Raw genomic sequence first — 143,689 nt, forward strand, 5'->3', positions numbered from 1 at the left:
TTCTTGCTCTCCCTCTCACTCAGCAAGCTGCTTGCTTTCCAAGGATAGCTTTGCCCTGAAGGTCAGAGCTGCTGCTAGCAGCTGTTTTATTTTTTATTAGTATTTGAGGAGTTCCCTCCCTACCTCCTAGGTCTGCCTGCAATCCCTGCAATGACATATCTATAAAATATCTGCACCTCCAGTCTAATGACACAAACTAGATTTCAAGGCTATTGAACTAACAGGGTATCTTAGCAACAAATATTTATTTTAATAACAGTATTCCCAGCCATGTTAAACAAGCATCTACTTCAATAGTCAGAATGCCCTAGAACATTTTATTTTGTACCACAACCCACCTTCTGTTGGCTCACCTTCACTTTAAAGAATTACTGAAGTCAATGCCATTGTCCCAGAGAGGTTGTCCTCGGTGACTTCCTAACATTTTAGAACAATACCCAAAAGAAGCAGGTTACTTCTGCTGATCACCCACACAAATTTGATATGGGGGCTTTCCTCTCACTATCTGCTAGAAATTTCTTGTTTCTGGTTCTGATCTCCTCAGAGGAGTTGTTGAACTGATTTTTTGCATTGTTCATTTACTGCATATCTGAAGACTGCAGCACTCCAACTACTCCCCCAGCAAGGACCACCAGTCTGCTCCCTGCTCTTGTCACAGTGGATCCTGGACTGTCATCCTTTCCTTGAAGCTGTCAGGAAGCAACAAGTGACATCCCAGCCAACTTTCCTGCTACCGCTCATTCATGCTGCTCACCCAACTCGCCATGAAGCTTTACCATCCATTTCTTCTGGCCCTTATTAGGATTACAGGAAGGATTTTTCTTTAAAAGAAATTTCCAATTTCCTCTTGAAAATTAGCTGTAGTGGAAACATTCACACATCAGAAATAATGGCTAACATAACCACCTGGCTTTACTGTTTTATTGTCATTGTACGTTTTGCAATTACCTTTTCCTCTCCCCTGCTAGCTAAGCCAGGAGACTGACTGCAACATCAAACCATAATTTGTATGGTCATCATTATAAATTTATGAAAGCAAGTAATAGTTTGTCTTATGGAATAAAATAACACAGCATGAAATTAGAGTAGCTTATCTTCATATTCCTTGGACAGCACATTGTTGCTCCCTGATGGGTTGAAAGCTCTTTCTTTTGATAAACTCACTAGTATCTGTCTTTGTACACTCCTAGTGAGATATTTTAGTGACAGAAACATCCAGAAACATTTTTATCAGCATCACCCTATAGAGCATAAACCCAGCCCTTCCTGCCCCCAGCACTCACTGGATTCCAGTTTCGTTGCAGGAAGGGAATACTGTGGTCATCAGAAAACACATCCTCTCCTAGTGCACAGTCACCTGGGGATGGCTGAGCAATACGTTCTCCAGTTCTCTCTATTTTCCCCCACATTGCCTCCTGGTAATTTGTGTGTCAGCAGCAATGAATCAAGTGGCATCTGAGCAGTTCTATTCCAGGGATTTAGCATGATCCAGCCTGGGCCAGTGGACACTTCCCTGGCTCTGGGAATGGTCCAGCACATGCTCAGCACTTGCTCAGCTCCTAGACACAGCTGCAGGCTCCTCACTGAATCGCTCCACTTCCAGACTGACTTTAGTCTATGTATTTTCTCTCTTACACCTGCCACCCTCCTCCTCCAGTTACAAATGAATGTTTGTGTACAGCTCAAGGAGAAACACCTTTCACAGCTTCATAAAAGTAAATTATGTCAGCCTGCTGCTGTGTTAGAAAGTTCTGCTGAGGACAAAAGCTGTTCTAAAGCTGCCATCATGCAGTATTTAGAAATCCCACCTGTGCTAGAGGGTGGACCTACTATCCTGCAAACTGTGCATGGACAGGGGAACTGGTAATGACACCCATCTCCCTGAAACAGCCATATGACTTTTAAAAAATGTTATGGCAAGAATCACTGTTTACACCTGGATAGCTGAGCACTACTTATATTGAAAGAGGAATATTGCTCACCTCTCTCATTATTGTTTGGTAAGGCTCGAAGTCCAGACCAAACAGGTGGTGTGACCTGTGCTGCTCCCCAGACAACTGAAAGGAGTGTTTTGGGCTGGATGCCAGACACTCGTGGTCTGAAAACAACTCTTCCTCTGATTCTCTTAGCATAACTTCATTAGTGACAAGGACTGAGAGTGAAAGTGACAGCCTCATCATTTGATTTGATTGCTTATTGTGTTAATTTGGTACATAAACACTTTGAAGCTATTAATCTATTGATTCATTTTTACTTGAGAACATAATTTGATTACTGTATTTTTGCATTTTATTAGCTTTGTAAATAAACTAAATAGTATGCTTGCTTTCAATTTATGTTTGTTCTATTACTCAGTTTGATAAATTATGCAAAAAAGGCCACTGAATTGGTTAGGTCAGACCACTCCAAAGACAAGCCTGCCTAACATGGCAAAGGAAAGTCTGTCCATGTAGCTCTTCTTCCACTTCCACTTTCCTCAAAGTCTGTCCATGTAGCTCCACTTCAACTTTATCCATATGGAGCATATACAGCTTTACTCTGTCCAGCAGCCCTTACCCACTCCCCTATTCATAAAGCACAGCTGGCTCCTCCAAATGCATCACAGTTCTATTTTCTGATGTTTGAGCCACATTTTTTGCAGCTGCATTAACCAACCTTTGTCAATGTTCCTCTAAGCCAGTACCAGCCCAAAAACACTCTCCAGTTTTTCTAGGTGGAGTTCTTCTCCCCATTTACCCACAGTAGCTGCTCATATATATGCACATACAGCCCTATAAATTAGGGCAACCTGAATTCATAAAGTCAGGCAAGCTTTTGGTGTTTTGGGCTGTTTTTAGCACTGCTGCTCAGCTGAAGTGGGGAAAACAGATGCAAGCTAGGCATTTGACTTGCTGCTCTCCAAACACAAAGCACCTTTCACCATTGACAAGGTGTTCACTTCATTCTCAGATTCTAGGAGAATCTGACACCTGTTGTAAGGCAATACCTCTTGTGATAAATTTGCTTTTTACAGCTCTCAAAAGAGGAGGTGCCATGAAAGCTATAGTGTTGAGTGCTGCTTCATAAACTGGCCTAAATTTAGGTTTTGTTATTTACAGCTAGAGCAGCAATGCATTTCAAAGCAGTGCTTGGATCATAGCTAGGAAATTGAAGATGAGAGATCTGACCTTTAAAAATGTGACCTCTTTGTCTAATAAAAGTATAGCCACCTATTCTTCCTCCCTGCTGTGAAGGCTGACCTTCACCCTCTGGGCTTTGCAAAATCATCACCCTCAGTGTGGTCTGGGAGAAGGAAATAAACTTCCCTCTAGAGACTATCAGTGTTTCTTGATCATGAACACTGACGGTGAGTCATCAGTTAGATTATCAGTTAAGTATAAAGCTGGAAATTAGCTGGGAAAATGATGGAGAAATATCCCATCAAATATTTGTGCCTAAACAGACAGAGATCCTACTCAGCCAGGCTTAAATCCACTTGTGTTTATGCAAATATTTGAATGGCCAGTGTTTGTTCACAGGGAAGTGTGGAGAGGGGCCATTCATCAGTGCTTGTACACAGACAAATGCACGCTGCAGGAATTGGTACCAACATGGTTTAACCCTCACTATGGGAAGGGAGTGTTTGGGGGAGTGTGAGGAAGCACAGAGAGATCAGGGAACACTTTTAGTCCAGACCCATGTGATGGATGCCTGGTGATGGTGAGGAAGAGGAGGAATCCTTGAGAAGTGTTGAAGTCCTCGACCAGAATCAAGGTTCTTGTGGTGCTGAGCAGGAGCACAGGATGAGTAGGGAGGATGTGGAGCTGGGCAGAAGGGTGCAGCTAAGTAAAACTCTTTATGTGCACTGCCCCACTCTAGTTTTGACCTTAAAGAACACTGAGATGGACTTGCTTGGTTGGGAGACGGAGATGCTGATAACTATTTAGTACATGGCTCAAAACCTGACTGGTGTCTGGATGAAATGGACAGCTACCAGCCCTGCTGTCCAGAGATAAGCATGGAAAGAGAATTGGGTATCTTGGCACGATTTCTGCTGGAGCTGAATTCAAACTGCAAACTAATACATCCCTTGCAACTCTTCAATCCTTATTACCCTCTTTGCTATCTTGAATCAAAGTCCTTTGTCTTCTGGAGTTCACTGCTCATTTTAACTGAGACATTTTTCCTGAAGAGCAACTCTCCAATTTAGGGACAGACAATAAATTATTAAAAAGATAGGTATAAATCATCACTCGTGACTTGGAATAGCTCTGCAATTATTCAAGTCTATAAGGCTTAGCTAATGTTTCTAATGTAATATTCTGCCATGAGATTTAATTTGCCTCATACGAGTCATTTAGTAACCTGAGCATAGATGTAGAACTGACAAATATCTATTAAACCACTATGTCCAGATACAATGGGGTGGATTTGTCCATCACTAGGTATTATGGCAACACTGAGCAGATGATTTTGGACAGATAGCCTCAGCTGCAAGCACTATTTAATTACATGTTTGTTATTCTCTTAGTGTTATCTGTCTTCCATTGAGCCATGTGCATCAAAAGCTCTCTCACATGAAATTTCAGGGCACAAACAACTAATTTACATTAAGTGGTTTTCTTAGTCATCTGCCTGTTATGTTCCCATATGGGTATAATGCCACACCATGGACTGTGCCTTTTTCTGTGGATTGGAAGTGGCTCACTTCCATCATCACTCTGGGAGGTCATGACTGAGATATAAGATACCACTGAGGTCACAAAAAACACAGAAAGTATAGCAAAAATTAACACACCTCCAGTTATTTTAATAGAATTGTCCATGACGTTCCCAACACACCTCCATGTGCTGTTGTTTGCATGTGCTAGAAATGATATTGCACTTTTCATAAGCTAATAGCAGAACTGTGGTTGGTGGTTATTTTAGGCAGCATTGTGTCTGATGCTAGCCCTCAGTTTTCTAATCAGCAGTTGTCATGGTGGACCTGAACATGATATTCTTCTTGGTCACAAGGTACTTGACTATGAAACTGTTTAAAACTGGCTTCAGTCCAAAGTAAAGGAGTCATAAAAATGGTCTTTCAAGCAAAATCAATGGGAAAGCACGTATTGGTTAAAGAGAAAAAAGTAAACAGAATTGAAAAGCAAAATCTAAGAGAGGAGGGTATTCAGTCAAGACCTGACACTCTCTGTGCCTGATCTGTGCTTTTCTTCACCACCTTTCTCTAAATACAAAAAAGTGATGCACTTCTTGCTGTACTACCTGCATGCTACCCAGGGAGATAAAATTCTTCAATAAAAATGAAATGTGAGGCTATACGTTTTCAGAGCTAAGTCTCATTTTTAAAATTCAAACTCCACACATCTTCAGGCAAAATAGTATGCAGCATTTAATCTAGAGTCTTCTTATTTCCGTGTTTTGAATTAATATACCATGAACAATTCTACTGGAAGAAAAGACTGAATACCAGTGTTGCAGAATACACTCCTGGGTGTGTACAGGTTTCTGAAGAGACTATCAGCATTTCCTTTGCTTGTTTTATTGTGTCTAACTGGAGGAAACTCCCAAAAATCAGGTAAGCCTGGCACCATACAGCCCTAAACTTCCCTTGTCATCTACCTTCCAGACTTAATTTCTCTCTACCCTCATTTTACTGCACTTTGGAACAAAACAGGGCTTTAATAAGCGTTGATTACAAAATGCCCTGATCCCATCCTGCTTAGATTGCATGAATGGCCTATTGCTAGTCTGTTCCAAACTTGACCCTCATTCTGCATCCAAATTCAGTGATACAGCCATTCATCAGCTTGATTTTGGCAGTGTTATACATGCCCTCTGAAACATTATTTTTGGCAGGCTCTCAAAGCACAAGTGACTTTCAGCATACAAATCTCATTTGCTGCATCGTCTCCTTCATGATCCTTGATCAGCAGGAGCCCAGGACCTCGGCTGACTAGCACAAAGCCAAAAATAGTGTGTTTGTCAGTGCAGGTCTGAATAACCATTAATATGTGACCTCAGTGACAACAGCTGGTGCGTGCATCTGTGCTGCTGGTTGTTGGTATGTGCTCTGTGGCTGCTCTTCTCCACCTGTGTCCATGTGAGCTGGTCAGCAGGAGGAAGGTGCCCTAAAAGCACTTGCATCTGGTCCCTCAATTAAGCAAATGTTCAGTAAGTTGATTTGTCCAACCATGGATTGTCTGGAGATGGCAACTACAAAGATCAGGTCCCTAAATTGGGGACCTTTTTTGATGGACTGGAGTTGAATGTTAGTTACCCCTGTGCTACCAAGAGGAAAAAGGCAGCACAGAACAAGCCTGGGGATCTCCCTGCCACTCAGATCTTTTTCTTGGAGGACCAGATCTCAGGCTTTTTCTAAGATTGCTGGACCTCACCTCTTTAAATTCTTAAAGCCTCCAGCAAAAAGCACAAGGTGCCCTGTGATCTCTGTGTGCAAGGTGTGAGCATCCCTGTACAGCTCTTTGGGAAAGCAGTAGGAAGTATTTGATTGCTGCAGTGCCTTATATAACCCAGCAATACCCACACACAGACACCTGATCCCCTTGTAATTGAAGAAATGTGGGGATCTGCTCAAGTCCACGGAGGCACAAGTGACACCACTGCACCCCAAACACACCTCTTCAAACACTCCTGCAGGGAGAAATCTGGAGGAGCTGCCTGGACAGTGGCATTGTCCTTTAATCCTTCAGAGGGAAACCTCAGGACGAGAAGTGATTCAGCAGATGATGCAGTGCAGGAGCGATTTCCTTGGCAGAGACCCCATTGCAGGTCTAAAGCTGCTGCTCTACAGCACCTCTTTCACTGAAAATGAGCAAAACCAAAACCTTTGCTTCTCACAGAAGGCAGACACCAAACACAAAGCCACCTAGCACTGCTTGCTCTTAGATAATACCCCAGCCTAGCAAGTGGGAGTCAGATTTCATAGCAGTAGCCCACAGCTTTGCTCTTTCAGCCAGGCTCACTGGAGTCCTTGTGCTCCTCAGTGCTCGGAGAGATGAAGCCAGCCCTTTGCCAGAGCAGGTCTTTGTGCCCTTTTAATGACAGAAAAAACAAGCACTCACACTGCAAGTGTGATTCTTCACTGAGTCGTGCACATTTCATGCCAGTAAGTCACTGTAGTAAAATCTATGTTCTAAGCCAGTAAAATCTATTTTGTGAAGATGAGGGATCGCGCTCAGTAAAACATACCCACAAATTAAACAAGTAGAAGACAGCAAACAGCTCTGTCCTATCAAGGTAATTTATATCCTGTTAACCACAAGAAAAAAACAAAAAAACAAAAAAACAAAACCAGCCCAACATGCACAAGAGACATCTGGAAATGAAAATTAACTAAAACCAGACTAACGACATAAACAAGAGAGAAATACAGCCTCCAGATCTGTGTAGCTGAGCCTGATGTATATCAAAAACTAGATTGCTTGGGGTTTTTGTTTTTACAAGAACACAACAAATCAGGGAGGAAATTTTCCATTTAAAGCCATAACTTCTCAATTCATATATTTGTGAGGGCATAAAAGACAGAAACATGGAGGAAAAAAAATCATCTGCCAAGAGCTCTACATGCATATTGGTCCCAGAACTAATTGAATAACAATAACCATTATTTGAGAATCATTTTTGTTGCCAAAATTCACAAATAATATTATTTACAATCTGGTGTATGACCACCTGCAGATTTAACTGAATTTTAAAAATACATACTAGCACATACACACATAAATTTGGAAAAAGTAATTTTAATGCCAATTTTAATTTTAAAAATGACAGTTAAGCAAGCACAATGATTCTCTGTGGCAATATTGTCTTACACTAAGAGCATTTGCTCCTTGTTGTGCAAAAATGTCTGGGTTTGGTGCATTTCCTCTAAACGTGTGAGAAGGCTGTACATGCTCCTAGCTGAAGAAAATCTGGGCATGGTTTTCACCTCATCACTGACCTTGACTATTCTCTTGCTTATCTAGCTATGAAATCTTCATCCAAACTGCAGTGGGATCTGCCATCTGCTTGAATCCCCTGCAGATCTGGGCAGAGCAGTTTTATGATCTGTTTCCATGCCTATGATAGAATTTTTATAAAGACAGCAAATGCTACTGCTTAAAAAATTGGATGGATGGTAGCTTATTTTTTTATTTTCAGTATTGGAAAAAATATCATTATGGAGCTTTCATTTGATTATATTACCCCCAAGATCCCACCAAAATAAACATTTGCTAAAATAATGCTAAGCTCAGCAAAGCAGAAAAGTTCAGGTTTTGAATTATATACCATTAGATCTTAAACAGTGCTTCCTGCCAAGTCCAGAGTCCACATCATTTTCAAGCATACAAGTAATTTTCAAATACCAGGCTAGTTTTGCAGTGCTGACAGACTAAAATGATCTCCTGCTTTACTTAGAAGTTGACCCAGTTTGACAGAAAATCTTCAGGAGAAAGCAAATGTAGAACTTTGTGTGTAATTTGATACTACTTTACCGACTACAGCAAAGTTCTGAAGGTCAGTAATGATATCCAGGCACTAAATACCAAATCCTGCATGAAAACACATCCCAAAAGGTGTGCCTGGTTCTTTAATTCCTGCATGGAAATGGTGAAGTCTCTCCTTATGGTACCCCCTCCATAGTGCACCTACCCCGTGCCTTTACTGTCCTGCTCCTGCACAGAAATAATACCATGTCAGTAATTCATAAGGATTATAGAGGCCCTTGCTGTGCTTGTGAAGTCACCAGGACCCAGTAAAAGGCAGTCTACAATCCAGTTTGGTTTTGTGTGACTTGTGCAGTCCTTGTAGCTCCTTTATTTACATACATCATGGAACTGCCACGTCACAACTTCCCTAAGGTGGTCTGTGGAATAAAAGATCCTGTGCAGGATCCTGTGCAGGATGGGCTGGGGCTTGGAAAGCACTGTAAAATGCAAGGTGGAAGGAAAACACCAAAATGGAAAAAGAGAAGAAGTCAGAGAGGCTTTAGGTTCTCTGGCACCAAAGTGATGAGCAAGAAACTTGCTGAGTTCTTCTTCCCCACAGAGGACATTCCAAGTGTCACTGGAATGCCTACAGTGACCCCCAGGGACTGAGGGCACCCTTTGTATCCCTCATCCATGACAGCAAGAAGATATGGGATGTTCTGGTAGTGACCTGTACCTCTTGGGTCAGAAGCTCCAGGAAGAGCTGGACAACACAGAGGATTCTTGAGAGATTATTCCCACAATGTGTTGTTGTGGTGAAGTTTATGCAGCCCCGTTTTTATGTTCTCTTTTGCTATATGAAATTGAGTATTGAATACAAGTGCCATCATTAAAAATATTTCAAATGAGTCAATAAACTATTTATCTCAGTTCCTAACACAGGTATATTTCTGGGGGTTGTCCAGAAAAAGAAGAAATTTTAACAAATTCATATAATGTAGGACAAATGTGGACATCACACATTTCGAAGGCAATAAATCAATAAAAATTTTGTCAGCCTCCACTACACATCCTTAAAAAGGAAAGCTCTAGTTCATTTTCTGTTAATTAAAAAATCTGTGTATCTCCAACCTGAGCCTGGATGCAGCAGTCCCAGTAATGCAGGCACCCTTTGTGCCTTTTTGTCAGTGATAGCACTGGAGCCTGCCAGCCCTGCTCTGTGCTGGGGACAATGGCACATGGACACGACCTCACTCCTTGCCCAGGCTGCTCATCCTGCCCTGGGCTTCGCCTGCAGCTAGGGCAGCAGGGGAGACTGTAAGGCACAGAGGGGTGATGGGGTCCAAAAAACAGTAGAAGGGGAAGATGCCTATAGTATAGAGTAGCCACGTTTGAGGTGGAGTATCAGAAAATGAAGTGGGGGAGGCACCCCCTTGGAGCTGCAGGGAGAGGAGAGGAGAGGAGAGGAGAGGAGAGGAGAGGAGAGGAGAGGAGAGGAGAGGAGAGGAGAGGAGAGGAGAGGAGAGGAGAGGAGAGGAGAGGAGAGGAGAGGAGAGGAGAGGAGAGGAGAGGAGAGGAGAGGAGAGGAGAGGAGAGGAGAGGAGAGGAGAGGAGAGGAGAGGAGAGGAGAGGAGAGGAGAGGAGAGGAGAGGAGAGGAGAGGAGAGGAGAGGAGAGGAGAGGAGAGGAGAGGAGAGGAGAGGAGAGGAGAGGAGAGGAGAGGAGAGGAGAGGAGAGGAGAGGAGAGGAGAGGAGAGGAGAGGAGAGGAGAGGAGAGGAGAGGAGAGGAGGTACCACCGAGTTATCCATCAGTGCCCATAAGGAGGGGGGGAGCATGAAGCAAGATGTCCTGGAGCTTTCCTTGTGCACTTCCCTTGCCCTTCTGCTCTCGGCTCCCTTTGCCTTGGGCTCATCCTTTTGCTCTGGCTGCTCGAGCATATGTGCTTTGTTTCCAGTGCCAGGGAGGCTTTGTGAGCAAGCTGCATGTGCTCTTGCATTCCTTGACCTGAGTCCATCTTGGGTGGTTAATTAGTGGTTTATCTGAAGTTTTTTCTGTCTTCACTTAGAGCCAGGATTAAAAAACACAGAGATGAATTTTCCCGTGTTCAGGCTTGGTTGTTTATTAAATTTTATCTAAAGTACAGAAAGTTCAGCAACACTCCTAGCTACCAGCTAGAAGCAGCAAAACGGAGGAAGAATCCAGATAGCTCCAAGGTCTCTTAAAGCTAAGCAGTCCAATAGAGAATTAACACCTATATTATTTATACTTTTGACCCAATAACCAAACACCTGTGACCTGCAGTGCAGCACTAACTGTCCAACCAGAAACCACTACCTGAAATCATGAAGAAGAAGGAAGAACACTGAAAAGAGATACCACCCAAAATCCTCCATCTTGTCCCATACCTATTACTATACTATAAAAACCTCAAATTTAAAACCCTTCACCATGTGAAATCACACACTTCTATTTAACTACTCACCTGTGGCTCTAACTCCATCACTTAAATTTGGAAGCCTTCCCCAAGGCCTCAGGTCAAAAGCAGTGTTCTCCAGGGAGTCAGTGCCAGAAAGCACAGAAAGCTTAAAAATCCCAGGTTTCTGGAATCCAACACTGCTCCTCTGCTTTGAGAAACAGAGCTTCTCACCCAATGGCTTTGGAACCTGCTGGATGGTTGTGGAGGAAACAAGGCTGCTCACTGAGGGACAAGCAGTGGGTGTCTCCAGGGAACAGATTGCTCCTCCAGAAGGAAGGGATGTGGGCACAATGCAAGAAAATTCTCCACAAGGGAAGAAGAACTGCTCTCGTCCACCTCTCAGCTCATCTAAGAAACAAGCAGGGTCTGAGTGAGCAGTTCATGTCTGCTCCATTCCCCAGCATCACAGGGAAGGAGGCTGCTCCACAATGAGCACCTGGGCCTCTAAGCTGGAGCCAGAGCTTTTGTGTGCTCATGTAAGAGACACCTGTATGCAACAGGTACGTCCTTGAAAAACAAGGACTTTGCCTACCCTGACACTGATGTGCGCACAAGATGTGCTCTAAGTATCAGTCTTGTTTCTTTGGTTTTTAAGATTTGTTGTCATACACTTCACCTGTAATTAATTGTTTTTAAAAATGTTATTGCTTGATATGGCACAATTTTATTTGCTTAAACATGGTAATATTTTTTGTCATTTTTTTCTCTTTTCATCACTAGCATATTGTTATAAGATACATGGCAACCTTAAAAATCAATCATCTTGTCTTTTGAAGACAAGAAGAGGAGCCATTGTTTAGAGGAGGAGAAGGAAAACTAGACACCATATAGAGAGAAAGCACATTGGATCAAAGTCCATGCAGTGTACCTCAAATTCCTTTCATTATGTACATGGTCTAATTTAACCTTGAGCATGGCTATTGACTCAAGAGCTCTTGGTGTTCCCATAGCCTCTGTGGTGCTCTTCACACTGTCCCTTGGAATATCACATTCCACACTTTAACCTCCCTCAGCAGCATCCATGTTGTCCATGATCCATCAGCTGTCTCACACCTGAGCTTTCCCCATCCTGCTGTCCATAAGCTGAGGACATTCAGAATTCCCTTTCTGCTCAAACAGCTGCACAAGACTTAGGTTATGGTTTCCCTTCCTCTGGAATTAGACCTGAGAGGCATACAAGGAAATGCAAGCCTCAAGGTAAAATGAAGTTTTCTCAAACCTGTTTCCGAACTGTAACTGGAGTGGTCTCTGCTGAAAGGATGTGAACACTCCTGCTGCAGGGCTCTTACAGCTGACACAAAAAATCCAGAGTCTGCAGCTGGGGCAACATGAGCAGGAGCACCCCAGGCAAGAGGTCAGGGTCCTCCCCCATGTACCAGCTGTGACTGCTGTCAGATGAGGGCCAGGGCCTGGCAGGTCCTTGCAGGTGGCCAGGCTGACCAGTGTCTTACCCAGCCCAGAAAATACCACACAATATGACAATATGCAGGCAGACACTCCCATGTCAGCCAGGAGCCTGCATCTGTCACATTGGGGATTGCTGAAGAACAGAAAAGCTGGGATTTGCTCTCCTGCCCCTGTTTTTACACAAACACTCACAGACCAGTGATGACAATGGGTAACTTCTGCCAGTGCTGGAGAAGAGGCTGAGATCCCCAGTTCTGCCTGCATTTGCTTCAGGGCACACAAAAGAGAAATCTAGTGGAAACAAATCATGGCACAGTCAAGAAAGGAAAAGGAGGAAAATGCAAACAGTACTGAACACTTTGGTGTTCACAGTTTAAGGTGCAGCCCAACCACATTTCTTGACAGAAGCTAAATAACACAAAACCATAGAGGAGGGGGAACCTCATAAATGTTTCTTGGTCCCTCACACTGATCTTTCCAGAAGAAGAAATTATCTAATTCCTCCAAGATTATTGTAAAATATCTACTGACCTTAAGAAGTCCAGGTATTCCAGGGACACACTGGACAGAATCTGGTGTTGTTATTCATAACTACAAAGAAAACAAAAAACCAGAGAAAATACAGTGTGACAAACCAATTTGAGTGACTTGGCAATTGTGCAGGGTTAATTTTCACTTTATTGCTAAAGATGAAGATAACAAAATCATATGGCTCCATTCTTCTTGCTGTGTGTCAAAACTCATCATTTGGAGATGTAATAATGCCTCTCCTGAAATAATATAGACCTGCTCTTTGTGTATTTATATGCCCTTTGTGTATTTTTCTGCTTTCTGACCTCTTATATTTTCCAAGTCCTCCACCCTCCCACTGTAAATGCCAGTGGTCTTAATTTATCCTGTTGTGGTAGTTATGCTAAGTCACAAATGTATTTCTGTTCCATTCCCTTCAAGAGGATGAAGCTTTACGAAGCTTTGGAGTAATCAGAAAAGTCATCACAGGCCATGAGAAGTACCTGCCTACAAGACAGCTATAAACTTCCCTTTGAAATCAAGGCATTTTCTGAGAAATATGAGGAGTCATGAAAAGCTTGATCATGTCAAAGTTACTGATAAGAGCCAGATATCACATGCCTGCTCTAAAGGGAAATGGGATAAAGGACATCTCTTTTTGGCCTAACATAAGAGCATAAACTGAGCATAATTCATCAAGCATGAGGTACTGCCTATGAAGCATCCTCAAGACCTTCTTAAAAGGTTTAAGAAAGCTTCCTAGCATTACTACTTATTCCTCTGCAAACATGTACTGCTGCCTACCAGGGTAAGCACTATGATCTCAATACTGCAGAGCCACCCCATGAGTCCTTGACGTTGAATCAGTGATGAATATTAATTTCATCCTAATTCATACCTGTTGCCAAACCACTGAAGCTGATGTCTGTATTTATTCCCTTTTGCCTGTGCTGCTGGAGACTGGGCCTTTATTTCCAAGTTGTGGTTGACTTTGTCAACATCACATTCATCTCCTTACAGGATCTCTTCTGGCAAATCATTCTCTGGCACTGTTTTTTTAACTCCATGTCTCTTTTTTGGGGACCTAGAAAGCCTGAGGCATCTTTAGAAGATACATTTTGGGACCTGGGCCTGGCAGCTTGGTCCTCACTGATGCATCTGCCAAAAGCATGAAGCCACCAGCCATGTGACAAACTGGCTGCTGTGCAAGAGCTCTGCTTTTTTAGAGCTGAATTATGATGCAGAGGTGTTGGTGGGACCTGCACGGAGTGGCCTGAACTCACCTGTGACCCTTGAGTGCAGCAAAATTATCAGACATTTATTATTCCTCCTGCTTCCTGCATTTTGGCACAAAGCTTGCAGTTACCCTGCAGTGCAGCGATGCAGGCTGTGGGCTCTGCCAGCTGAGGCCACATGGCGACAGGAGGAATGGGAAAAGAACAAAAAACCCCTCAAACCTCTGCTCTGCAGGGAGGATGAAATGAATGTGGATCATAAGCCTGAATGTCTAATAAAGGGTAGCAGAGGTTGCTGCCTTTACATTCAACAGCACCACAGCAAATCCAGGAAAGGCTGGAATGGGCATGAAGAGAACAAAACACACATTTCTCATCTGCTATAATTGCAGAAGGGTGTGAGACCTTTACATTTTCCCACCACTTTCCCCAGAAAGTTGCAATTTAACTGTCAAATAGCTTTGGGTAAGGATGGAAGTCCTCATTTTCACTTTCTATGCTACAGTGCTCTGCCATGGGATGAAGGAGCTCCTTCTAGACTGATGCTTTGCAAACAGACTTATTATGACAGAGGATATTCCCTGTGCATTATGAAAAAAATTGGAGCATACAGATTGAAGAAGAATCCCCTGCAAAATGCCAGTGTTTTAAAGAAATATTTTTCACATTACATATTTAGGCAAAAATGTCCTGTTTTGAATAACTACAAGAATGTTCTCTCTGTGGGGAGATGTGAAGAGCAATTATGTTCCCAACTTTGCAAACATGGATTACAGAACTGAAAATGTGTTTTGCTTTAGAAAGGTTTGCTTTGATTTTGTTCAAGTAATACTTGAGAAAGTGCCCTCCCAAATCTGCAAAACTATGATAAAAATAATTTTAAAAGGTAGATGTGTTTGCAAGCTACACATAAAGGCTAGCAATTGTTCAGTAATTCCATTTAAGCCTAAAATGTTTGATGGCTTGGTGCTCTTATCATATTTTAATGGTATTTGCAGTAATCAGGCAGATTTTCATTCAGCTCTGTTCAGACATTCTCATTTTTAATCCAAAATTTGCATCTACATCCAGTAAAGTATATGTTCCTTGGCTGTATGCCAAAAAAGCAACTCAGAGTTCCTCCAAAGACAGCCTCATGAAGAGACTGTAGGTTCAGGTGGAGATACCATGGACCCTCTGTTTCTCAGTTCTCAGGACATCATCCCCGCCAGGGTCTGACATTTGTGAACAAAGGAGCTGTATTTCCTGATGTGGACTTTTCTCCTTGCACCTCTGTTTTCTTTCTGGTGCAAAATCCTATGAGGTTTACCAGCACTGTCAAGGGAGTAGACACTCGTGCAGTTTAGATCCCCAACACATCCTTCTGAGAGGACTCAGGGGATGTATCTCAAATTAGGCACTGTGGGACAGAGTGACCTAAAATCACATGCTATTGGCAGAAAATGTGAGTCTTTGTCAAAACCAGCATCTAACAAAACATCCATCCTGATTGATATTATAGTTCGGTTCAAGCTTTCTTAAAAACACCTGAAGGGGAGGGGAAGTATAACCACAGCTACTGAAATAAATGGCTGCTGTTCTCTGGGCTGTGACAGCATTATTTATCTTTTCTACAGCCCATGTGTGAGGGGAAGGAAGAGAATTCTCCAGCTCGAAGCTATTTTCTGTCAAAAATCTTAGTGTAATTTTTGTACAGTGAATATTTATAACTGTTGTTAGTGTCAATACAATTTTTTGCAGTTAGTGCACTTATTTACATTTTAATGGCCAAGCCAATAAAGATTTATGAACCTGTCATCTGAATTTTCCACAGAAGTGGTGATTTCTTTTAAAAAAACCCCAATATTTCCTGCAGAATACTCCCTCTCCAAGAATCTTTTAGATGTCTTCATTGTTTTGAGAAACAGTAGGCTCTAAAAGTCGTAAGTTAAACCCAGCAAAATCCTGCAGCAGTCTTCATGGCAAAACTTCTGCATATTACAAAAGCACATGCTCGGGAACCATTTTTTTCTCACTCTGTTTTTCAAACACTGTCTCTTGAATGGCAAAGGCTGTTTCATCACTTTGATATGTCTCAACTGCACAAACTACATTACTTTTGTAGCTTAAGGAGATTCACTCTTTAGTGTTGACCTTGTTTTGATTTTAATGCAGTTAAAGTCACAGTTCAGATCCCTGTTTTGTGGGGCATGCAGTCCTCCAGCATCCACTGCCCCGCACACAAAACCTCCTCCAAAACGCGAATTACGGAAAAAAACCCTGAAAGGATCCCCTCTGTGCCTGGCCACGGCCTTGGCACAGCAGCTTAGGCTGCCAAGGCACATGTATGCCCCCACTCTGGACACGCTTCTCCTGGAGGTAGCCAGCCCACAAACCTTCTTTTATTCCCACCCAGAGGAGGCTGGTGAGACCCACGTCTCTGCTTTGCTGCCGGGCTCTGCAGGATCATCTCCCTTTCCATCCCCAGACTGGCAGGGTGATTTCCCTGCTGTCCATCCCTTGCTGGATTTCCCACCGGGCTGGTGGCTGCGGTGACAATGAGGAGAAGCAGGCTCCCTCGGGAGCTGCGTGCTCTCTCCAGGTGTGTTGTCACTCCAGGCAGAGCTCAGCCAGGTCTGTTCCAGCTGAAGCTGAGGGTCTCAAAGACTTAGAAGTATGAGGTTTCTGATCAATTTAGCTGGGGTTCAATGTCCAGAATAGTTTTAGCAGCGATTTCAGATTCGAGGCTGACATGAAGCCAAGGCTAGGGGCCAGGCTCCAGCAGCACCCCAGCTTCATGACCTGCTCTTGCCAGGCACCGTTCACAGGTCACGGCTCTCAGTCTCCACAGTCACCTGCGCTAGAGCTGTAAAAGAGGCACGGCACAGGCGGAGAGCTGCAGGAGCCCCGGTCCCTCAAATGGATTCGGTGCAGAGCTGCGGCTCTTAGGTACAGCCCGGCTCAGCCGCGCTGCGCGGCTGTAACCAGAGCACCGTCAAACCGGCGCTACTCGCCCCTGCTGCGGTCTGCAGACCTCTGAAGCTTGCGCAGGAACACACATTTTAATCGTGTCACTGAAAGGTATTTTCTCCCGTATGGGCAATTCCCTCTGCAGGTCCGACCATGCAGTGCCTCCATCCCCAAGCCCCCGAGCAGCCCAAGCAACGCCTCCGAGCACCTTCCGAGAAAAGGGGGCGGCCGGGGGGCGTCTTTCACCTCATCTTTCGGAACCTCAACCCCCTTTCCCCACGAGACATTGCAGTAAATGCCATCCCTGCGGCCGCCCCCCGGCAGATGATGTCGGAGCCCTGTGCCCTGCGCTCCCCGGCCCGGGGCGGGGGTCCCCGGGCAGCGGCGGCAGCAGCAGGAGGCGCGGTGAGCGCGGCCGCGGCCGCCGGGCGCTGAGCTCACCTCCCTCCGCCCCCCGCTCCCTTCTCCCTCCCCCTTCCCTCCCTCCTCCTCCGCCTCCTCCCGCGCCCAGCCTGCAGCCGGGATCTCAGTATTATGGCATCGAGGAGAATGGAGACCAAACCCGTGATAACGTGTCTGAAAACCCTCCTCATCATCTACTCCTTCGTGTTCTGGGTGAGTGCGGCGCGGCGCGGCGCGGGCACACGGGGACCGATGGGCACGTCCCGGCACTCCCCGGGCCCCACCTGCCCTGCCCGGGGCGGGGGGCACCGGGGGCTCCGCAGCGCGGCTCCGCCGGGCTGGCACCGCTGGGCGAGCGGGTACGGGGGCATGTCCGTCGGAATATGGGTCTGCACGCACGGACGCATATGTAGATGAGCGCACACACACACACACACACACACACACACACACACACACACACACATATATTTATAAATGATAGGTTTTGCCTTCTCTCCCGGCGAGCACATCCCCCTGAGCCCCCGCGGGGGAAAGTTGCGGGGGTCTCCCCGAGAGCCTGCATAGCCTGTGCCCTCCCCGCCGCCCCCCGGCCATCCGGACCGTGTCCCCGCTCCCGCCGCATCCGCGGGGTGCGGGGGATGCCGCCCGAGCCCCGCCACCTGCGGGGGCTGCCCCGGCCCCGCGCTGCCCGCGTTTCGTAACCGGGCTCCGGCTCCCGCAAACCATATTCCTGACCCAGATGCATTAATTGAGTTGCCGCGATTGCTTGACAGGCAGCCCGGCCGCGTTTCTCAGGCGAGCCCGTGGGCTGGAGGTTTTCGCAGCGCCCCGGCCTGTTACTCAGCAGATCCCCGGCAGGAGCCGCGTATCGCGGCGGCGATCGGCAGGTTAAAGAGCTTTTAATGGCACACGGTGACAACACGCGGTAATGGCCCCGCTGTGTGCAGTCAGAGAGCCGCTCCGCGCTTCGCGGACGAGCGCACTGAGTCAGGCGCGTTTGTCCACTCGTAGCCAGGGGAGCTGGTTGTGCTCCGGCCGTTTGGTAGCTTTGTGCTGGGGAAAGTGGCTCTGAAAAACACAGTGACTCAAATCTTCATCTCTCTGCTTAAAAAGGCATTCTGAACAAAGAATTGCTTATTCATGGCAATAGCGTTTGACAGCCTTACAGAGAACATAGGACTTCAACTGTTTCAACTTTAACTTCATAGGCTTTCATTTTATTTATTTTTTTTAAGCATAACCAAAACACAGTTTGCTTATCCGTACTTAAGGCAGTACCTCGGTGTTATTGGCCCCCTCGTACCCCCCCCGATTTTCAACATATCCCTCGCCCCGTTCTTTTTAAATAATTTTGGTGGCACTGATAGGAAGCCAGAATCATCTGTTGGGTTTTTCATTGGCAAGTAGATCCTTCACATTAGTCTCAAGGCGATGGGTTGGCTAAGTTTATATACTTACCACACTTTCAACATTCATCCTTTCCAGTCCTCTGTTCTTAGCGGATCTGTAAGAAACCCCTCTTCGTCCTGTGATGAGTGAGCAACTGCAGGAGCTCAGGCAAATTCATGGCATCTTTTAAAATTGTGTCTTTTTTTTTTTTTTAAGTGATCGTTGTATCTGCTGTAGCCCGAATAAACAGAGGGCTTAGATCAGCATGCCCGTTGAGCTAGCACATTTCACCAACGCTAATCTCATTTAAAAAGAGAGAATTGTACACTGAGCCAAGCAGCTGGCTGAGGGCATTTGTGCCGTAGGCTGTCACGATGCCAGGCCAGGTTGACAGCTGGGACCTCGTAGGGTAAATAACACAGCTGAGCTCTGGTTTGGACTCCAGCAACACAGCTGTGCTGGTGGGACTCTCTGCTGCAAATTATTTTCCTCTGAACTGTGGGTCAGGCTCCTGTGTGTCCTGATCTTCTCCAAGGGCATGGCCCAGTCTTCCAGTTACTTAACATTCGATGGCCACCGGAGTCTCTGTTTGTCCTCTTCCTTGAGCCTGGAAAAGGAGGGGGTCAATGGATGGAGACAGAATCCTGCAGCCATGATCAAAGGAGAGTGAATAATCACTCCTGCTCTTGCATCTGGCTTCTCAAGGCACCAGACTAGGGACACCTAGGCAGGTCTCAGTGGGAGAAGACTGCAAAGGATTTGCTAAAGGTCCAGAGCATTTGACAGCAGATTCTAAGTCTTTTTCAGTTCTTCTGTGCTAAAAGGAAGAACAAAAACTAATTCACATTTTTGTCCCCTTTCTGGGTTCTGAATCAATTTGGGACAAATTGGAGCCGGATGCAGCTATTTCCATGAGGAGAGCAAAAACATGGTGTGCTCTGGCTGTATGTTCATTTTCTTTTTTTCAGGCAAGTTTGAGAGCTGAGGGATGCATGGACTTTTCTCACCCCCCCCCCCCCCCCCCATATTTTCATTATTTTCTGGGGTGATTTTTGTAATCTTAGAAGATGCTGGCTCCAGAGTCAGTGTAATTCAACTTGAGACCTTGTGAATTCTCAGAGCTGAAAATATGGGAAGGATTCTATTGGAGGAACTATTTTAGAAATTTATTTCTTGGACCGATCAAAATACCAGAAGGAAATCATGCCAGCGCCACAAATGGCTGGTTTGTAAATTTTTATTCTGACGGCTTTCCCACATTTTTTGGAGAGGTTGCAAGCTGATTTCTGAAGGAGAAAGCTGTGCGTTGCTTAGCTGCAGTTTGTATGGGTTCTTTTCTAGCTGTGGCAATGGAGTTGCAATACAACACAGGGCAGAAACTCGTCCTGTGGCAGGGTGGTGTGTGGTGGCAGCTCTTTTCCTGTTGGGTCAGGTGGTTCCAGATGTGAGGGAGTGGGGACAAGATGCTTCTTTGCATCCAGTGAGCTGTTCTGAACCATCATGAAGGACTTCTGTGTGTTTCGCATTGTTTATAAAATAAGAAAATCTGTGTATTCAGCATGTTCCCCCAACAAGTGATTTTTTTCAGGGTTAAATATGAATTGCATTTGTATCTGTGTGACAGGTGTATATAGGTGAAGGCTTTTAGCACAAGCATTAAATGAGGCTGCACTGGTTTCGTGGGAGCATATTGACCGTAATGGGGAGACACAGTTCATTCAAATTTCATACTGCATAGCTTATTCCTTTCCAAATAGATTTTGTTTAATGTAACTTGTTATTTTGATAGCTTCTTCTCCTCCCCCTCACCATACTTGCCAACTTCTTTCTGTAAATGTATCAACATGGTAAAAAAAAATTCCATAAACAGAGATAACAAGCTTTTTGTGTGCTCACATGTTTTGTTATTCATAGAACACATTAAATGCCTAAGGTTACAGCTTTTGGTCCTTAAGGGATGTAGTAATAAAAATTCAACAGCCATTTTTTCCCTAATCAGAATTCTGTACCGAATGCATCTGGCTTGGAACTAGTAGATTAAAAAAGGTGATAAAAGCTCTGCTTGGCTGTTAGCTATTTTTATTTTTTTCTTTTGGGTATCATAAATTGCTTGCATAGAAATCTGAGATACAGCCTATCTTGTTTTTAAGAGAAGATGAATTTTGGATTAGAATTCTAAGTGAATTTTTTATAGGAGAGAGAAACCTTGAAGCACCCCTCAGTATCTTGTATTTCTCTAGTACTTAAGTAACCTTTACTCTTAAAACATGTGTATAATTAATATTTCACTATAGCCTTCTAAATTTATTTTGTTTCCAAATTAACTGCCTGCCTCAATGTGTTTTGGGAGGGAGCTTTAAGGGTGCATGCACTTGTCCTTAAAGTTTTATGGCTGAGGAAAATGGGTTTTGTCTTCCATGGAAAGCTTGCTGGTGCCCCAAATAGGCGCCGTAGCAAAGTGATTACTTTCTGATCCTGGGCCCTGTGAGACACTCAGCACTCAAATGAGTGCTTTGTGAGTGCTTCCTGCTGGAATTGGGTTTCTTTGCTGTCAGTTAATGTAATGAAAGCATGTAAGTAGAGGTTCCAGTTAGATAATGTTCCAAGGTGGGTCACTGATATGAAGAGCATCTTCCAAAATTTTTGGGGACTACGTTAGGTTCTTAGAACTCAGCATGTCTTTGGCTATGTGACAAAATCAGAACTGAGGTAGCTACTCATAGTTAGTGGTAGTTAGGTTTTCTGAGTTTCTGTTGCTTTGAGAATGGACCTGTGCATCCTGGTGTGACCCCTTGGAAGTCAGCAGGTGCAGGAGAATGGTGGGGCAGGTGTTCCAGGGCTGTGATTTTAAAGAAAGGTTGAAATTGCGTGTTTCATATGGTTCCTCTTCTTTTAGCTGGTTCCTCTGGGAATGTGGTGTCACTCGTGTGGTCAGGGGGTCTGGAGATGGCCCCATGGAGGGTGGTGGGCTCAGTGCCCCTCTGGCGTGGGAGGGAGGTGTGGAAAGTCTTGGCGAGTGCTTTGAAGTGTTCCCCCCCATTTCCATCTTCTCAGAAGTCCCCAAAAGGAGGTCACCTGTGGGTGCTGGGAGTGGCTCTGCTGTTGGGACAGGCAGTTCCTCCTGTGGCAGGGGGATGGAGGGAGAACTCCCCCACTATTCCGGGGCTCACAAAGCTGTTTTCCAGGAAATGACCGAGACAAAGAGCAAGTGTGGCAGCCTGTTCTGGAGCACAGATTTATGGCTCAACTCCTGACCCATCTTCAAATGCAGCCATCTGAGCTGCATTATAATGTGGGATTAAATTTGTGTGTCCCTTTGAGTTACGAGTGGCATTAGTCATCTCCCCTGTAAGTGTCCAGCTGGGTTGCTGAAATAACTGGTTTTCTTCCCAGATATTCTTTCCAGTGCTTTTGCATTGGTTCCTGCATGTTTCTGGTCTTTTTAATACCTCTTACCATGTCTGTGTTTCTTTTAATTCTTTTAAAATATATGTTAGCAGATGGTTTTAAAGGAAATATTTTGGGAAATTTTTAGCTTTCCCATGTGGCTTGGATTGCTCAGTCTCTTGGTGGTTCCATTTGATTGCAAAGGCAACATTGCTATACTTTTAGAAAGAAGTGTTATTACTCATATGTAGTTACCTGAAATAAAAAAAAAGAAAAAAAGAAACAAAAACCAAGCTCCCAGAAATGCACATTAACCCCCCATCATGACAGATTTGAAGTGCTCCATTGTTCAGGCACAAACGTCATGCAGTTGCTTCCTTAAGTCAGTTGTTCCCTGTTCTGTTCTCATAATGATATACATGAAAAATTAAAGATTACGGTGTTTTATGGTAAGCATAGCCCAAGGTGAATTCTGTTGGCTAAATAAATACCTGGATTAAAAAAAAAAAAAAAAAAAAAAGAACAAACAAAAAAAAGGCTAGATGGTGTTTGAAACCGTAACTCCAGAGTCAGCTTTCTAAGTTCCTTTTGGAATGTGTACCCAGCTTGGCTTAGTTTAATGGGGTTTTGATTGGGATTTTCACAATCTGGAAATTGTGTGGTTTTGGTGCAAATTAGCATTTTACACCTCATTCAATGGAATAATTGACTTTGCAGTTGGCTAAATGCATATTAGCAAGTGCAAACCCTTGACCTTGGACTTTGTGTTAGGGCAGTTCTGGAGCACAGACATTTGGTGACATTTTCACATGAACGGGTCAGTTTGGCCTGGTGACGGGGGATAGGGGGTGACTTGGAAGTTGTTTCAGTTCTATTTGGGAAGGCACAGGGTGAATTCCTAAGCAAGCAGTGGCACGAGCCCTTGTTTGTCACAGGGAAAGGGACGAGGCTGTGGAGTAGAGCCACTGTACGTGGAGTAAACATTTGGCTGTTGAGCATTCCCTCGTGCTCTGAGCAACCTGTTGTGTGGCCTAAACAGGGGAAATACAAAACCTAGAGAAAGGTGCTAGGGAGGCCTTGTTAGCACTTCTCCATGAAAACAGCAGTGGAGTCCTTGGATGCTGGTTCATTCCAGCCTTGCTTGTCAAGGAAATGGAGGCAATTATCATAGGTAAACCAAGGGAATTTTAAATGGATCCAATAATCTGATTTTATCTCTGATTCTGTGACTATTTATCAATTCCCTGTGCTGTCAGGGAGGGAAATTAGGTTACCTGGTACCGTTAGTTGTCTCCATCTCTGGATTTTTATCATCATTTCTTCTGTTGTTGCAACTGTCCTACAAATTTACGTGCCAGTGAGTTAATAGATGAATATCTAGAAAGGCTCTTTGTGCATGTGAGCTAGCAGGAACATCTCCTTCAATCTTTCACATGCTGTTTAAGCGCTGTGACGCTTGTTACAGAGATGCTGGCTTTGCTGTAGTGCTGGGTCTCTTCTGCAGCCACCAAATTTGCACTTTGCAGCCCTGTTGATCTCAGTGCCTTGCAAACCTTGGCAACTGAATCTTAAGAATAAAATGCAAGACTCCAGAAGCGACTGTGGGGAGCAGATGACAGATATTGTGTGGCCATTTTTATTTGCATAATGTTACTTCTTTAGGCTCATCTCTGTTAATTAGCATTTAATAATCTCTCAGAGAAGAGATCCTTCACGTGGCTTCTTTCCATCTTAGCTCTCTCTCACGGTGGTGGGCAGATGGTTGAAATGTTCTGTCTGTTACAGTTCTGGGTTAGGAGAGGGAAGCATTTGAATTTTCCTTGCACTGAAGGGACTCTGAAGCGTGGCACACTTGTGTCTTGCTGGATTATTGTTACTTCATAGCTGAGCTGGTTCTTTGAGCTCTGGGAGAAGGACACAGGATTTTCAGGAGCTGTAATAAAAGAGTGGAAGTTAGTGTTGTTAATACGAATTTTGCTGTAATTTCCACATAGTGTTTTGCAACATGTTTTCCAGATTTGCTTTTTTCATCTGTGTTTCTGGGGGTAGCATTAAAATATTTAAAAGAAGCAAGCAGCCCCCCTTCCCTCTCTGTTTCTTGCTTTTCCCATCTCCCTGAATTGCTGTGCTGAGTTCAGTTGGTGGCTGGTCACTGTGTGATGCTGGCAGTGACCCTCTCCCAAAGGCCAGGCAGGATTCACCACATTCACCAACAGTCTGGGCTGAGCAGAAGGTTGAAATTCTGTCTTGCCATCCTTTATTATTGGGAGATATTTGCTGAGAGCTTTGAGAAGAAAAGGTTGGGTTTGGTTTGGGCTGATTGTGGATTTGGACGGATCAAAATGAAATGTTACTTTTTTGTTTTATATTCACAAAGGGTCTTTTTAAAGTTTAATTGCTAGGAGAATGTGATGGGGTGAATAATAACGTGATGGACTTAATCTACAGAAGCCTCTGGATCTTGAGAGCAGACCTAAGGAAAAGATTGGTATGCTTAAAAGATGATGCAGAGAAGTAGGAGAGGAGAAGAGAGGGTGAAACCCTCTATGGCTATGAAACATCATAGGAAGAGGAGCACTTACATTTCCCTAAAACTGGAAAGAGGAGGAAGCCCTTGGTATCTGACCCACATAACCACTCAGTGCCTTAATGCCTCTGAACAGAAATGATCAGCTCAGACCTGCTGCTGCCACAGGACTGAAGATACCAGTGAAGCTGACAAATTCCTCAGGATCTTGTTCCTGACTGTGTTATGGACACTGCTTCAGAGAATGCAGGGCACAGGAACAGCAAATTGCATGAAAGCCACCAGCAACTCAGCACACAAGAAACTCTTACTGTAAGGACCTGAGTACATCTGCAACTGAAGATTCAGCTGGGCCATGCCGACTTAGTCATTTGATGAGTTTTAAAAACATCATTTGGATGGAGTTTCTTATGGGTTAGCCTCTATCTTGTAGTAACTTTGAAGTGTTTGGAGAAGTCCTTTTAGCATTTTTTTGGCAAAAGAATAGGAAAATTTGATCATTTTATATGTTTCTGGAAGTAAATAGGAGCTATATCAAAACCTGATATTTTTGATGGAGGTAGTCTTCTCATTGACAAAAGCTTAGTGATTTGGGAAATTCTAAAAAAAAAAAAAAAGTTTTCAAAAAAAAGAGACTTTTCTGAATATGCCAGGTAGCACTGAAATTCCTTTTTTTTTTTTTTTTTTTTTTTTAATCTGGACTTGAAACTGAGGCCAGTTTATGGCATCGTTTGGTTGTGTCATGGCATGTGTTGAATCAGTCCAGCTGGGCATTACCAAGGCTTCAAAGTTGTGTCTGGAGCTTGGAGCCCAGCCACAGGTGAGAGTCTGTGGCAGAGATGGGGACCTGGGGCCCATGCAGCCTGCAGGGATGCACACCTACACTGGGATTTTTTGTCCATGCTTGAAGATAATACAAAGGTGCAGGGCAGTGTGGAGCTTGCTCGGACTGTCCAGATATTCTGCTGTGACCTCTACCAAAGAAAAGGTGGAGGACATTGTAAACAGATTATGGAAACATGTCCAAGTCAATTCCGAAAGCTATTTGAGATGGAGGATTGCTGCAGATTCCTGCAGTGGAGGATGGGGTTTATTGTCTTCCCTAATAGTCTCCTGCCCAAAGCATTTTTCTTACAACTTGCTGTGGCCACCACTGAATCAAAAGACAGTACACCAGAAATGTGTCATGCAAGTTGTGCCTTTCATTCTTGGGAGAACAGGTTAGGATAGAAGAGAAGACACTTTCCAAGTATGCATTAACAGAAGAACAGATAGGAATTCAATCCTCCTGTTTTACTTCAATAGTACTTAACATCTAACTGGCTCTAATTAGGCTTGGAATGGGAACATAATTAAATGCATGTCTGTTTCCCTTTGAAAACAAAGAAAGGAAACAAATACAGATAGGTTACCCTCAGTACCTTGATGCTCTTTGTAATGGCTGCATCTTATGCCTGAGTTCATTTTCTCTGGTGCAGCTGCCCTATGCTGGATGTAGCATTTATTGCACTGTGGCGTGCACTGATTGCAGACAGAGCATGATTCAATTTACCTGCAAAATAATGTCTTAGAGGAAGCCAGCAGCTGATATTATTGCATGTTATTGAGATTATTTTTTTTTCAAATTTCCTCTGTTTTCAGGTCATTGATGCTATGCTAGAGCTCCTTTTTTTGTATAGCTGAATCTTTGAGACAATTAAAGCTGATCCACTGTGCAGTTGCTTGTAAATGTTGAGGTCATCTTGAGTGTTACCTGGAATTGAGTTCTTCTTTCCAGTATACTTCAGGAAAACTGCTAAGTTAAATTGTGTGGGTTAAATAATCTAGAGGCTTAAATTGATCTCTCTTGTCCCAGAATAACCTGTTGGCCATCTGTGCAGCACCTGCAGTCTTCAGGGTTTTGGTTTTACTCTATTCAAGTATGATCTAAAACCTCCTGAATAAGAAGAAAGAACCAGGACCTCAAGATGTTGGAGATCTGACTTTCAGGAATGTTTCCCTCTTATTTCCTGGAACATACAAGCCATTCCTCAGTGGATTTCTTGCTTCCTGTTCTCACAAAACAGGAGCTGATGCAGAGGGATTGAATCAGGATTTTCCCAACAGAAGGTCACACCATTTAAAAAGAAAAAAAAATGTAGTTCATGAAGACAGCCTTACAGGTTTATTTCTGTCATGGCAGGTAGGACTGGGACACCTAAAATCCTTTCTAGGAGGCAGCAGGACCTTGCTGCATTTTCTGAATATGTGCAGGATGTCTGTGCAGCTTTCACAGCACTCATGCAAAACTTTCACTGGCAGGATGGGGCAGCTGCTGCTTTTGCCCATGGTCTTGTAGATAAATAGTACCTTATAGAAAAAAAGCACTCTTTTTTTAAACCTTTCCCTATTGGTCTCCACCCTCCAAGCAATGCTTTTACTGGGCATCCTCCCAGGATGGGAAAGGGCAGCTCAGTGCCCTCTGTGCCCTGCTCAGCACTGACTTCTCCCACCCTCAGCTGTGTTTATTGGCATTCTCACCAGAGAGATGGGCAAGAAGGGGCCATTGGTCCTTGTCCCATCCGAGGTGGTCCCTGCCACAGCCAGGGGACAGCCAGCAGGCTCCTGGCCAGCAGGAGAGCACTGCCAGGCAGGTGTGGGGTGGGGTCTCCCTCTGTGCTCACCAGCCAGTGAAATTGCAAACTGCAGGAGATGTGCTGGACCAGCCAGTGTGGTAATAAACAGCATTTCATCCAGCACTTGTGTAATTTTCAACCAAAACCAGCAACAAAAATAAAACCTCCCACTCCCAGGACTTTAGTGTTTTGTAAGCAGCAGCTAGTTGCTTTGTGACAAAATGGTTGTACTCAAAATAGGTATGTCTGTGGTAGAGAGAATTTTCATCTCATGGAATTGATCAGAATGATATGGAAAAGTTGCTTCAGCTTCTGTGAGCTGGCATGATATGCATGTAATACTTTAATACAAAACAAACCTGGTTCCTGTTGTACAGAAACCTGAGCATGCTGCACCATAGCTATTTTTTAACAGAAGTATCAGATTTAATGTGTTCCGTTCCCTCCTGCTCACTGACCTCAGGTTGCTGGGGGACCAGACAGGATTAATCCTGTGCCATGAAGAATATCCAGTATTAAAGCAAGGAGCTTGGTTGTTTCCTAGAGCAATGCAATCCCCAAATTATGAAGAATAGAACTGAACCACAACCACTTAGTTGATTTCTTCTCTTAATTTAATTTCCAGTGTCATACCAGGTGTTAGACCAAAATTAATTCCTATTTTTTCCAGCATTATTGAATATGAAAAATATTTAAGATTTCAGACCTCTAAATCTGAAGGATATAGAGAAGAATTTAGTGCTAAGTCTTAGCTCTTAGGCAATCAATCAAGTTATTAATTATATAAGAGCCACCTCATCAGTGAGGAGCAGAAAATTACCCAGTTTTTCTTCTAGTACCATTTAGCCAGCTTATCAGTAGTGTCCCAAGCCCAAGTCTATATGGCACTAAAATTCCCATTTTTGAAAACACACTTACTCTACATTGTATGTTGTGCAATACTGGTAAGCAAAAGAATATGAAATAAAAAGACATTTCAAGAAGAATCACATCAGCTCTGGTTGCTGGGCACATGTGGGTGGACTCAGCTTGGTCCATATGAAAGGTGTAAAATGTCTTACAACATCATCTTGCTCTGCCTAAATTCAGTGGGAAGCAAACATGACCAAACTGTCTTATGCAGACAGACAATGGTTTTTGAAACTCACCCGTGCTTAATATTCATGTTCAGTGAAACAGACAGTTACTCTGGCTCGTTGTATTCCACAGAATTCCCATGGACATGTGGTTGGGAGGGCTTATTATTCATTCATATCTCAACAGGATAAACTTTCTTCCCCTTCCTCTGTCAAGTTAAATTCTGCCTCTGGTCTCTAGATTTGCTTTGGTTACCCGTGGTTTTGCAGCACACTGTCATTTTACAAGAAGATATGTGATCCTCTGGTGTGGTGGTCCCACTGAAGCTTAGATGGACCTTAAGAGAGGTAAAATTCTGTTTAAAATTTTGCAGCTTCTAGGAAAACAAAGCCTAAACTAAAAGAATACAAGAGCAAAAGACTTATCTCTGTGTTGATGTCATGATGCAGTGCAAGACCCCATGAATCAGCTGGTGGATGAGTAAATGCTGACTTATTATGGCTGGCATCAGAGGGCATGGCAGAGTGCATGTTGTTTGGATTAAATTAAAAAAAAAAACAGGCCCTGGCTGCACCCTGTATGTTGATAAGATGGGATTTTTTTACAATACTGATAGCTGTATGTTATATTTTCTCTTTTCTTAAGAAGCATTGTGTAATTACTTATGGCAACACTGAACCTTTGGATTTATTTACCAGTGGTAGTCCTTAAACATAATAGTTAGCATGTCCATTTGATAAGACAGAGCCACTGATGCAAGTCAGGCAATATGTCTAAGATGTGGCACAGCTGTGAGTTAGTTATTTTAAGTCCCTAACTGTAATAATTATTATGTTGTAGCATTCATTTTGACATCTTACTTCAGTTGCATGAGTAGCAAGCTGAAATAAAAATTTGGGTTACCTGAGGTTGCTTGTAGAGCATGGAATGCATCTGAGAAATGTGATGTATACTACTTGTGAGGACAGATTATGATGGAGCAGCTGGCTGTATCTGAGCTGTGAAATTGATACACCATGGTGCTTCTTTATTCTGGAGCTGCATAGACAATTCTCTGAAAAAACCTTCCAGGCTGCCCAATATCTTGGGAGAGGGAGCAGAGCTGCTGGTGCATGAGAGCAAGCCCCAAGGGGAGTGGGCTTCCACAGCTGGGGATGAGCCACACAACTTTCCTGACTTCCCTTTTTGTGGGGCAAGAAAAATCCTGTCATGCAGGATATAAGGGGGATTTTTTTCCTCAGGTAAAGAACTGCACATTTCTGTAGATGGATATCCACCTTTATTTTGGAAGATGATTTGACTGGGGCACAAGCATGTTGACACACTTCCCCATGGAGAGGAGTCTTGGTGTCCTTGCTTAGGAATGTCCTCATCCTCTTTGTGCTGAGTGCCAGCGATCTGTTATCTCCATGGTATGTTCCAAGTGTGGCAAGCAGGATCAGGTTTAAGTGGTGACCTCCAGAAGAAGGTGGTTGGCTTACTTTTACCCTGTTGCAGACAGGAAGAGGCAGAGAAAGATTTTGCTAATGTTGGAGTTCTGGGATTGTCAAGTACTTCTAGGAACCAGACTGACTTCTTAGCTCAAGAAGGGTTTCTCTCTGGTTTGTTCATGCAGTGGATATTATGACAGCTGCAAAGAGTTATTAGCAGGGTTTTTTTTTCTTTCCCTTTTTTTTTTTTTTTTTTTTTTGTTTTTTTGGATGAGTTGTAATTGGGCAGCTAGAAAGAACAATCTGTGTGGGGATGCAGCTCTCAGGACTCTGCTTTAGCACAGGAAGAGAGCATGAGCACCTACTGGGGCAGAGGCTGTGCTGGGAGGGACAGTGGGGGCTGCCCAAGCTGTCATTTAAGGCTAGAACATGTTATAAGGAAAAGGATATCAGGTAACTTACTGCTTGGAGGAAACTTTTACTTCGGGGATTTCTTCAAGTAGAAGGGAGTTTGTTCATGCTGAGAGCCTATTTTGTAGCTTGTGCTTTCTCCCACACTTCAGTGAGACCCTTCTGGAAGAAATGAATGCTGGCTGCTCTTGGTTTTGTGTCAGAGTTAAATTAAGGCTTTTCACTAGCCTGGATTAAGGTGTATTTTGGTGTTTGGTGGGTGTAGGCGGTGACAGCTCATGGAAAGATGTGATCATTCATCCTAGCGTGTATCTTGAATCTGAGTGGGTGAATGACAGGCTGGTTTTCTTCTGATGGCCCTGTGCAGTTCTATCTAAAATTCCTTGTAATGGCTATTGCCCAGCTGGTCAGGCTGACAGCAGAGCAGAGCAGAATTGCTTAGAGCAGTCACTGTTTTGTTCTTATCCTCTCCTATGGCTTGGTGAACAAGAGGGCAAAGGGCTCAGCAGGGACTCAGCAGAAGGTAATTAATTTCTGTGGCATTCCTGGACCATGCTGCTTTTAGGCAGAGAGAATTTTCAGGTTAGCCACAGCATGATTTCTGTTTCCCACTTCTCCTTCCCCCTGAGTGGGTATCATGTAGGGATAGAGATTGCTCTATGGCTTAGTTCATGCTTTGTTTTCTTTTATCACCTTATGTGGTGCAGTTTAAATTGCACTTTTCAAATGGTAAATTGCTTAGGAAAGACTTCTTAATGCCATTTTTCCTGGCAGTTTATTTCATACTTTTCATGCAAGTCGTACCAATCAAGTGTCTAGTGGAGCTGCCTGCTAAGCAGTAACAGATGGCCCATGCTAGTGAGGACAGGAAGGATCACAGGGGTAGGAGCCAGTGCTGTCTACATATGTGTTTTGGATTGCATCATGAATGCTTCCCAGGAGGAAGCACAGCTGGCACTGGAATTGTGGAGATCCGATTTTTGGTATTCTCTGTTCCAAGTCTTGGCATATGTGAAAATCAAGTTCATGTTGGGCTAAATCAATAATATTGAAATTATACCTCTTCTTGGATAAAATCACTCTGCTTGCTAGGGTGGTGTTTTTTGTTTTTGTTTTCTCTCTTATCCTGTAATCAAAAGTACTGTGTGAGAAAATACACAGAAGAGAGCAGCCAGGTCCATGATGTAATCTTGCTTCCATGTGTACTCTACCACAAGATGGCCTGAAAATGGAGTAACTAGTGCAAAACTGAAGGAAGAAAACCAGAATTAACCTTAGATGGTTTGCCAGTATTTCCCCCTCTAGCTTGCTCTAGCCCTAAAATACTTGGGTACCATGATACACAAAAGGCCAAAGAGGAGAGGGAGATGTGTCAGATAGTGGCTGCCTTGCAGAGCTCATCTTCTGGGAAAGTTTCTTCCTCCTGCTGGGCTGGCAGCATCCCCTATGCTTTGACCTGGTTTTCATCTGTAGCAGTGGGCACATCTCCAAGGGGGCAGGGAAGAAGCATGAATCAGGAAAGCTGTGATCTTAAACACAGTCTGTGGAGGCCAAACGTTGATTCTGCTAAGGTGGCCAGGGCTTAGCCACAGCCACCTTGGCTTTGTGTACTGTATTATTGTGGATGTTTGTCCAGGTGCCAGCAGGAAAAGGCCAAGAGATCACAGATGTGATTAAGATTTGGCATATCAGGCCTTTCAGAGGACTCTAAGGGTCTATATTGGTACCTGTCTTCTTGACACTAAAGCACAACATGAATAAATATGTGAGAAACTTATTACTGAAAAATTCATTATCAGACAGTCATGGGAAATTAATTACTTCGTGGGGTTTTTTGTGTATGTGTTTTTTGTAGTTTTTTGGGGGTTTTTTTGTTTGTTTGGTTTGGTTTTTTTTTCTTTTTGTTGTTGTTTCTGTCCTAGAAGCTTTCAGTTGAGAAGGTAACATTTCATTTGGTTCTCACATTTAAATAATTTTCTTTCCCCTGCATGGACAGAGGCTAAGCAGTCCTTGCTTTGTATAAGGCAGCTAGAGCTTGTGTCAGTCCTGGGATGATGCAGTCATAGAATCACAGAATGGTTTGGACTGGAAGGAACCTGAAAGATCCTCTGGTTCCAATCCCCCACCAAGGGCAGGGATGCCACCTGCTAGACCAGGTTGCTCAAAACTCCACCCAGCCTGGCCTTGAACTCTTCCAGGACTGAGGCAACCACAGTTTCTCTGGGCAAACTCTTCCAGTGCCTCACCACCCTCTGACTTCTATTCTCACCAGCAGGATAATAATCTGTAGTAGGCAAAACACATTACAGCTACCCAGAGAATGATGTGGAAGATCTTAGGAAGATAACCTAAGGCAATTTTGTCAAGATATGCTCTTATCCTTGGGCAGCTGGGCAAGGGGAAGATCCTTCTTGTCAGCCTGGCCTGGAAGGGTTTGTTTCACAAATCTCTTTGTCTCTCGCCTTATGAATTTTGCACTTTTCTTGTGCTGCATCACTGTGTTGACCGTGGTTCCTGCTGTCTTGATGTGTGTCTTTTGAACATAAGCAGAAAATGTTGGCCATGCATCAGGAAAAGAATCCATGAGAAATGCCTCTAAAATGCCCTGGGAGAGAAGAGTAAGCCAAGTAAGGTGGTAAAAATTCCTCCTCTCCCTCTGGTCCATGTACACAAACTTTCTTGGGTCTAGGGTAAAGCCAGATTCTGCATTCACTTAAAAGCTTTTTCACCAACAACCTTGTGTGTGGAGACAGGACTAGAAACACCTTGCTGGTCATTCAAGGGAAGGAAAGAGAGTTTATCCTCAGTTTCTCCAGGAGACATGGAATACCTGACTGTGCAGTACAGTCAAATGCATTAACTCTTGATGGAGGTGGCAGCTGGGTATTCTCTGGTTCTCCTGTTCCCTGTTAGCTCAGGAGTGGAGTCCCATGGCATTCCTTTTGGAGAGCAGCAAAGGAGGGAGCACCTGCTTTTGTACATAAGCTGCTGAAGGGATCAAAGTATTTAATGATAACTCTCCCTTGCACTTCCCTTCATTAAGCTCTGTTCTTGAGAAATAACCCATTAATTTGTTAGTGGCTTGATGAAAAAGGAGAGGGTGGAAAGCCACTAACAAATGGATTTGGTCCAGGTCAGGTCTTTCTATAGCAGGAGGAATCTGCTCTTTCCCCCCTTGTTGCAGGGGTGAGATCAGGAGCTGGATGGTGAGGAAGTTGCTTCCCCTTTTATTCCATAGACTGGTTTGGCTGCTACTCATACACAGGCTGCTATGCATAAAATTTCTTCTTGATGGACATGACAAGTTACCTAAGAAATTATGTAAGGGCTGTAGAACTTACAGAGATTCCAGAGTTAACCGCCACCTTTCTCCCAACACTTCACACCAGAGTTTAAATGGGGAACCTTTCTCTTACTTTTCAAAGATCTGTGTGTATGTCACAAGTCAACAGGCAAAAGGATCTTTATCATAATACTCTGACCTCATAAATCAGTCTTGCAGACAGATGATAGAAATTGGCAGGTTCCATTTGTATGGGATTGGCAGGCACTGCTAGAGGAAAAGGCACTTCATTACCTTAGGAAGGAGAATGTCACTATCCATTGCTGGCCTTGTCTCTGGCTCACTGTTACAATGAACCATGAATTTTTTACCTGACTTTGAAACTGGCAAGAAAACCACAGAATGGCTGTAAAATGCAAATATTTATACTTGGATCCTGTTCTAGGAAGATGTGGATTTTCACATTAATATTTCAAATTGGTCAGAGAAGGTGAGGAGGCCTGTAGAGACAACAGAAGATTTTGCTGTGCTTTCTGTTACAGCAAACAATATGTGAAAGATGATTCTTATAGAAAAGGTGGAGGAATTTAGGTAACTTAACCTGAAGATGTTGGTATTTGAATGAAGAAAAACTATAGCATTGTTTGTTTTGAGATCCTCTTTATGAAGGGACATAGTTGCTCACAGGTATCACACTACTGAAGTTTCATATGTCTTTGCTCCTGACAGACCCGCCAGTGTTACTAGGAGTAGAAGACAAATAGTGAACAGTTTGTCTTGAAACACTTAATGATAAAATGTATTTGTGCATATATCTAACCTGAAAGGTAGCAACAGGAACAATATTTAACATCCTGGACGTAATCCCAAAGTCCAGAGTTCACCCTGCTTCTGATGCTTCTAGCAGAAACAGTTATCCCATTTTTATTACTTCTCTTTGGCTAACCAGCAGGTTCCTCTGATTTTATGACCTGCTCCACAGGGAATGCCTCATCCTAAACACCGTGTGCTCTTGCGCTTCCCCTTTTCCTTTTTTAAAAAAAATGATGAACTCTCTTTTTGTTATTCTTCTCCTCCACCTCCCAGTTTAAAGGTTTACCACATGTTTTTGGGTTGGTTTAGAAAAACTTGCCTTCCCCTTTGAGGGCTCCCTCTATTTGAATCTCTGCCTAGCTTGTCAGAAGTCCAGATGCTGGGACTTTTAGGCTGTGGTACAGTCTGGGGATCCAAGCTCTCACTTGCAGGCTGTTTTCCCTGTGCTTTTGTCCTTGTTCAGCGTTTTGGGAGGGATCTGCCTCTTGGGAATTGCTAAAACAAGAGAGGGGCAGCTGCACTGCAGTGGAAGGGGATCCAGCTTCGGGGCATGGAGGGTTTATACCAGTGCTGAGTAGCACAACCACACTAAATCCATCCTGTGCCAGCTGTATATGGGATTTGTAATGGTCTCCCAGTGAGGCTGCAGTTATTTACTGTGTGTGCTCAGTGTGGCTGGCTGCCCTGCCCTCATCAGCACCTGTGCCCTGAGCAGCATTGCACAACCTGCACACCCTGAACACCCTCCTGCTCTGCCCTTCAGGTGTGTTGGTGATGTTTTTCCTTCATTCAGCATTGTGCAGGGAAAAGAAGAAGAAGAAGAAGAAGAAAAAAGGACAAAAAGGCTGCATTGCATTTTAAAAAGGGAGAAGAAGTGAAAAAATGGAAAATAAAAGTGTGAAGTGAGGTGCAAAAGCATACACCTTGGTGTAGTGTGTGCTGATGCAGGGGGGAATGGCATCAGATGAGGCACCAGTACTTACAGAGATGTCAGGAGTGCAAACTGGGCTGCACTCCTCTGTATGCTGGTGCCTCTCCTGTCATCTCAGTCACAGCTAACCCTCCAGACAGCACGGTCTCCCTGTGCATAGATGAACTCTCACTCACTGTGTGATTACTGGCAGCACCACCCAGGTATTCCCCAGAGGTGGTGGTGTGGGCAGGCTGGCTGTGGTGTAGCTCACACGGTGGTGTTTGTGGCATCCAAACGTCTCTCCCCGTGCCCAGACAAGGCAAAGCTCATTTTGAAAACAAACAGGTTGAGGCCAGGGCTGCCTCGTGTGCTCCTGTGTTATCCTCCAGCAGCAGGCAGGGAATGCTGCTGGTCTCAGGTGCCAGGTGACTCTGCTGGAGCAGCAGCCCTTTGCTTATCCCCAGTGCAGGGTGGGAGCAAGGCTACATCAGGGATCCCTGCCCCTCAACCCCTCTAATGCCATTTTCAGGGTTTCTCTTAAAGCCATAATAGCATGTGATGCCTTTGGGGTAGGAATTCCTCCTGTATTGTCTTTGGGCTTTTCTTCCTTCAGGCAGCTTCACCTGCCAGGAGTGGGTGTGGGTGTTGGTGCTGATGGCTGCCTGTTTCTAGCTGTGTGAAATGTGCACACAAACAAGTGACTAAATTTGGTTGTGCAGGTAAAGATGCCAAAGCAGAAAGGATGAGCTAACAGAAAGAGAGAAGGGGGATGTTTGGAGAAGGAAGGCAGAAGTTAATGGAGTAGGGCAAAGGGAAACAGGTAATTGAGGCAACCAACCAGCCAGTCAGTTGTTGGCCAGTCAAATAAGTGAAGGTGAAAGAGGAGATAAAGCTGCAGGGCATTCTGTTTTATGGCTCTGTTCACTTGCTTTCTGGGCCATTTCACTTCTGTATCATTGGGTTTGGTGCTTCACTGTGGGGCCTATTCATGCCCCTCTCTGCTCCCCCTTTGGCTCCCCCATGAGGAGCTGCTGCCCCATTGACCCCACTCTTTGGTGGAGGGAGGCAGAGGGGGAAATGGTGTGGGGGCAGGATAGTTTGTGAGATTCGTGCATCTCAGGGGTTGTCTTGGGATAGAAGAACCCCGGGAAATGGGTAGGGGAAGACATCCCTGTTCTTCTTTTCAGCTTGCCCTCATGGCATAAAACCCATTTATCTGCGGGTTAGTCTCTGCAGCAGAACCAGAGGGGCTGGAGGGAAGGGAGGCAGCATGGCACTGAGGGGCAGGGAGGCAAGTTTCCAGTTGTGTGGATGCAAAACTCCTATCAATCCCTTTCCCAAACAGCTTCCTAATGTTGTTCCACTTGGTGGCATCAAGATTCACAGTGTTTTCACCAACAAATCAATGGTGCCAATGGCATTGGCCATGAACATTGTGACTACAAGGCACCTGTGCCTTGAATCCAGCCCCATACCTTTGGATATGCCTGTATGGCTGTATTTTAAAATTTCTTGTGCAGGAAAAAGGAGCTCATATCAAGGATACTTAGGAAACATCTCTGGCTGGAGGAACTTTTGTCACCTTCAGGGGGACTCATCACAAAGCCAGCTACAGCCACATCTTTGTTCATCAGTCACATTGTTGTTAATGAGTGTGAACACTGAACCCCCCAGCAAGCCAAGCACTTCACTGGCTGCACCCCATGTGTCTGTTCCATGTGCTGAAGGTGTTTGTACAGTGGGACAGGGGCCTTCAGTGCAATCCTAAAGCAAAGGGGTTCCACATCTCCAGTCAGCTGTGCAGGAGAGCAAGCTTCAAGGGTCTTACTTTCCATTCCTATCAAAATTCCATTTCCTCCCACTTCATTTTCTTCTACTGAATTAAAAAGCCAGTATCACTAATAATCCTATTTTAAAATCAGAGTTTTGGAAATGAATGAGTTGCCTGGGTGGGACAGAGCATCTCTTTTGTTTACAGGTGCAAATCATTAGATCTTTGTCAGATCATGTCCATTGTGGAGTAGCTTAAAGAGACTTTTCTGGTGACATTAAGGGACAGAGTATGTTGAGACACCCAACAATAGTGAAGTTGAGCTTATGGTGAGCAAGACTGAGTTGAGAGAAGAGGACTGCTTCAGAGCATTTGCACTAATGAACTTTCTTTGTGCTCTGCTTGTTTGTCTGCTTTGTTCTCTTAAATGATGGTACATTACTGGATAATTTCCTCTGCTGGTGAGCTACCCCCATCAAGTTGGAAGTTGTCTATTTTTAAAATGCCAGCTGCCTCTTGGATAAAAAAGCCAGTGCTGATGTACCATTGCTTGCAATGCATTATTCAAAGTCCTTTTTAGACTCTCTCAAATAAAAAGCTTCATTAATATTTCAGCGGTCGCTGTGATTCTTTCCAAGGGGGCTCCATTCCTTTCTCTCACTTGACACCCCTGTATTTCTCTGTGTAGTGAAGATGATTGGATTTCAAGTTACCTTTGGTAGAGCAAACTCATAATTTTCTGCGAGAAGCAGATCTTAAAAAAAAATTTGACCTTGAGATTGGTGCTAAGCAGATACCTGGCATAGCCAGAATCTTGTCAGAGCCCTCAGGAATGGAAGTGGTTTGGGAGTGGAGGGACTGTTTTGTGCACCAAACACCAACTGCTGTGCATGTTCATTCTGATCATTCTAGCTGGCTCTGCTAGCTTAGAGGGGAGGTAGGGAGGGGGATTGGAAAAGGAGAATCACAACAGGTTGGATTTCTAGGCAGAGATTTACTTAATGAGGTTTTCTTACTTAAATATTAACTGCATTTGCACTGATTTCAAAACCACACTAAAGGTTATTTCCTTTTTTATCACAGTTAGGTTCAGAACCTGAGATAAAGCTGGGCTTTTGAGCAAGGACTGAATGATTTCCTCATTGGAGGTACTGGTGGAAAATCTGTAGCAGGCAGGTCTGGAAAAAGTGGGTTTAGCTCTAAAGAAGAAAGGCTGAGACAGAAAGTATACCAACCATTCCAAACTCACAGCAATATGAGCAGTTTTCTTAATTTATAGGGTTCTTACTTCTTTCATTGTGATGCCACAAATAAAGATTCCTTTGGCTTGATTGTGCATGACAGGTTTTGATGCTGGGAGATGGAGATCTAGTGATAGAGAGCTGCGTAATAATTTTAAGAGGTAGTTTCTCAATACATCAAGCAATTAAGTGTCTGAAGGGAAGACAAGCATTCAGAGCTGCTGCTCACCCGTGAAACAAGAGCAGGAGAGAGAGAATGGTTGCTAGAAACCAGCACTGCATCTCTTGAGTGCATTGGTGCTGCGGGCTGGGGTCTCCCCTGCGAGTGGAGGCACTGGAAGAAGGGATAATGAAGAGGTTAATCTAAGTAGGGTGGGGACCATCAGTTATCAAAGAAATAAAGCAACCACAAGCATAGAGGGGATTCACACTGTGGATACCTGCACACTGTGTTGGCTGCCTGCAGCATGCCTGGTTTGCATGTCAGGCAGCTCTTGCACTCTCAGAGCTCTTGTCAGGACACTGTGCAAGGGAAATCCTGTGGCTTTGCTTGCAAAATACTGAAAATGCTGCAAGATGCAGTTCCTGAGCATCCAGAAACTTAAATTCTGCTTTGTTGTTGAAGAAATAAGGCTGTGACCAGGCTGGTTAAGAATAGCTTGATGTATCTGTCCTGAGTCGGCAGTAAAGTGATATTCTGGACAAGAAATAAGTCCTTGGTTTGGGGGGTTTTGTGTTTGGGTTTTTTTTTTTTTTGTGGGTGCTGCTGTGCTTTGAAATATGGTCTGTGTTTAGCTACCTTATTCAGCATGAAATTAAATTTCCTTTAGCTTCATGAGGTGAACAACAGTATCTAAAATTAGACAGGATTCTGCTTTCCCAAAAAGCGCAGAAGGGTTGCTTGTTCCCTTAGGATGCAAATAACAGCTGCTGTTCTCAGAAAATAAAGATTGCCCCGCCCCCCGAAGACACACTTCACTGGAATCATTCATGACTTTTCAGGTGTAATTTGTTTAAGATTTTTAAAAGGATCTTGGAAAGCATCTTGGCTTACAAGTTGTTCAGAAGGTACAGGAGGTATGTATTGCAGGGTGCCCAGCAGCACTGGTATATTTTGAAATATTGTGTCTTGCTGCGAAAGGGCTGTGAACGGGGGGTATTCAGCAAAATAATCTGAAGGTCATGTGTTTGATCCTCACACTGGGCACCACTGTATTTTGTTTTTGTTTTTTTTTTTTGCCAGGGTCGGGATTAAATGTTTGAGATGGGATTTCTTGTTTGGTCTCAGATGTTTATTAATTCTTATTTATGTTACAGTGAGTTTTACAGCACTTCAAGCTGACAAGTTAAAAATAGAGATGTATCTTTTTCTCTACAAGGCCTTTTAAGGGCAAACTGTCCAATTAAAAAAAAAGATGCTTAAATTATTTTTACTTTAAATTTAATAACTAATCACCTGTGGCTCGCAGTGCGGATTTTTTTATTCAATTAAACAAGATTGCTTAGACTTATGAAGAAAAAAGTGAAGAAACTTTTGCCCTAAAATATTCATTTTGCTTTACATATATACTACTATATTCTAAAACCTTAAATTTTAAGTTTTCCACTGTGTGATATTACACGCTTCTATTTAAACTACGCACCTGTGATTCCAGTTTTAATATCTAATTTTGGAAGCCTTATCCACAGCCTCATGTCAAATGCAGTATTTTCTTGGGCGTCAGTGCCTGTCACCCAGAAAGTCTAAAATTTTCAGTTTCCAGGGTTCCAACAGTCCAGCAGCCCGTGGAGGTCAGACAGACCCCGTGGGTGTGTGCTGCATCCCAGGGCATCCCAGCACAGGGCTATGGGTGGATGTTGGGCAGTGGATATTGGGCATCAGGGTGGTGTTTGTAGTGTGGGACTGCAGGGTCTGCCCTGGCACCAGCACAGCAGGTACTGCAGAGATGCTGTGGTACAGCACAGGACAGGATGGTCCCTGACCCAGCACAGAGATGCTGTGGTGCTGTTCAGGACAGGATTTGTGCCGTGTCCCTGTCCCAGCACAGAGATGCTGTGGTGCTGTTCAGGACAGGATTTGTGCCGTGTCCCTGACCCAGCACAGAGATGCTGTGGTGCTGTTCAGGACAGGATTTGTGCCGTGTCCCTGACCCAGCACAGAGATGCTGTGGTGCTGTTCAGGACAGGATTTGTGCCGTGTCCCTGACCCAGCACAGAGATGCTGTGGTGCTGTTCAGGATAGGATTTGTGCCGTGTCCCTGTCCCAGCACAGAGATGCTGTGGTGCTGTTCAGGACAGGATTTGTGCCGTGTCCCTGACCCAGCACAGAGATGCTGTGGTGCGGTTCAGGACAGGATTTGTGCCGTGTCCCTGTCCCAGCACAGAGATGCTGTGGTGCTGTGCAGGACAGGATTTGTGCCGTGTCCCTGACCCAGCACAGAGATGCGGTGGTGCGGTTCAGGACAGGATTTGTGCCGTGTCCCTGTCCCAGCACAGAGATGCTGTGGTGCTGTGCAGGACAGGATTTGTGCCGTGTCCCTGTCCCAGCACAGAGATGCTGTGGTGCTGTTCAGGACAGGATTTGTGCCGTGTCCCTGTCCCAGCACAGAGATGCGGTGGTGCGGTTCAGGACAGGATTTGTGCCGTGTCCCTGTCCCAGCGCCCGGGGCAGATTATTCGCTCATGCGCTCGCAGGCTGACCTTAATCTTCCTAATACGGGATCGCCCTCCCAGAGAGGGACAATAAACAGCCCCGGTTTTCCTGCTGATGGTGATGTGGTGTGCAAGCCCCTAGCTCCGGGGAGGAAGAGCTCAAAGGCGCTAAGACGCGGAGGATGGAAAGAGTTCCCTGGGGAAAACGGAGGAGAGACATGACTGCTTCCTAATTTCCCTCCTGTGTGTCCATCAGGGCTTTTGGAATTAGGCACTGGCTGCTGGGAAGTTACTCCTTCTAAGGTTGCTTTTCTTGGCCAAAATGCCTTTTCCCCATTACAATAAGACTCCCCGAGGTACTTCGGCTGGCTGTTGTTCTCTCTTTTAAATCACTGGAGATCTCTGCTTCTTGTTCCCAGTCCCAGGAACGAGGGAGAGCATCTCTTTCCTTTGTGCTCTGGCTCTGCTACCCCTGCCTTTCCTTCAGCAAACTGTTAATTACAATTAAATGCCTGTTACCAGTCCCTGTGCAAGTAATAGGTGACTTGCTTCAGCAAGGGTTGCAGAAGGGTCCCAGCCCAAGGGACCTGTCTGGATGGTGTTTGGAGCTGGTGCTCCCATCTGGTTATTAAACATTGATACTCACTATTTGACCCAAATGGTGGCTGCTGGAGAAACTTGGGCCAGTGTGTTCTCGGACTGGATGATGGGAGAGCAGATGCTCAAAGAGAAGAATTGGTGTTTGGGTCTGCCTGACCTTGCAAATGACTTATCTTGGGAAACAGGAGCCAAATCTCTTGCAAAAGCCCTTACGTTTGATAATGGTAAATCTTTTTTCCAGCATGGGAAGCAAGAGCTCTGTGCACGAGTGAGGAAAGGACAATGACCAGAAGAGCAGAACAGGAGTCCAGATTGTCTGGGCAGATTTTTGATCCAGTGTCTTAGGGGATCAGGTTAGCACATAAAAATGTCTATATGTAGCTTTAGCCACTTCTTTGTGTGCTTTCTGGAAATGTGCTACAACAGTCAGTATCAGCTCTGATTAACTCCACACACCACCCAAACTTGGAAGTTTGAGATTTTCATCTTCATCTCAACCAAGGGACAAGGACTTTAAGACTCTTATGGTGACATACATGGTTCTGTCTTTTTCCTGTCCATTTTCCTTTCCTTCTTCCAAGCCAGTTCAGCAAAAGTTCTTCAGGAATTTTATTGCTGAGTCCTCTCCCGATAGGAAGAAGACTTTCTGCAAGCCTCCTGACTCCTGTTTGCTCAGAGACAGACCAGGAGATTTAGTCAGAAAAGCTGGTGTGGTTGGAGGGCAGCCAAGCAAACAGACATTCACACAAATCGGTGCTGCTGATGGAGTGAGGCTCTGCTAGAAGTGACTCAGAGGAATTGGCTAATATGTCCTGCAGCTACAAAGAAGTGCTCAGAGCAGAATGTTGTTGTCAGCAGAACGGCTGATGATGCAGTAGGTAAACTTGTTTTTAATGGAAACTGGGAAGTAAGGCTTGGAAAAATGTCAGGGGCAGCCTTGTAGGTAGAAATTGAATGCTGTATTCTTGGATGTTTGAAAGACTGTAATGATTATTTGAGAGAGTAGAAAGTTAATTTGCTAATTAAATGTTCTGTCGTCTTGCTCCTCAGTGCCAGCTTGTCTGAGTCACCACTTATCAGTCCAGCCTTCCTTCCTACAAGTGTCAGAAGCTTCAGTTTTTACCACAGCTTGATCTTCATGTACTGGAAACTGCACTCCGCTTGTTTAAACCTGTGCAAATATAAACGTTGCCTGTAGCGTACCCGGTGTGGTTAAAATTACCTCTTTTGTGGGAGACATGTCAAAATTGGCTTGAATTTTCTTCTGGGAACAACTGATGGTGGCACTGCAGAAACACTGTTGGGTTGTAGCAATGGACAAGCAGAAAAGGAGAGTGTTGGCAAGGCTTGGTGGGTCTTTGGGAACACCAGAGAGCCCAACTGCAGTGTGAAGCTGAGAAATGGCACATCACAAGTGCCTGTAGTGCAGTGTCTACATTTCCTTCGGGTTTTTGCATCCTTGCCCTGGAGCTGGGGGCTTTGCCAGGCATCAGTGCAGCCCCACACAGCTGTGGCCTCTTCACAGCCAAGTTTTCAGTGGAGATCCCAGCAGGGAAAGCTTATGGGAGGCTCAAAAATGTAACTCGCAGCAATGAGAAAATCCATGAAGCATCTGTCACGCTGCCTCTTGCCTGGACAAATGTCTGGTTTTAAATCTCTTTGGGAGGATGTCTGTTTGGAGCTTAGCTCTCCCAGCTCTGGGGTGCTTTCTGGAGGGATCTCTAGCTCCAAGCTGCTCCTGGCTCGTGCAGCAGACCAGAAAGGAGGCTTTTTTCTTCTGAAGCTGCATGAGCCAAGAGGTTTTGGAGAAGGATGCTGAGGAGAGCCTTCCCTTCCACTGGCCATCACAGTGGGAGCTGGGCACTTTGCTGCCCTCCAAAGATGCCATCACCACTGTCAGAATGCTCTTGATTTGCTGCTCTCAGCTGCTCATGGCCTCTTGCAAAAGCACAATCCTGTTTGTTTGCCTCTCTGGCATTGGGTGAGGTGTTAGTTAAATGTGTGCACTGCTGATTTACAGCCCCTGCAAGAGCATCAGCAAAAGAGGGCACATAATTTTGCTAAGTTCATGCATAGCTATGTCAGTCAAAGACTCACAGGCTGAAAGTTTCTTCCAGAGAAGAAAGTGAGCCTCCTGTCCTGCAGTCTTTTCAGTAATGCCTCCAAGGGCACATTTCACTGGGACAAAATGGCTCTTTGTGATAAGTACAGTGACAGTGCTATTACTATGCAGTAAATTAGCCTTGGGTCTGAAATGAAGCTGTTTGGACTTTTTAACATTATTAATAGGAGAGATTCAAAGGCTTTTCCCCTATTCTCTTTTTCTGCTATTTTCCCCCTTATTTTCCCATCTTTGCTTTTACATCTGAAATGATTTAAAATTGCCACAGATAGACCTTCTGGGCAGAATTATCCAGATTTGGCCAGCGTAATGACTCCTTGTTCTTGTGCCCATTAGTCTAATGGGAGTGAGGAGTGAAACTTTTTGCCAGGCTTTGCAAATGTACCTCTGTGCCTATTTATTTTGTGTCCTGTGGAGTCCTTACCTTCCATGGGTGTCTTCTGCTTATACAGGGGCAGCTCTCTGGCCCAGCTGAAGTCTTGTGTGTTCAGACCTGGACTGGGGAAGCCACTCTGCCTTGCAGAGTCGCTAAACCAAGTGTTCAGCTCTGAAGGAGCTGTGGTGCAATTTCTTGTCTGCCCACAGTGCCCGGAGTGAGCCAGCTGGGATGCTGTGCAGGGGAAGGCTGGTTTTCTGTGGATGAATCAGAGCCTGGGTTTTATGGTAATTTCTTTGCTCCCACCCTCCTCTGGATGCGTGACTGCTGCTGATTGCCAGTATGCACAGGCCATTCTCTAGAGCTTTATTACCTTCAGTTTATGGAAATGCTTGTTGGAATGTGGATCTTGATGGGATTTGCTTAAGCACTAGTACCCAAAGCACTAAAATACTAAATTATCCTTAAAATAATGTTTGAGTCATTAAAATAGAATCAGAAAATAACTTCTCTAGAAGACCTGTAGGATAAACAGATGAAAAATCCAATAGTACAGCTAAGGAGAAGGAAAAAATTAGTTGTTCTGGTTTTCCTTCTTTTGTATGAAATTGCTTCATTTTGCAAGAGATTAATTGCTTCCTAGCAATTCCTGTTGACCTAGAGAGCCTCAGACAGTGACTGTTCAACTGCTGATGTCTCTGTGTTTTGCTGGTTTTCAGGAGAACCCCTGAATGCAGCAGGTGATTGTCTCAAGGCATTGGAGCTCATCTGTGGAGAGGACACAGCAGTGGCCCTGCATGAACTCGTGCCCTCAATATTGAGTGTTTTTTGGAAAATGTAGCTCCTTGATTGTGGGGAGAGGAGAACTGACTGCCTGGGGAAGCTGCAGAAATGTCTAGCTGCAAAGTACAATTTACTGTCAGTGCACTTCTCTGCAAAACCATAGTCCCTGGCATAATTTGTCCTTCAATAACTAGTGCCATTAACTTTAATGGCTTGCATAATCAAGCTCTCACATTATCCTACCCCACACTGTATTTTGGTTTGCTTCTCATTCTCCTGCAAGCCCATGAAGAATGGTGTGTGCTGGATGACAAGTTATAAGTGCCCAGGCTCCACTTCTCCTGGCCATTTGGACACCTAAGAAGCAAGGATGGCAGGCTTATTAATTTACCCTAGACAACCTCTGGAAGCATGTTTTACCCTAGAAGTAATGTCAGGGTTCATATTTCCGTTCTTAGTCACTGTCTGCATCAGTAAGAAACAAGGGTTGAGACCAGTAAAGGATTTGTGTGATGTGCACCCAGCACTGGGGCATAATGGGAGCATTGGCCTTAGTCCAGGAGAAATGTGACCCAGTAAACTTCTTAAAAGACTTAAAAGACTGTTCACTCTATTATGCTGGAGCATACAGGCTGTGTACTGGATGAATGGCATTTTCATAACTGCTGCCAAAGGAAACATTTTCTGTGCTGTGTATAGTAATTTTCTCTACTCTGGAGTCTGGGCTGGCAGCAAAAGAGGGCTGCTCCTCACCTCCTTACAGGGATGGGTGGTAATGGTGTTCCTTGGACTGAACCAGCCAGTGATTTAATTCCATCAAGCCTAAGCACAGCTTCATTGGTCTGTGTCTTTGCAGAGGAATCCACTGCTTTTCTGTACTCATATAGATGAGGAGCGAAATAATAGAGGAGAAAAAAGTTCTATTTTAGAAAAACAGTACAGACCATGCATGGATATCTGGATGGGAACATCAGTGTGGTTTCTTGGCTGGAGGTGCAGTGAGATGCCCAGGCACCTCAGAACTGTGAGCTGTTCTTGTAGGAGGGATGGAGCATACAGCTCCTGCAGGCTCCTTCCCAAAAAAATCCCTAATAAAATCAGAAATAGCACAGTGTCTACAGGTGGGGTTTTTTTATGCCTCTAGCTTTTTATTCTAGCCTTTGCCCTTCCCTGTGGTTTATTGCTTTCCCAAAATAGGTTTCCTGGGAAAAAAAATTTTCCACTAGATTCACTCTGAGCCCAGAGTGACAAGCTGTTTATTTATTTAATTGGTTATATGTTCCAACCAATAAATTAATCTTTTCTGTGTTTGATTTTTGAGCAAGCAAAGCTAAAAGAAGGAGGAGTGCATACCAGAGAGGTAGGGTTCTCTTTTTCATGTTTTGTCAGCTCTTTCTTTAAATAAAAAGCTTAATTAAGCCTGCGTTTCTCATTACTGTTGGTGTAAATGTGGCACCTAGAGAACGTGAACTGGGCTTTAGAACAGTTTGCTGTTCCTGTGCAGCCCATCATTTTCTTTATGAGAACAATACCTGCCTATAATAATTTTGTTATCCCATTCTATTTATCTTTTACCTCTTCATACACGGCTCTTGGAGGTTTTCCTGGCATTCTGTCAGTCTGAGCTTCCCAGTACTCAGACTGTGTATTTCTCACAAGCTTCTGAAACTGCATTAGATTTGGTTTTTTTTCTTACTTTTTACTTACTACATTTGTTTTTTATGCATCATAAGCTACAGTGTTCACAGTTGTGTGTACAACCCATCTGCACACAAAACAAGAATGAAATATGCAGCGTTCATTAGTCAGATGTGGTGAATGGTTTGAAATGTTTAATTAAAGAAAAAACACAAAAGGCCCAGTGAATCAGATGTTCACAGAGCAATAGAGGTGGAGGAAAAAAAACTTTATGAATAATTGCTATTTAAATGTAGGCTCCCTCATTTGCCCACAGTTAGTTCCCACCCATGTTTTTTGCGAGGAAAATCAGGCAGTAAAAATATATGACATCAACTTTTTATTTCTTATGGAAATTCTGCTATAGTAATTATTTTTCCTTGATGTTAGATCTTTTGTCCTTGATCTATTTTAAAGCTAAGCATTGGTGGATTCTACAATGTACCTTTGTTTAAGAACGTAATGCCCATATATTTCCTAGCAATGGCATAGTCATTTTATCTTAGAACTGAAGCTTTGGAAAAGGCTCTTCCCACTTAGGAGGAGTTTATTCCCACTAAGTTCTTATGAACTAGCTTGCAAAACCAAACTGGTGACATCCTTGCTAATCAGCCCTTGCAAGATTTAAAGAAAAAAAAACAAAAACCAGAACACAAAGAGAGCAAGAGCTTTGTGTCTCTTGTCATTGCTGTTCAGTTTGGGTGTATTTTTATACCATTCCTGACGATTCATGCTTCTTTTGAGCTTCTCATCAGTGATGAAGCTGAACAGAATAGAGGTTATTTCAGCTAATTACAGGGTGACGTTATAGCTTGAAATGGAGGATGAGGAATGAACAAGCACTCTGAGTGCTCTGCCCGTATTCCATTCTGTGCAGGCATGTTAATAGCCCTATCTGTTAGTATATTTTTAAGGCTGTGTTCAGTCTCAATAGGGTGATGTTTGTCTGTGGGCCTCCCTCTCAGTCTGTTTGTGCCCAGTGTATTTGTGACAATGCCTGCACTGTCTCTGTGCCCTGAGCCAAATGGGTGGCTTGAGAAGGGAACTGAGATGTTGGACTGGGCTGTCAGCGATGCTCTTCATTTGTATTCTGCTCAGGGGGCCAAGCCACCGAGGAGACGTGCCAGAGTGCTTTCCTTAGGAGAGCCCCTGCTCTCTTCAATTTTCCTTTGCACTTTACCCCAGTGAACCTTTTTCTTTCAAGGTGTAACTGTTTCTGCAGCACTGAGCTTGGCTTTAGATGATGAAACAGATAGGATGTGCACTACCTACAAACCAGTGAGTTGTTTGGGGCTGGTTTATTTTTGGCTGTGAAATGTTGCATTAGGAAACAGAGAGCTGCATTGAGAGCATCTGGTGCCTGCCCTCTTCCAGCCTGAGAGGGGGGTTTGGTGTGGGCAGAGAAATGTGAAGTGCATTGTGGTTATTCAGAGCTGCCTCTGAAGCAATAGCCAGCTCAGCTCTTTAGGGAGTGGCACATGCTCCTAGAAACCCGTGAACCTCCCAAAGTGCTGTTGTTTTAAACCAAGAATGCTGGGTTTACCCTAAATCAGAAAGGCTGCTTGTTTGAGACCTGACATGCTAATGCAGTGTGCTTCTCCTAAAATGGTGCAGTGATGCATCCTTAGTGCTGAGGGGATGTGCAGATGAGTGCAGCGTCCTCACCTGCTCTGCTGGTGAGACAGCGGCAGCCTTGGGGAGAAAGAAGGATGTGTTAATGATATGAGGTAATTTTGTTACTGAGTTCATGAGTACCTTCCTGTTCGAGATCTTCTGAGTTTGCTCTGTGGTTTTCTGGGAAGAGAAAGGTGCTGGTTTTACATCCTGTCATTTTACATCCTTCCTTGCTTTATCTGCAGTTTCCAAGTCTGCTGTGCCATGGTCCTGTTTTTGGGACTGCTGATACAGCACGTCCCCATGGCAGCAGAAACCAGCACCCTTGAGTGATTCCTTGTGCTCCACACTGACAGAGCCAGAATACTCCAGCTCCTCTCCTGGCAGCCAGTGATTAATGTAAAGTTCAACAGCACCAACTTTCATCTGCCATGTGAGCTGTCCCCACCAGCGAGAGAAAGCTCTGACTGTTCTGCTGTGGGCTGCACTCTGTGTTGCTGTCCACATGCTGGTGTGACTTTTCTCTCCTCCATCCTTCCTGCAGTTCCCTTTTGCCCTCTGCCCTTGGAGACTCCTGTGTAAAGGTGAGATCAAACAGTCGCCCTGAAAGGAAAAGGCAGAACAGAGAAAAGGCAGTTTTGGTGAGGATTGCAGGTCATATGTCAGCTCAAATCAGTCCCTGATGGAGACAGCAAAGAAAATGTAACATTGCAAGAGCAAATGTGGTTTTGCTGAGGAAAGGTTCGTGGCTGGTTTTCATTGCTTCAGGGTCATCTGCATGGCTGCCTACAAAACCCCCTCTGCTTTTAAACTCGTGGTGCCATACTCTTTCAAGTGAGGAGAATTAAGATCAGGAAGAGGTTGCTGGACACTGGCCAGGGCAAGTGCCTGACCATTTGTGTGAGCCAAGTCAGAGCAGGACAAAGCAGCTCCTACCTTGGCATCCCAGGGAGCACCATGACATGAATGAAGTACATTTTCTTGTACTGTACTATTATTTTCCTCTGAGCCTCTCATTGTCTGCCTGCTTGTCCTGGAAGACGAAGATCTGATACTAGATTTAAACAATCACAGGTCGAATCACGGCCAGTTGCGAACTCCTGGGTATATTCCTAAAGAAAACTGTTTTCTCCTTCTCACTCCTCTGGGTTTTTTGCTTTCTTCTCGAGTTTCACCAGCTTTTGGTTTGGTGGACACTGCAGGAGACTTGCTGTGTTGCTGCCAGTATTAGGAAAAGAGGAAATTATTCTGCTTGAAGAACACTTTGGATGAAGGCCTGGTAACCAAAAGAAAGTTCAAAGAAATTCAGCAAATACTGCATCCTGAAGCCATGCTAAACCAACACACGTGATGGCAGAACAAGCTCTTATTTTCCTGGCATATGAAGAATAAAAGTGACTCCTAATTTCTAAACAATGAAAAAAGTAAGAGAAAACCTGTTGTTGTATTCTAGTGGTAATGTGGATCCTGTATATAGAGCTTTTACCTCATTTCCTTCATCACTGATGGATGCAGGGAAGCAAACTGAAAGGAAACCACATCACAGCAAGTGAAGCAAGGCAGAAATAGCTGGGCTTGTTTGGTTCTAATGTATTTGGAACTATCAGAAAGAGAGGTCCAGCATCCTGTGAACAGAGTGGGGTGATCTGCTGAAGTCCCAAAGCACTGTTGTTCCCATGCATTGCACATTTGTTCTTGTTGAAACAATCACTGTGTCAGTGGAATTTTCTTACATAATCAGGAGGAATGTGATCACCTTCAACCCTGGGAGCAAATGAGCTTCTGCAGCAGCAATTCCCATTCATGTATGCACTGCATACCAAGGGGAAAAGGAATACAATGGATTTTATGTGTCTAAGCAGAACACAGTCTTCAACTGGAAATGCCACTTCTTGTGAAGCAATTTTATGTGCTGGTGACTGGACATTTTTCATTTGAAATTAAATTCCTCTTGGCCCTGCTGCATATTGGGGTTTGGATTGATGAGTAATTTCTCACAAATCTGTGCATCATCTTGTTTTGCATCTTCCCTTTCTGCTGCTCCCAACACTACAAGTTGATGGCAAGAAGAGAGCATGACTCAAACTGTTATTTGCTAAGCCTTCTGGTTTTCTCTTATATAGGAATTTTGCTATTTGAAAGTTAATCTTTCAACCATAACTAGACCTGTGCAAAATTGATAAACAGTTGAAAGAATCACCCTGTTCCAGCAGCAGGCCAACAAATAAAGTCTGTGGTACTGCCTGAGCAAAGCCTGTGAATTAACTACATTTTAATCAAGTGAAGTGGGTAGCTTGGGTTTGCTCTGAGACAAGTGTTTGAGTAAAGGATCAGCTTTCTGTTTCCCAATATTTTCAGCAAGCTTAGGAAGACATTCTGGAATTAAACAGGCAGCCTTCCCCAAAGTGCTGTCCTGACTGCAAGCTTTCTAGATCTTTAAGCATGATCTCACTGCCTCTTTCTCATACTTTGACTTCTGACTAGACTGAGCCTCTGATGCAGATGTCAGCATGTTCCCAATTATTATGGCAATGTCCTTGAGTGGAGCCATCTCCAGTCAGAAAAATCTGTAGAGTTGAATATAGGAAAGTGCTATTTCAATTCAAGTTTGGCTTTCTTCCAGCTGACCTAGCATTTGTTCCCAAAGTCAATTCCAGGACAATTTTTTTTCCTTTTTTTCTCCTTTCTCTGTTCCTTCCCCCCAAAGCCATTTCAGGGAAGAGAAGTCACATAAGTTGTATTAACATCTGAAAGACGCAGCTGAATATGAATTCATGGTTATTTTTCAGTTGATTTTCTGTGCCATTTTTATCGGAAATCCTTTTCACAGGTTCATCTATAAGAGGAGGGGTGATATCTGAATGCAATTTATTTGGAATTTTCATATTTAGAAGTTTGCCCTTCCTCCCCCTTAGAGATAGCTGAGTTGTCTGACTGGCTGTAATGTATCTGTTGGATTACTGCACTGAAAAACAGAAAAATGTTTCTGTTCTTGCCTGATAATGCTCTTTTGCTATGAAGATTTTTTGCCAGAATCAACCCATCTGGTATTGCCGTGTGAAGTTTCCAGAATAATAATGGATGCTGACTTCCAAATATTTAGAGTTCTCTAATTAGAAGAAATTCTCTCTGTGCTCTGCAGTAGGGGAATTGTGTATGCCTTCCTCACCCTCCCAGCCCCAAGGGGGCTGGAATGAATGCTGGGGTGTAAGAAAGCAACTCCTGTACCCTGCAAAAGGCTCATGAGCTGTGGGACTCAATCAAAGCACTGCCCTGGCTTTGTAATGGTTTCCAGAGAGGCCATGCCCCACCAGGAGAAAGCCCAGTGCAAATAGGCAGACCCCAAACCTGAAATGTAATCTGAAGGGTTCTGCTTTTCTTACTTGCAAGAAGCTGAGCCTGATGTTCCAGTGAGGATATTGAGGATATTACATGGGCTGTTCCTGTCTGGAAGCTTCCCAAGTTGTATCTTGGGAAAAAAAAAAAAAAAAAAGCTCGGGATCCAGAGCTAATAGTGCATCTTTCAAAGAAGTGTTTCTGTAAAAATATGCTGACATCCCATATGGAATAACATCAGTGAGAATCCTAAAGCATGTTGGGATGCTCTGCTCCCTTGTGTAGTAAAGGTTATAGCTAAAATATTTTTAAAAGAGAAATGTAAAATCCGTCTGAGACCTCATGTGCCAGTGCTGTGCAGCATCTTCTCTGGCTGCACTGATCAGGAAGTTTCTGCAAGTGTCAGTGATCAGGAAGTTTCTGCAAGTGTCAGTATGGGTTTCTGACTGAGGGGCTGGGTACACAGGTGCCTGTTTCAGTGCACACAGACAAATCATCGTGTATTACCTGTACAAGAAATCTCACAGTTCCAGCCAAGCCCTGAGGGTGCCCGCCCAGCCAGCACAGAGCACACCCCGACACAGCCTTTATCCTAAAGCAGGTGTTGACCATGGGTATTTGTCTCTGTTGACTCTGCCAGGGGCTGGGAGTGATACGTGCTGAAATTTCTCTTCTTCTGCTAATCCTGTGTCAGCTGAATCATGCTCTTAGTAAAAGGCACTTCCCTGCCATCACATTGACCAGACAGCACAAACCATTGTGATTTAATGGTTGGTGTTAATGAGGTACTCAGTGCATGTAAACTTCACTGAGGTTTGTGCTAGCTCTTGTGGTTATGGTGTTACTGTACCTCTTAGTGCTTACAGTGGAACAGCTTGAGATTCATGGAAAGCTGGGAAAAAAATGGGGTGGAGGGAGAATGCCACAAGATGGCCAAGGTCCTCTTCCTGCTCCTGGGTATGATGAGCAGTGCTTCAGTGTTGCACCACTGCTGTTCATTTGCCCTGTGTTTGGAGAACTCTGAATAAACTATTCCTGTGCTTTTTTATCATTATATGCAGTTTTTATGATGTTTGATCTGAGTCATTCTTGCTCCAATTTCGGCCCATTACTCCTTATCTGCTATGGTTATGGAGAACAGGTCGTTCTGTTGACTTCTGTGGCATGTTTCTATGTACATAGCAGTCCTTTATCATCCTGCTCATAGAATTCTCACTAGGTAAAAACAATGCCATTTTCTGTAACACTCCTGGCAAGTCATATTTTCTAGGTGTCTTTCCTGGCTTTTGTACTGTCTTCCTTTGGTCCCCTTTTATTTACTTAAAGTACTCAGTGTGGGGGATAATACTTCATCCAAGGACTTGGAAAGCTGAACAGAGCAGAAGAATGACTTAAATAGTAGGTGATGTGGGCTCCTGTATTTATTAATCCCAACTTGTTCAGCTTTCATAACAGCATGACTTCACCAAGGCATGTTCTCCTTTGAGTCTGCTACACTCCAGATCTTCCTCTGTAGAGCTGTTGTATGAACAGTTTGAACAGTTTTCCCCAACCTCTCTTTGTTGGTTGCTCCTGAGTGTCTGTATTAACTGTACTTCTGGCCATGTTGAATTTCAAAACATGTCTTCAAATGATGAAATAATCACATATAATCTTGTCCTCTGGTGTAATTGCGTTCCCTTCAGACTTGTGTGCTGCAAATTTTAATAAGAATGTCCTCTACTTCCTCCTCTCCTTCACTAATGTTAGTGGGGAATAGAACCAAGAGCAAGGGAAAAAAAAAAAAGGAGGAAACTTACTTGACCACTCTTTTTGCTTTTAAGGTGTCCCATTAATGACTCCCATGTGGGTCTTCCCTTTGTTGCTGGTTTCATCAAGACTGTGCTTCTTTGTTTGCTTACTGGAACATCTGTGAATGCAGCATCCAAGGAAGTGTGGCTCTGCATGAAGTAAAAACTATACAAATACTTTTGTAAAGAGCTATCTGGAGCTTTCCTGCAGAAGTGAAATCTCATGGGCTACTCATATACTCTCTTCCTCTTCAGTTTGGTTATAGTCAAGTTGCAACAGCGTGTCATTGTCCAAAACAATGGGGGTGTAAGTGCAGGTTCCTCACATGATAGTCTTCATATGAGATAAAAATAATGCATAGAAGTGTAAGTCAGTCATAAGCATAAGGATTTTGGAAGCTGGGAAGTAGCAGACATTGGATTGGCCATACCTCTGGTTTTAAATGTTCAAAAACAAGCAACTAGGTGCTGGCATTCAGGAAAATTGGCATTGAAAGCTCCCATGTTAAAGGCCTCATTGAAAACGAAATTACTTCACAGACTGAAGGCAAATGTAGGTTCAAGTGCTATGTAGGTCCCCAAATCCTTTGCCAGTGTGTGGGTTTTGCAGTAGGTTCTTTTCATAGTACTTTTGCACTTCTCCATGTGTGACAGCTGGGGAGAATGGAGATGGGGAGTGTGGCACCGACAAGTGCTCAAGCTGAAATAATCCTGAGAAGAGAATCTTCGTGCCACTTTCTCTTTGGGTTTCTGATAAGCACAGCAGATGTCTGCAGAGATGGGAGATGCAGGCTCCTGCTGTGAAAGACTGTAATAATGAGAAGCATTTGATGAGCTGACTGTGTTTCATTCGTACTGATGAGTTGATACTTTAAGTATACAAATTATTACAGCAACTTTGATCAGATTTAGTTTAGGTGCAACTACAGTTGATTTCAAGAGAGGCAGCTTGCGTGGATAGAAAAGTAACTAAGATGTGCTATCTTGCTGGCTTTATTTTTCATTCCTCCGTCATCCCTGCTTCCCCATCTACTTAGCACTGATTTTATGTTAAGTATCTCTTTAGAATTGTCTTGTTCTGCAGTCTTTAATGTTTAAGGTTGTGTGGCATCTTTTTGGTTGCCTGGTTATTACTAGTACAGGGAAATCAGTCTTCTTGTTAAATATGAGTCTTACAGAGATACTCTGGCAGAGTCAAATTGCAAATCCATGTGTGCCTTGTTGCATGGCTCTGTATGGAAAGGAACCTGGGAGACCTATACAGGGTGAGAAATGCTGAGGCTGGGGCTGATGCTGCCCTTCAGAGCAGTCACTGGGGCTGGTGGACTGGAACACTTCCAGGAAAAGGGTACTGTTACCAAAGTATCTTCACACATCGCTGCTAATACTGGGAAGGAAAGTGCCTGAGGGAAGGACAAAACTCTGTAAACAACTCTGAGATGGAAATACATGCAGCAGCCCTTCTGGTTGCTTTGACCAAGGGCAGGCCAGCAGGAAGTCTGTATCAAGCTGTTGCTTTCTCCAGGTCAAGGAAAACATTTGAGGAATAACCTCCCTGTTTTATTTTGCTTCTAATTCTTGGGAAACAGTGGGTGTTGGAGAATAAATGTGCAGCAGTTGTTTGGTGGGCAGTGCCCCGGGGAGGTGGGTGCAGCCTGGTAGCTGGGCTGCTCTCTGGTCACCTGCCTTCCTGGGGAAACTGCTGCAGGCAGCTCATGCCCTGCCAGCTCTGGCTCTACCTCTGAAAGATTCCCCACATCTGGAGTGACTTGGAATATATATCCCTTTGCCCATGGCATAAGGTCTTGCCTTGAGCTTTCTTATATCAAGAAGGGCCAGGGAGCACCCTGTCAGCACAGCAGAGCTGTGAGGACATGGGGCTTGAGGAGCTGCCATGGGCCAGCACTCCTGGAGCTGGTAATGATGCCATGGGCCAGCACTCCCGGAGCTGGTAATGCCATGGGCCAGCACTCCCGGAGCTGGTGGTGGCTCCTGTGCCGCTGCAGCGTGGTTGGCAATTACACAGTGGCAGTGAGGTGGGGGCGGGTGGGAGCAGGTCATCTTTGGAGAGCTGCTGGTGAATGTGTGGCGGAGCTGCTGCCTTCACACCGCCCCAGCAGCCCTCCCTGCCCAGAGCCCAGTGCTATAATTAGCTGGGGGCAATCAGCAGCCGCTCGCTGCTGTCACAGGGATTCAGACTGACTGCAGCAGCAAATGCGCACAGCTACGGCGCCGGTGCTTTCATGACTGGATTTTCCCCTTGCCGAGGCCAGCTGACTTTTCAACCTGGATTTAGGACTGATTTGCGGCTTTATTTTTGTAATTCTGGAGTGGCTTGGTCTTTGCTTTTCCCAAGTAAATTCTAGGAGATACGCTGAAGCATTAATAGGCCTTACCGACATTTCTGTGCAGCCCCTTGAATTTACAGGAAGCTTTCATCAATTAAAAGACCTCACTGATTGGAATATATGCAGATCTGTTTCTGGTGGCAGCCTCAGTACATTCCTTTAACCCATGTCCTTACCATGTTAGCTCACTCTGCTTGAACCACTTGGGAAGGAACCCTTCTGGGGTTTGAAGTTCTGTTTTCTGAAGGCATTTCTTTGTGTTGGAAGATCCTGAGTCTTTTTTAGCTAAGATTGCTCTCAGCACTGCTTGACTGACAAAATAATGTATCATCCTGACCTTCCAACTTGCATAATCTGCCTGAGAAGGAGGATGGAGAAGAGATTGTCACAGTGCACACCACCAAAGGTTTCTGTGGGAGCCAAAGCTAGGAAAGGAGGATACTGCATTCTGTTCACTCTATTTTTATTTACAGCATGATAAGGAAGTACATCAAGATTGTACTGGCTTTTAATAGATTTTGGGAGTGCAGTTAACTACGATTATTCTCAGTTAAGGTACCTGCCTCCTCTGGCACACTATCCATGGCCATTATTTTGTTCTGTAGTAATAGGAAATGTGCTTCCCTTCTCTGAAAATGATCTCTGTACTTAAGGTTTGGGGTGTTCTGCTGGTATGTCAATCTACAACATAAGCACTTTTCTGGCAGTTTTTAAGAGCTTGACTGTGGGAAGGGAGAATGAGCTCTCACGTCTTGGTGGGGGGGTAGGATCCAGAAGTCTGCATTACGTCAGACTGAGCAAGACTGATTTTGACCTGATTCTATCAAACTCAAATGCTGGCAGTAGGAGCTGGCAACATGAACTCCTTTCAGTGCCTGCAGTTTCAGGGTACAATCAGCCTGCCCTGCATTTGGCTGGAGAGCTGGACAAACAGTGTCTGGAAGTAAACTGGGCACTAGCAAACTTGTGGGCTTCTTTTTTAGGGGTGGGTTTTTTCCTCAATCCATCAAATAAGTTCAAGTTTGCTTATTGAAGGATTTGTAGTGTGCCCTGACAACCCTCCTTCACAGCTGTGATCAGCCCTTGGAGCACAGCTCTCCAGGCTTCACTTTTAATTCAAATTACTGGTTTGCGTGGAGTCTCCTCTAATGCCTTCATGCAGCCTCCTGCTCTCCTATGCAGGGAGAAAGCCATTTATGTGAAAAAGCCCACAGCAAACTCAGCAGGTCTGTGCCTGGATCTCTGTGGTGAGGCTCTGAACCACTAATCTCTCCTGTGGCTACTGATGTACATTTGGAAGAGTGAAATGACATCAGAAGGCTTTCAGATGACTGTGCAGTCTTATCTTTGAAAGTCAAAAGTTTTTTCTTCAAATCCATACACATGTTAGAATCCTGGGCACCTTGTTTGTACCCATCTCTTCCCTTTGTCTGCCCTCTTCCATGAGTTACTCACTGATTTATAAATAAATAAGGATGCAAGTACAATTTGGGAGATTTTTTAAATGTTATTTTTAGAATAAATTTCTTTGGTACAAAAGATGACTCTAAAAAGCATTTGGCATCAGACAACAAGACTGCAATCCTAAGGACCTGCTTCACACCCAAGCTGCTATAACCTGAAGGAATTTTTAGGAGGTAGTACTGCTTGCAGTGTGTGATAGTAGAAGTGTCTGGTCCTGATGTACTGTGGAGCTTTAGTGGCTGTATTTATAGCATGCAACAGCCAGATCCACCACAGCATGCAGAACTGCTCTTCAGTGTCGTGGGATATCCTCAGTGTTCTGGCTTAACTGAAGGATGGGGACATCTCACTGAGACATTTGGAGCTCAAGCCCTCTGAAGCACTTTGCATTAGGCTGTGCCATGTGCTGTGTGTACTGAGTGGTTCATGCCGAGGCTGGCACAAACCAATTTGTTGACGCTCTGTTTTCCTTCTACTCCATACTGTGTCATGCTCCAGAGAGGAAGGGAAAACATTGGGTCTGCTGCTCTCATCACCTGGGGGAGGGATTATGACGGGAAGCAGAGCATCCACTGCAGCTGGAGCTGTTGCCCGTGTATCTGCTGCTCACATAACCGATAATCTCCTGCGTTCAGCGCGAAGCATCCGGAACAAAGTGCTGCCCACGCCGCTCCCCTGCTGACATCCATCGCTCCCCTTCCCATCTGCTCGCAGGTTTCCAGGGCATCAGCTGTGTTCCCAGCTGCTGGTCCTCTTTGCCTACCACCCAGGTCCTGGGACGAGCTTCCTGAGGAGTTGCCCACTAATCCAAGCCCTAAGGGATGGAAGATTACCCCTTCAAAACACAGCTCCTTCGGTTTTTTGTACTTGGATGTCGATGTATATGCATACTTATTGAATGCAGTGTATAAAATCGTACATGCAGAACTCCTACAAAAAATAATTATGCTATATGCTAATAGCCATATGCTACTGGCTGCTTTGCCAGGCTTCCCTCTCTTCACCTGATCACTTTCAGCCCTGTTTCAGCCTTAAGTGTTTTAAAGCCCTACACGTGTTTTTCAGTCACTCAATCTGCCTTAGAAACATTTTTCTCCTCTGGACCTCCAAGTTTCTCTGCCTGACGCAAGTCAGAGGTGTAATTTAAACAGCTATATCTTTGGGCATGTTCTTGGATTGCTCCTCAACAAGATGTGCACTGCAAGAGAAGTAGGAATTTTCCCCTTCCCTTGGGACTTGTAGCACTTCCATCTTACTTTGGAAAGGACCCCAGACACCAATTTTTAAAATTCTTACTCTCTTTACAGGAAAGTGTAAGTGTTCTACATCATGTAACAGACTTCAGCATGCTCCAAGCCTTGTATCCATCATATTGAAGGCATACAAAAAATAGCTGTGGTAAGATTTTGAAAAGCTGTCTGATGCATTTCTGGAAAGGTGACATATGGATGATAAAGGGTAGCTCCCTTTTAACATTTCTGTCTTGCCATCCAGGCCCAGTTGTGGCTTCACCACCTGTGAATAATCCAAACTCATGCTGCAGTCACCTTGTATGCCCTTCCTCCCCATCACAAATCCAATTCCTGCTCTCAGACTCTGCTACAGAGTGATTTGAAGGGAACTCTTCAATTTTGGCAGGAACAGTGTGGCTGCTGTAGAGCCTCTAATGCATCCTTCTGCATTTTATTCATCACTGAAACAGGATTTGGAGAGGGTGGGGATTCTGAATAAAGTGTGTAAAATTTTGCTGCCAACAGCATGATAATTAAAGGGAGAAGACAGCAGCACATGTAAAAATATCGGTACATGTGCACAAAGCAGTGCTGGGTATTTCTCAGCCGTGTGCCTTTAAGACCTACATAGTGCTGTTACATTACCTTAGGGTTTTTCTTTTGAATTTTCAGCTTCAGAAAATCAAGCTTGATTTTCCTTTTTTCTTTCCATCCCCTGACAATGCTCTCAAAACCTGGGGGTGTTTATTTGAAAGAAGACTCCCTGCATGTAAGATATTATGGTGTGATAAGACACATTGCAGTAAATAGGGGTGGAATCATGTGGACATCCCTGTCAGAACTGCCATGGACGGGTGATGTTACCTCCCCTTTACAATGCCAGCTCTGTGATTTAGGACAGCCACCACTAATTTTTCTCTATTGCTCCCTGACATCTCGTGGCAGCACCAGGTAATGCAGTTAATTGCTTAAAATTTTGCCAAGAGAATAGCTCCAGCATGAGATTTTGAAGCTTCAGTAGCTTTGCTGGAAAAGAAACTAAACTAGATGTTGGTATTGTGGTTTGGAGTGATTTTTCACCCCCCTGGGGAAGAACACTTCTCAAAGGATGGATTTTGAACAGGCCAGACCTTCCAGTAAATTGTGGTGGTTTATATATATGTATATATTGTTAGACATTAAATTAAAAGCTTTCACTGACATGGTGTATTCTGTTTTAAAATGTTGACAGTGAAATTTCACTAAGAACTGCTTTGATGCTTGGAGAGGAAGAGGTTGATATTAGCAAATGCTGCAGAAGAGCTGAATGTTGTTGGCTGGCTCTTTGTTATTTTCTTGTTCCAACACTTAATTCCCCAAAAGAGTTAGAGTTTGCTGGTTAGCTTTGAGAAAATGGCCAAGTCAGGAAACAAAATTATGCTACATTCTGAGCTAGAAAGAAATATACTTTTGCTAGAAATAACTGAGTCTTTTCTATTTCTTTCCTTTCTTACCTTTCTTAAGTGCTGAATAAAGACAAAAATGAGGATAAAACAAGCAGAATGGGCAGTAAATGCAAATGTTTGTGTGGCAGGTGTAACAAAACTTAAGAGTGAGACTCAGTTATCCTTCTGGGTCCCTTCCAGCTCAGATTATTCTGTGATTTCTGTGATTTCAATATATGAGCTCACTGCAGTTCCAGTTTAGGGGCTTGGGGTTTGTGTGTGGCTGCTAAGAAGGTGTTGGTGACCCTCCCCCTGGTACTCAACTTTGTGTCACTTAGACATAACAAGGCTTGTCTGTGAAGACCAACAGCAGGAATGGATGGATAAAGCATTGCTAATAGGAAGGCTGCCTTGCTCTGTAATGGTTTGTTTTCTGTTCACAAGTTTCCCTGGTAATACCTGGTTTTGCCTCCTCTCCGGATAGAAGCAGTGAGACCTTGGTGGGAATGTAAAATGACAGTGATTAATTTTGTGTGGCACACTGCAGATTGGACTACTGTTCCAATTTTAGGTAGAGTGCTTGAAGATCCATGTTTTTTTTCCTCTCCAATCTCCAGTCCCAAGAAACCAGCCAGCTAATACTGGCAAGTGCAATCCCCACAGCTTCTTACCTGTGCAGTGAGTAGTGCTGTGTTCCAGAAGGGGCTTTTCCACCTCTCCTGGTTTTGCACTCTGTTCCATCATGGCAGTTCTTTTGTATGGATGGCATGGAGTTGTCAGCAGCTTGTCCCATCTTTCTCTGGCAATTTAATGAGGTAACAGCTACAAGTATTTTTATTTTTATTCTCTTCTTCGTTTTTTGAGGCTTATTCTTTGCTTGTTCCAAGGCTTGTCCATTCTGGATTTTGCCTAAGAGATTTCCCACCTTTACCTCTCAGGCACAGTTGCCATTTATTTATCTCCATGACTCTGTGGCCACACATCCCAGCTTTCAGTGTTTGAAGGGAGGGCATAACAGGAGCAGCAGCTGCTGGCTGCCCCCAAAGAAAACCTGAGGCAAGTGCCAAGGTTTAGGTCCATTGGCATTGCAGGGCTGAATTCTGCACAGAAGAGACTTCAGGAAACACTGGCTCTGTTCAGCATGTGGGACAGTTCTGTGGCAGTCTGAATTTCACTGGAGACCCAGTGTCTCTGAAATATGTCCCATTGAAATGTCCTGTTCTATGTCCCACTGAAACACCTGTGAAGTCCCAGCCTTCCAGTGTCACAGAGGATGTTTTGGAGAACAGAAATGCTCCAGCACAGTAGGAGATAGGGTGCCTCTGAACCAAGCATCTTGTGTTGAAGGGCAGCCCTTGGGAGTGCTCTTGGCTGTGACCAAAAGGAGTGAGAGCTCCAGAGAGAGGCATCAGGGCAAAAAAAAATAGAGAGTGACATGAGGATACCTTGAGCTTATTATACCCATCCTTTGCTTTGTAAAGTTTTAGCAGAAATCATGACGTAGGAAGGTGTCCAAATTAGTGTTTTGTTCCCCCTTTGTCCTGTCATCGGTCAGACCATGAGTTTAGTCCATTATTTTGGAATTATTTTCCACAGAGACTTCGGTGATAATATCAGAACCTTGTTCTAGCTAGACTGTTACAGAGTCATTTCATCCTTGTTCATAGTGTCAGTGTGCCATCCCATGTAAAAAACAAGCCCCATAAAACCTGCACTTTATAAGGATCTGATGTTTGTAGTCTGAATTATACTCAAGTCCGTTATACCTTATTGGGTAAAATATTTCCCATAGGTGTTTTCCCACTGGGAATGACAGCTAGACTTGATTAAGTGCTTAAATGCTCAGATGCTTTGGATGAGGAATCAAGGGGAGGCTCTTGGTTGGTGGCAGAGGCAGCATTAAGGGACAGTATCAGCCTGTGAACTGCTACAGCATCTCCCAAGCAATAAAGCTGCACTCTGCAATCTTTTGTTTTCAGAATGACTGAATCTTAACCTACATAGCAATAGTTTCCTGCTCACCAGCGGATGGGTGATCACATAAAAGTCTGCTCAATCCTTTTGTGGGGAAGGAGTGAGTGCAGAGATCCTGGGTGTGCAGTGAGCCCAGGGGACACAACCTCCTGCCTTGGAGAATTGTGTCCCCTTCTTATCAAATACTCTTCTCTGTGTGGCAAGGAGTAGTTTCTCCTCTCCTTCCTGACAGCTGGCTTTTGTGTGAAAGTGAAATAAACTCGCTTTGCTGAAGGTTTCATGCAGTGCAATGGCTCCAAATCCTGCAGTGCAGCCCATGCCTCAGCAGAGGAGTTGTTTCATGGCACTTCAGTATTGTTTAGCACCCCTGGGGTAGTTACACCAGGCACTTCTGCACAAAAGTACTAATTTTGTGTATTTTAGCTGCATTTGCTGCAATTTAGCAATTGGTTCTAAATAGCAGCAGGACAGCTCTGTGCTTGCTGTCAGACAGGGGGTATGACTTGGGAGCCAGCAGCTCAGCTTGTTTGTGAAAACATCCCAGCACTGCTGCCTTTCAGCATTGCTCTGGGATAAATGAGCTCAGGACCTTGCCACCATCGAGCCAGGAGGAGTCTGCTGCTTCCTCCTGTATGGAAAATGCCTCTGCATTGGATAGATGATTTTGATTTAAAACCTTCATTTCACATTTGAGAGGTTTTTTTCCTGCCTGGTTATAATTGTTAAAGTAGGTCAAGGTTGAGATCCAGATCATCATAAATCACTCCCTTTTAAAGGCAAATGTTTTGCTTTGTGGCCTGAGGGACTGAAATCAAGTCTGACAAGGCGCACAGACCTGCATTTTATTCCTGGCTTTTCCGTGCTGCCTCTGTCATTTTTTCCTCCATCTGGTGAGCGGTGCTTACCTTGCTCTGCTGTTGTGGGGATTAATTAATCCCTCTATTTGCACAGTGCTTTGAACATGCCCCAACGAAGCGCTGTTATTTTAATTGCCTCGCGCCGCTGTGCAGCCTCCTGTGACAGCAGAGGCTGGGGGACAATGGATGGGCAGAGAGAGACCCCTGGGCCACCCCACGTGCTGATTTCTGAGCTCTGCCTGCCACCTCCCAGCCAGCCCAGATGGAGGGGACACCAAGAGTGACAGACCTCTGGGCTGGGCAGAGCCTTGTGCAGATTCCTGGACTGTTTTCTGTGCCCTGTGGCTGGACCAGCCGCTGAGGAGTCTTCAGCAGGACTGGCTTGCGGGTTACAGGTTGCTGTGCATCTAGCGCCGACTGCTAGGAATTTGGACGTAAGTTTAAGAGCCAAGTGGCTATCTTAAACTATCTCTTGGTGTTTGGAACCCATGAGGGGATTTGACCTCTGCTTGGAAGATGTCAAACCACTTGGGGATGACATTGTAAGCATGACGTGCAGAGTGTCTAAGGATGAAATGGTTACTACCATTGTAAATGTACATTATCAATTGTATGTGTAATCTACTAGGTATTTAAGGCCATAAACTAGATTGCTGTTTTTAGAGGGCCACGGGCTTTGTGTATTTTTTTGGCAGAGGGCTCTTTGATACACTTGTGATCTCACCTCCTAGAATTTTGTTTTACTGGTTCACAGTAAAACAGGGGCAGGTTAAAGGTGTAACCAAGGGTATTACCCTGCTGTAGTTACAGCAAGAAGCATTTGCATACCAGAGATTGATTTTTCCTCGCATCTCCTTGTAGAAAAGAGGTGCACTAGTAAAGCATGTAGGGCTTCACAGATGGGCTGTAAAAGAACAATAGGAACATTATAGCTGTGTTTGCTGTGTCATTTCCTTCCATCTTTTCATTTGCTGTCTTACTCCATCACTCTTCTTTTTTCTTTTGCTTTTTTTTTTCCTGTCTTGTCAGTCCCTATTTACTTTGTTCCTTGCTGGCAGAGTTATTTCAAGTGGAAGTGGATGGTTCACATCACATGCTGATGCTCATGCAGTAGTGCCCTCACCAGCCCAGGCAGCCTGGCTCTTTGAGTGCTGCAGAAAATGCAGTCCACCGCAAGGGATGGGAACCCAGAATTTGCTTTGCTGCCATCATGACAGTGCATCCTTTTCCAGTGATGTATTCAAGACACTTGGATGCCAGTGGGAGGAAATGGAGAATAAAAGAAAACACAGGGAAGGGCCTCCAGAAAATCATTTGAGTTACTAATCATGTGGCAGGAAACAAATTTGGGATGACAATGCTGCACAGACAGGTTTGTCTCTGATCAGCCTGTGGTGACCTGCTGGAGCAGTGGTGTGGGCTTTTCCTTGCAAGGAAGAGGAGTTTGGAAAGGATGTTTTTCTTAAATTTCCTAAGCAGAAGAGATGTTCATAAGTGCAGCTTTCAGAAAATTCAGTTCAGGCATGAAAGAGAAGCTTGTGGAGAAAGCTTGTATTATTCCACTCCACTGAAGAAGAAAAACAAAACTTGATCATAGTTACAAAAATCCATCCAGGAAAACCACATTGTGTCACCATGTTCCTGTGACAAAATGCAAACGCCATTCTGGCCATGAACATGCTTACTGCATTATCTGAAAAGATGCATTTTGATCCAGTAGCAGCTGGGTCTCACCCACCTTTATTTTGTCAAGTTATGCTGCATTACACATTCCTGCTAATTGGAGATTTTGGTGGCTGTGGGAACTATGGTGTGAGACCTGGGTGTTTGCTGGGAAATCAGAGCTTGGAGCTGACAGATTCAGCCAGCCCATGCCTCACTTTGGAGTGATACCAGTGTGTTGTGAGGCATGGATTGTTGTCATTTCCATCTTTCTCCATGTGCTTTGCCACAAATTAAAGGATTTAATGACGGTATTTAATATAAAGCAGCACCTGTAAGAGGAATACTTCATCATCAGCACAGATGATTGTCTATGTATGTGTCACTGCAGCTGCCTTCATTTAAAGCCCTGTTCCCTCTGCTTTCTTCCTGCCATGGGTTATATTCCACAGAATAACCCAAAGCCTTCTTGAGGGCAGTCTCTTAGTCATCACTTTCCTGTTGGTCATCCCTGGAGCTGCTTTATACCTTCTTGCCAGTGTCCCTCATGCTAGCTTCTCTGATGTAAGCTCCTCCTCCAAAAAGAAAAAAAAAATAACCCAGTTGCCTTGGGTAATGTTCATTCTACTAATGTACATTGTTACGATAAGAGGAATGACTGTCACTTGAGATAGCTGGAAAAGGAAATGAGGAATTTATTCATCAGAGTGCAAATTGTATTGCTTTCTCTTCCAGGGAGCCAGCAGGTACCAGTGGTTGGTGTGAGGTGGAGAATGGCTTGGTACTGGTTCCGTGACTGTGGTCCTCACCATACGCGTGCTGTGCCGTCATCATTCATTGTTTGCTTCTGTCTCCTTCTTTCCCCAAAAAGTGAAAGTCTTTTATTCCCTGGCTGATGGAAGAGCAGCCTTTACACTTCTCTTCCTATGGACTGTGTCCTCGCTGTTAAAACCTCCTGTGAGATTTTCTGCTGCCCTTCCTGCTCAGCCCAACAGAAGCCCAGGGCTCCTTTCCATCATCCCCCTCTGGGCTGGCAACCATGTCCTCAACACACCTGACCTGGTGCTCTGGGTGGTGGGAGGCTGAGCCTGCATTTGGGCTCTGCCACCTCCATCTGGGGGAAGCCAGCATCCCTTATGCAGCTGGGGCCCCTGGGGTGGGGAGGCAAGGTGTGTACACCTTGGCTTTCAGCAGAAATGCCCAGGCACTCCCACACAGCTTTGGCTGCTGGGTTAGTTCTCACTGCCCTGGGTTTGGTTTGGTTTGGTTTGGTTTGGTTTGGTTTGGTTTGGTTAGTAATCCCTGTATCCCTTGCATTACCCTTCCTCTTCCACCTGATGCTTTTCCTTGGCTTTCTCAGCCTCAGCTGCCCGTGGATGGGAGGTGTCGCTGAAGCCTCGCCACGTTCTGCAGTTCCACCTGGCACTCAAGCAAGGCTGCACCATCAGTTTCTTACCTTCAGCCACCTAGTACAGCTCCATACCTGCTGGGTCTATCATGTGCTCACTTGACCCACCAAAGCCTGATTTTAGTCTCCACTTTCCAGGATGAGAGGCGTTGGTCAGATCTGTTTGGACCACGGACCATGCATGACCTGAGGAAGGCAATTCCTTCCAGCAGGGACAGCCCCGCAGGGTCTGGCTTGGTGTCCCAGGTTGTTCTGGTCCTCACCTGGGTCTCATCTCCCTGCTGCCCTGGGCAGCCCTGGGCTGTGAAATGAGAAGCACTCTTGTTTTTTAGACTGAGGTGCAGAATCAAGGCAGGACCTTAAGCCCTTACTAAACTGATGTGGGGTTTTGTAGGAGAAAGACATTTGAACAAAGCACACCAGGCTTAGTTGTGAGTTTTTATGGGGTGAAAGGAGTGGCTTCATGTTTAGTTTTGATCAAAATATTTTTAGAAGCACGTCAATTACACAGAGCATTCCTAAGAATTCATTTTCCTGTCAGTCATTATAAATGTTGCATTTTTGTTGTCTTTCACCTCTAAATTGAAATAAAGGAAATAAATTTTATTGGAGTGCATTTACCGTGCTCTCTCTCTACCTCTTACATGCTTAAAGTTGGTTCAAAACCGAGTATTAATAATTGCATTGTATTCATTTATTTTAAACTTGACTCTAAGCCTGAAAGCAACCAAGCAGAAAAAGTATTTAATAACCAGCAAACTTAGAGGAGCAGAACACATAGCCCAGTGCTGTTAACATCCTTCAGCAAAAGAGATTAAGTACTGCTGTCGTCATTTAAGCTTTGGAGGGGGGGGGTGGGAGGGAGTGGGGGAAGGGAGAAAGGAGATGTCTGATCCACTTAATGCAAAGTATAAATTGATGTCATTTTAATTTTCTTCTTATAAGATTTACCACTTTACATGTAAATACCAGGCAGCACTGTGGCTATACTGGATTTCTGATTCATATGGAGAATGTGTTCATCTGCTGGAACTTAACTGATCACACTGAGTTAAGGGGAGGATAATAAAAAGCTATGGAGTGAATAATGGAAGGATTTAAAAATGAGGCATGGGGGGCAGAAGATAGGATACAGAGTAATTTTGGAGGTGAAACTACAGTTGAGATTAACAATATATTTCTGGACATCTGGCTGATCTAAAGTCTGATGATTGTCTTGTAATTGTTAAACCTGCTGCCTTTATGTGTGGGATTAGGCCTGTTTAAATATGCATGCAAAAGGCAGAATAGTTATTGATTCTGTGCAGCAGAATTTGTGTGGATCTTAGTTTAGAGTCAAATGGAGTTTATTTCTACTTTATTTCTACTCGGTTCTTGTTTAGCTTTTTTCTCAAATGCTATGTCAAGATGAGAATCTGGGAGAAGCTTAGTGATAGGGAAAGAGTTTAAAATAAAAGTTACCATTTTTAGAGGGATTGATATAAAAAAGAAAGAACGAGCATCTTATTAGTTACTAAAAGTGTATCTTCTGAACAGTTGTTTGAAAGTTAGCATCTAGTAATCCTGCATCTGTATTTAATCCCTTTCACTGCTACAGATCTTTAATTAAAGACTCTTCTATCTTTATGCCAATTAGTTTGAGATCCTAACCTTTGTGCTTAACAGAAATGGTTGCAGCTCTGCTGACATCCTCAGTGCTGTTTGTAAAGAAAGAAAACTCCAGGAAAAACACATCAATATCAGCCCCCATGGAAACACCCGAGCATTTCATTAGTGGCTGTAAACTGGAGTGACAATAAGCTGGAGGGAAGGCTTTATTAGGCCTGAGGTGGTAAATGGAAAATTGGCAGCAGAAAATCAAAGTTTGATCATGAACAGCCCCTCACAACTGCAAACAGCATCTCAGTGTTCATGCGTTTGCATTTCCATCATGCCCTGTTCACAACTGTGTCAGGCTGCATAATAAATAAATAACCCAACCTGCACAAGCAAGGCAAAAACAGTATGATGGCTCAGAGCCAGCAAAAGCTGCTCTGCAGCCATCTGCTCAGCATCAGCCCAGCACCAGCCTGCATGCTGTGAGCAGGGAGTACAGATCATTCCCCAAGGCCTGATGGTCAAAATGTCACTGATTTTATGTTCTTTGCAGAGTATATTTAATGTGATCTTTTCCTTACAGCAACCGTCTCTGCTGGTGTTCTAGTTACATGTCTATATTAGAAATCCACTGTAAATATGTTGTGTCTGTATTGACAGGCTGAGGGTGGTGAGCTGAAATACTGAATGCTTTGATTTGCTGTTCTAAGATGGTTTAAATGGAAGAAGTGAACACAAGCCAAGGGATTTAAGAGAAGGGATAGATTAATGCTGGCATGAGAGTGGTCAGAAAAGGTGATGTTTATGTAGACTCACATTTCCATTTAGGTACCTAAAAGTGCTGGTAGGTCCTGAGGTTTTCAGGAGGTCAGGCTGCTCTGTGCAATGAGACAGCCTTTTGAAATTGGGTGCCTGTGTTCTACTGCATTATCTCTTCTGAGTATCTTGGTGTTTTGAAATGTCCATATTTACAAGCTAGGCCTTTTAATATCTGGCAGTCTGGTTTAAGTAGGTATAGAAGCTGCAGCCTCTGTATTTTATCCTCTGCCCTGTGATATCCATTCTTGGTTGCAGTCTTTATGCTTTAATAGTGTTGACAACCAAAGTCAACACTGGGTTTTTGGATAAGAGATGGAGGAAGGAAATAGAGGGCATGGGAGCTCACTACTCTGGTTTAAGGTTTAGTTACCTAAAATCTGTTAAAATAATGTCCTGTAGTCTACAAAGTGTTTTCATAGATGGAGAATTCTAAGCCTTTATTTCAGTGTTTCTGCTGTCATTTCAGCCAATATTTTGTGGGTGCGGTTGCTCTTTGTCTTTTGGGGAGCTAAACACTCTTAGGTGTTAAAAAAGTAAAAGTGACACCTGAGAGCTCTGTTCAAGCAATGCTGGGTGGATTTAGAGACAGCCATGTGCTTGATGCTTCAGAGATGGAGATTGAAGGTGTAGCGAAAATTGTCAAGTGTAGCAGGAATTGTCAAGTTGGAACCTAAAAGCTGCGCATGAGACTGAGATCCATCTTTATTCTTTTTCTCCAAGCCAACTCTAATTTAAACTGGCTGTGTAACCAATTTTGCATGTGATCCACAGAGTCACGTAGACCATGCGTGCTTGCAAAAAGAAGAGTTAAGAGCGTGACTGAAACCTGCCAATAAAACTGCCCTTAGACCTTGCACTTGCACTGTCGTGAGCATGACTGGTGCTGCTGCTGAAGGAGGACAAGGAGCCCCCTGAGCAGCCTAGAAAACTGTGGTTTCTGCAGCAGTCATGGTGTCTTCCATACTCATCGTGTAACAATCTGAACGTGGACAGCTCGAATCATGCTCTGCTCCAGAGAAAATGTCATCAGGGCTTTGTTCTGTAGTGCCCATTTTTCCATGTGCTGCAAGTACATAGTTTGCACAAGCATTTTTCACACCTGCTTTGCCCTAGTAGCTAATACCTTTTGAGCAGCTGGTGCAGGTCTTTAATCTGTAATTCCTGAGCACTGAGACCAGACTATGCCAGGGGTCTGTATATACATGCTTAGGGCATTACACAGTTATTCTTCTGTTTTGGTGTGAAAAGCCTCCATTTCCTCAAGTGTCCTCTGTGTGACAGTGCTGGTCATTTTCATCCTCAATAAACTTTCCTTAGGATGTCCCTCATTTTTTGTGACACTCATAAAAGCAAGTCAGTTCCAATGTTTGCTGAATTTCTCTAATAACTCCTACTGGCAGGGGTGATTGCAGCTTCCCCTGTGTTGCCAGCTCCTTTGTCATCAGGCTGTTTCAGTACAGCTTTTTTGTGTTTTCCACATGGTGCTCTGTCAGCAGGTTTCCTGCAGGGAACTCAGATGGTTCCAGCAGTATTTCTGTTGTATAAAAAGTGAGTCAGCTTTTCAGAAAGAGTTATTTGGGTTAATTTGCAATAACCAAGCTTCAGTGAGCCTTGCTTTCTGCATGATTTTATCCCATTTCCTGCTTACCTCCATGCCTTCATTTACTAAAGCAAATAAGACATGCTAGAAAAAAAAATATTTTGTGGTCAAAATAGGACATCTGTTTAAATTAATAAAACACTGGTTTTTTGCTTCATTTACCTGCAGAAATACAGGCAATGCCACTAAAGATCTTCACTGACCAATTGGATATGAAAATTAATGCTGGTTTAAGTTTTGAAAGGAATATTTTCATAATTATGAATGTTTTCATAACTGTTGCATTTTGATGGGACATTGAGAGTTTAAGAAGTAACAGTGAAGATAATACCTTGCTGATGGTTTGCTTCCAGGTGCCACCCATTCCAAGAAGTGGAGGCAATGGCTCATACCCAGGGGTATGACCATGCCTGATGGTAGATATTGCAAGAATACTATTTTTATTTTCAATAGGTAGGACCTAGTTTCCCATTTATATTTACACTTTGTCAGCTTGTACAATGAAACAATATTTACATTTGCTTAACTTTTTTCCTAATATTTCTAATACAATTGTTTTACTTTCTTCTTGTATTTGCATTCTTAAACAGTGCAGTTGCTGTAATGATGCATCAGAGGTGTATTTACTTGTGCTGACATTAAAATACCATTTGAATGAGAAAATATTTTCCTCAACAGAAGTGTAAATGTGTTTTAGAAGCCCTTACATTTCTGTATTGATCAGCAAATTTGATTAAAGTAAATTCAGCTTATTTTGTCATATTGGCATAAAGCATTTGGCTTTGTTTGAGCAATTCTGTTGGGGAAGAGGGCAAAGTATGTAGAAAGAGTATTTTTTCATTCTAGTTTAAGCATTGCTTTGCTTTGAGTTATCTCTTGGGGTGCACTTGCCTAAGCTCTGTTTTTTAAGGCAGCTTGCTCTCACAGAGGCATCATTTATCCTGTGTGGAGTATTCCTGGGATGTGATCTTATCTGGACACCCATTTCTGCATTTGTGCCTTCGTATCCAGCTGTAGTTTTTTTGCCTCTATGAATGACATGCATCTAAATCTTTAAGTCCAGGTTGCTCTGCTAAACAAAGTGTTCAGCCCCAAGCCAGAGAGACCATCCAGACCTCCCAGTCATCCCTCTCCTGTCTCTGGCACCACCACACTGCTCTTGGAAGAGATGCATCAAGTCCCTTTTCCCATGTCTAGGACATGGTTGTGGTTGGTAGGATGTTTCTTCTATAATTTCTCTAGAAAGATGCTAAGTGGGAACATGGAAGATGGACAATAAAAACTCGTTGGCCTGAGAGACAGAGGTTTTTGCATGATTTATTTAAATGGTGTAATGGTAGAAGGGGTAGAAGGGGTTCTAAGCAATTTGCGTTTTGCAAAGAACTTTGTAAGTCAGATTGTTTGTCTTCCTTGCTATATTACAGAGTGGTACTTTTTCTTTCATTGACAAGGCATTCATCTGGTGTTTCATTCATGGTGTTTGGGTGACTTACAGGTCAGTGAGTTTCAGCTCTTCTGTGCTTAATTCACAGTGTATCTGGAATATCTTTTGAAAATACACCCCTACTGGCACAAACCAGAAGAAGGTTAATTTTTTCTTTAATTTTAGATATTCACGTTTCTTGATGTGGTATATTTTGGGATCCTTTCTATTGATCTTGATTCTGGGTTTCTACAGCAAAATGCACTGCAAAATGCAGCAAGACTTTGCAGTGTAGAAACTTGGAAATGAAGTACCAAGATCAATGTAAGTGAAGTGCCAGTGGAAATGCCCATGTAGGAAACTGCCATAAAAACAGCAGAATAAGGGTAAAAGGAACAGCATGTTTTGGTGTAGAGGATCCTCTGTGTGGAATTCAGTCGAGGCACCAAACAGCAAGAAAATAAAGAATGATATTAGACTGTCAGAGAAGTTCCTGTTACTTGCTGGGTTGTGTGTTAGCAGTGTGCTTGGCAACATGAGGTGGAAAAGGTGTGTCTGGTCTTTTCCCATACTGTTTGGTGCCAAGGTTTTTAATCTTTAATTATTCTTGTTATATATGGATGAGTGTAGCAGTTTTATTTTTGCTTCCTTCCTTGCTGATACTGCTGCTCTGTCATTCCTTCCAGGCTCTGATATCCTAAGCTTGGAGAAGTCCGTTTGGTAAACCACCATGGTGCTGGTGTGTCATCCTGGATTAACAGTGTGCATCAGTTACAGCCAGCTAGGATGGCAAATTTGGGAGCTGCATCCCTGCCTGGAGCCACTCACAGTATAGTCCTAGTGACAGCTGCTGGCAGGGTGTATTAAGAGCTGGTGAAGTAAAAGAGGAAAGCTCGATAGAGTAATCAACTAGGAATTTTTATGGCTCATGCTCAGCCTCTTAAAGTTTTCTATTTTCTGTCGTTAGTAGGTGGTTCCCCAAATTGGAATCTATAAAGAGCATAGATGAGGCTTGAGTAAGATCAACTGGCAACAGTGCAAACATGAATTTTACAACAACTAGTCAAATGAAATAAAGCAGAATGATGTGTATAATGATCGTAACATTAGCTTGCCTTACGGCTCATGTGAATGCTAGTAAGATAAATATTGAATATCTGTAAATAAACTAGCATTATACCAGCATGAAACTCCCCTTCAAACTGTAATTCTTCTTGAGAAAGATGCAGTGGTTTTCTTTAATCTTTTCAACAGGGGGTCTACAGTGAATCATTTCCTTTAATTGCTGTTTTGAAACACATAACAGGTTTTTTTATGCCTACTTTTTATATTTGTCTTTTTTTCCCGTTAATTGCAGTAGTTCCATTCAAGCTTGAAAATGAAATTGCTTCCTCAACATATTTCTTCTCTGCTTTATGTAAACATAGGGGGTTTATTAGCCCAGTTTCCAGGGAGGATGGAAGTGCACTAATGCCAAGCACACGGAGATTTCCCAGTTGTCGTGGTTACTGACACTTTACAGGAAACTAACTCAGAGAAATTGCCAGGCAGAGCAAAACTCCTCTCCTTCTCTCACTCTGTGGAATTGATCTCGTTCCTGGGGAATTGTAGAGCAGCACCAAAATCCAGGCATGTCTGCTCACCTCTGCCTTCCCAGTGCCTGCTCCGACAGGCTCAGAAAGGCTTTGCAAGTTGCACTCTGGAACTGTGTGCACCAGAGACAAGGACCAGATAAAGTTCTCTTCCTTTCCTTTAAACAGCCCACTTAATTCATTTGCATTGATTGCAGATTTGGTTAGCAAGAATGTTAACTGTATATCAAAACCTGATTAAAGCTGATGAGATTAACAGGAATAAAGAAGTCTGAAAGTATTTAAAAATTAATCATCTTTCACAGCAATAAGTTGTGCAAAATACCATGCAGTTTGGTCCATCTGTCATTTAGGACATCATTGCAGCTGTTTCAGGAAAAGAAAACTTGAAGGATTAAATAGCAGGTGAGCCCCAAGTACTGTATGTAGAAATCTAAGAGTTTGATATAAACCCCAGGAGTTTCCCTTTTGCAAATCTTACACTGCACCTCAAATAGCAGGAGCATTCCTGCTCAGTTTGGGGTATTTTGGTGGTTTTGACAAAAGGGTCTGCAGATGGAAGCATCAGCCATTCCATCTCCCAGGGCTCTTCTGCAGGGGTCTGGCAGCAGCTCAGGCACAAATGGCACAGACATTTGTCCCTGTGCTCCCACAGGGGCTGTGGCAAAGCTTCAGGGTGGGGTGAGGGAATCCTGCATGATGAAATCCCACAGCTTCTGGAGCCATGCCAGAGAATGAGTTTAAGTAGTGGGAGATGTATGGTTAACAGGCATTCCTGGTGGCATCACTGTCCTGATGGGGAGGAGAGCTGCAGAGACTTGGGTCTCAAAAGAGCATTAAAGTACCAGCGGTGCAGTTACAAGTGTGTTATCAGCAATATGGTAGTGTCACTTTGGTATTGTAATTATCTGGTATTTTTTCCTGGTTTTGCTGTTGTGGTGGTGGGTTTTGGGGTTTTGTTCTTGTCATTTTTGTTGCTTGGGTTCTTTTGTGTTACTCTGGTTTGGTTTGATTTTTTTGGTTTGATTTGGTTTTGCTTGGGTCTTTTTTTTTTGTTTGTTTTTTTCTGGTAGTGTTGTTTTGGTTTTTTTAATAATGAAACATCTGGGTTGAAATTTTTAAAGTTTTGTTTCTGCTCTGGCTGATGCTTTTTGGTTTTGTTTCAGCTGGAATTTAGCAGTTTGAGTGCAGGCTACATAGAAACTTTTTTCCCATGCAAGCATATGTGAAAAAGGTGTCAGTATTTCAATTCAAATACTTGAGCACACTCTAACGTGTCAGTATTTCAATTAGGCAACTCCTACATGTAGCAAAACTCAACTAATACATGAGAATTTTTGCCTTTATTTTCAGACACATACTCAAGAGAATACCCACAAAAAGGGTATGTCAACCATTTAAGCAGCAGTATATGTGTATGGATAGGAATATAAAACACAATTCAGTTGTTTCTTTTAATTTCATCCAGTGAGTTTTGATGAATGGTTACAGATCCTAAACTATTTTGAAATCATATTTATAAGACATGGTGTGGACTTTTGATTTTGCAATCCTGTTGGCATTGGGGTAGATATTTCCTTCCTCTCTCTAAAAAAGCATTGAAGTATTAAAAGCAACTTCTGGCTTTGACTTTGGCTCCTGTATCAGGAGTAGCGCATGAAAACCAGAGCTGTACACAAATGAGCAGCAGAGCAGTATGAAAACTGTCATGTAGATGCAGAGCCAGAGTGCTGGACCTTGGCTGGGCAAAACTGGGTTGTTTTAGAGTAGAACAAATCTTATTTTTGCCTTGTTCAGTTACCTTTTTCACTTCCTTGACTGTGTTGCTGCTTGTGTTTGGGAGGACGGGCAGTAGCCAAGGTGGGGCAAATGCAGATGGTTATGGAGAACATGGTTGGTTTTGAAGGACTGATTTGGGTATGCTGAGCTCAGAACATTTTATTTCTCATGTGAGCTGTACAGCAGCGTAGTGGAGATCCATCCTATGTGCACTGCCTCCAAAAGCAGACCACCAGAAAACACTGGAGCATGGTGCTTGAAAGGAAGGGAAGGAAAACATGGCTCCTGTGGAAGGAGAAAGGAAAAGAACCAGAAGTCTTAATATGAAAGAAATGTGTCCTTTCTGGGGAAAAAAAGAAATAAAACAGCCCCTCAGTAGGAATGGCAGTTCTCAGCTTATTCTGAGTATGATTAGAAGAACGTAAATAACCAATGATTTTCCCTAAAATGGGATCAGGACACGAGGGGCTTGGTTGCAATAACAAAATCCTTTTTAAACTTTAAACAAAACCTTATCATTCCATGTGCCCCCAAGCTGACGTTTGGATGGACTGAACTGAAATGAATGCTGCAGCTGACGCCGTTCTTTGCCAGAGGCAGCCTGGCTGTGCAGTGATGGGGGCTGAGACCCTGCTGTCCCCCCTTCCTCTTCGCAGGCTCCAGCCTTTGAGCGTTCGGCGGGACCCCCAGCTCTGCATTTGTGCAGCCCCCATGTCGCGGTGCAGGGACAAGAGCTGCCCAGCTGTCACCCTGGGCAGGCTCTGGTTGTGTTGCTGCCTTCGCTTCCTTGCCCGTTCCAGAGGAGGAGGCTGCTCCCACCCTCTCTACCCTGATTTGCACCCTCGGTGCATTCATGGCCAGCTGCGCTCGCTTTGTTCCCAGCTGGGCTGTCCTGTGGCTTAACCAGCTCTCTCTTGTCCTTGGAGTGTAATCCCCTTCCAGGCAGGTTTATATCCCCTCACCCCTCCTCATCCCAGGTTTGGAAGCCACGTGTCTCAGCTCCTGCTCAAGGGACTCTTCAGTATCTCCTTGTCCCAGCTGTCCTGCCGTGGACCTGCTGCAGCATCGCCTCAGCTTTCTTGAAACAGCCTCCTCTGGAAAGTCCTTGCCTTTGGAAATGCGCCACTGTGCCTTCTTCTGGGCGTGTGTGCCATGAGTGGCTCCTCGTAAACACTGTGGTCAGCTGGCATTCAGAAATCCTTTTCCTCCACTATTACTTGAAAATGTAGGGGCTTGAAACTGCTGGAATTGGTCCCAGCACCATGACCTTGTATTTAGTACTACTGAATTTATCATCTCACACCTCAGTGCCATATTCTGCTTTTTCTGAAGGTTATTAGGAGTGTAGTTGCTTGAATAAAAAATGGTTCTGAAAGAGTTTCATGCCACTGCTGTTGTGTGCAGTGACTAATGAGCTTGTGCATCTCTTTTTAATTCTTTTCAAGTTTTCTTACTGCTAAATCCAAACTTCGTAAGGCTCTTTTATGTGCAGGGAAGAATTTATGTGTTGATTGATCCACTGAAATCACCAAAACTCCTTGACTGGGGTCTCTCTCAAAGTCTTCTCTGCCCTGGTCAGTCCTGAAGAGCAAAGTCTGACTTAGCCCAGGCTTTGGGCACAGTGCTAGTCTCATGGGCATGGATAGAACTAGAGGCTGTTTTTCAGACTGTTTAATTTTATTCCTTTACTTTGTTCACATGGGGATTGTAGAGTTTAGATTTTGCTTTGATTTATTAGGAGGCCAGCAAAGGAGCATTTAAGAAACAATAAAGTATTTAAGTAGGGCATAGTCCTGTTTCAAAACATTTTATTGTCTTGCATTTTTTATCATTTGAAGTCTTAAATCTCAGTAAAATATTGAACTGTTTTAAAATTTGAGGCCAAGCTATGTTGTGCTGTGTAAACAATGTTTCTGTCACCTCTGTGTATTGCTGTTGGAGGGATTTGGAAGTGTGAGTATGAGGGACAGCTGCTGCATTTAAGCTTCCAAAAACTTTCGGGCCCCACAGGTAAATATTCTCTGGCTGTACCACTTTGCTGATGATCAGTTAGTTCCTTCTATTCTGTGTACTACCAGACCTTCAAAACAACCACAATTCCTCTGGCTAGGAGTGTGCCTTAGCCTTGCAGAGTGGGATGCTGCTTTTGAAGTCTCCACTCTCTTAAGTTCTTTTCCCTCAGATATTCAGTCATGCATATTTAAAGCTACATTTCAAGAAATTAGGTCTGAAAATTCCCAGCAGAAATGTATTTTTGCATTTTATTTTTATCCAGAGATGACCACATTTTTGTCTGCAAGCTGGCTTAAAAGACATATCAATTAATAGAGCCACTGGTGACTAATCTGTAAAGCAGAATATCTTCTCTCATTTAATGAAGAGTCTTACATAAAAATAAGTATAATTCTCATTATTAAGAACTTAATTTTACTGAGATTTCTGACTTCTTTTCTGAAAGTGCAAGGTGTCATAAAGCTACATCTTCAGCATAAGAATGTGGCTGTTTATTATAACTATTTATCACAAGCTCGATATTAGTATAGAGATCAGGTCCCAAATGTCCTTATTCTTCCTGAATCTTCCTACAAGTGACATGTAATTGTTTCCTTACAGAAAAATTCTTTAAGAATAGGTATTTGCACTGTATTAGCAAGAAATCCTTAGTTTTGAGCAATGCTGCAAGGTTGTTTTCGAGTTCTTGTCTCCCCACTGCTGTCTTTGTTAGTGCTCCTAGGACTTTTTGGGCCATGCCCAATTTTTTATACTGCAGCAAACAAAATTGCTGTCATGTTTTCTTCACTGCTGTTCCTTAAATGATCATTGGCCTCTTCTGGTTGCAAGGAATGCTGCACTCACCTCTGTGTGATTTTTGATCTGATTTTCATACAGAGTAAGTGATTCAGTCCTGGTTATCATTTCTTCCCCAGCCTGCAAGGAAAGCACTATTAGACCTTGGTGTGTGGTTGGTGTATGGATGGGTGAGTCTGCTGGAAAACACCTGGGTTCTTTATAAAATGTTCACTTATTTTCAGAGGTCATTTAACTCTCTAGTTGATAGAGGCACTATTAAAGTTAGGGATTAGTACACAGTCACACAGTCTGTTTTCTGCAGAGTTGGTGAGTAGCCAGATCAGCTCCATGCTAATTTGGTATTCACTTAGTCATATTTATGAGAGCCAATATTGTTTATTTTCTTTTTTTTTACCAGCACTGTAGTTTGATCTCTGAGGACCTTAATCTGATGTCAACTTACTTGGGACAGCCACTCATGTACTTGCAATACTGTAATAGCTAGGACAGACGCTGAAAATTAAAAATATTTCTGGAAAGGAAATGGGATAGTAGTCCACTTACAGAAAGGAGCTGTGCAAGAACAGGTTATTAAAGCTTGATAGCAGTGTGTTTTCCTCTGCTGTATTTCAGGGCAGATTCAGTGGTTGTCCCCTGACTTGAGTGCTCTCGATCCTCAGCTCTGACCCAGTGGTGACACGAGAGCAGAGGCAGCATCCCCATTGCTGTGGTTTTCATGTGCTGGAATCCCTGATGATGGTTTCCACAGGGAGGACGTGGACCAGGAGTTTAAATACACAGGAATCTCAGTTTTGCACAGAAACAGCAAAGGCTGTGGTGGATAATTAGTTTTGTGACAGCAGATAGATCTAGATGGATGCTGAGCAGCAGGGGTCATAACTCAAACAGATTCCTGAGGTGAAAGGATGAAGCAAGATTTGTCGTCCTGGACATTCCACACATGAAACAGGGAGAGAAAACCCTGAGCCCAAAGCGTGGCAGCCTGCCCAGGTGAGACAGGCAGGGGATCTCAGAGAGGAATGAGAATTAATCTTAGGGCATTTTTCCTTTAAATCCTTTTGGCTGTGTCTTTTTAGGAAGGAATTATTTAAATGGAAAACTGTAAGGAACAAAGAAGAAGAGGGACAAGCCTGAGTTACAGGAGCAAAAAGACAAAATAATCTTGTTAGGTACTGGGGGAATGTGTTAAGAAATAGTGAAGTCAGGAACTAGAAGACACTAGAACAGTTACATACAACAATGGCCACTGCAGGTGTTTTCTCCTAACACAGTGACCTTTACAGGCTCTCTCAGTTTGCAAAGGGGCCAGAAGTGGTTATTTATTGGCTTGCAACTTGTTGCCTTCCTCCAAGGATACAGCTCATGGCATCTTCATTTCCTGTGCACTGCAGCAAGAGATCAGTGACCCAAGCTGGGTTTGCAGGTGTAGTCAAGATCAGCAGATGTGGGGATGAAGAATTCAGGTGTGTTGCTGGCTTACAGGCATTTCCATGTTCTGTTGTATCTTGGCTTAATGCTTTTCCCCTGCCTGTGAAGAGCTGACATTGAAACTCAAAGGAAGATTTGTGTTAGTTTGAGTCGCATGCCTGCCTGATGAGAGCCCAGGGGCTGAGGCAGGAGAAGACTCAAAGCCAGCCATTCCCAGTGCCTGACAAGCTGTAAAGCAAGAACGTTTTGAATGTGATCCATTGCCTATTTTGGGAAAGTTATACAATTTTCAGAGGTAGGCCAGTTATTTTTAAGTCTCTCTGGGCATGCTTTTAACGCAGGATTTGTTCTGGATGTTGTCAAGGTCAGACGTTTTCGTTGTGGAGAAGTTCCCCTCCTTTGGGGAAATGTGTGGAAGAGCTAATTAGCTGTGTGCCTCAGTCCTCTCTCATTTCCTCACAGCCTGCTAAACCTATTGCTAGACCTTTCAATTCACCCAAGATGGATTGAGATGGTTCTTGTCTGCCTTCCCCTGGCTGCATCCATTTTCTGCATGGCCTTTCTCTAGCCTCTTTAAGGCCAAGGTTGCAGGAGAACTGTGCAGAGACAGCACACCTCTACCAAAATGCAGGGAGGCTGGTGTTTGGAAAAGGAAGTATTTGGAATGGAGAAACTGAAAATAACAACAACGTCGTTCTTTTCCTTGTATCTGATTCTTTGCTGCTGCTTTGAATTTCTTTCTAAGTTGTCCACATTTTACATTCATTTAGCGAGGTTGAAAATATGAATTGAAATAGAAGAATTATACCTATAGTGAGATCCTCATTAATGAAGTTGCCCTCCTGCAGCTCTGTTCTGTAAATAAATAGCTGGTCCAGAGAAATGCTGAGCTCTTCCTGCTGCTTTGGGGAGTAGGAGGGATTGCTGTGTGCTCTGCAGCAATCAGGACTGGCTTACAAGTTTTATTTTGACAGAGCTTGAGAATCAAAATAGCTTACATCAGTAATGAACAGGAGGACATGAATTATGTGGACCAATAATAAACCAGCAATTCCTGCTAAACATTTCTCTTCACCTCTGTAATTGACAAACTTTAAATATTACATATGGCAGCCCTGAGTATAAATAAGGGCTTGAATTAGGGTCTTGAATCTCTGTACATGCAAGATGTAGAACCTTCCATGTATCACCTCCTGTATCAGCAGCAGCAACCTTCACATCGTGCCACCATTGCTGTGTGAGTTTTGGGATATGAAGACACAAGACTCTCTTTTAGAGTGGTGTGCATCCAGTTGAAAGGAGTATATAGTGTTTTCCTGTCTAATTCTGACAGAATTAAAGACAGTGCACTCTCAGAAGTCACCCTCTGAATATTCCTCTCTGCATACTTTGCTGCTGTTACCTAGAAGAAGGGAGTTGGTAGTTTAATCTTCGTTTTGGCACTATCAAAAGAAGCAATTCTTGGACATTTTTCAGTTGCCTTTTTATTGAGACTGCATTAGTTCTGATTTCAGCAATGCCCAGCATTATCAGGGCATCACTTCCCCTGTGTCCTGTAAAGCTGTGGCACATACCCTCGTGCCAGTGCTGTTGGCCATGTCTCTGTGTGTGTCTCAAAAACACAGTTGGTTTATTGGACAAGTGAAGTTAGAGCTGACAGTTGTGTTTTATTTCTGCCTGCCTGTGGCATGGTAACTTTTCCACCCCATCCAGAACTGGGAGCAGTACTGCAGGTAACATTGGAAACATCTGTATTGATGCTGAAGGAAAGCAAAAGGACTAGGAAGCCTGCCTTTGACTGAAATCAGGGATTGGTGGGATGTGCTTATGATACCCATGATTGAGGGGAGGCAAGAGATAGAGCTGGCGGGGTTGGTTCACAGATTTTATAGGTTTTTTTTAGCCAGAACAATACAATTCATTTAGATTAAAACATTCTGTGGGAGCATCTTGATTAGAGTGGAGTTTTTCTTAGAAAATGTCCAGGTGGCCCACCTGCTTCATTTCCTGCCATCTCATTCAGTCAAGGGCTTCTGGGGTGTGTTTGCTGAGCCTGAGCTCACAGGCACTGAAATGTGAGACCTGCTAAGGCTAAACAATCTACTTCTACTTGTGTGTAGCCTTTACAATCCTAGCACAACCTGGGTATCTCCTGTGTTGTTTTTATTTCTTTTAACCTTTAAAATTTTGACCTAAATGAAGGACAGAACTAGTAATGTTTTATGGAATGCTACATCTCAGGTTTCCTGGCTGAGGAAACATGAGTCCAGGGGCTTCCACTGCACTGAACTTTTGTAAGGAAGATATCATCTACCTTTGATGAAATCCAGGATGAAATAGCTTTCTAATAATGTTGCAAACTAGAGAAAAAAGCCAGAAAAGAAACAGAAGGTGCAGGAAAAGTCCGTCAAAACAGTGTGGGGGCAGGACAGGGTGCCAACATGAAAAAGAGACAGCAAAAACCAGCACAAACCACTTGCAAGCCCACTTGTGGACACAAAGCCTGTCTGAGTTTCTGGGGCTTGCTATGATCATAGGAACTGGTCCTAAGCAGGGATAAATCAGGCCATCCCTGGCTGCTGGCAGGAATCTCCTGAGTGATGTTGTCTGGTTGGGCGTGGATGTGAGCTTTGCCTGTGTTATCCAGGGTGGGCTATTACTGCTTAAACCAAGGCTTGTATAAAGGAAAACTCCAGGGGTTTTTTGTCTGAATCAAAAGCATTTGGTTAGTTTGTGACAGGCCTTGAAACCTGGTATTTGGGGTGGTTTTTCTCTTTTGCTTTCCCTTAGAAGCACCAAAGGATACGATCCCGCATGTCTTTACATTTAGGTAGGATGTCTCTAGCTGCTCTTTAGAAGCAAACTTCTTCCTTCTTCCTTTTTTTTTTTAAATTCTTTTTTTTCCTTTGCAAATGCTTGTGTTTATATACCACTCCAGATGTCTCATTTGGGGCATCGTGGGCTGTGCAGCTGCCAGTTCATTTCTTCTGTGTCTGCTGAGGATCTGGAGTGGGGTTATGACATTCTTTCCTCACAGGCTGTAGCTGTCATGGCATTTCCAGGACAAATCTTAAAAATTCTTGCTGGGCCGCATGAAGACTGTTTTGCTGTAGAAGTCCACTGGTGGAATTTTCCTGCTGCTCTCGTGCTCCGTGTGTGCTGACTCTTCCAGGTGTTTGTAAATAAAGTTCCTTTGGATGCGGAGCACTCAGAGGGGCTCTAAAGGTCAAAGGGCTGGAAATTACTCTCCTCTGACTGCCAGGATATCTGAAATAGTTTCTACATCTCCTGTGTGATCATTGTCTGAACTGAAACTTTACAGTGAAAAGGGAGTAGGGAAGACTGGAGTGGGATTGTGCATTGGAGAGGGTGCTGTGAGTTTCCTTTTAGACCTTTCAGGTGTAAATGGACCCACAGCACCCTGATTATGCATCTATTGAGCCTTGACCCAGAGGTCACAGAATGAGGCTGGTGGAGAGATTTCAGGTCAAAGGAAGGAGATAGAGGTAAAGGGAAGATGTGTGTACTGATGGTGAGTGTCAGGAGCAGTGTCTATTCCTGCTGCCTTGTTCTGTCTGCCCATGTCTCTGCTGCTTTTAAAGAAACATCTAAAACACACACCAGAAACCAGTACATTCATTGTTCCCTAGACTGTGTTGATGGCACAGTGAGATAGTGATGAAAAGTGTGTCTTGGAAATAAGGAAGAGGATTGCCTTGGGGTGGAGGTAGGCATTAGTCATACCACTGCTGGTGTTCTGCGAAATAAAAGTCATGAAAAGGTTTGTAGGGGAGTCTTACAGTTTTTCATCTTTGTAAGCAAAATTCCAGCCAGCACTGCTGCAACCCGAGGTGCATCTTCAGCATGTCTTTGTGGAAACATCCCATCCCCTCTGCACTGTGGCAAGCTTGATAGGGGCTTAGACCTCCCAACAAACTCAGGGATTTCCTTAAATCCCTGTAAATCAGAGCTCTATTAAGAAGCAGGAGAGGAATAAACCACCAAGAGGCTTTCCTCCTTTTTTCCAAAGTCTGTGTGTGTCATAAATTGAATACCCGCCCCAACCCCACAAGATCTGGGGAAACCAAACTCTTAAAACGCATAGTAAAGGGTTAGTAATTGTTTCAAATGGCCAACTAAAAATGCTTTTTATTAGGAGGCTTGAGCTCTCTTTCATATGTGAAGCTGCTTGTTCATTTTGGCAGTGAAGGCTGCTTTTATGCCTCCCTGGGGACAGTGGTAAAACTTTCAGTAGCTTAGGCACAGAAGCCAACCCTTTGTGGAACTGGAGGCGAGAAACCAGAAGTTGTTCTGCAGATTTCCCAGTCCCCTGCAGCTTGCTTTCACATTTTGCTGATTAATCCACTTCTGTTCAGGACAAGGAGAGGTGAAGACAGTGCTGTGCAGGGGTGGGACCAGACTTGGCAAGGGCATTTGATGTCTTGTTGGTAGGCTCCTCAGTGATTCTTTTCTGACATTCAGCTGTTGGGTGCAATAACAAGGAATCACACTTTTCACACAGTTGCACTGAAAGATGGACAATAGCTGGATTTATTCTTACTGCAATGGTGAGCAGGAGAGCAGAAATCTCTGGTAATCCTGTCCCAAAGTGGTAGCAGAAATGCCAACACCTGCTGAGGCTGATCCTGGGGAGCAGGGGACACTCAGACAGAGGGACATGTGGAGTTTCACGTCTCTCCGGGGACTGCAGGAGCAGGGAGCTGTTCCTTCTGGTGGTGCACTGCATCCTCCCTTGGCAGCGATTAGCCTTAAACGTTTGTCCTTAAGCGCAGCCTTAATGTGGCATCTCCATCTGCTGGAGTTTACTTTTGTCTGTCAGTCCCTCCGGAGTTGGCAGAAGCCTTGAGGCTCCCTCCTGCCAGTGCATCCCTTCAGGATGGCTGCGTGCTGGCTTTGGAGGCTCCCCCAGTGGCTCCTGACACGTTTGTGCCCTTGCTTTGCAGATCACTGGCGTTATCCTCCTGGCAGTCGGCGTCTGGGGCAAGCTCACCCTCGGCACCTACATCTCCCTGATTGCTGAGAACTCCACCAATGCCCCCTACGTGCTCATCGGGACGGGCACCACCATCATCGTCTTCGGGCTCTTCGGCTGCTTCGCCACTTGTCGTGGCAGCCCATGGATGCTGAAGCTGGTGAGCAAATATTAGTGGCACCGGCTCCACGTATTAGTGGCTGGCTTCTTTTTGCTTTGCCTTTACTCAGGAGTTAGGATTGAATGCATAAGAGATGGATTTTCTCGTTCTCATTTAGTTGTTTATTAAATCTTATTTATAGTACAGAGCGTTTTGTAGCACTTCTAGCTAACAAGCTAAAAATGAGAAAATGTCAGTGTATTTTGTTAGTTGCAAGGTCTTTTAAAGCCCAACTATACAATTAAAAGTTAACACCTATATTACTTACACTTTTGACTCAGTAACTAAACACCTGTGACCTGCACTGCAGTACTTTCTAACCAGCTAAAAACTACTACCTGAAATCACGAAGAAGGAACAAGAAGGAAGAAGAGCTACCACCTAAGAACCTTCATCTTGTCCCATACCTATTACTGTAGCCTAAAACTTCAAATTCTAAACTTTTCACCATGTGATATTACACACTTCTATTCAAATTACACACCAGTGATTCCAACTCCATCACTCAGTTTTGGAAGCCTTCTCCAAGACCTCAGGTTAAAAGCAGTGTTCTCCTGGGGGTCAGTGTCAGAAAGCACAGAGACTTCAAAGCTCCCAGGCTTCAGGGTTCCAACAAGCAAACCCAAGTGCCTTAGGAGGGGAGGAAGGTTTTTTTGATCAATTGGAATTCCCCCCCCACCCCCTGACAGATGTTGTTTATAGGCACATAAGCTAGATTTTATTAATCTTTATGTTCCACATGTGTGCCTTTAGGACAAAGGGGGGAACAAAAGCCCTTTGCCAAGACCAGTTTTTTGATTGACTATGACTGAATTTTGCTACACATGGTACATAGGCCCAAGTGTTTGGAGCAGGGTGGAATGCTGCTGAATTGCTCTGTGAGTCGTTCTGCAATCATTCTGGTTTTCTGTGAGCCAGAGAGATAAATATATTTACAATCTTAAAGATGCCCAAAGCATCATAAATGTGAAATTTTTTCGAAATGTATTTTAAGGGGTCAGTTTAATACCCTAATGTGAAATTATGAAAGAAATAGTTAGCACCTCATAAAAGCACACCAGCCCTTCTTTTTCTCCTAACATTCACTAAGATAGAACAATTCAACCCAAAAAAGCAGAGCACTGTATGGTATCTCAAAAGCAGCAGGGGCTTGAGGTGCACTGAGCAGAGGGGAAGCTGTTGTCCCTCAAGTCCACTTTAACCCCTCTCTGTATGATTTCTCTGTTCTGAGTTTTCCAGCCTACCTTCAGATTCAAAAAAACCTACAGGTTAAACAAACTTACATGATAAACTGTGTTTCTAGGCATATTTAGGAGCAAAATCCTGCATGTGCAATGATTTGAAGGGTGGACACAGCACTTGTGAAGAAGTGAACTAGTGAGAAAGGGCTTGACAGTACAATGCATCTCCTGCTACAGTACTTTGGGATTGGTTTTCTAAGGAGATGGGATTATTTTTCTCCAGTTCAAACTGCATTTTAAAAAGGAAAGGACATGTTAAAGGGAATTAATTTCCTCAAATGATAGCAGGGAGGGGAAGGGGAGAGGTAGCAGCTGCAATTCCATCAGCTGGTGGCCAGCTGGCAAGTACCTCACTGCTGTCTCTTGCTGGTGGTGTGCTCTCAGGACATGTCCAGAGGCTTGCTGGAGCCACTGCTGTCCAGATGGGAAAGGGATAAAGGTGAATTATGATATAAATCCATAGGAAATCAGGCTCTGCTAGCTGTTCCATAACTCATGTAACTTTCTTACAGCTGTGCCATTAACAGTAGCATGTGCTGTTCCAAGTAAATAGGTTTATTTTCATTGTACATATAATAAATATTTCTGAACTTCTTTTCTCTCCTGAACAGAGCAGTAATTTGACAGCTGCATTAATTGGACACTTTTTTTTTCTAGTTCTGCCTTCACCGTTTTGCTCCTTTCCCCAATAACCTTTCATTAAAGCTAAGTTTCCCTTTCTCCACTAAATCCTACTAGGACTGCATTTAATTTAAAATGTTTCCTTTCTTAATTAACTGTTACTTAGCAGGTGGAGTGAAAAGGTAATTTTTCCTCCAGAACATTAAGCCCCAACTTCAAATTTTGCTATCCCACTTCACATTTTTAGTCTCATTTTCTTTATTTCTGCTTAAATATATTTTTAGTACTTGGTGAGCGCCTACACTGAAAGCACTGTTTTCATGGTTTATTTAGCTCCTGATCCAAATGCTGCACCTAAAGCCAAATATGGACCTTGGCTCAGCAAAGTGCTTGGAGCATCTGTGTAGTGTTACAGTGAGAATATTTCCAGTAAAGGCAATATTTCAGTTCATTCAGTGGAGAAACTTCAGGAATCAGGCAGCAAATCCCAGTCTGGCAGTGAGATAGACAAACACAAACCAAAACACCTGGGGAAGCCTGCTGACCTTAGCAGGGCAATGTGCAAACAGGAAGGGTCTGTTTGTATTCCTTATTGCAAGATCAAAATCTGAGTGACTTGGATTCACCTCTGGCATGTGAGTGTGTTTTAATTTATATAAGAATGCTGAGGAACGTGGGAACAGAAATGTCAGAAAAGTCAGTAATTAAGCAATATATATCAGTCATGAGTTGTACAAACACATGTATTACATTCAGGTCATAGCCTGTGTATCTACTCCAAAAGACCTTTGGTTTCTTAAGATCTTTGAAGGGTGCCTAGAGGGGAAAGTTAAATTTTATGTGATAATATCTGTGCTGAGACAAAAGCCTATCCTGCTCTGACTTCTCTTGCCTCCTGCCTTTTCAGTATGCCATGTTCTTGTCCCTGGTGTTCCTGGCTGAGCTAGTGGCCGGCATTTCAGGGTTTGTCTTTCGCCACGAGGTAGGTGGAAATGTGCTGAGTTTGCACCTGGCAGTGCCTCCCTGGGCAGGAGCTGCTGAGAAGTTCCCTGGAGTGTGGAGAATGTGTGGGGCCCTGAGCTCATCAGCTCCAGCACATCTCCAGGGCTGTGCTGATGTGCAACAAAAACTTGTACAGCTCTTAAAAACCAATGTGATTCCAAATGAAGGGATTTAGGCAAAGCTCTTGCCCTCAGCTGCCTGATGATTACTCTTGAGCTATCAGGTTTTGTGTGTCCACCATGTAAGATCTTCTTTACTCTCTTACATATGCTGAGGGCTGCAAAATAGATTAAACGCTTTTCTTAAACACAGCTTTTTCAGCCAGGCAAATGCTGGTTTATGTAAGGCAGAGACAACTTCTGCATCACACCAGACTTGCTGTTTTGTAAATCTTTTTCTTTTTTTGGGCGGGGAGAGAAGTGGGGGTGGGGAGGGAGTGGGATGGGATTTCATTTCTATCTTGAGGAGAGATTAGAAGTAGAGTGAGGTAGGAAACTGGGACAGGAAGAAGCTTCTAAAAAGCATGATGGTCTAGATTTGTAGTAACACTTCTGCTTTATCCACTGTAATCAGGTCTATCTGCCTGTAAGTCCATGGACCTACATGCCACTGGTGCTGAGCCAGAACAACCCCAGAGACCCTCCTTGTCTTTTCTCTTTGCTGGTTTTCCAGTCTCCTCTTTTGACATTTCCACTGCTATAGAGTTTCCTGCTGTTGACCCTTGCAAGCAGTGGATTGTGTTTAACGTGGTCCTGAGGTGCCTGTCCAGCTGCTGAGCATTCCCATTTCATCCCACCTAACCTGCAGCAGCCCCAGTGTCAGACTGCTCCTTTTTGGGAGAGGCAGTCTCTTGTGAGGGCCACAGCCATGTGGGTTGCTCGCATCATCTGCTTCCCAGCCCCTTTCCCACCCAGTCAAAAGTGCCATTCCTGATGATGTGCCTGACATTTTCCAGCTGAGGCACCTCTTACCCAAATCCCTTTGGTGCTGGGGATGCCTGGTCGGGAGATTCATGTCTTGTTTTGGTGCCACTGGCTTTTGTCCCCAGGGTGTTTGCACAAGCTTTGGCTCTCACCTGGCATCCATGAGCAGGGAGAAGCATTCAGTCTCCTTCAGACTTAGTGCTGGAGCAAAGTGGGGGGGAAAAGCATAAACTGATACTTTTTTGATAGGTTAAGTCTTTTTGCAGGTTTTTTTTTTAACATACCAGTTTGCTTGTTTTTGTGTTTGATATCTCATTGGAAAAATGGCATGAATTATTCCTGGCAGTTAAAAGGGAGCTCTGCCAGCTCTAAAAACACCCTTAAAAACAGCTGGGAAGGGCTAGTTTGGGTGTCTTGTTAGGAAATTTGGAAATGCATTTGCTTCCTGCAAAAAAAATTGCTTCGGATGTTGTGCTTCTTGTTGCTCACGTGGACTGTTTTTTGGGTTTTTTCCCTCACCCTCACAGATCAAGGACACTTTCCTTAGGACATACACTGAAGCAATCCAGAATTACAACAAGAACGATGAGCGGAGCCATGCAGTGGATAACGTACAGGAAAGTGTAAGTCTTAAACTGGATACCAAAAATTAGTCAATAGAAAAAGCATGGATTTGATCCCAGAACATGAATTTTTGATGGCTCAATCTGCAAGCTGTAGTTTGCAAGCAAAACTAGAGGCTGGCAAAACTGACCTAAAGGAAAGGAATTGCAGCTGAAGTGCTCCCCAGGATGCCTAAACTTTAGTGAAGAAGCTGTCTGATAAAGGCAGGGCCTGTCCCACTGGCTCATTTTGGTCCCAGATCTTGAATTAGGCATAGGGGGCAGTTCTATTCCTAAAGAGCACACCTTGTTCCTAAGGGAATTTGCCAGTAAGATTATAAAATATTTTAAATTTGAACTGGATGAGACATGGTTTTATAATCTTGTGTCCTGTATCACTGATAAACTGCAGCAGTTCACTAGCACAGTGAGAGGCTGGCAAAGGAGATCTAGTAAGTTCAGGATTAAAACTGGGTGTATTTTCCCCAGAGGAAAATGGGGGAGGAAACTGCTGAGGTTGGCAGTGAAAGCTGTGCTGCAGGGATGCAGTAGGAGGTGGAGAATAGCCTTTCTGACCCTCAGGGGTGGGAGCAGGGCAGTGGGAGGTTGCCTTGCCTTCTTCCAGCAGGACAGGGGCAAATGCCACAGCACGGCCAAACCAGTTGGGGATGCCACCCACAAGAGACCAAGACCACCAACTACAGCACAGAGCGATAAAATTCACATTTAAATTCTCACTGAAAGCTCTACCATAGCAAGAAGCTATTCCTTCCGTTTGCAATACATTCTGTGAGCCAATTTCCATATGACTGTAACTTGATGAATGGCTGAAATGCCAGTGTCATTGTACCAATGTCTTCTAGACCTTCACAAATTTTGTTGGACCCTTCAGCACGGTTGAAACTGTGCCCTAACCTGGCTTCTCCTGCTTAGCAGATTACTGCAGTGCTCCCAGCTGAGTATATTCTGCTGTCAAATTGTCTGTTTGTGTAATGTTAACCTGTATTTTAAATTTTTGATTCCTAGGAGTTGACCAAACAAAGTAGTTCTGAGTAGTTTTTTAGTGTTTCTGTTGTAGCAAAATGTTCATTTCATTCATAGTTCTCTTTTTACAGGAACATTTATAAGCCCTTTCTCAGCATTTATAAGCCCTTTCCATGCAGAAAATTCAGCACATACTCCATACTTTTGAGTCACTGTCTTCTAGCTTAGGATCTAAATCAGAACATCCTTCCCAGTTTAGGGTTTTCTAGCTGACTTCCTAGACACACCCTGTGAACATACAGTCTCTTTCTATTCACAGCTCAGTGAATTGTCCTAGAAATTATTTTGGTGAGTTAGAGAGGCGTCACCTTATTGATTTGTGCTACTTTGAACCTGTGTGTGCTACATGTAATTCTGTGTAATGCTTTGAGGTCTTGAATTTACAGGGTCACCTTAAACACAAAAGTAAAGAAAACAAACAAAAAACCCAACAGACCATCAATTAAAAAAGATGGGGTTATGGGTGGACCTTTGTCAAATGTTACAAATAATAGTTCTGCTCATAAAATACCTTCTTTTTATTATGTCATCTGCTCCCATGTTCTGTAAGTTACATCCCTGGTACTTTTATAATTAATGGGGCAGGGGTGGTATCTGCTTTTCAAAACCTGAGGTGCCCTGTTTTTATTTTGATTATGATCTTACGAAGTGGGACGAGATGATTCTGCTCTAGTTTTAATTCTGTTTTGTTTGTTTGTGTGTTTTAAACCTGCCTCTTACCCTTCCTAGCTGAGCTGCTGTGGCATTCAGAGCTACACCAACTGGAGCACCAGCCCTTACTTCTTCAAGCACGGCATCCCTACGAGCTGTTGCATGAACTCCAGTGACTGTAACACTCAGGATCTGCGCAACATGACCGTGGCTGCCACTAAAGTAAACCAGAAGGTACCAGTAACGTAGTGCCAGAGGCAGCTGTGACACCATCCAGCACCCCAGTGGAGTGTATGGCTGCTTGCAGTTGCATTTCATTTCAAATGGCTGGTTGATAATGTGCAAATAAGGCTGGAGTGATGGTAAGGATGGGCTTGGTCCTGCACTTGCATCATATTCTTTGAGCTGGCCTTTCTCAAATCCAATCCCAGATGCAGCAGTTCTGAGGAAACACAGGTGATTGGCAGTAAATGTTGTGGTTGGTGGGTGCCTTTATAGTGAGTTGAGTTCTTTGAACATGTAGTGCTGCAGGCACAGCACAAAATGACCCTTTTCCTGGGGTCACCTGAAGGAGCAGGTTGGGAAGACAGAAATAGGGCTGAGAAGGAAGGTTGGGAGAACAGGAAGAAAATGGATTGTTAGAGAATAAAAATACAGAAAATGCTGAAAAGGGAAGAATAAAGAGAAAATAATGCAGCATCTATGCATTAGGCACTGTGCTGAAGAAGTGCAACTCAAGTTATTGCTTCAAGTGCTAGTGTGTCATCAATTCTTTCTCACTCAAGATTTTCAAGAGAGGGAACACTTTGTTGATAAGAGGAATGATATTGTGGCTAAATCACCATTCTAAGTTGTAATACAGTTTAGTCAGACCTAAGAATTAATTTCTTTTCTGTTTTTGTCTTCAGAGATCTATTAAAAATAAATAGTCATGAGTAGGCAACAGGGGAAATATGGAAATACCTCTGTCTCCTCTGTGTCTGTCTTTCACCTAAGTCACTTGTGGTTGGACTGGTGGCTGAGCACAGCCTGAAACATCTTTGAAAACCAGTCAAGTAGACAACATTTTCTGGCATGTATTGTAAAAGGCATACTAGAGGATTATTTTCCACTAAGCCTTTCCTTTTTTTGCAATGGTTTAATGAGAGCCACTTGTTGCAGATACGTGGAATGTTGGTGGTGTCCATTGGCTGAGTAACTCACTGTCACCACCAGCAGAGTAATCTTGCATGAGTACAGAGGGTGAGCCCCTCTCTTCAGTTGCTCTTTGTGAATTTGTGCTAACTGGATGTTTTTGTAGAAGTGGGAGGAAGGTAAGAGTCAGGGCAGGGTGGACCTAGGGCATGTGCAGTACAGCCAGCCCCCACAGCAGGCATGGTGCCTCCTGGGCAGCTCATCCTGAGCCCCTGCCCCTGCTCCTCTTCCCAGCAGGAAAGCTTTCTGTGTGGCTGGTGTTCCACCAGCAGGTCCCAGCTTTGGACTTCAGGACAACCCTGCACTCTGAACCTTTCCTGGCTGCATGACCATTTAGGTACCATTTGCACTCCCAGCACTGACCTGCTGTTTCCCCCAAGTGCTTGGCTTTCTCTGCCTGCACAAGGAAATAAGTCCCTGTCCATTTTTGGGTTCCTCGTGGCACAGGATGCCTGCAGAATCGTAGGAAGTGACTGAGGGATCAATGTGTGCTAGTCCAGGGCTAGTAACATTTGCAGCCATTCTTGCTCCTTGCTCTCCTGCCAAATGCACAAGTCACCTGATGGAAAAGGATTGCTGATTCCTCAGGAAATAGTTGAAGTAATTACTTGATTTAATTATCCAGAGGAAATTTGGATGTTTGGAAGTTCTTGTGGTTTTGTCTCATTTTCTGACATAGCCATTGAAAATCAAAAGTTGCAGATTTCTGTTCAGCAGTTTTGAGATCTTGGAGTAGTCCCAGACATTTGAGCAAAGTGGGATGCTTCTGAAAGGCGCATGGGAATAAAAAGCAAGAAGGAGAAAATGTTGTTTGGCCCTATCCTTTCACTTCAGATAGGTAGCAAACATCATTGCCTCTGACCCAAGCCCCTTGCTCGTCTTGGAAACAGGCTCTTTGCTCTCTGTGTGTTGGAGAAAAAGGAAAATAATTTTTTTGCCTGTGTTGTGGAAGACCCTTCTCACCGTGCCTGTGGACAAGTATATTTGGATTGCATCTTTTGGTGGATCTTGCAAAAGTATCAGTAAGATGAGTTGTCTGTGAGCTAATCAAATTACTAGCAGTTTCAGAGGACTAATAATGAATTAACCAAAGAGGATTAAACTAATAATATAATTACAGGACTAAAAGACAGCATTCCTGGATTTTCTTTGCCAATTCTGACCCTAACTTGCTTAGTGACCTTGGGTTAATTATTTAGGCTTTCTGTTTCTTCATCTCAGACAGCACTAATACCTAACTTTAAGAGCTGTCATTAGGATTAGCTAATTAACATTCATCTAGTGCTTTTAATCACAGTTCTTTACCAAGAAACCTCAAGAACTATTTCTCTCTAAAATCTTAAGAAAGAAACAGATGCATGGAGTCAAGAAAGATCAGATCCTTTGTGAACTGACCCTCCTGTGCTCTGGATTTCTGGATCAGCACCCAGAGGTGCTCACACCATGCTCCACACACTTCTGTCCTGTAATGCAGCTCGTGGGTGCTGCTTGCACTCCCGTGGCAAATAAGCCATATGAAAACAATGTACTGCAGTAAACAGATTATTGTGGCTCGGGAAAACAGAGTCTTCAAGTGAGGAGGGTGATCAAAACTCTGCCCTTTGCATGTGTTGTTGACAAGATCTTGTGTCTCCCTCAAATTACCACTGTGCTTCAGTGTAGCATCTCTTGAAGGCTCTTCAACAGAACAGATTTCAGAAGAGCTGGGAGAGCATTAAGCCATGCCGGACAGAATGAAAATACTGCTTGAGAAATTTAATCTCATTGCAGAACATGTAAGCAAACTATAGTTGCTTGATGGGTTAAATAAGCAAGCTTGAATCAGAATTACTGTACACTGTGGTAAAACATAGTTAATGTGTACACATAAACATTTCAGAAATTAATCAGGACCAGCTGTGCTGGTCCTCAGCTACTTTTAGGTTCAGCACTTCATTACTCTCATGATTAAATGTCTTGTGATATTGTAAAAGAAGTTAAAGAAATGGTATAATTTATTTAATGAATGGCCTGTCTGTGACACAGGGCATTGTTTGTCCTTCTCACTGTTATTTTTTACAAGCACCTGATGCTCTGAGGTCATAAAGAGTTCCTACAGTGCTTGCAGAACGAGGGGTGTGTGGATGTAGGTGAAATGTGGAGGCACTTCTGTCTTACGGGACAGGAGTCCAAATTGAGAAAGGCACCTCACTGTTATTTCTGTTTTCCCATTTCTGATGAAGTAGATAAAGTTATGATGTATAAAACTCCTCAGGAATGGCCTTAAGCCAGTGTTGGTCATTTGAGGAAGGTGGAAAAGGGGCTGAGCAGTGACTGTGGATTGTGGGGACAGATGTGTTAATAATGATTAAAAAGATTCCTTTTTTTTTTCTTTTCTATTATTTTCTTTTTTTCTTCATGTATCAAGGAACTTGTTTGGATTAATTTAGGCACCACAAACTGTAATTTCAAATGCTTGTTCGGGGGTTCTAATAGGTGAGGGGAGAAACTTGGTAAAGATTATTGTAGTGGTGGGAGACATCTCAGAAAAATCTGTCCAAGAGAAGGGCAGTTATTGTACATGAATCCTCTGGCCCCAGTCTGAGCTGTGAATTGAGGCCTGAGAAAGCAAAGGAGAGAGAAAATTTGGTTTGGGGAGCAGGACAGGGAATTTTATGTCCAAGGGCAAATGAACCAAGAAAACTCATACAAAACCCTTGATAATTTTTTTTTTTGCATGGTTTAAAGTTACATGCTGTTCAGTGCTTTGCCTGGTGTCCTTTGATGGGTAAAGGCAAGCAGAATGCCTCAGGGGACACTTTATTAAATATCTAGAGTATTAGGAAATCAGCATCATTTGTTCATTTTTGACATCTGTATTGTATTATAACATTGGTATATTGTTACTGGTTTGGTTTCAGGTCAAAGCTATATTGTTTTTTAACTGACTTTCTTTAAAAAGACCCATAAAATGAGTGCAAGATCATATTTAGATTTTAAAAGTATTGAAATGCATTTGTTTTTAAAAGGAATTGGCTTTGCCACAACTCCACATCATTCACTCAGAATTGCTATTTTAAGAAAAGGTGACACTGTTGGAAATTACAGCAAAAGTATTGTCTAGCCAGAGTTCATTCTAAATGAGAAATTTGTATGTATGCATTCATGGAAGGGAAGGTCAGCACAAGGAATGATGGTGTTTGTTTTCCAGGGCTGTTATGACTTGGTGACCAGTTTTATGGAGACAAATATGGGAATCATAGCTGGAGTGGCTTTTGGGATTGCATTCTCACAGGTAAGTGCATAAACACTCCCCTTCCGCCCTTTTCTTTTCCCCTCTTTTTCTTTACCTGGACTTCAAGGAAGGAAGGATTATGGAAAGGGACTAAGCTCAGCATGCTCATTAGTCCTGAGGTCATCTGTTCATTGATTTTCTTTTTTTCAGCTTAAATGAAGTTTCTCCTTGGGAATATCAGTTACGGTTGAGCTAATGACTAGCTCAAGGAAAACAGCTTGTCCCTCCACTGGGTCAAATAGAGGTTAACCCAATAAAACATTGGCTTAAATGGAGCATAAACAGCTAAGAAGACAAATAGCTTATCCATTGTTTGGGTAGGCTTCTATCTTCTAAGTACTCTTATTTGTTCTTAAAGGACTCAAGAATTCAAACAGTGCACCCTCAGATCTCCCCATCCTAGACCTGGAGCCTGGAGGGGACACTTTGTGACCAATTTTATTTATTTTCCCTTTAACACTGAGAAATGTTAAGTCTACCAAAATCAGATTTTTAAACCAACTCCTTGTCTGCACCAAAAGGAGTGTGGCACAAGAGTGACAAGAGGAGAGCTAAGAAGGAGTTTTCTGCTCCATGTTATTCAGACTGCATTATAGACAGGAACTGGGAAAAGGAAAGGTCTGGTCAGATTGTTCTGATCAAGAAGGGACAGGAAAACATCCGCATCTTTCAAGAAGATGCTCCTTTATACCAGGTCACTTCATGTGTGACAGCAGGGACTCTGCTAGAAACATGCAAAAATGAAAGACAGGGAAATAAGCACAATTCAAAACTGTCCCCAAGCCGTGTGGAAAATGGCTCCCACATCACCATGAGGGAGCCCTACAATTGTCTGGGCTCAGACTGGCTGACTGCAGTGCCTTGGGCATACCTGGAAGCCTGATGCCCTGTAGCCAAGGTGCTGGATGTGAGGAACCCATGGTTTGGTGTGGGTGGGAATTTGGTTCATCTCAACAGCAGCTGCCCAGAGCTATGTGCCTGCATGTCAGGTTTTTGGGATTCAGAAAAGGTGAACAATTTGCAGCTGTTTGTGCATGGACAAGGAGAGGTCAGGGGTTTGTTTTTTTTTTTAAGAGGTTATTCTAGTTGTTGTTGAATGGTGACAGCATTGATACTCCTCTCCAGCCTTGTTTATGGCTTTATTATTGCTATAGGACTCCAAGCTCAGGTTTCAGTTTGAGTTCTAGATATCCAGAAGACTGTAAAGCATCTTTTAAAATGTCTCGTGTAAAGCTATCCAAAAGAAAAACTGACATGAGTAGAATTGTAAAATATGCTGCTGGGGAACAAAGTCAGGACTAATAGTGCCTGAAAGCCTTTAATGGGTGTTTCATGGCAGGCTGGTGGCAGCACGGGCTGCAAGGCACTTTGTCCCTGTGACTGAGAGCAAAAACAAGGTATGTTTGTCCCTGAGACTGAGGGGAGAAATGAGGTGTGTTCTGATGTGGTGTTGGCATCTCACACTGCTGGTGGCACCATGAGCCCTGCTGCCAGGTGGGGATGTCACTCCCCAGCACAGGCACTGGGCTCTGGCACTGTGAGGACATACCCAGCTGCTTGGGGTGTTAGTAAATGTGTGAAAAAGAGAAGAGAGAGGCTGCAGAGGAGAAAAATGCAGCTCTCCCAGACTGTGAAGAATAGAAGCTGTCCAAGAATGGAAGGTTGTAATTTACTGCCTAACCTGTTTTGCTGAGCCCAGTCAGGGGCAGTGTTTACAAATTGATTTCAGGTTAACGTGGATGGCAGTAATGCCAGGCAGGGCTCCAGCCATGGACGAGGTTTCACTGGTCCCATTGAGAATAGGTTTAATCTAAATAAAAGACAAATTTAATCATGTTGCTCTTCTACAGTAAAACATGCTCAAGGGCCTTTCCTTCACGTGATTTGTTAGGTGTTGACTAGCATGGGGAATGTGCTGATGCCCAGAAATAGGAAAAGTTGATGTAATGGCACTGCAGATTTTCCAGGCCTGGCACAGACCTCCCTACTAGAGTCAAGAGTTTTTATAAAAACACTGTGTTGCTGACCTTGTCTGCTCTACTCTTCGGGTTTGAAATAATAAAAATTAAATAAAATTTGATTGGTTTTGGGCTTTGATGCCAATGTTGACTTCCAGCTGGAATAATTTCTGTTTAGCAGGTGCTCTTCAGAGCAGAAAAATTATTGCTGTGTTGTGCCCAGCAGAGAATAGAATTATGCAAACTGCATAGATGGTGGAGAGCTGTACCTAGATAACACTACAGTGCAGACATTGGTTTAAGGAATGCAAGAGACATTGTCTGGAGGGGTTTACAGATTGTGAGTGGGGGAGACTCAGTGTAGTGTTCAAGCCATTATTCCCCTTGTGCTGAGGGACTGAAAGTCAGGGGCTCTCCACATGCTCCAAAGCAGTTGTTTGGCATATACAGGTCCCATCATTCTAAGATAAATTCCCATGCAGCCGTGGAAATTCAAATTGCAATTCAGTTTCTTTCTCTTCAATATCATATGTAATAAGTATGTCATGCAGAACAACTTCCAGTCAGTGGTAACTCCTACAGAATAAATGTATTAAAAAGGCAATTATGCGTACAGGAGGATAAGACTGCTACAAAATATGCTGTGGATGGTTTTCAGTGGTCAGAACTAAGATGTGTCTGAGATTGCTCCTAGAAACCATAAGAAATTCACTTTATTCTACTTGCTGAATTGACCTGTGACCAACAGGAGACACACCTGAAGGGTGTGGGTTTCCCAGTTGTCTAAACCAAAGAATTTTTCAGCATTTTAAAGTTTCCTGTGGCAAGACCAGGGTATGGAAAACTGTCTGCTTTCTGTATAGTAGCTCAGAAGACCAAGACAATGTTAGGAAGAAAGGGAAGAAAGGAAAAAAAGTAAGAGAGAAGAGAAATGCAGAACCAAGTCTGACATCTTAGCACTCAAAAATCAAGACAGTAAAATCAAATAAATGAGTGGATAAAAGTTGAGATGGGACATTTGAGAGGCAATGGGAGTGCAGAGAAATGAATGCAGCTCCCAGCAGCAGTTTCTTTGTGGGAATACTTTAACACCAATTCTTCTGCTTTTTCAAAGGAGCTGCAGGGACCTGGTGCACAGCAGGATAAGGAGCTTCCTCCTGCCTGAAGAGCAGAGGAGGCAAGTGGTGGAACAAATGCAGAGAGCAAGGCAGGGTGGAGAGTGCTGATTTGTGCTGAACAGTCTGGGAGCCTCTAGCCTGACTTAAATGGAGAGGACTGTAGTTATGCCTGGAATGAAAGAGCACCATGAAGAAAATTCATCAGCTCAGCACAATATTGCCTCTTTTTTGGCTACAGGAGGAACAGTGCTGTTGTGGTTAAATGTGGAAGTCAACATATCAAAAAGCACATGTTTTTATATGCATTCAGAGTAGTTCTAGAATATTTATTACAGCTCTGGCAGGTCCTGGTAATACTTAGAAATGCTGAATAAAATGTGTCGCAATGGCTTGATATGCATGCCATTATTTTTGAAATACAGATTTAGACCATTATGTCACTATAAGCACTGAAGTACCTAAACCAGCCTAAGGTCAGAACCAACAATCAATAAGTGGGCCAAAGATCGTGAAGATACATTCATGAGTAACCTGCCGTTTGTCTTGGGAGTGAGATGAGTAAAACAAAACACCAGCACCTGCCTGCAGATGCTACAAAGTTTAGACACACTGATTATTAGAGTTACAGCCTGCACAGGGCTGAAGAATACTGAATTAGAGGTATCTGGGCAAGTCTGCTCCAGCTGAAGGGGGAAAGAAAAGCCTGTGATTTCTTATCTGTAGAGGCTACAGCATCTTTCCACTTGTAAACCTGGTACAAGCAGCAGAAGAACAGTGGCTGTAATCTGGGTGCTTGTGATAGGGAAAATAAACAGCTTCAATGTACATACATTCTCGGCCATTGTAGAGAGGAACTGGACAGAGGCTGGAATTTGCTCAGGGAAAATAATTTGGATTTAATACACTGCAAAGATCATCTTACTGAAAAACACATTAAGGCAGAGAAGTTTAACTTCTGAGTCCAGCCAAGGAAGGTGAAGAAAGACTGAAAGTCACCACAAACACAGAAAAGCATCAGTGAAGGAGGTGGGACAGGGCCACCCAGGAGCACTCACTCTGTTCAGCTTGTGAGAGCGTAGAGAAATACATAGCACTGTCCAAAACAGAAATCTCATCCTCCAGAACTGAGCTGAGCTAAAGAAACAGTGCATGATGAGTCAGCTGCAGGAGTGTCATGTAACATGTAGAATGTGGTTGGATTTCAGCAACACCTTCAGCAATTGATTTAATCACCCTCCCAGTGATGAGTACAAAAGGCAACAAAATGTCTTCTTGGTATCAAGTGAGATTTTCAGAGCTAAGGAGGGTTTTTGGCATGCACATATTCTTGTTGCAACTGAAGCCACAGCCGCTGGACCCTGGTAGCTTTGGGTTTTGGTGGAGGCTGGTCCTGAGGTGGTACCAGTGCCCCACATCTGGTTATAACCAGGCAGTGTCATCCTTGGTGCCAAAATCAGGGGGTGCATGTGGGGAACAGGAGGGGTCAACCTGCTTTTAAATGTGACTCTGTGCCCATCTGGAATTCCCAGAACAGCTCTGGTGGGCACTGAAACAGGAAACTGAGCAAATTCCTGGCAAAAGAAGCATGGCCTGACAAGGACTGTGACATCTTAGAGACAGTAAACAGTTTATCCAGATTTGAGTTACCCTGGCTTGGCCTTGCTCTGGACTGGTGCCAGCCCAAATCAGGCAATTGCCTGGTACATAAGATGTGTATTTTGATGATGATTGTGTTAACAGGGAGTACTGCCTGGTCTAGGGGAAGGGTCACACAATCCTGAGGAGTGAAATAGGAGGAGCCAATTTGGATGAGCAGCCAGCCAGTCATACCCAGACATGCTCTGGATATGCTCAGGAGTTAATTAATTGACCCCAATGAGAAAAGCGAGTTTTAATTATTTGCAGCATATTACCACTGTTGGCACATGCAGGAAGCACTAAGTAACTTCAGTAGACAAAACATTGACAAGACTGAGTGCTTGTTGATGAGTGGAAGCCTGGGATCTGTTTTCAATAATCTGAGTGACAGCCAAGGCAGTAGTGAATAACTTTTTAAAAAGTTATTTCCAGATTTACAGCACTCATTTGTACAGTGCTGCATCACTTGTAAAGGAAGCATAACCACTCTGGGACATCAGGAAGCTTTTCCCTGGCACAGTGATAAAGAAGTTAAAGGCACCAGCTCTCAGGGCTGATGGGTGAGGGATCCAGGTGGAGCATGTGAAACACAGCCTGTAACATGTTGATAGCCCCAGCAGTTTATTCATCCACATCTGGCTTAGCCAGACATTGACAGCGGGATTGAAAAATACCAGAAAGGCATACTGCATGGCAAATAAATGGTAAAAATCAAGACGAAGATCTGACAAAGAAAGATGACAGATTTTAATGCTGTTTTTCTAATTAGAGCAGTCCTTAAAATAGGGCATAAATACGTTGTGCATAATAACTGCAGAACATGAAATACATGTTTACCCATGCTCTGCACTGATGTAGTTTAACTTGAATTCTGTTCTGTCTCTCTCTTGTCTGGCACAGTTGATCGGGATGCTGCTGGCATGCTGTCTGTCCCGGTTTATTACTGCTAACCAGTACGAGATGGTGTAACAAGGTGAGTTTTTCCCATTTTCCAGGTGGTAAAACTATAAAAGCCTTGCTGTGTTGTTGTGGCTGTGCTGCTTCTGCTGAAGGCAGCGAGCAAGTTTGACATTCTGAGCGTGTTCATTGAGAATTAAGCTTTCCCACGGGTTTCTTTGCTTCGGGATTTTCATCCCAATTTTGGGGGGGGTGGGGGCAAGCAAGGGGGGATACAGTGTTGAATTTCGTCATTTCAGTTTTCTTGCAAAGAGAGCCTGTGAACACTGGTAGCAACCAAAGCAACCCACTTGTTGGTTTGTTGTTTGTATTTTTTTTTTTTTTATCCTCCCTGCTCTGCAGTCTTTCAAGAAGTGTGAAGTCCAGAGCCTGTGTGATGACCAGGAGCTGCAGAATTGGAGAAAGACTGACATGAATGTTATAGCACACACTGTCTCTCGCACGCACGCACACCCCCACGAGCAAGCCCGTGCGCGCGCACACTCGCACCCCACTCCCCAACCGTCCCATGCGTAGTGTCCCATTCTGTGAAGTTCCACGGTGCCACCGAGAGCCCACGAGGTGCCCTCGGCCTCCAGAGCCGGACCCCATCCCCGCGGCTCGGCCCAGGACGGCACCGTCTGTATGTTCTTGGTCACACAGTAGTTGCATCGTAAGTTAACAAAGGTAACTCATTAACAGCATTGATCGGGCTGTGCATGTAGTGACTGGAGGGCGTGATTAGCCTTTCACCATGGTTAATAAGTGTTGCACACGTTCATATAAACCGGTATATGAAATATATATTCTTTTGGTTTTATCTTACTTTCTTGTTTTGTTTATTGCTTTACTAAGGTTTCCATCCTTTCCCCCTTCCCCTGCGCCTGTTCCCCTTTCCCCAAAAACAGAGGAATCGGTAACATAACGTAAAGATACTTGAAAATTATGTTAAAATGTTGTGCTTGAAGGGAACTGTTATTCCTGATGTTCTTCTACATCTTTGATTCTTACTCAGTGTTGTATGCCTAGTGCGTATCCCGGTAGGCTTTGTCTAGTGCATTTTGCCTCAGAACCTGATCCTGTGTAATACTGTTATTAAGCTGTGTTGTTGCTTACTGTGAAGGCAGAAATTTTTGCTCCCTATATTTTTATTACATAGCTATGAACTAATTGAACTGTGCTGTACTGCGGCCTTCATACTTTTTTCCTGTTCTTTTTTTTCTTTCTTTTTGCATTGAGGTTGCAGCCACCAAATACATTGTTGGATCAAATCGAAATAAAAACACACAGACACAAAAAAAAAAAAAAATCACAAAAAAAAGAACAGTCATATGAAATATTTTTGGGGGAAAGCAAAAGTTTAAAACCTTTTTAAAAAAATAGGACTTTTTTAATAATGCCTCTGTCTAGCATGCCAACGAGAATGCATTGATATTGTGAGTATTTGTGATATACGTATTAATAAATGGAACCATTACAGATTTCTAGCTGCTTCCTTCTCATTCTTTAATTATAAGAAAATCTTTTTTTGGGAACATGAAACACCCGGGCATGGCTTGGAGTGACATGTCTTTATGTGTTTTTTAACAACCAATTTGCTTATAAAAGAAAAATGTTACTACACTGGAAAAAGAAAACAAATGAGAAAGAGCTGGAATTGTTTCAAAACTTCTTCTACAGCTGGCTTCACCACGTGACAAATACCCTCTGCTTTGCAGTTTTTCTTCTTGTAATTGTTAAAAATCTGCAGTGTTTAATTATCCCATCCTTAGTGCTTGTGAGTGGTTTTGACATTAAACATTTCTCTTTTGATTCTGGTGAGAAAGAAGAGCAGAGAGCTTTGGGGTTGAGGGGGGGACTCATGGAAAGGCAGGCAGTTATCTCTTCTTACTTGAGTAAGTGAAACCTCACAGATCTGAGAGAAAACCCATAGAAGTTTAAACCTGGGAATCTGGGGCAAAGCCTTTAGCTTGGCATTATGGGCAGAGAGGGAGACTTGAGAAGTCCTGGAGCCTTCTGGTTGTGGGAGCTGTGCAGCTGCTGTTCCTCTGTCTGTTTGTCCATCCATCCATCCATCCATCCATCCATCCATCCATCCATCCATCCATCAGTGCCACTGTGACCCCCTGCCAGGGGGGTTGCCCTGCCTGGTGCCTCCAGCATCAGATCCTGGTGAACCTTGAATGGTGCTGGTATGGTCAGGGCACTCCCACCCACAAGCTCTAAAAGGGTTCACAGCCACACAGGCAGAAACAGGTCAGCAGATCCTAAAAATCCCAGTAGCATCCTCTTCAGCTTTCCTTCCAGAGCAAGAAAGAGAAAAAGACCTTTGCAAATAGAAGAGGAATCTGGTCCCCGAATTTAAATCTGCCCTGAATAAAATATCTGCAGCGAGGGAGCAAGACATTTTTAAAGGTGGAGATGCTAATACAGGTCCTGTATCTGTGCTGGGCAGCCAAGCAGACGGTGCTGGGGACAAAGCCACTCGGCAGCTCTCAGCACTCACATCTGCAGTCTCTTCTGAGCGCTTGAGAGCAGCCACAGCCGCTCGCTCGGTTGCTGGGGCTACGGGATGCTGGAGAGATGCCCTTCTCCTGTAGGCACAGGATGTTCACAGAGCGATGTTTTTCCATACCAGAAAGAGCTGGCCCACCAGCTGCCCCAGTTTCCGTCCACTGTTCACTCCCGGGCAGGTCTCCCCTCACCCCACAGAGGGGAGGGAGGTGGGTGAGGCAGCCACAGCCTCCTTCAGGAGCTCCCAGTGACCTTCCGGAGTACAAAAGCACCAGCCTCTCCTTGGTTTTCTTTCCTTTTTTAATATTTTTTTCCTTTCTTTTCATTTTCCTGAAAGAAAGAGCTGTTTGTGCCAAGAGCTGTTCCTTTTGAAGATGCTGATGTTGGGTGACAGGTCAGCAGCCCCCGAACGTGCGTGTCCCCATTCAGGAAAGCTGAGCTGTGCTCCGCTTTAAGGGTAAGCGCTGAATTAAGTCCATTCAACAAAACCCTTCAGTGCATGCTAGATTGTTCCCCTCAGCGCAGCTTCACTCCTGCTTTTATGGGGTAGGTGTGTTAATTGGGCTCTTGGCAGCTTCCCTGAAGAGGATCCGGCTGGTGGAGGAACTGCCAGGGGCTTCCCTGGCGAAATTCCCCTGGCTCGGGCTGGGACCACACAGGCTGTGCTGGCTGGCATCCCCTGCCCCGAGTGGAGCATCCCTATCCCAGCTGGAGCATCCCCTGCCCCGAGTGGAGCATCCCTATCCCGGCTGGAGCATCCCCTGCCCCGAGTGGAGCATCCCTATCCCGGCTGGAGCATCCCCTGCCCAGAGTGGAGCATCCCTATCCCGGGTGGAGCATCTCCTGCCCTGAGTGGAGCATCCCTATCCCGGCTGGAGCATCCCCATCCCATGCTCCCTCCCGATCCTCCCTCCTGCAGGGACAAGTGGGCTAGCTGGTGTAGGGAACAAAGCCGGAGCTGCAGAGAGCAGGCCGGTGTCAGCCGGGCACAAAATCTCAACATTTTCCTTGCAGAGGTGAAGCTGCCACAGGTACCAGAGGTCCTTGCCCCAGGGACTGCAGTCCCTCTCCTCCCTCTGGTATGAACTGACTGAGCAGCAGAGGAATCAGGCTCCTGCTGGCTCTGGCTGCCTCATCCCTCCCTAAGCAAATTGTGTTCTGTGCAATTAGTGAGCCAGCTGGGCCAAAGAAGGGTGGGCAAGTGTGGCAGTGAAAGCAGATGATGGGGCAACCAGAAAAGCCCCAGGAGGGGTGGGAGGAATGGGGCATGGCTGGGGGTTTAGGGGAGTGGGGCATCACAGAATCATTTAGGATGAAAAAACACAGCTAATATCAGTCCAGCTGTTATCCCACCACTGCCAAATGCCCCACAAAATCCTGACAACAGAGGTGGCAGGACTCTGGGAGGAGGAAGAAGGGGAACCACCTTGCTTTGGTCCCAATGAGCTGCCAGCTTGGTTTGGCTGTAAGGTGGACCAGCAGCCTCAGCTGAAGTGTGTGCTGCCCTGAGCTTCCTCCCAGGGCTTGTTTCTGCTGAGGACAGCCCTGAGCCCTGCTGAGAGAGTGATGTTTCATCATGTCAGTGAACTCTGATGGCTCTTGGAGGCCTTGCTGCTGCTGCTATCCTTGGCGAGCATCACTGCAGAAGAGACTGGCTTTGTTCACAGGATTTCAGGCTGCTGCTCCTTGAAGGACCCAATCAGCCCCTAAGATGATTTTGTCTTCTGTGATTCTTCCCTTGACTTCAATGGCTCATTACTGTTGAAGATAATTTTAAAGCTAGGAAATTAATTTGCTGCCAGCCTTGCATAAAATACCTGACATCCCAATGGAGGGGAAGGATTGATCAGGATGTCAGACTTCTACCAGGGCTGAGTGAGGCCTGCTTCACTGTGAACCTGTATCACAAAAATAAAAATCCTCATGATTTCACACTTCTCTATTTTGTAAATAGAAGTGCTTTGCCCTCCAAAGATGTAAAGTATGGGCAGCTTTCTGCAAACTGTTTCTACGAGCTTGGCCTGATTTTGAAGTAAAAAGGTGTTCCTTTTGCCTTTTTCTTGTCATTGCACCTGTTCCTGTTGCAACCAGGAAACATTTAATTCAAAAGTCATTTCAGTTTTGTCCGGCGTGACTGGAGATATTTGGTATGTGCAAGCTCATTAAAAGCAAGCTGTGCTGAGGCAGCAAGTCCTCAAGCTCTGGAGTCTGTTCTGCTCCCTGGTAGCTGCAGTGTGGTTATTTTTGGTGTCTGGAGCTGTCTGTAGGTGGCACTGAGGACTTATTTTAGATTGTGGTCTTGCCCTGTGATCAATAACTGGGAAGTGTATATTGCAGACACAAAATATCCAGTCCAGGTTGGATGGGGCTCTGTGCAACCTCATCCAAGGGGCAATGGAACAAGATGATCTTTAAGTTCCATTCCAGTCCAAACTATTCTGTAATGCTGTGATTCTATCCCTGGTGCACTATGCAACAGTGCAACTCCAACATTCCCAAAACAACTACTAAATCACCTGAATGCTAATTTTTATTCAGCAAACTTGGCCAAGACTTGAAGAAGCACTAGATTCCAGGCAACCCCTGGAGGCATTTCCAGAATCCTTTCAGAAAGTGCCAAATACCAACTTGTTAATCTGGCCCTCTGAAAACCTCTCAGGGCACTGAAAAAGTAATTTCTGAAAGTCCTATCTGTTCTTAAGATGAAGATCATTCAACCAAGTTAAAAAGCATTAATATTTTTAAAACTGTGATTTCCAGGGGGAAAGACAGCTTTCTGGTTTGCTCGTGGAGGGCATGGTTTGTGTGCTTTATCTTCTTGACTAGAGAATCAGAAAGTACAATGTCAGAGAAGGCTGATGCCCTGTAGAACTGCTAGGGTGGGACAGAAGAAAAAAGAGGGGAAAAAAATTCTCCAGTCAGAGGGTTGGAAATGGGAAATATTTCAGTCTGATGGTGTGTCTGACAGTAGCTCCAAGGTAAGTAGGCCCAGCAGCTCAAGTCTGAGATCTGGTCTGGAGGGGACTGTTGCCAGCCAGGACACCTCTTACATCCCCTGGGTGGTGAGAGCAGCCTTTTGAGGGAGTCTGTAGGTGTCAGACAGATAAAAACTACTGCAGTGCACATCCAGTGAAATTCGAGGCCAGCATCAACCCATGGCACCTCCTGAGGCTTTGCAGGAGCCTTGGGATCCTGATAATTTCCTACTCTGCCTCCCACAGGCTGACTGTACTTCTGTGGGATTTACTTTTGATGCAGTGTTTGTAAGTTACTGCTTCCTCAAGAGAACTAGAAGGAATTGGTCAATGCTTGTGTTGATTTTTTGGTACCTTCAGCCCTCTAGTTATTTGTAAATAAAAGCAAACAAATGATTATCCAGAATTTTCTTCATCTTGGAGTGCAGCGTGACCCGAAGATGAGGTGAATGAGTCTTCCTCCCAAGTGTAGAATAGGTACACTGACCCCATGGACTATTGCTGTGTGCTGCTCCTTTTGCCTTCATGCAGTCCTGGTGCTTGCAGAGCCAGGGGTTGCCTTGTTCCTGGAGGCAAGGTGGAATTCAGCTCTGCAGGGAACCTGCCTGAGCCTTGTGCATTCCCTCTGCTGTGCCAGAGCACAATTCTCTGAGCCTGCCAGAGTCAATGCTGTGCCTTGGGGGAGCACAGAAAACAGGTCTCCACCTGCTTGGTGGAAGCAGGAAGGTAAAAGACCCAGAAAATCCTGGCCAACACCACAGCAGGCTGGAGCACTGAACTGAGCATAGAGTGGCATGGTCCATTGATCTTTGTAATGGTGGGGTTCCCTCCCCATGCTCATCTGGATAACCTAGCTGTTCCCAGCTTCTTTGGACTATGCATTAAGCGTTACAATATGAGAGGGAAATCAAAACCCAATCAAAATTATCTCTATGAGACCCATTCAATAAAATAGTTATTGGCAATTAGCACAGATTTTTTATAAAGAAGCAATTAGCCCTCCTGCCCTGAGCATTAATGAATGCTTTTCATTACACCCCAAGGGGCAGTCAACCCAATAATAATCCACTTCAACACAAATGTTGTTATAAAACAACATTGTTTGACAACAGAGGCAGCAGGACAGTCACAAACAGGAGGCAAGCCTGCTCCAGTGAGCACTGGAGCTGGTTGCATAAAAACGAAAGATCATTAATAATTTGCTTGGATTGGTGCTGTAGACTTGTCTTTTTACTCATAAAGGAGATGAAGCAACAGATACGAAAAACAGAGTCTCATTTCCCTGCTGAAAGCTGAGGAAGCCAATGGAGATGCAGCAGTGCTGGCCACAACCTGGTATTGGTGATGCCTGTTAGAGCCTGGCAGGGTGCAACAGAACTCTGCATGGCTGTCTGGAGGTGGGGATTTTGTGGTCTGGAGGTGTTTGGCAGCCGAATGGCAGAGGGTTGTGTATCCCTGCAGTCTCCACTGCTTAACTCTTTGGCAGTACAGGGAATGAGCACCTGGTGACAGCACCCCTTCCCCCACACTCCTGTTTGATTGTTGGCATTTTCTAGTGAGCTATGTGTTAGTGCAGATGCAAAAATCACATTGACTTCTCAATTCAGTGGCTTTCCTGCTCTCACAACCCATCACAGCCACCTGGTTCTGCTCAGAGTGGTGAGCACAGCCTGGGCAGGGCTCTCTGTCAGAAGAAAGCCCTCACAGACTGAACAGATGAACCAACAGTTTCCCTTCCCCTGCTCTGGGAGCATCCTTGCTGCTCCCCTCTGGCCCCTCTGCAGCCCTTGGATCAACCCGGATCTGGTGGGAAGCCCAGCTGACACTGCTGACCAGGGACTGCTGGCACAGCCAGGCTATAAAAGCATCCTTGTTACATTCACCTGGGGATTCAAGTGAACAGCTGAATCCTCCCCTCCAAGCTGGACTGTCAAATTAGGAATTGGTCCACCACGACGCTGGGGAGCTTGGCCCCGGGGCTTTTCCCTGTGGAAAGACAGTGGTAATGGAAGGTCTAATTAGGGAGGCAAACAGCACATTTGCATGTGCTGCTGGAAAAAATCTTCCCTGCCCACACCTCCCTCTGCTATTTCACACTTATTTTCTGGGGAGCCCATTCTCACTCCAGAGCAAAAAGATGCCTCCAGCCTGTCCTCCTCTCCAGCATCCCTGTGGTCTCATGGGAAGCAGTGACAGTGACAGTGACATGGGGGATGGGATGAGGACTGCTTGGAGATGATGCCACAGCCCCTTGGACAACGTGTGACACTGGAGTCAGGGGTGGCAGCTGGCTCTGGAGCCAGCCCAGGCTGTTGGCAGCTTTGCCAAGCACCTCTGTGGTGGGCACAGCTTGGCTGCTGCTCCACGCTGTGTGCAGAGAGGAGCCCCTCGGGTGAGCAGGAATTGTGATGATTGATTGCTCATCTTGCAGTGTGGAGCTGCCTGCAGGCCATGGGGCAGGACCAGGGCACAGTCTCCCTGGATATGTCAGGGCAATTCAGTCATGCCAAGGACCTAAGGCTGTAGGTGTGAGGGTAGGAACAAACAAGGGCAGAGGACTCGAACTCCTTATGGGTCCCTTCCAGCTTGGAATATTCCATGGGGAAAAAAGAAAAGAAAAGAAAAGAAAAAGAAAAGAAAAGAAAAGAAAAGAAAAGAAAAGAAAAGAAAAGAAAAGAAAAGAAAAGAAAAGAAAAGAAAAGAAAAGAAAAGAAAAGAAAAGAAAAGAAAAGAAAAGAAAAGAAAAGAAAAGAGAAAGAAAAGAGAAAAGAAAAAAGAAAAGGAAAAAAAAGAGAGAGAGAAGAATATTAGGCAGTGTGGAGGCTGTTGGGATCAGGGCAATGAGCACAGAACTGCATTAGACTTGCCTTAGACAATCTTGATTTTGGCATTTGGTAGATTATGGGTGCCTAATTTCACAGCTGTAACCTTCTTTTGAACACACATTTATTTTGATGCAATTACTTCACTTCAAAAATAAAGTATGTGTGGGAAAATATTTTTTTCATGTGGAGCCGTAACCATCCTCTGAGGTACCCTTAGCAGGGCTGCAATCCCTACATCAGCCCTTCAGTGCCTGTTTCAGTAGCTCTTTTTGGGATGGGAAGTGGGACTGCTCAGCTCCTGGCCCAAAGGAAAAGCTGCCTGGGCTGTGGAGTCATGGGGATTAAGGGAATGCTCCCACAGAGCATGGGGCTCCCTGGGGAGGCTGATTTCAATGCTGTGTCATGATTTTAGTATAAAGAGAAAAAAAGGTCCCTCAGTTTAATACTCACTAGAGTTTTATTCTCTGTTATTGCTAGAAGGGTTGGCAGACCCCTAGGGAAAGTTTTACAAGGGGGAAAAACTGATTTTTTCCAATGCAGAAGTTTCCACAACTTCAACAAGCTGTAATTAGCTTTGAAATATGAACTAGGAATCACTTAACTGCTACATATAAAGTATCTGGGGTCAAGGATTACATTTTTTGATAATATGATGATATTTTAAACTAATGTGACTGTATTTGCAGTTTTTGCTTTTTAGAGATTTGTCCCTTTTTTGGGTTGTCTGTTTTTTTCATTTTTTTTTTCAAGAAACAAAAGAGGTGAAGCCTTGACTTGATCTTACTAGAGAACCAAGGAAGACCAGGGCTAGGTCTCCTGTGGATTCATACAGCACTGGAGTCCATATTTTCCCTCGCCCATTTTCCTGTAATACCAGGAAGGGAAATTTTTGCAGGAATAGTCGAAGATTGAAAAGGGGAATTATCCTTTAATGCCATCACAGCAACGGTGCCAAGAAACACCAACTGCTGTATCTGCAGCCAGGATAGGTCAGACTCTGAAACATGAAGGCAAGGTCAAAACCAGGGGGGGTTACAGGGTCAGCGTGTTTTGTGTCAGTGGGAGCTGTGACCCCGAACACAGGTGCACCTACTGAAGTGGGAGATGCTCACCAACCCTCCCTAGAGATTACCAGCCCCTGGGCCAGGGCTCTCAGCCCCTGGCACCCTGCAGGGGAGTCATTGTCCTGCCTAGGATGCTGCCATGGTACTGGGCTCCCACATCCAGCACCTCCTTCTCCCCTGGTTCCCTGTCTGGATGGCTTTGCTGGGCTTTGGAAGGACAGCTGTGCACAGCAGCAGGTCAAGAGCAAAGGCTGACATGGACAAGAGTAAAGAAGAAGGATGTGGGCAGATTTGTTCTTTCATTTGCATTTTATCCTGCAATTTATTGGATGTTGCACATAGCTGCTTGTCTGTCCTGGCTTCAGCTGAAATAGAGTTAATTTTCTTTACAGTAGCGGGCATAAGTCTGTGTTCTGGATTTGGGATGAGAATAATATGATAACACACTGGTGTTTTTAGTTTTTGCAAAGTAGTGCTTATACTAAGTCAAGGACTTTGTATACCATGTTTTTCTTGGTTTTCTCTCTTTCTGCCTTTTAATTAAAATTATTATTAATATTAGTATAATTTAAATTTTTTTTTAGATTTTGCTTTGTTTGAATTATCAATCCATCTTGACCTACAGTTAAGTTTTACTTTTCTTTCCTGGTTCTCCTCACCATCCCCCTGGGGTGGTTGGGGAGTGAGTGAGTGAGTGAGTGAGTGAGTGAGTGAGTGATTGGTACTCAGTTGTCAGCTGGGTAAAACTATTACACTGTCCAAGGAGGGTTTCAAATGCTGGACACCCTGCACAGTTAAAATAATCAGGAGGCAAATTCTACCTGAGGGACAAATGAGCTGTTGTGTTTGTTACTGACTTATTTCCAAACTGGAAAATCTATGGTTGTGACTGTTCCTCAGCCTTCCTAATTCTCTCTTGCCAACCAGTGTCTTGTATTTGGCAATAGTTTGACTCTTCTTTAATAAGTAGGATATGTTTTTCAAGGACATGCGAGTCCTCTGCTTGTGGTCAAACCATGCTGTGTGCACAGGTGCCCAAAAAATCACAGGAAACTCTGTCATCTCTCTAGGAAAAAAATAAGCTGCTTTTAAGACATGGATTGCAACAAGGTACTACATGGAATGGGGCTCTGAGCAATCTCACCTAGTTGGAGATGTCCCTGCTCATTGCAGGGGTATTGAACTAGATGATCTTTATGGTCCCTTCCAATCCAAACCATTCTGTGACTATGGTTCTATAATTCCATGATTCCTGCTGCCTGAAAAATGGCATGTTTAAGAGGTGAATCAGGAGGCCTTTGCATCCCTAGAGCCTCATTTATCTCGTGATGGGTCTGCATCCCTCAAAAGGGTGGCTGTGCAAGGATAGGTGCAATACCCACAGTTCACTCCAGCCTGTGATGCTCACCCTGGCACCGGCACGCCAGGAAGCAGCTGATAAATGGCCAGGGAGGGCTCATATCTCCCCTCTCATGGGAGTTTTGATCCCTTCCCTGGCTGGTGGAGAGCACAGTTTCACCTGATGGTGTTATGGGATCCCAGTACATAAAAGACATTGAAAACTCATCCTTTCTGCAGCATGTCCACCGAAATGCCATGGGTGCAAATAGGAACTGACCTGGCTTTTCTGCCATGCTCAGTCCAATCCACCTGACTAAACCTGAGTCATGATGTGGAGGACACAGTCCAGAGGCCCAGCTGCCAAGGTCCACAAGAACTGCATTTCCCAGTTCTAGAAGTCCAGTCCCATGTTGGTACTGACATTGCAATTTTCAGTACTGCATTCCAGGACCAAGCTTTTTGTAATTTCTCCACAAATAAATGTTTTCAACATTTTGATTTCTTGATAAAGGTGTGTGTCTGTGCCACCTGGGGAAGGTACTAGTGAGGCTGCACATCTCTTTATCTAAGGCACAGTCTCAAGACAGCTCAACAACCCATGGCTGATTGATTTAAATAATAAACAGAATGTATTAGTGGCAGCCAGATGAACTGACCTGTACAATGTTGTAAGTGGAAGATAGGCGAAGTACACCGGCCCTTCATGTGAACCATATGTTCTTTGTTTTATGCAGGTTATTGAGCAGAAGATCCCATGGAAAACACTATAAACACTTTCCAATTTATCAATATTATTTTTTTTTCCAATTACCCTTCAAAGTAAAAATACGATCAGATAAACCATGCTTAGGTGATAGTTCATGTACTGAGTATTTTCTATAAGGTAAGCATGTGGTAGTACTCACATCTGTGAGTGTAAAAAAGATAGCTATTATGCCATTTATCATCATCATCATTATCATCATCATTGTATAATATACCTGTATAACTTATACTCTGATTGAAATTGAATACATTTTTTGCCTTGTGGGAAGAAAGAGAGTGTGGCAAGGGAAGAACAAATTAGAAGTGTCTGGGTGCTTTTAAAGCTGATCTCTGAGACACAGCTCTCTAGGGCAGCAGAGATTTGGTAGCTCACCACAGTGGTCCCAAGCATGGCCCTACCAGACACTTTGTTTGAGGTATTCCCACTCAAAACAGTCCTCTGCTTATTCTGGACTGTAAACAAGGTCAGTGCTGAGTTTCACAAGCTCAGGGTTGTTGCATCCTCGGATGTCACCATTGAGGTGCACCACTAGGCAGAGGAGCCCCGGGTGCAATGTAACATTGCAGCCCCGCACACCCACGCAGGAGATCCAGAGGTCACATTCCAGGTCTGCAAGCTGTGACAGTGCCCCTTTCAGCACTATTGCAACGACACCTGTTACACCACGTCTCTCCGTTCCCACTCGATGTCTTGTGGCACTCGCGGTGGTGTTGCAATGACAGCTGACAGATTCCCTGCCTTTGCAGATCCGCTCCTGCCGCGTTGCGGGCGCTTGTTCATCGCATAGTGCTGTTGTTTTGGTGGCGCTCCTGTTCGTCTCTGCTAAATGACAAGCAGGAGCTCGTGTTCTGCTTTCTGGCACTTGCCTTTCAAGCTTCACAGTTGTACTTGCCGTTTCACCTTGTGCGTGAATCAGAGGCGTCGTCGCCTCTGTGAGACGGCGGCAGCTCCATCGGGGGAAGGATGCGCGGCGGCATTCCCGGCACACCCGGAGCCCGCAGCCCTCGTCAGCCTTTCACCGAGCTTTGAATCGATGGCAAACAAAGGGCAGTCGCCTGAAACCGGTCCCCGTTTGGTTTCTGCCGATTGATCTGGCAGCTCCACCGGGGAGAAAACAAGTTACGCTGGATAATTATTTGTGGGTCCACTCCCTTCACCACAGGAGTGCTTTTAATCAGGATCCAGGGAGATAAATGAAGGAAGAGAGGACCCCTGTCTCCCCAGCAGTGGCTGTTCTTGTAAATCAGCTCTTACTAATGAGTCCAGGTGTAAATGAGGTACTGCTGGAATGCACAATTAGACACGCTCATCATCAGGGGAACTTGATACGAAGATTTCCGCACCAAACCCACAAGGTTAAAAAAGATTTCTCTTTATATAGTTAGGATCACTGACGGGTGCAAAACTGAGGATTTGGATAGCCTTCTGTTAAACAAGTTTCTTCACCAGCACCTGAAGCCCAGAACAGGTCCAGCCTCTCCCAGGCAGGGCTCTGCCCCTCACACCATGTACCGAGGGCTGGTTCAGGGCTCTTGTGGCAGGGCCTGAACTTTCATGAAGCTCAGGTGTTTGGAGAAGACTGTCTAATCAAGGAAAAGTGCAATTAATAGATTGCCTTTGTGCGTGGGATCGGAGCAACGAATATTAGAACTTAATGATAGAATTCCCCACCTTGGCACAGATAACAGACATCTCATTTAGTGCAGGTTGGAAGAGCCCCTGTAGGACAAGGTTCAGTCTCTGCCCAGAGCAGAAGATCCCTAGGTTACCTCCAGGGTAGTGTTAAGCCCAGCAGTTTTCCCAACTCTGAGCCACTGTATCTCCTCGTGGGTCACTGTGGGGCACAGAATTTCCAGCTGACTTTGGTAGGGCTTTGAACACAGAGCTGGGAAGCAGATCCAAAATGCACCCAGACTAAAGCACAGTGGAGTTGGAGGGCTGTGTGCTGTATGAATTTACTTTGTTTACTTTAGAAATCTTACTACAGATCAGCCACCGAGCATAAAAGACTAAATATAGGGAACATGGAAGCATGCCATGAAAAATAAATCAGATAAAGGCCTGTCTCTTGGTAGGAAAATGGGAAAGAGCACAGTCAGTGTCACTTTTTGTTTGTTTTAGTGGAGGGAGTTGAGAGATGAGGGTGAGGGAAAGAAGGGAAGAACACTACTTCAGAAATTATACATTTTACGTGAATTATCTACCAAAGATCAATGTTCTGCGTAAGAAATCAGAGATTTTTTAAAAAATCCTACATACTTAAAAGAGACCTAAAAGAAATAAGTAGCCTTGTTAGTCTGGCACATAAAAGAAACCCCATAACTTCAAACAGATCAGCTCTTGACACATCTTCGTTTAGCATCCTACAGGCACGCAGAATGTCTCCTGTTGGGCTATAGAAAATAAAGATACATAGAAAATAAAGATAATAGAAAATAAAGATATAGGGAAGCCCTCTGTGTGGGTTCACTGGGCAAAGCAGAACTGAACGAACACATCTGTAATGTGGTGTCTAGAAAGCATCAAAAATCATGTGGCTTGAAACCCCAGAGTAAAGCAGACAGAGGAAAATACATAAAAAACCCAGGGCGAAGTGGGAATCCTTTCCTACAAAGAGTGATAACAAGACAGATTGGATGAATATTTTGAAGAGCTTCCAACCAGAAAGAATCACAAGAAGCTCAAAATGAGAAAATTTGGAGGTGAAGGTTAAATGTGGATAGTCTTTAAAGGAAAGATAGGAGCAACTTCAAGCACAGTGAGAAGACCATCTGTCAGCTTTTAAGGCTCTCACTTGTGAAAGCATCTAGTGACAGTCATAGTTGACCATGGCACGCAAGCAAGCATGGGACCCCAAAATTCAGGAAATTTAGTATGAAGTGCTAAACTTTCCAATGACTGACATCTCTAGATTGGATACCTGTCATTCAATCCACTAAAATCAATGAACTGGACATGGAAAAGCTGTAGGCCATGAGACTGCATATATCTGAGCTGTTAGGCCCGAGACCAAGAGGGTGCGCATCACCAAAAGCTACAGCAATAAAAAGCAAAAATTCTTCCCAGAAGCAAGGGCTCGACTGCATCCGTAGGAAAGGCACAGGGCTGTTCACAAGAAACAAAAGACTATGTCATGGAAAAGATGAACCCTGTTCTCGTCACCACCTGCAATGTTTCACAAACCTGAAATTAAGGGATTAAAAGAAGCATTGCAAATGAAGAGTGTAGATAGCACAGCTTGTAACATATGAAATGAGAGAGTTCCGTAACATTGTGCTGGTTTGAGCTGGGGTAGGGCTAAATTTCTTCACCGTGGCTGGTATGGGGCTGTGTTTTGGATTTGCTGAAAACAGTGTTTATAATATAGAGGTGTTTTGGTCATTGCTGAGCAGCACTTGCACAGCATCAAGGCCTTTTCTGCTTGCCATACTGACATGCTGGAGAGGGGGCTGCAGGTGCATGTGGCACTGGGAGCAGACACGGCAGGGACAGCTGACCTCAAGTGACCAGAGGGATGTCCTATGCCATATGGCATCATGATCAGCCTACAGAGCTGAGGAAGAAAGAAGGGGGAGATGCTAGAAGTGATGTTGTTTGTCTCCCCAAGTCACTGTTACCTGTGATGGAGCCCTGCTGTCCTGGGGATGACTGAACACCTGCCCAGCCATGGGAAGTGGTGCATGAATTCCTTGGTTTGCTTTGCTGGCACACAAGGCTTTTGCTATTAAACTGTCTGTATCTCAATCCATGAGTTTTGTAACTTTTCTGATTCTCTCCCCCATCCCACTGGTGGGGCAGTGAGTGAGCAGCTGCCTGGGGCTCACTTGTCAGTTTGGGTTAAGCCATAAGTAACACCAGAGGAGAGAAGGGGCACAGGAGGGGAACAAGGTCTTGCTTTTACCTTTTTGGTAATATCACAGACAGCAGAAAGAAACCAAATTCTTCCACGAATCAGTTTTTTGTCAGAATTTTATCAACCCCTGAAGGACCAAGGGACACTCCAAACGAGATCTCTGGCTGGGTGTGAAGACACCAGCCCTGGAGAGCTCACAGCCATCCTGCAAAGGGATGGGGATCCTTAGAAATTCCTCTAGCTCAATGCAGTCCTGCTGGAGGCTCCAGCATGCACAGCAGGCACAGCTGAGGCTGTCTTGAAATAACCTTCCGGAGTGGTTTGAGAGCCAGAAACACTTCACTGCGTTATTATAGCACAAGGGAGTCTTCAGGAATGAAAGCACCCATTGATGATGTGCCATGCCCGGGCAGGCAGTGATCAGAATCCCAAATCAAGGAGGACATTGAGGCAGCCAAGAAGATGCAACCCAAACCTCAGCAGAGCCAGATGTCACTCGCAGACAATTTAATTGTGTCTGGAGAAACCAACCACGAAGGCAGTAAAGCTTGCTGATTATAAGCAACAGTGAACAAGCTGACAATGATAGGGGTAAACAGGGAAATTTAGAAATTGCAAGGGAGGTTGAAATAGGTCAGTCTGTTCACACCCAGCAATGCAACTCAAACCACTTGCTAAAGAAAGTGCATTGCTCAGATACAGAGTAATTATCACAGCTAGAGGAGTGGACATGGTCCCTTCCAACCTTACCCATTGTGTGATTCTGAGACAGCAGGGACCTAAAGAATTTACAAGCATCATCAGTATTCCTCCTCTTTCACCCTCCTATCACTACAATCAGGCTCATGCTACAGGGTAAAATGCAGCTGTAAATAAATAATGGGACTTTGCCAAGCTGTGTCAATGACTGCAAAATGTTCCATGGTCTGCAGTTCCCACCTTCACAAGTGTGTCTTTCATTAGGATGGCCATATTTTCACTCTTAAACGATAATCCATCAAACTGTGTGACATCTGTTGATGTGCAGCACAGACTTAACATGCTTGATGAAGCTGAGAGGATGATCAAGTGTCTCTGCCTTTGGAAAGTTGCTAAGCTGGAAAAAATGAAAAAGAACAGGATGCCCACAGGGAGAACTAAAGAGAGGAGAGGTGGTGTGTCACCCAAGAAATATAGCCTTGAGTACCTGTAGCCTGTAGTGGACTTCACATGAGGCACAGCAAAGATGGGAACAAGTTTAGGAAGATAAGACAGGCCATGTAGGTCACTGTACATTCTTTACATGGCCATCCCCTCGCTCTGTTGCGTCCTAATATAAATTGCACCTAAACCACTACCTTACAGAAAAGACAGGGAGCAGCACCTTGGCAGGTAACTGTGAGTTCCTTTGTTAGCAGGTTGAAAATCTGGATGAAAAATTATGTCAATTCAAAAGAGCAGCCAGCATTCCACCTGGTAATTGTCAGCATGTTCAGCTTGATGCCATACAAATGATTTGGAGAAAGCAGAAGCCTCCCATGTGAACATGATAAGGCCTAATGTGCTGCATCTCCAGCAAAAAGAGGAGAGCAGGGAGAGAAATGCAGTCAAAGAGGAAATACCGTAACAGCAACAAACCCTCAAAGTACAGGATGGTGTAACTGATCCCCCCACACACGAACATTCAGTCGTTTAGGGAATACTCACGAAAAGTGTGGGCACAGTATTTCCCACGATGCTGAAAATGAAGGAGTGGAAGGGGGAGTGTGGGAAAGCACTTTGCAGTGACTCTGCTCGCTGACATTGACATGAAGAGAAATTAGCCTGGAAGTTCCAGGGTGGACAGGGAGAAGGAAGGGCACTCAGGTGGGGGCTCCTTGCCTCGAGGCAGCTGACGGAGGGCTCAGGTCAGGGCTGTGAAATCCCTGTGGGTGCTGCTCCTCACGGCATCCCGAGTGTTCCAGCAATGCTCCTAAGAAATAATTCGTATCTGAGGCATAGAAGATCTGTGGAGTTACACAAACAGTTTACAGGCTTCATGTCAGGCTGTGACCACACATTATCCACAGCTTTTTAAAGTCCAATCTGCTGGGATTTTATCACAGCCGGAGTATCACTGTCCTTTCCAACTACCAAAATCTGACTTTTGAAAAGGCCTCCATCTGTCTTCCATCTTACTTTAATTTACTAAGTTGTGCCATATCCCCATCTGGCTATTGGCTGGAATTTTGTTTTGTTTCGTCCCCTTGAGTTATTCAAGGAGACACAGAGCTGGCTGAGTACATTAGATCATTATATGTCTCTTAAAGTAGTTGTTGGATTTATTTGAATAGGGATTAGCAAGATTAAGAATGTTTTCTTTAAATTACTATAGTAGCCTACAATTCTCAAATGGTAATTTTGTCCATTATATTGATTTGTATTTAAAGGACTTTGATGTTTTTCACTACAGTACAAAGAAGGCAGTTAAGCAATGCTCCTGTGAAAACCAACAGTTTTAGAATTTTGTTCAAGACTGAAATAACAGATGCACAAATCCCATTAAGATTCGATGGAAATTGACCTCACACCTCTGTAAGTTGCTTGAAAAGCTCATTTATAAAACTTCCAGAAGTAGCGTTACACACAATTGGTGTTTCCTACCAAACATTCGTCATACAACTTCACATATTGTTATTTTGGAGAGAAAAATAAAGAGCATTCCTGGCACAGTATTACTGACATGGAAAAGTGGTTCAGCTCTTCTGAAAAGTGCTTCAGTCCTTTCCTTATCTGTCTTTGTCTCTCTGAAGTGTTGGATCTCAGTTTAGCTATCTGTGCTGATTGCATCAACAAGGTACAGAAGGAAGCCTCAGTGTAGTTTATCCTTCTATCATCTCAATTCCACCTCCAGCCATATAATTTCATAAAAAATAAAAATAAAAATAAAACCCCTGAGATTCTGTAGCTCTAAGGAGTTTTGAAGCAGACATTCAAGATTCCTTTATCAGAAGGGGAGCATGTGGATGGGGGGCTGGTTACTCAGGATCCCATCCTGTTGATCCATCAGCTCCGTGCCTGGTGGAGGCTGTACCTGGGGCTGCTCCAGCATCTCCTGGCTGTCCTTGTGTCTCACTCAGGGGGAGATGGACTTTTGTGCCACTAACCTGCTTTTTCTAGTACCCTTTCTGCGTATTTTCCAGACAATCATTGTCTCTGTGCTGATAGCAGGCAAGTTCAGCCTCCCCTCAATGTGTAACTACCATCAATTTTAGAATCTGTAAAGTATAAAGTATTCAGTAATTTTTCCTCTCTATCTCTTTGTATGCATATCCTAGTACATGCAGAGACTCCACAGCTCACATTTTTGTAAGAATACAAGCAAATATCCTGCCCCAAAAGTTAAACTGAACCACAGCTCAGCAGCAATTCTTTCAAAAGCTTTTCAATGGCCTGTTCTCTGCCTTTGAACATGTCTTTGGCATTCAAGTCCTCAGAAGAGAGGCATTTACTAGTTTGGATCTGAGGCATTATCTGGTGTGTGCTCTGGATGTTTTAGGATCTGTGCAATTGCACATCACTGCACCTCTCATAAAATCAACACTGTTGTGCTTCCGTACTCACAGTACCTCACTGATCCAAACTCAGCTCCTTGTATTGACAGGAGATTGTTTTTGGGGTGTCTCACCTACAATGATGCTCACAGTTTGCCTAGTCCAGCAAAAAATCCCACTGAATAAGACATCTACTATCTAAGTCTTGTCTTCCTTGCTTTAATATGAAAGAAACCCTGACATTTTATGATCAAGCAGGCATTTATCTGAATGTCTCTGCCTAAAATTTCCTCTCCCTCCACTGATGTGCAGTGTGCTGCAGTGCATGTGGTTGTCTTTGTCCTACCCAAGAAGGGACTGGGCTATAGCAACACTGCAAAAAATATAATGAATTTGGAGATAATTACTCTGAAAGTGGAGAAAAGAAGCTGAAAAGCACTTTGAGATGTCAGCTGTTATATAAAAGCTCAGCTGTTATTTTTGTAACTGGTCATTATTGTTGATAATGATGGAAATGCTTGCCAGGCTTAGAAAAGGTCATCCTTTCTGCTGCAATAGAATCCTTTTTTGAAGGCTGAAGTCTTTATCCCTCCAAATCTGTATTGAATAACTTGAGTTTGCTAAGGAAAACAGACTAATTCAAGCCATTTGTTGATTTTTAGTCCAGGTAACCTCAACAGTTTTCAAACTTACCACCCAATTTAACTAAATGTGACAGAGGGCCAAAGATGTCTAAGTCAGACATTTCCTGTGGGTTGCATGAAAGAAAGAAGGTGGATGGAAAAGACCTTATTAATATTCCCAGCTGAGGGAAAGGATACAGTGTGGGCATAACTGCTATTACACAGTACAAATTCCTCTTAGTGCTCAGCCTTAAGCCATGAATCTGTAGAAAACTGGGTCTCACTGGATCTTGTCTTCAAATACTTCTTTGTTATTCTCTCTTGATAACAAACCAAATAACCTCTTAAGTAAAGATTTGAATTGTAGATGACAATATAGCCTGTGCTAGCATGTAAAATGAAACCTTGGTATTATTCACAGCTCACCAAGCCTACAGGGTGTGGTATGGCTTTACCTGAAACCTGCCAAGTTTTCTTCGTGGTGGCACATCTGTTGCCCTGTTTTCCTGTGCAGCAGGAGAGGCATTTTGAAAACAGCTCATTAGTTTATCAGTTTATTATTTATTCATTATTATTAGTTTATTGTCTTTACCCTTTCTGACTGTCTCAGTCTCCAAATTAATTCAGTCTCCTTTTGCTTTTCCTCATCATTATCTACTTTTTAAGCTGCTTGGCACACAGTTTATGTACTTGTCCTTTACCCGAGCAATGCCAGCTCCTCCCTATGACAATTTCTTAGGCCTGTAAAAATGTTTGTGTGGATCCAACTGCTGAAGGAAGTTTTACATAAAAGAACCAGAAATTATTTCTAAAACTCCTCTGGAAACGGGTTGCTAACAAAAAGATTGGTTTTTTCTTCTTTAAGGAAATGGTATTCAAAGTCCAAACCTGTCCCTGTTAAATTCAGTTCATGAAGCATGAGACCTTTTAGTTTTACATGCTGGGAACTGATCGTGAGGCAGCCAAACTCACTTACCCACGCCCTCTCTATTTCAGAGGTGACTAGAATTTGTTGAAATTAAACCTAAAACGAAAAGGTTCAGCAAATATTAATTTGTGCTTTATGGGAAATTAGGTTGGATTTGCATCTCAGGCATTTTTTCATACCTAGTTATAGTCTTAAAAATGTCACATGCCCTGAAGTTTGTAGACATAGCACTCTCTAAATGAACAGGGGAGAATTATTTCAGAAAGTAAATCAGAAATTAATTCACGTGAGTAAGCCCTGTGTCTGTGGACCAAAAGGTTTAGTACAGTGTCCCCGTGCTTCCAGTCAACCAGCTATAATTCCTGTGACTCCAGGGCTCCCCAATAAACTGCCTGAACATCCTTTAGTGATGTCCTATGTTCACGGAAACTTTTGACCCAGAAATTCAGAAGAACGAGCTAATATGAGAAAATTGTGACTTACTCGTGGACAATTTCCAGGTGAGAGGGAGGGTCCACAAAGCTAACGGGATCCATTACTCAGTGTCGCTGAAATGGGTTCACCTGGCTCTGCTCCCAAGCCTCCCCTGGCAGAGCGTGTCCCTCACAGCTCAGAGCAGCCTTGGCCAGACAAGCTGAGCGGCGGCAGCAGCGCTGCGGCAGCCTCGGTTCCCACACAATTCCAACCCTAAATCAGGAGATCCGAGTTACGCTAGATACCCACTTCTAGGTGACTGCAAATCAGCGAGGGGATGGTTTCCCAGCAAGCCACAGGCAGCTCGTGTGGCCACTGGTGATTTATTCGCTTCCCACTGCTATGGGCTGCACGAGAAGCGGTTGTGCAGACATTGCGGCGCATAAAATATTGATGCGAATTAACGTCGGAAAAAACCCCAAAAACAGCCCGAGTGTGAAGTTCCGGTGATTCCAGCTGGGCCACAAAGCTGTTTTTCCGTGCGATGCTGAGCTCTTGCAATCCGGACGGGCGGCACTAGATGGCAAAGCAGCGCCAGGTTTGGTAGCGCAGCCCGGGCTGCGCCTCCCCCAGCCCGGCAGGGTCCGGTCCCCGAGGGCACCTCACCGAGGAGGGGCTGAGCATCCCTGCCCTGCCCTTCTGCATGCCCTGACTCCGGGTACCTCACCGAGGAGGGGCTGAGCATCCCTGCCCTGCCCTTCTGCATGCCCTGACTCCGGGTACCTCACCGAGGAGGGGCTGAGCATCCCTGCCCTGCCCTTCTGCATGCCCTGACTCCGGGTACCTCACCGAGGAGGGGCTGAGCATCCCTGCCCTACCCTTCTGCATGCCCTGACTCCGGGTACCTCACCGAGGAGAGCATGAGCATCCCTGCCCTGCCCTTCTGCATGCCCTGCCTCCTTCCTTCAAACCACCGTGAACCGCAGGGATTGCATCCTAAAGATCGGGGGCAGCTCATGAACACCGGAGGTGAGAGGACTGTAAGGATGTAGACGTGGCTGGTTTTCTTATTGCTCTTGCTGGCATTAGTGGCTTGCGTTGTTCTTGCCCTCAGGAGCTCGAGATCCCGTGCAGGACAAGCAGTGCTCGCTCCAAAATATATTACACAGCAACTGAGTGGTAAAACTTGTCTCATCCCCTTATTGAACAAAAACAGATTTACATTTAGTAGCTCCAAATGGAAACACTTCTCCTTTCAATCTCATGTCAGTCTATGCTTTGGGAGTTTTACTATGTGAGGGAAGCTACCACCTAGGCACTTAAGGTGTGAAGTATTTTTATTAGGAGTCTGTTCTCCCTTTTCCCTTGTGTGCAGGTAATACCTGTTTATGCTAAATGAGTTACAGAGGGAAAGGTGGAATCCTCAGGATCCAGTTTTTGGATCAAATAACAAAAACCTCTTAGTTCTAAGTAAAAGAAAAAAAAAAAAGAACACCCAAAACCAAACCAAAACAAAAAAATTCTGGGCAGGCCTGTAAATCCCTCTCTATTTTTTGTAAGGGAGTGTCATGGTTTAATCACTCTCTTAACAGGGAGTTAGGGTCACATCAATAAACTCATCCTCACAACTGCAACACTACAAATTATACCATTTCAGGGTTACCTCTGTTCTCCCACCATATCTACCTGTTAGACTCCAAGGATCAACTTCAGCTGGAGATTGCAATGTTTCTAGTTTCATCAGAAGGGGATATTTCAAACTTCTCTGCCCTTGCAATGGTTGTGAACACAGGATTGATGGCAGGAATCCCCAACAGCTGCAAGAGAGTGTTTAAGGCTCTGGATGACAATGGCCATGATGTCAGCCTGTTGGAGGTGTCTTATGCATGGTCCCCTTCTTGGGAGCAGCTGAGCCCATGCTGCTGAAATAATGATGTTCAAAACAGAGCTTTCACTGAAAGTTTTTCAGAAGCTTTCAGCTTTGTCCCTCCCTTAAATTTTTCTCTCCATCCTTGCAATATTCAGTCCTTCCCTTCTCCCTTGCCTTCTATGAGCTGCTAGTGACAGTCCCAAAATGAGCTAGGAATCTCAGAAAACTCTTCTTTAAATGACAGTGCTCAACCAAGTCCCAAACTTTGCACTTGGGGATAAAAGGGCAGCAGTGAGCCTAAGTGGGCTATGCACACACACTGACAGAAGGGCATTTGTTCTTCTGGGTTGAAAGAAGTCAAGATACTTGCCAAATCTAGAATATTTCTACCTTCAGGACAGAACAAGACTAACAAGAAAAAAATCCTGCTTTCTGCTGGTGTGGGATTTTAGTAAGATGCATCATGCTTGTCCTTGGCTATTTAAATAACACTGTCTCACTCTGTATAAACCAACTTACAATATGAATGAAAAAAAGCTATGAATCGTGAATCAAGTGGGAATGGATAATCAATTTTTATCACTAATATTGTGTGTATGACCAATAACTCTGAATGAGTTATGGAAGCCTTTGCCCTGAGCAGATGGGTCTCCTTTCAAAGCAGTCTCTTTCTGGCACAGCCTTAATAACAGAAAAGTGTTGAAAACTAAACAAACATGAATTTTCATAGTCCAATATATTTTTTCTTAAAATGTAGGAATGTGAAATTCTCAGAGGTGGGCTGCCTGTGGGAGGCACAACAATGGATTACAAAAGCTTTCAGATTTACAAACATGGGTTCAAATCAAGCTTAAGTAAGTGACAGGCAAAATGGGGTTATTGATATCCTTCTAGTCCCATTTGGCTAGAGCAAAAAAATGGGTGCAATGGTGTCTTAACACTTAAAGGAATGGCATCAGCCAAAAGATAAAACTTCTGCAGGAGAACATTAGCAGTGTCATTTATAGCAATTGAGATTACTGGAGCACTTGAGATTACTAGAGCTGAAAGACATCAGAGAGTAAATTCACATCCCCTCATTTTGGGAGGTATGCTTGCTTTCTGAGTTTGGCTGTGCTTTCTGGCACCCCTGTGCCCAAAGTTCCCTTTCAGCTACATGGTAGAGCAGCCATGATCCACGTGTGCAGGTTGGGCTAGGAAACATGTTTTCCTTGCAACAGGCCTGTCAAAGAAAAAGATTCACATTGAGTCAAAAATCCTCTACCGGCCAGGAACCAACCTGCCAGGCAAGTGATAAGGTCTGCTGATTTTCCTTCCTGCCCATGCACTCATGCTACAAGAGAAAGCCCCAACAGGTACTGGAAGCAAATGTGGTGGCCAAGGCTGTGTCCCCTTGCAGATGACAACACATCAGGAGCCAGGCTTTGCCTTGGCTGAGAGGTGTCTCGAGTAGAGCTGGAACCAGGGTGGATCACAGTTCCATCATGAACTTGTAAGATCAGACCTTAGGCATCCTTCTTCAGAAGCTCCCAGCAGGTACCACCAAGACTTGGTTTTTAAACACCTCGATGCTCTTTGGGTGTGTAAGAGAGGTCCAAGAGGCTCAGGAATGAGCACAGGAAGCTGTGTAAAGCCTGGCCTGCACTCTGACTGATTAACACCCCAATGTCTGGCCCAAGGTGAATGACTCAGGACCACTGAAAGAGTCAGGGCTAAAATGCAGAAGTTTCTTGCTCCTGTATTGCTCTTCTACCTTTCTGAATTAGGTGCACCCCTCCTGCTGCTATTTAAAGACACAGCAGGGCTCAGTGGAAGGTTGTGTGGCAGCCCTCTCCATTTCCTTACATCAGGGGATTTGTGTCAGAAGTTCAGCATTGCCAAATGTCATTTTGAATGATTTTGTAGTTCTAGGTCAATAAACTGCTTACCATCGTAGGGGAACTGAACCATGAATTACTCCAGTTGCTACAGTGCATCTTTTTTTTTAGCCATGTACATAAAGTGTGCAGTTCAGGATGATTCTCAATAGGCCTACATTTTCTGATTCACATTTTTAATTAAATATAATTTTCTTTCTTTTGTTTCTAAATGGGCATGCTGTGTTGTTATATCTCAAGGACTACCAAGACGAGAATATCTCAAGACTTCATGGCTGCAAATCTCCACTCTTGCTGCAGAGAATAAAACATCAGAGAATAGTGAAATAGAAGGGCAGAGAGCAAGAATGTTCTCTGTGTGCTTTTTTCTGTATTTTTTTGGTTAAATTACAGGGATAAACATCATATTAATTCAAAGTCTCTTTGTAGAGACCTCTCTTCAACATTATCTGAAGATTATGTTCATTTCTTATTTAGTGAGGCTCCACTGCAGAGGAGGAATGGAGTGAAAACTCCTCCCAACTCAGGGAGAACCAGGATGAGAATAAAATACTTGCTGGTGATACTGGCTCCAGTGTAGTAGGGAGCAGTAGTATGTGGTATGTACCTTCCCACACATGTAAGAAGGGTGAATTCACAATCTTCCAAAAATTATCTAAAACACATGCAATATTATGTTTTATACTCATATATCATTTCCTTGATGCTGTGGAAGACGAATACCCAGAAATGGCAAAGATCCCTTTTGGTGCCTTAGACTGCTGAACGCTGCGTTTTTCTCCTCTCAACCCCCCATTTCCTCCAGTTTGAGGCAAGGAACATACTTTGTAATTTTTTACCAACTTTCTTAGGTGCGAGCCAGGTACAATGGCTATGATTTACTTTCCAGTGGTGTCCTTCCCCTTGCAAGCTGAGGAGCAGCCAGCTTTTGTTGTGAATCCCACAGTAGGGACGGGAAGTGCGGCTGCTCCTCTGCCCATTCCCATTCCTTCCTGCAGGCACCACGTTATATATCCCTCACAAGCCTGACCACAGCTTTCAGAAACATCCAATAAATCAACAGTTAAAAGGAAAGAGTAGACATGGGGAGCAGGTGCTTATTATGTGTGCATCTCTGGAGAAGAATAACCCACAGTGTATTTCCATGCCCATTTGAAATGGAATACGACCATGACCCTGCAAGTGGCTCTGCTTGAATTGTTCCTGGCATGATGTTTTACTCCTAATATTTTCATTGTCTGCCTCCATCAGTTTTACCTCCCACTGTAGCATTAATTTTGTATGTGAATATGGAGGCTGTGCTTTAAATAATACAGCATATGCTTTTTATTTGCCATGTAGAATAATATTTTTGGCTGATTTATGTTCCACCTGGACAAAATTATTTTTATGACGGGTTTATTTCATTTATTCCCACATCCCCAAATGGGGGAGGGGGGGGAGAGAAATCTTGTAAACCACCGATAATGATGGACACAAAAATCTGCTTTGAAATACAAATTTACTGCAAAAACAGATTCTCTCCAGCCATGTAAATGAAAAAATGTTATTGTAATAATTTTAAGGCTGCAAATGCATGTTACTACTGGAGAGAGTAATCTTCAGGCTCTTGTGTCATCCCTTTCACAATGCTGGGAGTATGGAGAAATTCACTGACAGCCATAAGCTATTCCAGTAGAACAAAATTACACATATGGCTACAGCATGGATGTAATTTAGCTCTTTTCAGAACTTCATCAAAGCCAGGACAAAACCCTGTGGTCTTTTGGTTTAGAGATTTGCCCCAGAACATCATAGGCTAAGCTGCCAAATCTACCTTATTTCCAGTTTTCACAAGGACTGCGGAAAAAATATGTTACTTGCCATTGAAAGAAATTAATTTCAAACAGATAATCTGACTAGCAATTAAAAAATAATATACTATGTACCTTGTGTTTTATAACCCTGAAAAACTGGCAGTAGTTTTATGTTAATCTGTCACCTACAGAAATATGCACTATGAATAGATATATTAAAAACAAAAAAGTTATATGCAGTCCTTAGAACAACTTTGTTCTGATTTTGAATTCCAGCTTTTGGCACTTTTTGAAGAGCAACTAAATATTAATCCTACAAATTCGTAACAGTCATAGCATTCGGGAAGCTCTGGTACTATTTTTGGTTGTAATAGTGGTCTTTAACCACACAGCATCCTCCAGCCAAAACCACACTATAATAGGAGTGCTTATAATAAGGACACATAACGCCTCCATGTCAGCTCAGAACTACAGAGCCAGGAAAAGTAGGATATTCTTTCAGAACAGCTTCTCTCATAATGCTGAATGTAAAATGAAGAGATGGGACTTTGACAGGAAAATTCTGCTGCTTCTAGTCCAAATTCTGCTGCTTCTAGTCCAAATTCTGCTCCTTCTAGTCCCACCCTCTGGGTCCCCATCAGACAGCAGAAATCCAAGCTGCTATCTTCCGCTTGGCAGCTTCTGGCACAAGCGGATTTGCTCCTAGGCAGGTCCTCTCCTCCCATCACAGAGCTCTCCTCCAGCCCCTCGTCCTGCCATGTCCCCAGTTCTCGCTCCACCGGCTGGCATGGAAAGCTTCAGCGGCGGTGGCCACCTTTGTTCTGTTCATTCTCCTTCTGAGCATCGGGAAGTGAAGAATTCATACAGCAAGCGAGGCGCTGAAAATCAGTGACTGGTTTACAAGGAGGAATTACAATTTGTAGGACTGTATGAACGCGTATTGTATTTGTTTCACCATCTGGACAGCTCTGGGCCTTTCAAACAAAACCAAAGCTCCCGTTTTTCCGCCAGCTCGGCGGGATGAAGGGGCAGCTCCTGCGGGAAGGGGCGGCAGTCCCGGAAAAGCGCAGTAGATGGAGCCGGAGAGATGCGGCAGAGCCCGCGCGTCACCTGAGGATACCTGCGAGATCTCCCCCTCAGCTAAAGCGGGTTAGAAAATGTGCAATTTAGATTTATCAGTTCAGGAGGGAGGTTCAGATAAAAACAGTTGAGCTGGTGAGATTATTAAATGCAGAGCCCCATGCCGAGAAGATGCTCACCCTACTATGCGTGCTGCTGAAGGGGAAATAGGGCATTGACACCCCCTCAGCTGCACCCAGGCACTCACATGGGAGCAAGGGGATGGAAGGAGAGGGAGAACGTCGCGGACAGAGACCTTCCTCCACCCAGGAACTTCTTCAGATGGCACCCTTGGGATGGAGACGGCAGAAGCAGAGGGAACGGTGTAGATTTGGGTCAGAGTGGGAAGCACAGATCGGTATTTCCTGCTGTCAGCCCCTGTGTATCAGCCCGATAATGTCACAGAAAGGTGGTCTCGTGTATTTAATTTTATCAGGCGGAAGAACTCTGATATATGCTGTGCTCAGTTCAGCGCTCCCGTGCAGATTTACTTGGCGCTTTAGCATGCGTGCTGCCTCGCTGACAGAGATTAAAGGCTCTCCTCAGAGCCCCAGGTATTACGCTCAAACGTATAAATCAGGGCTTAATATATAATATTTGTCCATAAAAATATATCACAGTGGCATTCGTTTGACTATCCGCATATTAAATACCATTACAGAAAAGTCCTGAGCTTTTTGAGGATTACTTTGCTACGCCAGCAAAGTCTCCTGCCATCCTAAACAGGATTCTTTCCTGCCAGAGCGTGGCCAAGAGGCAAAGAGGAAGGGGCAGGTTTTGCTAACACTGTTTGTGACCCCACGCACGCCCCAGCCGTGCAGAACTGTGCCAGGAACACGCTCCTCGTCTCGGGCTCACCGGCACTGGCCAGGCAGGGCAGGGATCACGGTAGAGATGACACTGCAAGCCTCTAAAGGAGAAAATTGCATGATGCATCACCACTCATGAGCACCCACCAGAGAGCTGTTTAGAGTGAGATTACAGTCTCAGAGGAGGCTCTCATGCCTCTTGGTCACAGGGTTACTAAAATGATGCAGTTGTAAGTTGTATGCTGGAGGTAGGAGGGATTTGAGCGATGGCCAGAATGAAAAGCTGGATCAAACCTCCACAAACTGTGCTCAGATTAACCCAGATTCCTGAGTCTCCAGCTTTGAGGGACTTGAAATCAGCCAAATTGTTTCCTTTCTCTTGAACGGAAGACAAGAAAAAACGTGAGGGAGATGATAAAGTTTATACTTGGACCACAAGATTATGAGAAGCATTTTAGAATGAACAGAAACAAAACTCCCCAAAATAAGAGTTTGTGCAGTACAGAGGTCTTGATGCTGCTCATGCCAATTCCATATTAGCACAGCTATAAGGAATTCTCTGCATTTGCTGCTGACTTACAGAGACGCATGGCAGAAAAAATCAGACCCAGTTGCAATCTTTTCCCCTTCATCTTCTTCATATTTAAGATATTTTTTTTCTTCTTCTAAGTTCCTATTATTAACGCAGGAGGGAAAAAAAAAAAGAAACCCTGGGATCCCTGGTGCATCCTTGGAGTGGCTGCAGCCTCATCATGGATGACTAGACAACCGCCACTGTGCCACATAATGAGGAGCACACATGCTGCATCGGGAGATACTAATGAGGGAGCTACAGCCCCCTTAGCCCTCTCCAGTAAATCCGTGTCTGCAAGCCATGTTTTATTTATCAGGCTTATTATGGCAGCACTAAGGAGTCATTTGAAAAGGGCCGCTGCTGTCCTGGGCACTGCACACTGCAGTGCCTGCTCAGACCAGCTTCCAGGGAAGATGGATGAGGCTGGCAAGAGATAGTGGAGAGGGATGCTACGCACACACCATGCAAGCAATCTGGGGCAGCATTTATCCCACCAGCTCCTTTAAGGAGGAAGAGGATTCAGCCTGTTTCGACCTCACAGTGCTAGCTAGATGATCCCAGGCCCTGAAAGAACACAGTAACTGGCAAACAGATTGGAGCTGTGTGTGTAATGATTTCCAGGAAAGCTGAGGAAGCAAGGACTTGACAGACCTGGAAAGACCCAGGTGCAAACTGCAGCCAGGCAACTCAGAGGGGCTTTGCAGGACCTCAGTTGTCTCAGACAGCTGCCTACCATCCCAGCATTGGTCCTTGATGCCACTGCTAGCAGAGTTCCTGCTGGATCCCACACCTTTCACCATGCACTGCTGCTCTGTGCCAGGATGTGAGGATGCAGAGCTCTTGTGCTGCTCCTGGCAGTGTGCAGTCTCATGCAGATCCCTGCATGTGCAGAAGGAAAGGGGATTTACCATCACCACTGCCTTCTCCAAACATCCTCCTGACCCCTCTGCACATCCTCACAGAGGCTTCTATGCACTTCAGAGAATCACTCCGCTTGCAGAGGATCAACAAAAAGAGGAGCAAAAGGCAGCTAAGTGAAGGTAGGAGAGAGATGAGTAAATCTTTGCAAAACTTACACGGCAGGTCTCAGCAGGGCTCAGACAAATTGGTCTGCATTCCTTTAATATATTAGATTTCTACTTACCCTGTTCATTAGCATGTTAAGCTACAAGGGCTGATTATATGAACCTCATGGAGAGGCACCAATTAAGATGATAAATTTACATACATTCCTTCTGGATGAGAAATGACGGGTTTTCCCAGTTCAGTGTTTCGTACAACTGGACTCACTTTCAGAAAGAGAAAGAAGTGTTAAATGTGTGCATCTGTACTGCTTCCCAAAATGATGGGAGCAGTTTACAAGTTTGAGCAAAAATACATGTCAAATAGGAATAGAAGGAAACAACTCGCAGTTTCCAAGTCTGAACTCTAATCTGCCATGTCACATTGACAACAGATTATGAGAGGAAGTGAAATTCCCAGGAGATGCTGCCCTTACAAGGCTGGCCCAAATGGCGCTCCCAGACTGAAGAATCCAACCCTAAATATTTGCACATATTTGTCACTTCTTGCCACACAAGATCTCATCTTATTTTGCAAACACTGTGCAGCAGAACAACTTCATAGCCACCAAAGTGTAGCCATTTCTGGTCTGCAGCGTGCCAGTGGCACCTCTTTCATGCCAGCACGTGTCTTGGGAAAACTGTGAACAAAGACGGTTTGTTATCCTGTTGCCACTGAACAGAGAAATTAGATAGGCCTCACAAATGGTATGAAAACCCACGCAAGCTGACAGAATCATCTGTCTTTACTTGAAAAACATTGTACAGCTGCTAATGTTGCCAGAGGAGACAGGCCAGTAGCAGCTCTGCTCCTACAGCTAACCTTTGTAGCACTAACCCCAGTGTTCCTGGAACTAAAGACTGGTTTACAGCTAAGTCAGTTAATGCCATCAATAGCTCAGTAACAGGAACAGCTAAATAGTAACAGCTACAGCTCATCCCTGGTTTTCCTCAGGAAGAAGAAAGAGAGCAGGTTCTTGTCCAGAAAGGGCTGAACACCACCAGCCTTCATTCATTTCAGAGAAAATTAAAGGGTTTTTCAGCCAATATAGTAACTTTTATGTGACTCCTGCTTTCCTGAATAGCGGAACCGAGTTTATTTGAACACAAAGGTGTTTTCACCTCACACTTCTGGGCTCGTACATCAAGAGTGCTCCATCCAGATGAGGTGCTGGATAAAGTTTACTGTTGTATGTTGTCATGTCGGTCTCCTTATCCAGGACTGTGCTGGGCAAAGACACACATTTACGCTTTCTTGGACTGCAAGATAGTGAACATGCAAACTTCCTCATGGCTCAGGGCATAATAAGGGATTTCCATCTGATTCCCCTGCCAGGGCCTGCACAGCCACGATAAACAGATCATTCTGAAGAGGACACATTTCATATAAATGCCACTTGCATATAAAAGTTTTTGCCTTAAATGGGATGTTCTTTTCCTCAAGAGGAGTGGGAAAAGTGCCATTTCTTTTTCTCTCATGTGCACAGCCATATCAATTACATACCACTGGAGTAAGGAATAGGTGCTCCTTTATTTTGTTTGAACCTAAGAGCAATCAAACCTATCCAGGCTTGTGTTCATGATGCACATTATATGTACCAGGGATATCAATGTCATATATGAAAATCAATCAGAACATAAAGGTTATAAAAAAATAGAAAAGAAACCAATTCCCTTATGCTGCTTAGTTTGACTTGAATATGATCTGTCTCAGCCTAACAGGTGAGGAACACGCCTCACTAAAATAAGGTAACATTTACAGCCAGGCTGGAAGCAGGATGTGTGTGGCCATACCTTTAGGGAAACAAAGTGATAGGTGTGGGTGAACATTATTTCATACTCAGACCTTAATTCATATAATACTGTCACACTGAAGACTCGGGTACTTCCCCCCCTCTGCAGCTCCAAGCTGGGTTGTTTCTGCCAGTTTTTCCTCCTCCCCAGCCAGTATGTTGTAACATCATGCAAAGATTTCCATTTTAATTTGTTCAAATGTTTAATTGTTTTAATTTGGAAAGTTGGACAATAAACCGATTCCCCTTGTTTCTAAAGATTTATTGCTTTTTCCAATTTATTGAACGTTCAGCGCAGGCTGTATTTCAATTAAAGGCAACAAAACTGTTAATGGTCTATTAACGACACATTGCATCTATATAAAGATGCAAATATGAGTCGTGGCCAATTTTCTGGCCCGGTGAGATAATTTCTTCTTTTCCTCGTAGCGAATTATCTGCAAACAACTCATAATTTTATACCAGCCCATATATCTGGCTACTGCTTAACTGAAAGAGCACGAGCTGCCCGAGGTCCCATCCATCCCTCACACAGTTTGTCACCCAGGGAAGTGGCCTCCCGCCTTCGGGCCGGGGCTGGGCGGCAGCGGGGACCGCAGAGGGTGTGGGGAGCAGGGCGGGCGGGCGCTGGGGCAGGGCGCTGTGCCCCTCTCGGGCCGGGACTCGTCCGTGGCATCCCCGGCGGTGCGGGGCAGGCGGGCCCGGCGCACCGGGTGATGCTCCAGCCGTTGCCGCGGCAACCGCTCCCTCCATCCCGCGCCGCTCCGCCCCACGTGACCCGCGGCGGCGCTCGCGGCCAGCCCGCCTGTTACCAGGGCGGGGGCGTGGGGGGGCGCTCTTGTTTCCCATTGGCTGCCGCCGGGACTCGCTGATTGGCGGAGAGCGGACGGGCAGCGCGCCGATTGGCGGGGCCCGGAGGTGAGGCTGTGGGGTGATGCCGGCCGCCCCGCGCAGCGCCGGGACACAGACAAAGGCCGCCCGGAGGCTACCCGAGCTGCCCCCGCGCCCCCGGGCTGGCGGGATACGGAGAGGCCCGCGGGGGAGCCGCGGCTCTCAGCGCACTGCTGGGAGGTGGCAACGCGAGCCTGGCCGAGCGCCCACAGGCCCCGCACCCTCCCCGCCCGGCCGCCCGCCCGCTCCAACTGGCGCTGAGGCACGCGGCGCGCGGGAAGGGGGGGGGAGGTGGGTGGGCGGAGCCGCTGTCACGCTCGCCGCGCGCCCGGCAGCCAATGGGCGGGCCGGGAGAACGCGGGCTGCACGCGGGGCCCGCGTGTCCCCGCGGCACGGGCTGTCAATCACCCGGCAGTCGCTCGCCCCGCCCGCGGCTCCCCTGCCCGGCCGTGGGGCAGGGCGGGCCCGTGGCGCTGCTCGCTCACGGTGCCCGCGCTGCGACCCGTGCCCGGGGCGGCACCGGCGCTGGGGAGCGTTCTGCGGCCGCCGCTGCCTTGTCCCAGCGTTGGGGTGTGGGGGAGCCGCCGCGGCCCTGAAAGGGTTCCCCTGCGGCCTCAGCCACGCAGTCTCTGCCGCCAGCGGCAAGCCCGCTCGGCCCGGCCCCGTCGGGATGCCCGCGGTGTGGGCTCAGCTCCCGGCGCCCTCCCCCGGTGGGGAGCGAGAGGCGGAGCCGCCGCCCGCCGCCTTTATCTGGCGTGGCGGCGCGGAGGGTGGCACTGGGGAACACCTTGTTTTAAGATACGCGATATAAATTCGGCACCGGGGATGGGAGCGCGGCCACGGGCGGCGGGGAACAGCTCCGGACCACGGTGGGTGCCTTCCCCGCGGCACGGCGGCTGGGGACCGCTTGAATTTTAATTCATCGGTGCGGGGCTGCCACCCCTGGACCTGGTTCCCGGGCGGAGTTGTGGGGGGAGTTCTGCGTTTTGCCTCCTTTCGTACGGAGGGGAGGCGGCAGCCAGCCCCGGCGGCTGCAGCAGGGCAGGCGGAGGAGCGGAGGGTCAGAGAGCGGACGGGGAGGGGAAGGCTGAAGGAAGGACGCGGGGCTGGGGATAAAGGTGGCGGGGGAGGAGGAGGAGAAGGCTGGCGGGAGGGGACGGGAAGGCGGGCTGGGGGAGGGAGGAGGGAGAGCAGCCTCTAACCCCGGCTCCTTCGCCGCCACCTCCCAGCAGGACTCTGATCGCGAGCAGCCGCTGAGCCCAGCCCGCGAAGGAGGGCGGCCGGTGCCGCTAGCGCGGAGGAGGAGGAGGAGGAAGGGGAAGAAGTCGCCGCCGGAGGAGCCCCGCGGTCCGCGTCGCTGAGCACGCCTGCCCGGCCGCCAGCATGATGCAGATCTGCGACTCGTACAGCCAGAAGTACTCCCTCTTCAACGCCATGAACCGCTTTATCGGCGCCGTCAACAACATGGACCAGACCGTGATGGTGCCGAGCCTGCTGCGCGACGTGCCGCTGCTGCTGGAGGAGTTGGACGCGGCGGGCGCCGTGTGCCCGCCCGGGGATGCTGCCCTACCGCCCGGCGACCCCGGCGCCTACTTCTCCCGCAGGGACATGTACAGCCACTACATGCTGCTCAAGTCCATCCGCAACGACATCGAGTGGGGCGTGGTGCAGCCGCCGGCGGGCGAGGAGGCCGCCCGCAAGAAGGACAAGCTGGGCGGCGGGCCCGCCGAGGAGGGCGAGGGGGAGGAGGACCTGGAGCAGCAGTTCCACTACCACCTCAGCGGACTCCACTCGGTCCTCTCCAAGCTCACCCGCAAGGCCAACGTCCTCACCAACAGATACAAGCAGGAGATCGGCGTCAGCAGCTGGGGGCAGTGAGCGCCGGGGGGAGCGGGGGAAGGGGCTCCGACCCGGCGGGAGCGGCGCGTCCCCGCCCGGCGCTGCCGCTGCTGCGGTACCCGAGGGCAGCGCCCCGGGCCGGGGCTTCCCTGCTCGCTCCCAGGACTGCAGCAGGTTTTCTACCAACGCACAAGCAAGAGAAAGAGATGTAAATTAATCAGTACTAGTTTATTAATTATTTTGACCCCCTCCGTGTTTTTTTTTGTTTGTTTGTTTTTTTTTTTGTTTTTTTTTTTTTTTTTTGTTATACGGTCCGGGGCGAGCAGTCGCTGAACCCGTACGTGTACGAGGGGTGGCATTGCTGGCTGATGCAAAGGAGGCTCCACTCACGCCGATGAACATAACGAAACTGGCACAGAATTGCTTCTGTCACCCCGGAGGGAACCCAGTGAGCTAAGGAGCATCCCTCTGTTGTGGGAGAGATGGCGGGTCCCATGGCTGTACATGTACTGGAGTTTATTTAAACTTTTTTACTCAGATGTAGAGTATATTCTAAAATAAATGCAAATGTATTAACTAAGAGTGACCTAAACTTTTGGTATGATTTATCTTTCTTTAATTAAATGATATTTTTAACATCTGGAATTCTTCTGGTTTTCTTCTATGTTACATTCTGAGTTGCCTTACTAGATACAGAAATCTGTATGTACAAGAGAGGGGATTTTGTGGCTTTGTTTTTATTCCCATCAAAGCAGTTAGGCAGTGATGTTTTAGATATGCCAAGTTATCGTTTGAATAACCATATTAAACTTAACCATACATGGCCTGAGTTTTGGTAAGCTGTTCCCAGCTGCACAGTGCAGTTGCTCTGTGAGTGTTGGCTTGAAGGTCAGTGCCTCTTTAACAAAATCTGAGACGATCGAGTCATGGTTAGTCTGCAGGCAGCAATTCATGGAAGCTGGAGCAAAGCCTAGGAATGACTCTTGCTTTTTTTGGGAAGTATCTTAATGTACTGTGGGGAGCTCTTTTCTCTCCCTCTGAATAGATCTGGCAGACTTGCCTCCCCAACCTCTTGCATTTCTTTCCTCTAGTCCTCCTTGGATACCAGGAATTAATTTTTTATGTTATCCAGATTGTATTGATTTCTTTCTCTCTACTTTTTTTTTTTTTATTTCATGAAGTGCCTCAGAAGTGAGTGTCTATATTGTGTTCGAATATTAAATTCTGATATTAAAATGCACTTGTGGTTGTGATACAATATATAGCAGAGGATAAATGTTTAATAAATATGTAAGTCCTTACATGTAAATTTATGTAAATTTTCTTCTCAGGCACTGAAACGCCAAGTTTGTAGACATACTGAGATTTCACTTTGTATTACTGTCTTCAAATTTAGAGGTTGTTTGGTGGTGTTGGTTTGGGGTTTTTTTCCTTCTAAAAATAGAATAATTTCTCTCAACTTCAAGGATATTTTTGTTTAAATGCAAATATTCCTCAGCACTTAATTTTTGAGCCCAACTGTTATGACATTGTAGTAAAGCATGAGCACTCCAGACATGGTATTAGTTGGCAGATGTTTGTGTAAGTTAAAACACTCAGCCTAAACCTGTGTTTAAAAATAAATATTTTGGAAGGATTTTTCCTTCTGGGGTAAAGAAGAATTTTGTAAGGCTGGGCAATTTTTAGTTTGGTGATGCTTGTTCTTAATGTTTTTAACTCCTCTTCCCCTCCTCTCTTGAGAGGATGCCAGGAAAAAGTCAGGAACAAGGAGAGGGATTACTCTGGTTTCCTAACATGTCAGCTTGCCAGTCTTTCCGCGGTCAAACTAATGCAATGCAAAAGAAGCAGCGCCCTGTGCTGGATGGTGAAGTTTTGTTCTGAAGTTAGAGGGAGAACCTGTTCTGCTGTGTGGCTCCCTTCCGGCCCTGCACTCCATAAGCTGGAAACCACATTACAGCCGGCGAAACCTCCGACAAAATCAGCTCATGCAGTTTCACCCGTGAGGCTTTTGATCTCCCGGTAACTTCTCCTGCTACGGGTTTAGACAATACTGTTTAAATGTTGCACAAGAGACAATGTGATGCTGATCTAGGCTATGAGTAATGTCAGAAAAATAGTTACATTAGTGCAGCACAGCCATTGCCTTTAGATTCTAAAAAATAAAAAACACAAGAGGAAAGTTTTGGTGGGAGAGCAGCTGAAATCTAGCGCTATGGGGCAGCAAAGGTGGCATTTCCTTTGGGTAACAGGAGGAGGAGGCTTCTGTGACTCCAGGGTTTGCCTTGCCTCTCTCTGTGACTAAGCTGCAGCTGCTGAACTGTGCGTGGCTCCCATGTGGGGGCCCAGCCGCTGGGCTGGCAGCAGCCCTCATAATCCCAACTCAGCCATGCAAAACCTGCTGGGAGTCACACCAGCTGAAGAGACTCCTGCCACCTCCCACTTGGGAGCTGCTGTAGAATTTCCCCTTCTCAAGGTCATGGGAGAGGATTGAGGCTCTTGGGATCAAGAAAGTGATCTTCTAATGCAGGGGGAAGACAACAGCAGGTAAAACCTGGGATGTATTTCTCATGCAAAGGACAAGGGGTGTGACTGTGCTGCTGGCTGTTGTGTAAAACAACTTGGCCTAAAAGCTGGGGTGGTCAGGCAGTTATGTAAATGCTGACTCCGGGCATTGCAGTAAGCCAAGATGAGATTGCAGATTTTATATGTTAGATGCTGAATTGGGAAAAATTTCCATCAGCAGATGGAAATACAAATATCTATAAATATTAATATTTTATTTTTATAATTTATATTTATATAGTTATATAAAACAATTAGGTTTATTATTGAGGGGTTATGTTTCCTTTTGAGGGACTGGATCACTTTTAAGTATCCCCATTGTATACAGAGTTCAGCAAACCTTTAGGCTGCTCTGGTGAAATGATTCTGGGAGTTGTATTAATGGCAAATTACATCAGACTAATGTAAAAAGTATCTTTATGATCTCAAATACTTTGGGAAGTGACTTAATTTCTTAGTCACACACAGGCAAAAAGACAACTCTCCAAGCTATCCCAGCCATGCTCAAAATGGGATATGCAGAGTGAGAAGCAGTTGTCATTTTTAGCTCGCTTCAGTGAAATAGACTCTACATAGAGTAAGGCAGACATCAGAAGAGCAGTAAATAATGAGATTCAGAACTGTTTGCACTAACAAATTGATTACAGCAGAAGTTATCTTACAGCCAAGGAGCCTCAAGTACATTGCTCATGGCATGCATCAATTAATATATAAAAGTGCACAGTATTTATCATTATAGTTCATGATAGTTCATATACTTCTTGTTTTTGTGTATACAAAAGGAGTAGAAATGAGGGGAAACCCATGCTTTTCTCTCTCTCTCTATCTTATTCTCCATAAAAATAAAGGCACCGGGGATGGGTGCAAGTTCCATGGAAAGAACAAGAACCATGGGCTGTTCAGTGCTTGGTGGAAGCAGATTAGGCTGAGTCAGGCTAGGCTGTCACCTTCTTACTTTCTGCTCTGAAAGCTCTTCCTTGCAGAGGATTCTAACTAGATCAAGACATGCATGTTTCGTGGTTTGTGTCCTTCCCTCCCCTGCACAGGCTCTTGCACCATGAGGAGTCATCAGTAGATTGGCTTTGCTGAAAGATGCACTAATGTTAGTGGTCAGAGAGAAGGTTGTGTTAGGGTGTTATTATCATGTACTTAAGCATTGCACCCTGTTCTACCAGGAAAACAAAAAAGCAAAGAAAAGAAATAGAAAGCATCTCCTTTCTATGCCTTTGGATTCAAGCTAATGTCTTTGCAGAAAAGTCTGCAGCAATTTTCCCTCACTGACTTATTTCCCTAACGTCTTGAGTATGGGAGGGGATTGAGTGGAAGTTTTGCTTTTTATTATTCACACCTTTAAACATTTTAATGTTTTTATTATTTGTATCTATTTGTATCTATATTCCAAAGAGCTTAAAGATCATAAGAACAGAACTGGATAGAAAGAGGTGTAGTTTTAACCCCCTTGCCATGGGCAGAGTCGCCTTCCACTAGCTCAGGTTGCTCAACGCCCATCCACTCTGGCCCTCAACACTTCCAGGGATGGGACATCCACAGCTTCTCTGGGCGACCTGTTCCAGTGCCTTGCCATGCTCAGAGTAAAAAAAAAAAATTCTTCCCAATATCTAATATAAACCTATCTTGTTTGAGTTTGAACCCATTTCCCCCATCCTATCTGTTCATGTCCATGTTGAAAGTCCCTCTCCAGCTTTCTTGTAGCCCTCTTTAGGTTCCAGAAGGCTTCTACAAGGTCTCCCTGGAGCTTTCCCTTCTGCAGGCTGAACAATCCCAATCCTCTCAGCCTGTCTTTTTAGGAGAGGCACTCCAGCCCCTCTGATCATCTTTGTGGTCTCCTCTGCACTCACTCCAGCAGGTCCACGTCCTTCCTGTGTTGGTGACTCCAGAGGTGGATGCAGCACTGCAGGTGGGGCAGAATCATCTCCCATGACCTGCATCTTTGGATGTACCCAGGACACATTTGGATTTCTGGGCTGTGAGCACAAATTGTTGGATCATGTCAAGCTTTTCATCAAACACCATCCTCAAGTTGCTTTCCTCAGGGCTGCTCTCAACCCGTTCTCCACCCAGCCTCTGTCTGTGCTTTCTCTGGGATTTCTCTGACCCACATGCAGGACCTTGTTGAAATTCACAGCTTTCACACAGGTCCATCTCTCAACCTGTCCAGGTGCCTCTGCATGGCATCCCCTCCCTCCAGCATGTGGACAACACCCACAGCTGGGTGTGACACCCACAGCCACTGTGCATATGCTTTTTATTTCCCATTTGCATTTGCTTTTTATTTTTTTTTTGGCTGATTTATGTTCCACCTGAACAGAATTATTATTTATGATGGGTTTATTTTGTTTATTCCCACATCCCCAAATGGGGGGGGGGGGGGGGGGGGGGGTGTGTGAAGAGAAATCTTGTAAACCACCGATAATGATGGACATGAAACTGAGGATGCTTCAGTCCCACTGTCCATGTCACCAACAGAGATGTTAAACAATGCTGGTCCCAGTACTGGCCCCTAAGGAACATCACTCATCATCATCAGTTGCTTCCAAAGATCTTAAGTGATAGTACACAGAGGAAAAAAAGAAGAGCACCACGGGTTATAACCATCGACAAAATCTGAGGGAAGTGCAGTTAAGGTGAGTGTTGCAAAAGCATCTCCAGCTTTGTATGCACTTTTCTGTTATTTGTCATTCTCACCCTTAAACAAGAAGTACCTGAATGTGTTTAGTTCTAATGTTACAAGTTTTTTTTTTTTTCCAGACCACAGACTTGCATGACAAGTTTGGGTAAAAATTAGTTTTAAGGAATGAAGCTATAAACGCCTTTCCAAAAGGAAATTTGCAAATAGAAGTGCAGTAATTGTATATGTTTTTGTTGGTAACCAGCTGCCACAATGGGCGCTCTTTGTAAAAAGTAATATTCCTCCCCTGTTCAAACATCCTTATTTGACCTGGAGTAGTAGAATGAGAAAAACACCTTCCAGTTTTTGTGTTTTTGAATTTTGTTCTGGAAGGAATGGCACAGTAGAAGCTTAGAGAACTTACAGAGAAAGTAGGTGCCTCTGTGTTAAATTACAAAACAGTGAATGAGCTTGCCACATATTTGTAAGGTCTGTCATAGTATCAGTTGTATCTTTTTATCGTGTATATCTAGATACATCTGATTCTGAAATGAATCTGTCTTTTTGTTCTGGACTGTTTTGTCTTAGCAACTTTGGGGTACAAACAGCAGGGTCAATATCCCACAGACCCAGAAACACCACTTTAGGCACTTTAGTTGAGTCTTTTTAAAGTGCATCACCCTTTCCCATCTGTATTTGAACTGAGAAGATGGGCAAAATGCCTAAAGCCAGGATTCAGAGTACAGCACAGGAGCATGGCAGCCCCCTTGCTTTGGGATTACTCTTTGGTCATTGGTTTATGCTGGAACAGGGAGACAGATGTAAGGTAAACCATTCCTTCAGGGATTTACTACAGGTTGTACAATGTTTGGAAGGCACAATGGCAATGGTGAGTTTTCTCACCCTGTAACCAATATGTGTCTTTCCCAATTCCTTTCCCCCTCTCTCTGAGAATTTTCCTTTTTGAAATTCCAAGATCATTTTGTCACCCAGACAGCTCTCAGTTTTGAACTGAACTGCAATTACTAAAACAGGAGTATTACGTGATTTCATTATATTTTATTGTCTGAATTTTATAATTAAACCTGGCTTCTTTTATTAACATGCTGTTTTTCGTGTGGAGGCACTTTTCTTTTTAAAACGTTTCAGTAGTGATGGCTGATCACAAATCCATACTTTGAGAAACACCAATGTCTAAATAGCTGTTTTGAAGGAAGAACCAACAATGCAGAAATCTGGTTTCTGTTGCTAATGTGTGCAGTGCTCATCTTTTGACATGCCCTAATAATTGCCATTTGTATTAACTGTAGCATCACACACTGAGAGAAAAACACACCATGTAGCAAGCCTGAACAGAGACAAGGAAAAGCAGGGGAGCTGGCAGATCATGGCCTTGGCATTTCTGATATGGGCTTTTGTGTTCAAGTTCAGTATAATGCAAAAAAAAAAAAAAAAAAGAAAAAAGAAAAAAAGCCTCATTTAAAGAAGTTGAGAAGTCTGGTTATAATGAAACAGGCAGTTGGTTTCTTTCAGCTTTCACTGTTATTGCTATATGGGATTTCACAAAGACCGAAATAATTCCTCATCCAGGTGAATACAGTCATGAAAACCTTAATTTCAACAACTATTTTTGAAGGTCTTTTTTATTTTAAGATGCAGCAGTTACTATTTCTTGACTGGTTTAAGCTTAGGCAGTGCCAAGAGGGCTGGTCCTGTTCTGTCCCCTGACTCCCATCCCAGCCCCGTGAACTCTCCGGTTCTGTTGTGCTGGCACCAGCACTCATGCAGCAATGGAATTACCAGACTTAGGGAGCTGATCCAGATCAAAATTAGTAGAGGAAAAAGCTTTCAGCTCTACTAATTCCCTCATTCAGCAGAAGGTGTAGTGCATTAGCTGCAGGCTGGTGTTGGAAGAAGGGCTGGCAATGCACTGCCAGAAGGCAAAGCGGACCTCCCCTCTTGGCAGCCACTTTCAAGTAGATTGGATTAAGCATGCTGTGAAAGTGTCATCTGAGTCCCATCTTCCAAAGAGGTTTGTATGCTGAGTTTCAGTCTCACTGAAACTGGCGGCCGCCCGGGGCCGAGATCCTGAGCAGGACAGCACTGATGTGCCACCTCTGCCAGGCACTGGCTCCTTGTGCCAGAGCCTGCAGTCCCTAAGGAGGCAGTGCCAGCTGCACATGCCACCCTCCTGGCACCCGGGACACTCGGCAGGGTGGCACGAACCGCTGGGGACAAGCACTGGGGAGGTGGAGGTCACACCTTATCCCTCTGGCTCTTGGTTGCCTCACTCCCCTTGTGGTGACCATTGCAGAGAAGGGATGCTCCCACATGGAGTTTAAGAGCCATGGTGTCCTAGGTTACAATGTAAAGATCTGCCCAAAAGTATGTATTCTATCACCATTTGTTGAAAGCAGGTGGAGCAATGATTCTTATCTCTTTGGGAGATATCCTCTGCTATTGGGCCATCTGTTAGAACCAGGTAGGGCAGTGTTCTTTATCTTTCCCAGGACCCATCCTTCCTCCAGGGAGATATCTCCTGTTAATGGGCCATTGAGTCCCAGTGAATGACTGCTGAAATGACATCATCCTGCTGGGGGATGCTCCACACAGGGGGAGGAGCCAAACATTTCCTGCCTAGATAAAAACTGAGATTTGGAGCACTAAGGCAGCTGTTACCCACTGGTTTGCAGAGAACAAGAGCTACCAGACCTTTCTACAGGACCACTACTTCAACGAGACCACTTCATCTGGACTGCTGCCACCACCCTAACTAGCAGGGTGTGAGGTTGTATCCTGACTCTGACAGTTGTTTTCTTTTGTACTATTGCATGTATTTTATTTTTCTCTTTTTTTCCTATTAAATTGTATTTCTGACTTGGAGTCACTGTTTTTTCTTTCAAACCATTACACGTGGCCAAAAAGAGATGCTTCCACATGGAGTTTAGGAGCCATGGCTAAAAAGAAATGCTCCCACATGGAGTTTTGGAGTGAGACCCTGAGCTCCTCCAGAGCCCAGCCAACAGCGCTGCTGCCATCCTGCTTGTGCTGGTGTCCCAGCTTCCCAGAGAACTAGAACTCCTATGAGATTCCATGGGATAACAGTGCTGAGTGCACCATGGAAGCAATTTTGCTTGATATGAAAGGGTTTAATACTTTTGGATTGTGTGTGGGGGAAAGAGGAAGGGATAACAGGAGCCCTGGTGCATCTTGTACGCAGTCACTGACACATGCCAGGCCTTGGTGCAGGGATGGGAGCCCAGGACTTGCCCTCCCTGGGAGTGCCCTGAGCACAAGGTCTCTCTTGCTCTCTAATTAAAGGATGCCATGCAAAATAAGGCTGTGACCAGAAGGCTGAGAGCCAGGAGAGCAGGTTGCTCCTGAAGTGATGAACCACTCTTAAAGAAACTTAGAGAGGTGAACTTGAACCTGCTTGGAGGGTTGAAAGTAAGTTCTCTGCTACCCCTCAAAGGTGCCAGTGGGTAAAAAGGCAGAGTATTTTGTGGGGAGTCCTTCTCAGTAGATGTGCTGTGAGACCAGTACCAAGCCTAAAACCATTTCTCATGGGAGCTGTGGTTTAGTGGAGTGCAGATTTTGGCACAGTTCTCTCCTCTGGCTCACCTTGCCTTCTGCAGGAGGTAGGATCTGACTGTGGTACAGGAACAACTGGACTTCTCTTGCCTCCACATCACTGTTCAAGGTAAAAGTTTTCATTGCTGTTGCTGAAACCATCATGGATGAAGAGCAAGGGAAGGCAGCAAGAATTTTGCCTAATTCTCTCCATTGGGTAGGTAGCTCTGCATGGCAATGGCTTTCCTAGCCAGCCTCCCTCTCATACCCTCCCTGTGGCACTGGAGCCTTGCCATGCCCTACTCTGACTCTCAGCTTCTGATCCCTCCCTACTCTTAGAGCAGCCACCTGGAAACCACAGGAGGTTGCAGGAAGAAGCATGTACCACCAGGAAAGAGTAGGAGGGAATGCCTGTTGATTTTGCCAGAAGCTGCCACCTTCATGAGAAGAAGCAGAAATTAATCCACTGCAATGTGAACAAGAGTGCTAACTCACATTGCCCCTCCAACCTT

General features: G+C 44.5%; 2 protein-coding genes across 3 annotated transcripts; both read left to right on the forward strand.

Annotated features, from left to right (window-relative positions):
• Positions 1–17,522: 17,522 nt before the first annotated feature.
• Positions 17,523–100,005, forward strand: TSPAN7 (tetraspanin 7). The gene is made up of 7 exons (XM_062515177.1): positions 17,523–17,603; positions 83,582–83,770; positions 86,540–86,614; positions 88,085–88,180; positions 89,933–90,088; positions 94,239–94,322; positions 99,937–100,005. The coding sequence occupies exons 1-7, from the start codon at positions 17,523–17,525 to the stop codon at positions 100,003–100,005; spliced, it is 750 nt and encodes a 249-aa protein (XP_062371161.1).
• A 33,332-nt stretch (positions 100,006–133,337) lies between these two features.
• On the forward strand, positions 133,338–135,954 carry MID1IP1 (MID1 interacting protein 1). 2 transcript variants are annotated; one of them, XM_062515179.1, is made up of 2 exons: positions 133,338–133,446; positions 133,810–135,954. In XM_062515179.1, exon 2 carries the CDS (start codon positions 133,961–133,963, stop codon positions 134,453–134,455), a length of 495 nt encoding a protein of 164 aa, XP_062371163.1. In that variant the 5' UTR covers positions 133,338–133,446; positions 133,810–133,960; the 3' UTR covers positions 134,456–135,954. The 2 variants fall into 2 exon arrangements, with proteins under 2 accessions (XP_062371163.1, XP_062371162.1); XM_062515178.1 differs by having other exon boundaries at positions 133,416–133,446; positions 133,807–135,954.
• Positions 135,955–143,689: the final 7,735 nt, after the last annotated feature.

Source organism: Cinclus cinclus, chromosome 2, assembly GCF_963662255.1.
Source record: "Cinclus cinclus chromosome 2, bCinCin1.1, whole genome shotgun sequence".
Taxonomy (NCBI): Eukaryota; Metazoa; Chordata; class Aves; order Passeriformes; family Cinclidae; genus Cinclus; species Cinclus cinclus.

Excerpts from the sequence above, each read along its gene's own strand:
- TSPAN7 (XM_062515177.1), top strand. The coding sequence starts at position 17,523 with ATGGCATCGAGGAGAATGGAGACCAAACCCGTGATAACGTGTCTGAAA. Across the intron at positions 86,615-88,084 it reads GGTTTGTCTTTCGCCACGAG|ATCAAGGACACTTTCCTTAG; the intron begins GTAGGTGGAAAT and ends TCACCCTCACAG. Across the intron at positions 90,089-94,238 it reads CCACTAAAGTAAACCAGAAG|GGCTGTTATGACTTGGTGAC; the intron begins GTACCAGTAACG and ends TTTGTTTTCCAG.
- MID1IP1 (XM_062515179.1), top strand. The coding sequence starts at position 133,961 with ATGATGCAGATCTGCGACTCGTACAGCCAGAAGTACTCCCTCTTCAAC.